Consider the following 122,764-nt stretch of genomic DNA (forward strand, 5'->3'; position numbering starts at 1 on the left):
TACATATACACAACATAGATAGGCTCTTCATAAAAAGCATTTAATCTATTTTACAGATTTCTCTCTTCAAAAAAAAAAATTAAGTCTTCACAGATTTAACATTTCAAATCACCTAAAAATCATTAGCAGTTTAAAGGTGATTTCCACCCCCCTCCCAACCTGCAAACGTGCTGGAAAGAGCTACTGTTCTGGGGCTTCTGCATAACTGATCTTTCAAATGCCATTGAAGACACCAAAACCTCTTCAGTTTAAGTGCCACACCACATAAACAACGTTCATAATAGAATCCCAACCCATGACACCTCCAGGTATCTCTGCTACATATAACCTTCTGTAACAGATATTCATTAAATACAGTATTTGTTTTACAACTTCAAGCCATGCTATCCACATGGAAGAGACTACTGGAACGTGGCAGGAGTTTTCATTCAGCCGACTGGTTGTTAAATCTATTTCATAATTTAAGTATTAATTGATAGCATCTAAGCATACAAAAAAAAAAAAGGTGCTTAGCTACAGAGCATTTACATAAAAAAATACTGCATCTCTGAGACATCACTAAGAACAAACAGAAAATTAACTATAATAATCTTTAAAGTTCAAGTTGCATATTACTGAAGGTCACTTAAAATGACTGATTAAACAAGGGTGAGTGTAAGCCACATACTTAGGGTAGGATGAAGCATAAGCATAGAAAAGGCAAAAACTGTTCAGGAGGCACAAGGACAGACCACGTGGGAAGAGAAAGCTTACAAGGTATTTTTCCTATGGTACTATTGATTCAACCTAAGCCCTTTCCTTTGCTTTGTGCACAAGTTGTGGAAACGACGACAAATTGTTAGTGCTAGCTTTTTGCCTTAAAATCAGCATCGTTTCAGTATCAAGCTCTCACCTTTCCATTAAAATATGTACACTCTATACATCATTCATCTCTCTCACTTTAAATATATACTGTACAGGCCTACAGAGCTTTTGGAACACTTCTGCATTATCTTTGTCCTTTGTCACTGGATTGGTTCTACGTAGTTTGCTGGGTATAAACCAACTTGGCCGTTGTCCAGACGCCCTTTGCACCAACCCTGCTCATCTTCATTCTCCATTTTAGTTAACTCATCTCCTGGGAAAAAAAAAAAGAAGGAAGACTGTTAACAAAACTAACATTTAAGTAACACCAGCAAGTCATGACAGTTATCTGCATGTCCACTTTTCTTCCCCTGCCCACCCTAGATCCCAGTACAAACCCTCCCTGCTTTGCTCTACAAGCTTTTACTACGAAGAATACCACTTAGAGATTTAGGTATGGGATGACAAGCTTCCAGGTTCAAGAAAATAGGAAGAAGCAAACTACTTTGAATCTAAAATATTACACTTAATGGCACTTCAAATAGGTCACAGCATTTTTAAGGCACAAAAGAATGCAAACCTTTGAATAGGTACAGAATTATTTCACTAGAAGATGACAATAGTTGTGGATAATACTACTGCTTCTGTATTTGAGGTTTGCATCTAAGCAAGTAGAATAATCCTACATTCATGACCCTCAGCAAAATGTCAGTGCAGGTGAAATAAATGTTTCTTTAGGCTTCCACTCTTCTCAGAGGAGAAAATGCTACAGAAAATAAACACATGGCAGTAAAATTCTCTTGAAGTACACTTGCAGCTTTCCAGAATAGCACCACTACACTGCAATGCAGAAAGACTTAAAGGAACCTTCTACCTAACACTTTGTTACATCTCTTGCTCCTTTCCTCATCTCTTTAAGAAATATAAGGATTGGGATGCAGCTTCCCCTTTTACTGCTCTGGCTTTATATTGTTGGAAGCTGACATAGGAGCTCCAGGAAAAGTAACTCAGAATTTGCTTCCTAACTTACACAGCAGAAGCCAACACTGATGATCCACTCAGACACTTAGGAACAGTAACATAACCTCATTTTGGCTATCTTGCACATCTAATCTTCTACATCATCAGGAAATGTTTTGGCATTAGAGTCTGCAGACTCCAGGATGGTGTATGAACAAGCAAATGTCCATTCCAGCCAGGCAGAAAAGGCCACACTGAGTAATAATTATTTCCTCACATATAACTAATTTGTATCATTTCCCTAGATAATACTGATTTGTTTCATCTTGGTCAGCAATGGGAAATCCATACTGAAGATATCAACCACTACATACAATCCCAAATGGATAGAAATACAGAGGCCAATGGCATCCTGGCCTGCATCAAGAATAGAGTGGCCAGCAGGAGCAGGGAAGTCATTGTGCCCCTGGACTCTGCACTGGTTAGGCCACACCTTCAGTCCTGTGTCCAGTTCTGGGCCCCTCAGTTTAAGAAGGACATTGAGACACTTGAACGTGTCCAGAGAAGGGCAACGAGGCTGGGGAGAGGCCTTGAGCACAGCCCTGTGAGGAGAGGCTGAGGGAGCTGGGGTTGTTTAGCCTGGAGAAGAGGAGGCTCAGGGGTGACCTCATTGCCCTCTACAACTACCTGAAAGGTGGTTGTAGCCAGGAAGGGGTCAGTCTCTTCTCCCAGGCAACCAGCACCAGAACAAGAGGACACAGTCTCAAGCTGTGCCAGGGGAAGTTTAGGCTGGAGGTGAGGAGAAAGTTCTTCACTGAGCGAGTCGTTCGTCATTGGGATGTGCTGCCCAGGGAGGTGGTGGAGTCACCGCCCCTGGAGGTGTTCAAGAGGGGATTGGATGTGGCACTTGGTGCCATGGTCTAGTCATGAGGTCTGTGGTGACAGGTTGGACTCTATGATCTTTGAGGTCTCTTCCAACCTTAGTGATACTGTGAAAATAAAACCTAAACAAGCAAAAAACCACAACCACCCCCAAACACACCACAATCCCAAGAAAAAACACCAGGTGAATAAAGTACTGGACTAATAAAAAGTTTCCTGCATTGAAGGACACTGAATGGGCACTATGCAGAGGATATATTCTACATCAGGTACCTAGAAGTGATCACAGCAGCTTTGTAGGCAAATTCTTTGAAAGCCCAAGGAAATGTCATCTGAAATTATCCACAGTTATTTAACTGTTCCCTAAAATGCACTAAACCTCTGCTTAGGAGTCCAGGCATAGTCCATCCAGGAGCACAAGAGATAGCACATTTTACCTTGGCTCCTCCATGATCTGGTGAATTTTCCTCCTTAATCTCTTACAGGAAAGTGCAAACCTAGGCACACTAATACTGCTGCTGAAAATTAAACAAGTTTGACTGTAGCATTTCTACAATTCAGTTTCTGTGAAGGGATTCATAGTCTGGCAAGCCATCCCTTTCCTACCATCCACACAATCAAGGGATTTGATGTTACAAAGTACTTCAATGTTCTTCCTTCAAAGGTATTAACCTGTTTTCAAGTTAAACAGACATACAGAATCATAGAAAACATCTGGTTGGAAGAGACCTCAAAGATCATCCAGTGCAACCCTCAACCCAGAACTGAAGGGTCAACACTAACCCATGTCCCTAATTGCCAGGTCCACATGCTCCTTAAACACCCCCAGGGATGGTGACTCCACCACTGCCCTGGGCAGACCATTCCAATGTTTTAAGAACCCTCTCTGTGAAAAAGCATTACCTAACATCCAGCCTGAACTTCCCCTGGAGCAGCTTGAAACCAAACTTGCCACCAAGGAGAAAAGGCTGCCTCCTCCTCGCTCCAATCTCCCCTTTCAGGTAGCTGTAGAGAGTGATGAGGTCTCCCCTCAGCCTCCTCTTCTTCAGACTGAACAACACCAACTCTCTCAGACAATCCTCATAGGCCATGTACTCCAGGCCCTTCATCAGCCTTGTTGCCCTTCTCTGAACACATTTCAGCATCTCAATGGCCTTCCTATGGTGCAAGACCCAGAACAACACAGTACTCAAGGTGTGGCCTCACCAGTACTGAGTCTGGGAGGGGTGATCACCTCCCTGTTCCTGCTGGCCAATCCAAGCCAGGATTCTACTGGCTTTCTTGGCCACCTGGGCACTGCTAACTCAGATTTCATTGACTGTCAACTGATACCCCCAGCTCCCTCTCCAAGTCACAGCTTTCCAACCACACATCCCCAAGTCTGTAGCTTACAGTGGGGTTGGTTGTGACCTAGGTGGAGAACCTGGCACTTGACCCTGTTGAACTGCACATCTCAGTTTATATTTCCTGTGCTTTATTTCTGCAGACCTCACAACTGATAACCACTTGGTTCAAATAGTTCAATGCAAGTTACACCATTGCTACCACAGCACAGAATGCCTGACTTTCTATTTAGCCATTACATTTATAGACATAAACACTGCACAGTTCTGTCCCTCACAGGCTTGTTACTGTGATCCTGTGGAATGCCACCCTGTTGCTTTGCAGGCACAATACACATACTTCAAGAGGATTAGCATGCTTACATATCCACTCCTGAAAAAAAAGGGGGCATTTAAAATCTCTAGAGAATGAAGAATAATTGTAGCTGCTGTGCATTCTAGAGAAAGCTCCAGATGTTTTGTTACTACTGTCCTGTCAGAGCACAGTTCAGCAAAGTTAATGGCCAAACTAACCCATTCCTGCTTTCTGGAAGCTTACAGTATCTGTCTACAAAGAAGAAAAGTCAGATACCTAGAGAGTTTCACTACTTAAAAAAGGAGGGAGGCAAGTGAAAGGTAGGAGCACCACCATCTGAGTTTCTGGGCTTTTTGGTTTACAAGACTCCAAGTGCATTTAGAATAGGACCTGGAAACACCCAGTGTTGAGTACAGCCTTTCTCTGTAAGCAGAAGTCTAGCAGGTCACTGATCAGATACATTGACTTGTTGACTAGGGTTTAGTGGGCATGGTGATCTTCATGATCTTCAAGGTAACTTTCAACCTTAATGATTCTGTGATTATATTAACTTTAGTCTGTAACATCTGAGACCCATAGCTGACATTATAGAAGCAGCATAATTCTTACAAGCCCTCAGTGAAAGGCAAGTAGGACCAAAAGAATCACAGAATGGCTTAGGCTAGAAGAGACCTTAGAGATCATCTAATCCAACCTCCCTCCCATAGGCAGGGACGCCTCTCAACCAGACTGGGTTACTCAAGGCCCCATCCAACCTGGCCTTCAACATCTCCATGGAGGGGCATCCACAACCTCTCTGGTCAAGCCAGTCCAGAGTCTTGCCACCCTCATAGTGAAGATTTTCTTCCTAAGATCCAATCTAAACCTGTTCTCCTGCAATCTAAATCCATTTCCTCTTGTGCTATTGGTGGACATTCTTGTCAGAAGTCCCTCTCCAGCCTTCCTGTAGGTTCTCTTCAGATACTGGAAGGCAGCTATAAGGTCCCCCCCCAGTATCTCCTCTTCTCCAGGCTAAACAATTCCAGTTCCCTTAGCCTATCCTCATAGCAGAGGTGTTGCAGCCCCTGCATCATCTTTGTGGCCCTCATCTGGACTTGTTCCAACACATCTATGTCTCTCTCATGGTAGGGATACTACAACTGGATTCAGTATTCAAGGTAGGGGTCTCACAAGAGCAGAGTAAAGGGGGAGAATCTCCTCTCTTGATCTGCTGGCCACACCGTTCTGGGCTGCATGAGATCACTGCCTGCACATGTTGAGATTCTCATCTATCAACACTCCCAAATCCTTCTCTTCAGGGCTACTCTCAACCTACTCTGTATCCAGTTAATATTTGTGCCTGGGACTGGCGTGACCCAGGTGTAAGACCTTCCACTTTGACTTGTTGAACCTCATGCAGTTTGCACTGGCACATTTCTCCAGCCTGTCAAGGTCTCTTTGGATGGCATCCCTTCCCTCGAGTTCTCAATTTGGTTTGTTAACACTTGAATCCTGTTTTTCTTTTACAACTAAGTCATTACAAGAGAAAGGAGTACGTGACAAGCAAACAGGAAGAGAGACATGGTTGATGAGATTGTTTAGCTCATTTTCTCAAGCTGAAGTTGTGTTTGCTTTTGCTGAACTGCTCATGCAAGCCTGTTCTGGAATTTCTGGTTAGGAATCTTTTCACGTGCAATTCTGGACAAGATCAGAGCACAGTTCTCCGAAATGAAGAGCTCCAAAAGCATGGCCAAGTTGTAGATTTCACTTTTATCACTAGAGGGTGTTGCCTCCAGGCTGGCCAGACATGAAAAACTTCAGTGTCTCCTATTTTAGGGACTGAGAAGGATGCCCAGGCACTTGGGTCAGTATGCAACAGCTGGTAGGAAGAGCCCAGACAAACGAGGTAGCAGCATCCATGGTATGCAGCTATCATAACCTTGTGCCAAATCTGTATGGAAATATACTGTGGTCTCTCCTGCCAGTTGTCTCTATTCTGTTTTCTCAACTCCTACAGCAGTGAGGAAAAAACCCAGGAAAAACAGCTGAAGGGAAATACAACATCCTAAAAGGAGAGATGTACAGGCAGTATGCCATAATATAAGATTAAAGAAACCAAAACAAAATAAAAAATTAAAAGACAGTTACTGTGCTTACAGTGAAGAAGCATAGAAAAAATTTCCTGTCCATGACTAAGTTTTCAACCTCCAAAAGTTAGCACTCAGAAATTGGAAGCCAAAGAAGGTATGCTTCCAGTTTAAAACAGAAACAATATCAGTTGGTTAGAATATGTTTTAAGATCAGCTGCTGTAATCTTTTCCTTCAAAAAAACCCCAGCTTTGTGGGGCTGCCATTACTAGACAGCTAAAGTAAAGTTGTTATACTGTCTCCAAGAAGAGGAGGAGATAGGATTATCAGTTCTGCAGGTCATTTTGTTTAACACAAGATGGCAGGAAAGGAATATCCCACACATATGCATCCCAACACATGCTGAACAGATTAGAAGCCAGTGCTTCCAAAGAGGGGATACTAAGAAGTACAATCTACATTTGGAGAAACAGGTGACTTCAGAAATGAAAAGCCTCTGTCCCCCTTAATAAATGTTTGGATAAATATTTGTAAGTGAATGCTGTAAACTTACCAGCTTTAAAGCTGAGCTCATCTTGCTCTTGGCCCTCATAGTCATAGAGTGCACGGACTCTCACTTCCATTGCAGGAGAGGCATCTTCATCAAATGGATTGGTGTCTCCATTTGCATCAGTGGAAGAGAATGGATTGTTGGACTCTTCATCAGACCAATCTGTAGGGTAGCTTTGGTTTTTTTCATAGCTGCTAACACTGAAAACAATTTGAAAATTACTCTAATCCCCTATTTTAAAGCAGAAAAGAACTACCACTAAGATATCAGTTTCCCTCACCAAGCTTAAACTCCACTCTAAGGCCTAGTTTTGAAGCTTTCTTTCTGGTACATTGTGCCCTATTTGTAGCTGACAAGGTTTCATTTAGGAAAACAAACAAACCAACCAACCCCACCAGCATTCATCCAATACATTTATAAAGTTACAAAAAGAAGAGATATCAAATACAACCTCACCACAAACTCCATAAACTTCTCTATCAAGAAATCTACATAGTTCATGGAATTATTTACTCTAGAAAGGTAAAAAGGTGTGCAGGTAGATGAGAAGCTAGGATTAAGACATTTTAACTGGTTTGCAGAACCTTCCTCTCAAATCTCTATGCACCTCTACAATAGATTTCAATGCATTTTGTATGCTGCAATGCAACAACAAAGAAACTTTGTTTGATAATTTGAAGGGAAGTTCACTGTTGAGCATGCACATGCCATTTAAGAGTGTGGCAGGACATCCCTAGGTGTGCATACTGAAGCAACAGGCAGCTGCTTGAGAAAGTCCTAAATAAAAAGAAAGCATTCATAAAAGCAGATTTATTCAGCAAGAACACACACACCAGTAAAGCTCCAGAAGCAGTTTCACTAGGAAAACCCAGTTTTAACACTTCATAGGACTGGTAAGAAGGGAAAAAGCAGCAGCAGCTGTGTTAGCAACTGCCAGTAACACCAGTACTTTCAAACCAAAGATCAAGGCAACAGATAGGGTGTCTGTTCAGAAAGATAAAGTTAGGTCGCAGTGTTGCTTACATAACCAAAGACTTCATGCACTGACTGGCAGTGTTACAGAAACCAAAAAGAGAAAACCCTGGACAGAGAGAGTGCAAGTGTGAAAACAATTAAAAAAACAACATTTCACCAACTTTTTGATCTTATTGTCCTCCTTTTCACTGACAGTACTCCCAGTATCATCTTCATCTTCAAAGGGATTGTAACTTGATTGTACTGACTGCACTGTGTTACTCTGGACACTAAGACTGCTAATTTGGAAAAGAAAGAGCATTATGGTGACCCTATCTGTTTAAGACACTGTCATTACTGTCACACTAAGTCGTTTCTTAGTAGACCCCTTCTTCAGCCAAAAAAACACAACCCAAACAAACCACCACACACAAACCCACCAAAACACCACCACTACCAAAAAGCAAACACACAACAACCCCAAACACAACCAGCCCAACATCTATCAAGTCCAGCATAAAACCCAAGGAAGCTGCAAAAGCCGGACATACATTCCTCCAGAATTAGAATATCCTTTGTGGACCTTAATTTCATTTTCTTAGTGCCTACAATAAAAGGCAGTATTTCTAGCCAGTGTAATTTCTTTCTAAAGCAGCTGATGTTAACAGTTTTGCATTAATCACATCCAGAATCCTAAAGCAACCAAACATTTTGCAAGCCAAGATTTCAAATACAGTTGTCATTTACAGAGATGGCAAAAGAGCAACAGACTAACTACTGGACTAGCTGCAGAAAGTTCAGTTCCTCATGAAGTTTGGTTTGTTTTAATTCTCAATGGAAAGGGAACTGTAAAATGGAGAAATAATTCTCAAAGCATTTCCTGAGTTGCAGAAACACTGCCACTAAAGACGGTCACAGATAATTCAATACGCAGTTCCACAGTGACTTTTTGAACCTGTAGAGTTTAATACACTTGAAGATAACAATCCTTTCAAATAAGTCTTTTTAGATATAAAAAAAAAAGTACCTGCTATGCTTGTTAGGCTGTGAACTTTGATCTCCTGTCTGATTGATACCAGTCAGAGTCACTCCATCAGAAGCCTTCTTCTTTTCTCTTCTACTGAGAGTGCGATTCAGATCTGCAGACCACTCCTATTAAGGAATGCAAAATAGGATTGACAAATTTCATTGAACAATTAGCACACTGAATTTTCAGACTTAATTATGGTGTCCAGTTCTGGGCCCCTCAGTTTAGGAAGGAGGTTGACTTGCTGGAGCATGTCCAGAGAAGGGCAACAAAGTTGGTGAGGGGTTTGGTACACAAGCCCTATCAGGAGAGACTGAGGGAGCTGGGGTGGCTTAGCCTGGAGAAGAGGAGGCTCAGGGTAGACCTTATTGCTCTCTACAACTACCTGAAGGGAAGTTGTAGACAGATGGATGTTGGTCTGTTCTCCCAGGCAGCCAGCACCAGAACAAGAGGACACAGTCTCTGGCTGCACCAGGGGAGGTTTAGGCTGGAGGTTAGGAAGAAGTTCTCCACAGAGAGAGTGATTGCCCATTGGAATGGGCTGCCCGGGGAGGTGGTGGAGTCACCATCATTGGAGGTGTTCAGGAGGAGACTTGATGGGGTGCTTGGTGCCATGGGTTAGTTGATTAGGTGGTGTTGGATGATAGGTTGGGCACGATGATCTTGAAGGTCTCTTCCAACCTGGTCTATTCTCTTCTATTCTATTCTAATGTACATTCATACATGCTAAACAAGCACAAGTAATAATTAAAGCACAATGTTACTCTGAATGCTTCGGTTCTCATTCCCATCTTGTTCCTACCTTCGCAACGCAAACAGATGAATGTGCTCCTCACAAAATCCCAGGGTTACCTCTACTTCCCTGGTATAGCATTCTGAACACTTTGAAAAGATTTAAAATACCAGATCTCTGGCACCCAACTGTAGAAATCAGAGTTGGCCAGTGCAGTAATTTGTACTGAGGGGGCTTCACTGTTTCAACTAACGTCAAGAAATCTGTCTTCAAAAGGCACACTTATGATGAGATTCATGATACTTTACAAATGCCATCCCTTCCTTGATGTTCCAATCCATTCAGATGCTTCAGAAGGCCAGGCATGATGAGACCTAAACATAAGCTCTACGTATCAAGTCAAACTAAGATGCATACTCATATAAAGTAGAAGCAAACTGGATGCCAGCAAGCATCCTATGCTGAGGTACAGGTTTTATTCAAAAGATGGCATTTGAAACAATCATCTTAAAAATGAAATGAAGAGTTGCTCTTCCCACTGCTTTATACAGGTAGCACAGTCAGGCAACCTGAAAATAATTAACTTGGCCCAAAATCACTGAACTTCATACCAATGTATACTGGACTTCTGAGTTACCATCATTTAAAGACCACTGATCTAAGCATATTTGTGGCTCACAATGCAATTTCATATTCATTTGACCCTGACTTCTTTTTTTTTTTCTACTTACATCATCCTTGTAGCATGTAAATGAGGGGGGGAAAAAAACAACAGAAAATTAGTAACAAGACTATTAAGGTTGTTAATTATTATGCTTATGAAAAAGGGTGGTACTTTCCCACCGATAAGTAACTTTAGGTCAGCATTTCAGGCAAGGAAATTCTGCAGTATCACTACAGAGCTTTCTTCCTCAAACCTAATCTAAAGTTCCTCAGTATTTTAAAAACAAGTGCTATTTTCTGTTGTGGTTAATTAGGGAGCAGTGCACACTCCAGAACTGATGTTTCGACTCCATTAACTTAATGCCTAAAAATTATTTCACTTAAACCCATGATTCTGATTGAACTCATCCCAGTTCCAGCTACTCGATACCCTGATACTATGAGCTGCATGGCTACATTTCAATACTTGTTTCTTGGAGGCTAAGTCAGCAAAACACTTCTTTAAAAACCCTCCTTTCTTTTGAAGATGGCCTGCAGCAATAAAATTACCAGCTGGGTATTAAAGGTGGAACTTCTGGGTTTTTTTAATACAACGGTAGTGAAAAAACTAGTTAAGGCTTATAAATACCAATAGTCATGACTGAAGTGTTTAGTTCAAAGTCTTTGCTGCCTTATTATACTTATCTGCTAACAGCAAGGAGATTGAAATTGAAGTCTGACATCAATGGGGAGAAGTAAAACACAGTAACATCGACAGGCATCAGAGATGTTTCAGCTAAACCATGGCTCACTAATAACTTCCCTAATGACTTCAGCTTAAAAGACACCAGTGAATCACTGTAGAGTTTTCTAGTTCACACCTTTTCTCTGTAAATAGCTGCCTGATATAATCACCTCTGAAAATTGGGGGAATGAGGGGACCCCAATGGAAATCAAGAAAAGAAAACTACTATGACCTGCAACCAACCAACCAACCCAACCCCAACCAGCCAACCGAGTAGACAAAATCGCTTCTAGAAACCCGAACTGAAGGATTATACCAGAAAGGAACGTGACAAAAAGCAAAGAGGGCAAAAAGAGATAAAACAAGTCTGGGGTTTAAGTACTCTGACCCTACCTCAAACTGAGGCCAATTCATTGACATCCCTGGACCCTGATTAGCTCTAAACCACCGCAAGTCTTCAACAGCATCTGCTGATTTGATGTTCTGCTCCAGTTCACGATAGATGTTTTTGTAACTGCAAAAGAAAATTGTTGTCAAATTTAGTATAACAAATTTAGTCATATATTCTTTTAAAAATGAGTATTTCAAAGTTCAAAAGAGCACTGAAAACAATACAGGAAGGTAGACTTTTTAAAATCTCTATGCCAGCCTTATTAACTGCCTGTGAAAAAGTGTTCACAAACACAAAATCCTTATTTGCCAGGTTTTAGAATTATGACTCCTGGGTAAAGTAACTTAATTGGCTGTCAGAAAATGTAGGAGTTACACAGGAATGCATTCCTATTATTGAATGCTAGTCTTGAAGTTTCTTGGCTTGAAAAGCTTGTCTGCAAGGCAACAGTAGCTATGGAAAGTCCTCTCTTCATCCAATGAGAATCAGAAGTCATAGAAATACAAATCTCATGTCCGATTTGGAGTTAAATGAATTCAGCACTTCCCTGGGTAGGTACAATCATCTGCTAACTGCTTTCATTGTTTTAAGCACTCCATGATTTTACTAACTCCACTATTTATACAAAATACCAAATGCTATCAAAAAGAACCATACTCTTTTTGACTTATCGCTTAGTTGAACTGGTTTTTGTTCGGGTATTTTACAGAATAGAAGTCATGTTGGAGATATACCGCTTCGACCCCCTGCTCCTGTAGGGGGTTATGGGTTTTTCTGCATCACTGTTTCTTTGAAAGTATTTAAGCCATAGAAAAGCATGTATTTTGAGAAAGGGAATCGTTTTGGGAATATTGGGAAATAATTTTGAGTGCTTCACTAGCCATCAGTTAAATTAGCAATAAGCTGGAAATCTACATCTGCAGAACAGAGGCGCCGCGCTCTTCAGCATTAGTAGTCTCAAAGAAGTTAAATCAGACTTCCTTTTGGAGGTTTGTTCACTTTCTGTCAAAGAGGCAGAGATGAGGAAGTAAATAAATGGTTACAGTTACATCATCCTTAGTTTTATCCTAATAGTTTTATGTTGGTTTTTTTCCCTTAACTTACCCAAGATGCTACTCTTGAACCCTAAATATCAAAAGGAGGACACTGCCTCTCCACTCTGTCATCTTCTGTAGTCTTCCCTTAACCTTCCCCACCTTCAAGTCAACTATTTCTCATTTATTTTTATTGGGTAGTTTCTTTCACCATGATAAACTGAATTCAAATAAACACAAATCCTATGTGTCTGCTCTGAAAATAAAAAGAAGCTCTCTTCCACATTCCTTTTATAAGAGATTTGAAGCAACCCAAAATTATAATGATGCTAAGTGATCTTGCCCTTACCAATTGTTTGCTCTGTGTTTTTTGGTTCTTGCCCCAACATTACCTTCTTCACTTGTGCCAGCACTAACATTCATGCAAATGCACAGCAAGTCAACTTGGAAGACTGGTCAGGGTTAAAACCAAACCAAATTCTTGCCACAATGCTACCTTGATCAACTCCTTAATTCCACTGGGTGGACTACTAGAAGAGTTTTATCACTAGCAGAAGTGGGGGGAGAGAAATGACCAACCAGCCAGGAGCACACTTTTCTCCTTTTAATTGAAGTGCTAATCAGAGTGCACACAAAGCTCTGCTGTTACAAGAGGGATGTAAAAACTACTGGCACTACAGCATTTCCTGAAGGATTCCATTGTCTCTCCTCTCAAATGCACGAGAAAACAAACTCCTTATAACCACCATTTCACTGACACACCCAAGTAGCTCAGTTTGACAATGGCCTGGATATGCCCCATGATCTGACACAATAAGCTGCAGGAACTCTGGTTTGAGATCTCTAGCAGAGGTTTATGTGGTTTAGAATGCAGTGAGGAGGGTCCAGGCAGAAAGAATAATCCACATGACATAGAGAAGACATAGTACAGTATAAAGAGCAGACTTTAGAATGAAGAGTTCAATGACAATCAACCAATGGATCTTTATCTCCTTGTCAAGGTAATTCCTTTAGTGAGCACTCCTATTTTAACAACAGGCATGTTTATGCTGCAAAGTTCATGCTGTCTTACATGAACATTCTAGCTTGTTCTCCAATAAATGTACACTGCACTGGTTAGGCCACACCTCGAGTCCTGTGTCCAGTTCTGGGCCCCTCAGTTTAGGAAGGAGGTTGACTTGTTTGAGCGTGTCCAGAGAAGGGCAACGAAGTTGGTGAGGGGCTTGGAACACAGCCCTGTGAGGAGAGGCTGAGGGAGCTGGGGTTGCTTAGCCTGGAGAAGAGGAGGCTAAGGGGTGACCTTATTGCTCTCTACAACTACCTGAAGGGAAGCTGTAGACAGGCAGAGGTTGGTCTGTTCTCCCAGGCAGCCAGCACCAGAACAAGAGGACACAGTCTCAGGCTGCACCAGGGGAGGTTTAAGCTGGAGGTTAGGAGGAAGTTCTACACAGAGAGAGTGATTGCCCATTGGAATGGGCTGCCTGGGGAGGTGGTGGAGTCACCATCACTGGAGGTGTTCAGGAGGAGACTTGAGAGGGTGCTTGGTGCCATGGTTTAGTTGATTAGGCGGTGTTGGATGATAGGTTGGATACGATGATCTTGAGGGTCTCTTCCAACCTGGTTTATTCTACTCTATTCTCTTCAATAAAACTAGCAAATTTTAGGGATACACACCAACCTGAGACAAAATAAAGAACTAAGCTCTTTCACTTATACTTTAAATAAACTGAAACAATACAATAAAATACAAATCAGATTCCATCCCCTTGATCAACATCAAGTATGGATTACTTTCCACTGGAAGGGATTAAGCAGGAGAAAGTTTGGCACAGCTTTACCTTGCTACATTAGACAAGTCAAGGTGCTTCTGAACTTCCAGTAACACTTCTCGGAAGAACCGTAGGCGTTTTTCCTCAAACTGCTGGCACTGCTCAAAGACCTGCTCCATGTTCTCCATGTACTGAGGAGTGGCATTATCTAATTCTTTCAGCGATTTCTCATACTTTTCTTTTGTCTGGAGTTAGAAAAACAATCAATTAGTAATACATTATATTACCCACCCTACACAATAAACTTATCAGCGTAGGAATAGCCAAGACTTAGACCACAAGTTCCCTGCCCCTGTACACTGCACTGGTTAGGCCGCACCTTGAATACTGTGTCCAGTTCTGGGCCCCTCAGTTTAGGAAGGTGGTTGACTTGCTGGAAGGTGTCCAGAGAAGGGCAACAAAGCTGGGAAGGGGATTGGAGCACAGCCCTGTGAGGAGAGGCTGAGGGAGCTGGGGTTGCTTAGCCTGGAGGAGGCTCAGGGGTGACCTTATTGCTGTCTACAACTACCAGAAGGGAGGTTGTAGCCAGGTGGGGGTTGGTCTCTTCTCCCAGGCAACCACCAACAGAACAAGAGGACACAGTCTTAGGCTGTGCCAGGGGAGGTTTAGGCTGGAGGTTAGGAAGAAGTTCTTCACAGAAAGAGTGATTTGCAATTGGAATGGGCTGCCCAGGGAGGTGCTGGAGTCACCATCAGTGGAGGTGTTTAAGAGGGGACTGGATGAGGGACTTTTTGCCATGGTTTAGTTGATTAGAGGATGTTGGGCGATAGGTTGGGCTCGATCTCAAAGGTCTTTTCCAGCCTGGTTAATTCTATTCTATTCAAAGTGCATTCTATTCTCATGCCCACAGTACTGATGTTAGGTCACAGTAACACTCATCTAACAGAGCTGCAGAAAGGTTACAATAAAGTTCTCTCTGGCTTTTTAACAGAAATCATAGCAACTATTAATGTAATACTAAACATAACCAAAAGGAGCCACAGTAAATCAGAGCATGCAGTCTTTCAAGGTACAGGTCTCTTATTTAAAGACTGCCAAATAATTTCAAAGTGTAATAGTTTCAAAGTGTAATTTAAATGGCCCCCTGTGAATTATGACCAAACCCCCCCAAACACTGTATACATCTCTTCAAGCACAAATTGTATACACTGGGAGATCAGTTAATACATTAGAACCTCAAACTCTATGCTAATTTACACCAATAGGCCACAGCCAGGACAAGCTTTAAGCACTTGTCTCATAGCCTCTCAAGTGAAATAACTCAACCATCACTACTAAATGTGTAGAAAAGTTGGAGCAGGCGCAGGGAATGGCCAAGAAAATAATCAGAGGTCTGGGGCACCTCCCCTGTGGGGACAAGCTGTGAGAGTTGGGGCTGTTCAACCCAGAGTAGACAAAGTTCTGGGTAAATTTTATAGCACCCTTCTAGTATCTATAGGAGCCTACAAGAAAGCTGCGGAGGGATTTTTACAAGGGCTTGCAGTGACAGGATGAGAGGGAATGGCTTCAGGCTGGAAAAGCATAGATTTAGACTGGATTGTTAGGAAGAGGTTCTGTACAGTGAGATTGGTGAGATTCTGTTGCCCAGAGAAGTTGTGATGACCCCTGCTTAAGGCCAGGTTAGACAGGGCCTTGAGCAACTTTTTTCTGGTGGAAGCTGTCCCTGCCTATGTCTGTAGCAGTTTGGGCTGGGTGCTGTGTTCATATGAGGTGTACTTCCTGTGTCCAAAAGTCCAGCCCAGAGGGGTGGACACAGGAACCCAGGTATTTTGTCCCATAATTCCCTGCATCACTCTAAGATCCCAGCACGGGGTCTGGCACTTTCTCTTTCTTCCCTCTCCACCATCTGGTAACTTGGGGGAGATGCCTTCCAGCCTGGCTAGGCCCAAGGCCGGGGGGATGGGCAGTCTCAGATCTGGCCAGCTGAGACTAGCCTAGCACTAGAGTGGGGTGGCGAGGGGGGGGATGAAGGAGCCCTGGGTGTACCCTCAGGTGGGGATGGGATATTTCTGGTTGTGCTTTTGGGATCTCTTTTGTCACTATGCTTCTGGCTCTCTGTACACATTCACCGCTTCTCATCGAAACTTTCCACCACTTTCGCAATCCGTTTGTCTGAGCCGTTACTTTTGCCCGTGGTGGGGAGGGGGTCTGCCTCAACCCGTCACAACGGCACAGTGGTTGCAACTAGGTATCTTTAAAGTCCTACCCACACCATTCTATGATTCTATGAACTCTGGCCTAGAAGTTTGCTATCTTAGTCTGCTTCCTTCTCTGCTGCAAGTACTGATGCGCAATACAGGCAACACGCTATCCCTTCTTCACAGAAGACCCTGACTGCAACATATGCTGTGGAGAAGGCTCTAAATTTGTGTATAGGAGAGTAACTGAATCAGAGTTGCACTGCAGCCCACTGCAGATTTAGGAAGACCCAGAAAAAAAAGAAGGCATTTTAACTCTGCACATATGGTGTAGGTTAAAAATACTGCACATTAGCAGTACATTAGAATACACTATACCTTTAGCACATCTTGTTTGCTTTTTTCCACTTTGTCTTGTAATTTCTTAAGCTGCTCAGGATTTAGTGCTGGGTCAGCTTTGCTGTTTGTTTCTCTGGATATAGCCAGTTTCTCCTCTTTGCAAGCTGCGTGGTATGCTTTCTTTGCAGCTTCCACCTGCAAGGTGAATTTGAATCTTTGCATCTCAGACGGTTTGTACAAGAGTCCTCAACTGCATTGTTTAAGCCTTATGATCATGTTGCAACAAAACAAACTGTCAGGAGTGGTTTTCAGCTGTTCTTTTTGAGGGGGACTTTGTTATTTCAGCCAAGGAATGAACAATACACAAGAATCAAAGTAAGGCAATTGTAGCACTTATGAACCAGCATTCTCTCATCATACAATAAATCTCATTCATACAGCTTAGAGAAGCATGGAACAGAGTCAAGAAAAGGTTTACAGAAAGTGCCTAACACAGCATTTTTTCCTCATGTCCATATTCTCCTGCTCCCCTTTCTCCTACAAGCCTGTTATTTAAGAACAATGTTGCATGACAAGGAAAAAGCCCAACAAAACAAAAACCAAAGCAAGCAAGCAAGCAAACACAACCCACAAAACAACACTTTCCCCTTCTCATTCATCTCTTAGAGCAATTCATAGTTTTGAAATGCATGAAATCAGATACTGTTAAAATGACAGCTTAGATTCCATTTTTTCCAGATTTCACTTAAGTCATCAAGATTAGGAAACACCAAGAGAAAGAACTGCACTTATTTTCAGAAGAGGACAGAAAGCAAGAGATCTCTTTGAGAAAGCAGGGTCCAGCAGAGAGAATAGGGAGTTTACTCCCTTATAGAGACCTGAGACACTAATGTATGTTAACACAGGATATCTAATATGCAATCTACTGCTGTACCTCTTTCAGCTTTTTTGCCCAAGGTTTCTGAGCTTTCCTAAATCCATCTTCTGCTTCTTTGGTTTCCTTAAATCCTCCCATCATTTGCTTATGAAAGGCTTCCTTCTGCCAGTTCTTGATTTTTTCAAAGTCTTCATTCATCAGTGAACCTTTTACTTCTAGATGCAGTTCACTCACTTTTTCAGCTTCTGACATAAAAGCACACCAAGCCCTTTCTACTGTTCCATACTGTGGGCCTAAACACAACAGAAAGTGTCATTCTCAGTAACCATCACCCACATGGAACTTAAATTCCCAAGAAGCAACTGAAGCTATTGACTTGTAAACAGCAATATCGAAGCAAACCTGGAAGGGGAACAGTTTATTTTCAGATAAGTTTAGAACATTACACTTTTACACCAGAAGAAAGAATATTCATTTAGCCTGGCCTCCTTCTCCCTGCACCATGATTCTCAGTATTCTACCTGTGAGCTCCAATTTGAGCTGCCTCCAATTTCATGATGTATTTTTTCAAGCATGGATAACCAGGAAGAGACAAACTATTGCAGACTCTATTAAAGTGGCATCAGATTAACCTTCCATTAGAGGACTGTCTGGCTCTTTTAGCGCTAGTCTTTCCACCACAGCCTCTGACCCCTTATTGTTCTGATACATCGTTCAAACTGTGCTCTATACAAACTGTATTTAGGAATACCAACATTGGAGGCAAAAAGGCAAAGGGGCAGGGCTTGCTTTGTTTGATTTTAATCAAGAGAAAGTTGGTCATCGTTAAGTTACGGAGCCTTTCGCGGAGACTCCCTTCTGGCTAAAACGCACACAGTTTCCCCTCTGGATTTACCAAACCAGAGACATACATAAATATTTTTTCTATGTGACAATTTTTTCAGAGTTCAAAGCCACAGTGCATTACCTTTTTCCACAAGCTGTTTCCACCTTTTTGCCCATTCTGTAAGCTGTTGAGCATAGACCTTCTCTATTCGTGCCCGCTCATGAATGCAGTTCATAAGATCATTGCAAAGTCTGTGACCATCATCGATTCGTTTTACTGTCCTCTTGTAATTTCCAACCTGTAAAGAGACAATACTTAATCATTCCTACTTGAAAGCTCGGAGACCAACATCAATCTCTTAATTAACATGAATATTGTTACCTAGGAGCAAGAATTAATCACAGCATGAGGTATTTTTTAACTCATCTTCAAAGCTAACTCAACAGCACCACAAAGGCTACAAGTGCTGTAAAAAGAATTACTACAAGTGGAAGCTTCATTATATTTTATTGGTCCTGCAATGTAATTATGGATAATCATCACAATTGTTCTGAGTTATTACTGCTTGGTAATGTTTTAGATAGTCAAGATATTTAACACAAATACAGCACTTCCCTCTTCCATGCTTATTATTAAGTACTTAATAACTTAATTCTATGCTGTGTTTAATCTTTCAGGTGTAATAAAGCTGCAAAGAGTATTGCAGTATCTCTATCAAGTGGAGGAATAGTTTTAAAGAGTGTAGTATAAAACAGCACAGCCAGTCCACAGAGCAGAGATGGGAAGTGCCCTTTGGTACAGCTGTGTTTCACTGCTGACAAACTAGACAACACCAAAAGTATACTGTAGAATTTAACATGGGACGATATGGAGAGCAAACAATGTGGAGTTCCTGTATCTAGAACTAACTATCTAAAGAAAAAAACCCCAGAACAATAGCTTCTCAATGCACAAGCTACAAAAGGTTGAGGATATGAAGAAAAATGCACATGATATGTAACAAACAAATTATGTAACTGACATCCTCCTTTCATTTTTGTGTACACACCAACACAGATAACTAAAGGAAGAGGGGGGCAGGGGGGAAAAGTCTCACACTACTCTCACAGTAATATTTCCACTGATTTCAAGGTCACTCTCACTCAGGTTGGCTTGAGTAAACATTAAACAAGACATAAGAACTCAGTTTACAGGATTTGCACGGCCTATTAAATGTCACAGCCAGTTTCTTATCTGCCCTAACCACCTGACTGAGCAATAAAGCAGCAGATTAAACATTGAAATACTTCAAGCATGTTTGTAATTTTTCCATTGGACTTGTATCCAATTTGTAGTTTAAATACAGGAATTCATCCAACTTTTACATCCATGTTTGTTAAGGGTTTTGTCAGATGTACATGTGCTGACCGAAACTCCTCAAAGTGTATAGGGAAATACTATAAAAAGGTGGTGGTGGGGAACATATTAAGTGCTGGAAAAATAAGTGACTATGCTGATAAAAATATGTTAGGCTTCTGCATTCATTTAGACAGTGGCCTCAAAGCCATGGGTGTTTTTCCAACAGATCAAAGAAATTTAGGTAGCATTTAAGAAAAGCAACTGGAAGCAGTCACTGATATTTCTGCATCACGTACAAAAGCCTGAAACGAAAGTCCTAATGTAACTGAAGAGATATGAAGCTCCCAGCCACTACAAACCTCACACCAAAACCACAGCAGTCAAAGCACATTTCATCAATTAACAAAAAAGTATGAAAATTAAACTCATTTTCAGGAGAAACAAAAATTGAGAGGTAGACAGTTAAAAGAAAGCTGGGGAGGGGACTATTTACAAAGGCAGGTAGCACTAGGAAAGGAAGCAATGGTTTTAAACTAGAGAAGGGTAGATTTAGATTGGACATCAGGAGGAAGTTCCTCACTCTAAGGGTGTGAAACACCGAAACAGATTGCTCAGGGACCTGGTGGGGGATCCGTCACTGGAGACATTCATGGTCTGGCTTGATGGGGCTCAGAGTAACCTGATCTAGCTGGGGATGTCCCCACTTACTGCAGGAGGCTGGAGTAGACAACCTCTAGAGGTCCCTTCTGACCCAGTGCATTCTATGATTCTATGAAACCAACGCTGTACGCTAACAAAGCATTAACAAAAGAGCATTTCAAAGAACACTTTCAAAGGCCTCTGTAATGAAAATCATGCATCTGCTCAAAAGTACTGCAGCTGTAGGTTCACAGTCAAGCAGACTGTTAAAACAGGTTATGCTAGCTTGGCACAACTGCTGGAGCCTTGTGTTAGCACCAATTTGTGTCTCCAGTTATGTGCACAGGGATTTATGGCTCCAGTAGGAGCATTTCCTTTCATACATTTTCACTATTAAATTAGCATTTTAAATGCTAACAATGAATGGGAGCTGGCTGCCTCACGCTATTTGTTTTGCCTTCATTTTTGTGTTGTCTGAGCAAGCTCTGACCTTGTGATAGTATCTAGCAGTTTCCACATCTCAGGCAGGTATTTAGAGAACGCCATTTATCTTACCTACTCTAGTCTATTTGCTATCATCACATAAAGCCACCTGGGAAAAGCTGAATACAGACCACAGGGAATTCACCCACACTCCCTCCTTTTCTACAGGAGGATTGAAGGAACCTGCACCATAGTTTAGAAGCAGTAAAAGAACCAGGCCTACACTACTAGAAAACAACCCTGAATTCCAAAGAAAGCCTTTCATATATAATCAAGAAAAGACAAAGTTTGCTTATGTGTTGGTGTGGAGAGGCAAAGAGACTCAGTCCTTTTGAATAGTCCCGTGTTGTGAAACGAGAGGCACAAACGAGGCCAGAATAGCAACAGCTAGGCTATTGATTACATAAATAAAGTGGATGGATCAGAAGGGGAGAGAGAGAAAACAGAGAGAGAGAGGAGAGAGAGAGAAGAGGGAACGAAGAGGAAAGGAATTTTATTACCACACCCCTCACCCCCCGCCAAGACAGTTTGAGTCTGTGGAGAAAAGATGCTGCAGGAGATATTGGGTCTGTAGAGAAGGGGTGCTGAGGCTTTGGCTGGAGAAGAGATGTGGTCCTCTGAGAAGCTTCCTCAGCTCCATGAGTTGCAGCAAGCGGAACTTAGGACACGGAGAGAGGGTTCAGTCTGCTTCTTCCAGGCTCCATGGCCTCTTTTCTCCGGAGCAGCCTTGTCCCGGGCTTTTCCTTCTCTCCTGCTTTCTTTCTCAGCAGCATTGTCCTTCTCCTCTGTTTTCCTTCATCTGTGTTTTTGGTTCTCCGTTTTTCTTCTCCCAAGCCAGTAGTGGCTCAAGTCTTTCATACAGTTTTTTAGTCCTTAGCTATGATTCCAAGTATTGTCCCTCAGGAAATCCTCCTTAGGTAAGTATCCAGGTATCGTTCCCCAGGAAATCTTTCTGTGTATTCCTGTGTGTTTGGGCAGGGGTCTGGATGGAGGGGAGGGGGCCTCCTTCTCCATCTACCTGCCCACACACTCATTACACACCAGGAAATAGGAGGTGAATCCATTGTCTCACCATCCTCCCTTTCCAGGGTACTTGATGGGTGGAGATTATCTTGTCTTATGAATATTCCCGAAGGTGGCCTTAGTCCATTGTTGTGAGGCCACCTGTGGTCCAGTGAGCACCTTCCGAGAGTGGCTCTGCCCAACACACATCAGCTGTTGTCTGGGCAAGCAGCAAGTGATTTTATCTTTGTTGAGTCACACCAGGAGAGACAAGCTTTTAGTCTCTCACAGCTTACAAAACGGTAGTCTAAAAGTATGTTAGAGATCCCATTCCAATTCCATGCTCTGAGGCACGGTAGAATTTTGGAAATAGACTATTTTCCTGCATTTCCTGATACAGAACCTAAGTTGGATACTTAGTATTTCACATTTTTAAAACCTAGCAGTTTAAAGTTGCATTTTAAGTTATGGACACCAAATGACCAATTTTTTTCTTGGAAGGTAGAATGTGCTGTAAGAGACAGACTCAGAGGTACAAGAGAGCATAGGATATTTAGACCACAGAGCCAAGTGAAGGGAAAATAGAACAGAATAGAATATAGACCAGACCAGACCAGTTTGGAAGAGACCTTCAAGATCATCGTGTCCAATCTATCATCAAACACCACCCAACCAACTAACCCATGGCACCAAGCACCCCATCAAGTCTCCTCCTGAACACCTCCAGTAATGGTGACTCCACCACCTCCCCAGGCAGCCCATTACAATGGGCAATCACTCTCTCTGTGGAGAACTTCTTCCTCACCTCCAGCCTAAACCTCCCCTGGCACAGCCTGAGACTGTGTTCTCTTGTTCCGGTACTGGTTGCCTGGGAGAAGAGACCAACCTCTGCCTGTCTACAAGCCCCCTTCAGGTAGTTGTAGAGAGCAATAAGGTCACCCCTGAGTCTCCTCTTCTCCAGGCTAAGCAACCCCAGCTCCCTCAGCCTCTCCTCACAGGGCTGTGTTCCAAGCCCCTCCCCAGCTTTGTTGCCCTTCTCTGGACTCGTTCCAGCAAGTCAACCTCCTTCCTAAACTGAGGGGCCCAGAACTGGACACAGGACTCGAGGTGTGGCCTAACCAGTGCAGTCTTTATGCAGCCAAGGAACTACTAGATTAACTATAGATGTTAAAATAACCACATTAAAAACCTATAAAAACACTACAGACACCCTGAATTCTGAAGAAAACTATTACTTAATGCACTCTTTTATTCAAAACTATTTGCTCCAATCCCTGAGTCTGAAAGAATTCCTCTTCCTCTTGCTCCCAAGAAGTGTTTGAGCTAAAACAAAAATTATGAATTCTTTTGTTTGTAGCAAGTGACCAGAAAAAAAACCCCCAGCCCTGTGTTTCTTTGTTTCAGGCAGAGTCACCTTCACATAATGCCTTGCAATTTTCAGATTCAGTACATGAACGTAGGACTTTGCTAGTTAGAAAGACTTTGTGATCACGATGAGCATTGGGGTACCACCCAGCAGACAACTGAGACACAAAGCCATTAGCTTCTTCATCCCTCAAATGACATAGTTGTTTCAGGATGGTGAAGTGTGAGAGTGTAACATTTCTTCCAGTTGCAAGAAGAATAGAATACATAGAATAAACCAGGTTGGAAGAGACCTTCAAGATCATCGCGTCCAACCCATCAACCAATCCAACACCGCCCAAACAACTAACCCACGGCACCAAGCACCCCGTCAAGTCTTCTCCTAAAAATGAGAGAGACTTAAATACTGTATCATGTTGTGGGTTTAGGATCCAGGCTTCACCCACCTGACAGAAACATTATTACATGGTAACAAATTCAGTTGCTGTTTACCCTCAGCTGCCAGAAACACCTCAAAAGGAAATCAAAGAATGGTAGGGGTTGCAAGGGACTTCTGAAGATCGAGTCTAATCCCCCTGCCAGAGCAGGATCACCTAAAGCAGATCACATAGGAACACATCTAGGTGGGCCTCAAAAGCCTCCAGAGATAGAGGCTCCACCACCTCTCTGGGCAGCCCAGAGAGTGCTCCATCGCCCTCAAATTAAAGTTCCTTCTCATGTTTAGATGGAACTTCCTACGTTCAAGTTTATGCCCATGACCTCTGGTCTTGTCTGGGGGACCACTTGTCTGGCCCCATCTTCCTGACACCCATCCCTTAGATATATGTAATCACTAATTAGATCACACAGTATCACAGTATCACTAAGGTTGGAAGAGACCTCAAAGATCATGGAGTCCAACCTGTCACCACAGACCTCATGACTAGACCACGGCACCAAGTGCCACATCCAGTCCCCTCTTGAACACCTCCAGGGACGGTGACTCCACCACCTCCCTGGGCAGCACATTCCAATGACGAACGACTCGCTCAGTGAAGAACTTTCTCCTCACCTCAAGTCTAAACTTCCCCTGGCACAGCTGGAGACTGTGTCCTCTTGTTCTGGTGCTGGTTGCTAGAGACAAGAGACCCCCTGAACCTCCTCTTCCCCAAGCTAAACATTCCAGTCCCCTAATCATCTTAGTGGCCCTGAGCTAGACTTTCTTTGTCCTTATCGAACTGCAGTGCCCAGAACTGGACACAGTCATCCAGGTGAGGCCTCACCAGGATAGGGTAGAAGAGGCAGAGAACCTCCCTCAAGCTGCAGGCCCCACACTCCTCTTAATGCATCCCAGGATGCCCAAAGGGCCATGAGGGCACACTGCTGGCTCACAGTCATCCTGCTGCCTACCAGCACGCCCAGGACCTTATCTCCACAGAGCTGGTCTCCAACGGGTCAGCATCCAACCTCTAGAGTTTAGTTCTTCAAACCACCACTATGTGGCCATGTCCTTGATGCAAGCAGTGAACTCTGTAAAAAATTTAATTCAGTTTGTCATCCTCCCTCCCCTTTATTGAGTTAGCCACCAATTTCCTCTTCCACACTGCAAAAAATACTGAGCTTTGCTATTATATAATTAGAATGAGAATTAACCAGGTTGGAAAAGACCTTTGAGATCATCAAGTCTAACCTATACGCCTCACTTGATCTTATTTTGCCCCATTTATCTCATACAGGCATTACAAACTCCCTCAGATCTCCATTTGCTTAATCATTTTGCACATTCCTCCTTTTGGTATTTCCTCTCCTGCATGAACACAGCAATGTCACCTCAAATCCTTTGTCAAGTATAAGACTTAGAGAATCTGTAACAAGCAGAGAAGAAGAATAGAATAGAATAGAATAGAATAGAATAGAATAGAATAGAATAGAATAGAATAGACCAGAATAGACCAGACCAGACCAGACCAGACCAGACCAGACCAGGCCGGAAGAGACCTTCAAGATCATCGCATCCAACCCATCAACCAATCCAACCCACCTAAACAACTAACCCATGGCACCAAGCACCCCGTCAAGTCTCCTCCTGAACACCTCCAGTGATGGTGACTCCACCACCTCCCCAGGCAGCCCATTCCAATGGGCAATCACTCTCTCTGTGTAGAACTTCCTCCTAACCTCCAGCCTAAACCTCCCCTGGCGCAGCCTGAGACTGTGTCCTCTTGTTCTCCTCACACAGAGCAGAAACTAAACTAAGTCTCATACTAAGACTGCTTTGCACAGCTCATCTTTTCTCCGTTTAAAAGGGCATGCAGGTCATGGCCTGAGTGGCCATGGGACTCTCCAGAGGAATACAGCCCTAAGTCACTTTTGTGTCTGTGTCTCCATTCATGCTGTCCATCCTGCTGAACTCTGTTTCTGGTGGCAATAACAATGTGTGGTCCAAGTTGAGCCCAAGTCGGACCTGGAATCAGGTCCATCATGGTTGGACGCAATGATCTTGAAGGTCTCCTCCAACCTGGTCTATTCTATTCCATTCTATTCTATTCTGCTCTATTCTATTCTACTCTGTTCTATTGTATTCTATTCTAACTGCACTTTGAATACACCACAGTTTCTTTGTGTACATGGGTGGTAGGTGAGGGACTCTCTTTAGGGTCAGGCTTGAATCAGCTGCAAAGTTCACAACCAGCAGGTTACCTCTGCTCTAGGAGTTTGTCTAGTCCCAGCTTCTGTCTGTTTACACTTGCTATGCTAAATGCAATAATTTGAAAGGTAGCAGAATGAGATCCAAGGAATTTTATTCCATATTTCATCTGCTGATTATGTTCCCTATGGTGTGCCCCTTTAAGTCATTCTGTCTTTCCCCCACTCCTTTCCCCTCCATTTTCGAACTAATTTCCCTTTTCTTGACTCTCTTGCTCTCCTCAGGCTCTGTGGCTCGTTCTTTCCATCTCACACAAGCACCCTGTGATGAGGCTGTTCACACTGTGTAGCTGGCAACCCAGTCATCCCTCCTGTGTGACCACCAGCGGACTAACGTAACCAAGCACTGCCAGCGATACTGATCTTTAGTGTGAACATTTAAAAGCTCACAAACTCATTATTTTACAATTTCACAAGACTAAACACAAAGGGAGAGCCTTAAATTATCTAGGCTCTTTTACCTCAACAAATAAACTTTTTTTCATAGCATATTCATAGAGTATCATAAAAGTCTGTAAAGAGCAAAACACACTTAGCAGGTTTTTCTGGTACGCTAAATGAAAAATAAGGATATTTATTAGTTAGCAGCCCAGAAGGTGGCAAACATTCAGCTATTACTAAATTCATAGTATCAGTCAGGGTTGGAAGGGACCACAAGGATCCTGGAGAAGAGAAGGATCAGGGGTGACCTCATTGCCCTCTACAACTACCTGAAAGGTGGTTGTAGCCAGGAAGGGGTTGGTCTCTTCTCCCAGGCAACCAGCACCAGAACAAGGGGACACAGTCTCAGGCTGCACCAGAGGAGGTTTAGACTCAAAGTGAGGAGAAAGTTCTTCACTGAGAGAGTCGTTCGTCATTGGAATGTGCTGCCCAGGGAGGTGGTGGAGTCACCGTCCCTGGAGGCGTTCAAGAGGGGATTGGATGTGGCACTTGGTGCCATGGTCTGGTTATGAGGTCTGTGGAGACAGGTTGGACTCGATGATCCTCGAGGTCTCTTCCAACCTTAGTGACACTGTGATAATCTAGTTCCAACCCCCCTGCCATGGGCAGGGACACCCCACACTAGATCAGCCTGGCCAGAGCCTCATCCAGCCTGGGCTTAAACACCTCCAGGGATGGGGCCCCAACCACCTCCCTGAACAACCCATTCCAGGGCTTCACCACTCTCATGGGGAAGAACTTCCTCCTCACCTCCAGCCTGAATCTCCCCACCTCCAGCTTCATTCCATTCCCCCTAGTCCTGTCACTGAGATCCTGAGAAGTCCCTCCCCAGCCTTCTTGTAGCCCCCTTCAGATACTGGAAGGCCACAATGAGGTCACCTCGGAGCCTTCTCTTCTCCAGGCTGAACAGCCCCAACTCCTTCAGTCTGTCCTCACAGGAGAGGTGCTCCAGTCAGTAAATTCTAATACATCCTGGTAATTGTTACAACCACAAATATTTCATGAGTTTTAAATGCCTGGAGTAAGATTTTATGTTAACTCTTTTCACAAGCTTGCCTAGCTTGCTCGAAACAGCCAGCTTTTATGAACTGCAACCACTGGCAAGAAAGTCACTCACCATTGCCTACAACAAGCAGCTTTAAATGTGTAAATATGCACAGGCAGGGAACACCACAATAACCACCTCTGAAGGCTCACAGTCAGACCCATGCAAATGGATGGCCGATGTGGGGACACACTATTTTCAGCATTCCATTTAGCCATGAGTGCAACTTCTTTCCAGCTGCATTAAACAGGAAGCTTCCAAACATTTCAACCACCCTTAACATAATACTGGGAGGGTTTTGTAGAGAAAAAGAATTGTTTTGCTGCATAATAATGATAATAAACCAGGTTGGAAGAGACCTGGGAGAAGAGATCAACCTCTGCCTGTCTACAACCTCCCTTCAGGTAGCTGTAGACAGCAATAAGGTCACCCCTGAGTCTCCTCTTCTCCAGGCTAAGCAACCCCAGCTCCCTCAGCCTCTCCTCACAGGGCTGTGTTCCAAGCCCCTCACCAACTTTGTTGCCCTTCTCTGGACTCGTTCCAGCAAGTCAACCTCCTTCCTAAACTGAGGGGCCCAGAACTGGACACAGGACTCAAGGTGTGGCCTAACCAGTGCAGTGTACAGGGGCAGGATGACCTCCCTGCTCCTGCTGGCCACACTGTTCCTGATGCAGGCCAGGATGCCATTGGCCCTCCTGGCTGCCTGGGCACACTGCAGGCTCATGTTCAGTCTACCATCAACCAGCACCCCCAGGTCCCTCTCTGCCTGGCTGGTCTCCAGCCACTCTGACCCCAGCCTGTAGCACTGCATGGGGTTGCTGTGGCCAATGTGCAGAACCTGGCACTTGGATGTGTTCAATCTCCTGCCCTTGGCCTCTGCCCATCTGCCCAGCCTGTCCAGGTCCCTCTGCAGAGCCTCTCCACCCTCCAGCAGATCAACTCCTGCCCCCAGCTTGGTGTCATCTCCAAATTTACTGATGATGGACTCAATGCCCTCATCCAGATCATCAATAAAGATGTTAAAGAGCATGGGGCCCAGCACTGATCCCTGGGGCACACCACTGGTGCCTGGCTGCCAGCTGGATGTGGCACCATTCACCACCACTCTCTGGGCTCAGCCTCCAGCCAGTTCCTAACCCATTGCAGTGTGCTCCCATCCAAGCCATGGGCTGACAGCTTGGCCAGGAGTTTGCTGTGGGGGACAGTGTCAAAGGCCTTGCTGAGGTCCAGGTAGACCACATCCACAGCCTGACCCACATCCACCAGGCAGTCACCTGATCATAGAAGGAGTTCAGGTTGGTCAGGCAGGACCTGCCCTTCCTAAATCCATGCTGACTGGGTACACACAGAGACCTATGATTGCTAGCTCCATGCAAGTTTAAGTTCACATATATAAATTCAAGAACATTTGTTGCAAGAAAAATCCCAAGGATGCTCTTAAACCCACAAAAATCAAAAGCCAAACAGAGCAGTAAGCAAACACCTGGCAATATAAATGGAGAACATGGTATTTCTTAATGTTAGCAGAAAACAAGAGCATATGACAGAAATCTGCTACCACAGAATTACAACATCTTTTAAATGGAAAAGCAAACCAGCCTGCTTCATCATCTAAAAGCATTCACTGATGAGTAACTGAAATCCCTCAACACGGGAACTCTTTCTTGGGGCAAGCTTTTCCACCTTAAAATCTGTGCATCTGTCACCCCCCTGCCAACACAGCAACAATCAGCCAGTGATAGGTTGGCTGACAGCAGTAGGCATGAAGCACAGGTATCAGGGGTACCAAACCGGCAGGGCCAAGACCACCTGAGCAGTTTATAATGCAGTTTATGGGAGGCATGTCCCAGGAACTGCTGCCACTGCTCACCAGTGTTGGGTTTGGGTCTGGATTTGGGGTTGGGTTTTTCTGTGTGTGTGTTTAGTGGGGGGGTGGTGCTGTTGTTGCTTGGTTTTGTTGTTGGGTTTTCTGTATTTGTGGTTCCTCTTGTTTTGTTTGTTTGGGTTTTTTGTTTTTCTGAGCAGAGAAGAATGGGAACACATATGGTGGCCAATTTTGATTCACTCATGAGGGACAAACTTTCCCTGAGTAAGTTAAAACATCTTCCTTTGCTGTTCAGAATTGCTGTTGCTCTTTGGATAAGTATGTATTTTCACAGGGCAGTGTAATGCTTTAAATGAGAACAAAACAGGCCAAGCTGAACCAGGGGGTTAGTCTGTCTATTTCCCAACACAGAAGCGAGGGAAAAGTAACACATGAAAACTCCAGCTCCAGAGACACACACAAAAAAAAGTGAGATAAGAATAGATTTACTGAGCAAAATCAGATAAACATACAACATGCAGAAGCAAGCAAGCCAAAAGCCCAAGCCAGAAAACTATTGCCCCATCCTTCCTTGTCATGCCACCATCCCAGCAGGAAACACAATACCCAAAAACCTGGGACCCAGCAGCAGCAACCAGAACAGGAAGCCTCCTGTATTACAATCTGAACTTCAAGCCCCATCATACTTTGCTCCAGCCAGCACTTTCATTTTGAAGCTGGCATGACTGTAGCTCGGTATGAATGGCAGCTGCACATTCAACTCAATCCCTGACAGGCAGTTAAATACCCCTGCAATAAATGGAGAGGGCTCCACATTGCTGCTGCTAGTGGAGTATAAGGGAGGTAAGGACTGACATCTGGTGTATACTAAAGTGGCACACAGCCGGTGAGAGACCAATGGCTCACTGAAAAATGTGCTTCCACAGGCAGGGCAGCTGTTCCTTCCTAGATATGCACACACATCTACTTTGATCTCTAGGAAAGCCTACTCATTGCCCTTATTACCTTTACAGGTACCCAAGTGATTGGTCTCAGCTTTCTCAAGGCATTTTTCTTTCAATATAACTGTAAGAGTGACTGTCAAGCATAAGGCTTAATTAAGAAAACCCCTCATAAAATGGTCAAATTCTTTCCTGTGCATTTCAAAACTACTCGAGTAGAACAGGGCCAATAGGCCTGTCCATTTCTTACATTTCACAAGTTTGAAACCAACCAGTTTTGCCACAGCCTATTTTTGGATGCAAGAAAGTGGCATGAATGATTATGACAAACTGTGATGTATTTACATGCAGTCATGCAAATGCTTGGAGGCCATATGACAGATAAGAAAGAAATACAAGAGGTTTTGAATTACATATCAGGTTCCAAATTTTCCCCTTGCCTCTGGAAAAGTTAGTGCTGTCCTGCTCCAGGCTATCAGCAATGACCTTTGATGACCCCAAACATGTCAGCCTTGTCAGGTAAATGACACAGATGTAGGAATTTCTTCTTGGAGCATACAAATAAGAATCCTTCTGCACCCAGAGAGCTTAACCAGTTTCATCAATGTACTCTAAGGCTTGTTAGAAAAAAATTAAGAAAGAAGAAGATCCTAAGGCATTACTACAACTGAAACTGATGAAATCCTCCACTGTTATTGTGGCAATCATCTTGCAGCATGTGTTTTCTTACTGTTTTGCAATGCACAGATTTATAGAAGGGTTTAGATTGAAAGGGACCTTAAAGACCATCTCATTCCAACCCCCCCTGCCATGGGCTGGGACACATTCTACTAGACCAGGGCGTTCAAGGCCTCATCCAACCTGGCCTTGAAGAGCTCCAGGGAGAGGGCATCTACAACCTCCCTCTCTCCACACGCTTACATGAAAACATACAAAACTTGATAGGGTGCTTGGTGCCACGGTTTAGTTGATTAGATGGTGTTGGGTGATAGGTTGGACTTGATGATCTTGACGGTCTCTTCCAACCTGGTCTGGTCTAACTCTGTCTCCTAAAGTACTTTCATTTGGTAAACACCAAAAGATTCGCTCTCCTGTAAAGGATTTCTCATCCTGCTAGCAAACTAAAAACTTAACCCAAGCTACTGCTAACTAAGTATGGGAAAAACTCCTAAATTCAGATGTGAAAGCTTCTGACATCTCCATGCTAAAGAAAATTGTTTATATTTGGAAGTCTGTGATTTTTTCAGTTGTCTCAGCTGGTCTGAGATACTACCTATGCATAAGCCTTGTCCTACTCACATTTTTGACTGATGTATCTACAGTAAATCAGCACCATGAACACAAGCCCAAACAGCAACTTTTCCAGCTCCCTGTCAACAGCTATTTCCCAACCACAAATCTGAACCTGATAACAGTACCTATGTAGTAATAATAATAAAAAAATTCCCTAGTTTTGAAAGGAAACAATTACTGCTCATAGTTGATTTCAACCACAGAGCTTGACTCTCGGTGCCAGAACTGGAAATTTCCATGAACGGTCCTGGAACAGCGACCCAATGAAAAAAAGCTTCACAGATGAATTAACCTGAATTGAAATGCTGCTCTATGGACAAGCTGAACTCCAACCAAGTAAGGTTAGAGCAGTAAGTTTGGTACCATAGAACCACACCCTACAGATTCACATTTTTAAGCATGATCAGACTGCTAGCAATTATCTTTGTAACAAGGAATACTAGCAACAGCAGTGACGACTCCAAAAGAAAGCAAACCAGAAGACTGTTTAAGAACAAAGTGCTGCAGTTCCTAAAGACAAAATTGTATGAGAGTTCTGACCAGAGCAATGGCAAAAACTTGGAAGTTTATCAACATTTGTATTAAGTACAGTTCTTACCAGCTCCATACAACAGCAACATTCAAGAAACAGAAGTGGTTCCAAAGACATGCAGCGAACTAAAAGCAGTTTTCACAGTCAGTTCTTCAGATAGGTCCCACACCCAGCCACCTCACTCTCTCCTCAATATTTTTCAAGAAAAAGGATGAGCTTTGCAGCACACTCCAAAGGTAAACAAATCTGAACTATTTTGGAGTGCAAGGGAACAAACTCGAGAGCTCGCCCTGCCAGATCGTCTGTTCTGTGCCGTGGCCAAGTTTAAACACATTCACTGCTTTGGGCTGTGGTGGTAAAACACAGCACGACTGATGTTCCACAAACTGCCAGGTTTCTTTAAAAGCAAAGGAAAAACAGCAGCAACACAACCCCAAAGCACTTCCATTGTGTCAAACATCTAAAAACCCTCTAAAGGAAAGGTGCAAATAAAGTCTGTGGTACAGTATCTTCAAAACTGAGTTCTTTACTTCTTGTTACTTCTGGAAACTGGCCAACATGGTCCCCATCCACAAGAAGGGTCGGATGGAGGAACCTGGAAACTCCAGGCCTGGCAGCCTGACCTCAGTGCCAGGAAAAGTGATGGAGCAGATTATCCTGGCGGCAATAACTGCACCTGAAGGATGGCCAAGGGCTCAGGCCCAGCCAACATGGATTTAGGAAGGGCAGGTCCTGCCTCTCCAACCTGATCTCCTTCTATGATCAGGTGACTGCCTGGTGGATGTGGGGCAGGCTGTGGATATGGTCTACCTGGACTTCAGCAAGGCCTTTGATACCGTCCCCCACAGCAAACTGCTGGCTAAGCTGTCAGCTCGTGGCTTGGACAGCAGCACTCTGTGCTGGGTTAGGAACTGGCTGGAGGCTGAGCCCAGAGAGTGGTGGTGAATGGTGCCACAGCCAGCTGGCAGCCAGGCACCAGTGGCATCCCCCAGGGATCAGTGCTGGGCCCCATGCTCTTTAATATCTTCACTGATCACCTGCATGAGGGGATTGAGACAGTCATCAGCAAATTTGCAGATGACACCAAGTTGGGAGCAGATATTGGTCAGTTAGAGGGCTGAAGGGCTCTGCAGAGGGACCTCGACCGACTGGACAGATGGGCAGAGTCCAACAGGATGGCATTCAACAAGTCCAAGTGCCAGGGGCTGCACTTTGGCCACAGCAACCCCATGCAGAGCTACAGGCTGGGGTCAGAGTGGCTGGAGAGCTGCCAAACAGAGAGGGACCTGGGGGTGCTGATTGACAGCCACCTAAACATGAGCCAGCAGTGTGCCCAGGTGGCCAAGAAGGCCAATGGCATCCTGGCCTGCATTAGGAATAGTGTGGCCAGCAGGAGCAGGGAAGTCATTGTGCCCCTGGACTCTCCATTGGTTAGGCCACACCTCAAGTCCTGTGTCCAGTTCTGGGCCCCTCAGTTTAAGAAGGACACCAAGACACTTGAATGTGTCCAGAGAAGGGCAACAAGGCTGGGGAGAGGCTTTGAGCACAGCTCTACGAGGAGAGGCTGAGGGAGCTGGGATTGTTTAGCCTGGAGAAGAGGAGGCTCAGGGGTGACCTCATTGCGCTCTACAACTACCTTAAGGGTGACTGTAGCCAGGTGGGGGTTGGTCTCTTCTCTCAGGCAACCAGCACCAGAACAAGGGGACACAGTCTCAAGCTGTGCCAGGGGTAGTTTAGGCTTGAGGTGCGGAGAAGGTTCTTTGCGGAGAGAGAGTCGTTCATCACTGGAATGTGCTGCCCAGGGAGGTGGTGGAGTCACAGTCCCTGGAGGTGTTCAAGAGGGGATTGGACGTGGCACTTGGTGCCATGGTCTAGTCATGAGGTCTGTGGTGACAGGTTGGACTCGATGATCCTCGAGGTCTCTTCCAACCTTAGTGATGCTGTGATACTGTTACCTGAGGCACGAAATAATGAGGCTAGCTAGCATTGCAGATAAACCACATCTTTACTGATCAAAGTATTTTGTCTGACTTAAGTGGTTTACGTATCTATTCTGAGAAAGATTAAGACTAGAATTCAAAGTTGTAGTCCTCAAGAGCAAAATAATTAACTCAGAACATACAGAAAAAGGACAAGTTTTAGAATAAAATTCAAATTCAGGTTCATATTCTACCACCAACAGAATCCTGGCAATCCTCCTCTCCTCTCAACTCTTGGTCTGAAGAATAATTCCTGTCTTACTCTGCAGAAAGGCAAAGTTTAAAGTCAAATGGTACACCCTGCCAATGCATTACTTGGCCTAAGCAAAGTGGATGCTCAAATTACTCAGACATAACCTGAAGTATATGGAAACCAAAGTACAGTATCAGAAGGTGTGTAAAAATGCAATCACCCTGACAGAAATGCAGAGAAGTAGAGCTCAGAGGTCACAAGGAGAACCATTCCTGGACAAAAGGAATTACCCTCAATATCCCAAATCCAAGGCTATGCTGCTCTCTTTAAGGCTTAATCAAATTCTTGTCACATCTGAAAGACATTATTAGAATGGAGCAGAACAAACTCCTGATATTACAATTTGCTTACTATTGTCTTTCTCTTTGTATGCTCTTACATTGAGGCAAGAGTAAATTAATCTCTCTCAAAAAATGGATACTTACAGAAACAGGAGACATGCAGTACATTCACACTGTCTTACAGCTGTCACCTGTGTAGACCTCAACAGTGACTTTAGATTTAACATTGATCACTCAACTGTCTTGATGATTTTTGAAAGCTACCCAACCCACATCCCTCTTGGGCACTAAAAAGCTCACAAAGGTTCAGTTCTGAATTGCATACCTAACCCAAATGGACCAACACCCAGTTTGTGCAAGTTAAAACCCCCTGACAAGATAGGATGAAATCTAAAAGGTAATTTCTACCCTGAAGGCTATTTCTGCAGTCCACAATCACCAAAGGCACGTTGCATCTCCCTCCAGTTTTCAACATACAAAAAAACCCCCCAGATTTCCTATAATAACAGTAAAAAAATACCCTAAGGTATATTGCTGAAACATTCTGGTTACCTCCCAGAAGCTATCGCTAGAAACTTCGACTCCAACAGAGTCATCATACGAGCCAGACATTTCCGGGTACGAAGAGCCTGGAAGTATTCAGAGCTTGGAGACTTTCAGAACCTGTAAAAATAGAAAATAAAATTTAAAAAAAAAACAACAGCACAACAGCTTGAATATTATTAATAAAGCAGAGAAATTAAATTAGGTGACATCCTTACATTTTTGGTATCTAGGGATGCCAACAAAAACCAAGAGGCAAATAAAGTGCATTTTGCAAGAGAACACTGTTCTACCATGCTAGGTTCTTGACTCTTATGACACTTGCCATCCAGAGAGTGGTCAGTCCACTTGTCTCTATCCAATTTCAAACTCTTGGATTTACAAAATTTCCTATTACAAATCAAAAGAGAGGTTTGAGCAGCATGATGCCTGCTTGGTAATTACTCCACTTCAAAACATTCTGAAAGAGAACTACCTGGCCTTTGCTACAATAATGTGTCATAGTATCAGTGAGGGTTGGAAGGGACCACAAGGATCATCTAGTTCCTACCCCCTGCCATGGGCAGGGACAACCCACACTAGATCAGGCTGGCCAGATTCTCATCCAGCCTGGGCTTAAACACCTCCATGGACGGCACCCCAACCACCTCCCTGGACAACCCATTCCAGGGCTTCACCACTCTCACGGTGAAGAACTTCCTCCTCACATCCAGCCTAAATCTGTGCACTGCTTCCTATTCCTAATGAAACCCACTGGAAATATTCAAGGTCAAAACCACTTGCTGATTAAGAAAAAAAACTTCCAAAAATATTCACGTTTCTATAAGAATTGACTTCAAAATATCTACTTGGAAGCTAAAAGCATCTACCAACACAAACACAGAGCTTCCCCAGCAACAAACGATGAATAACACAAAAACAATGCAAAGAGGATTACAGCTACACAAGTCAAATGCAGGAGACAAGGACAACAGCTTCCTTCCCAAAAGGCTTAAAACAGTCTATGACATTCAGACAGCCCCAATTATCTCACCCAGTCAGCTATGATTAGATCTACTGGACTAGTAAATACCCAAGCTACTTGTCACTTTCTTGCCACTGCTCTTGTGCATTTTGAAGCAGGTCATAGATTCTAAATGATGCTATAACACATATCTCCTGAACCAAGGTTACAGGCTCACTCAAAAGAGGAGTTTGATATTAAATACATTCTTCTAAGAGCAAGTTTAAAATTTTCACAAAACAGGGCAACAAAGGACAGAGAAGGGCCAGGAAGATGGTAAAAGGTCTGGAGAACAGGTCTTCTGAGCAACAGTTAAGGGAAATGGAGTTACTTAGTCTGGAGAAAAGAAGGCTGAGACCAGACTTCACTCTCTACAACTACCTGAAAGAAGGCTGCAACTAGTGTTGGTCTCTTCCCCCTAGTAACAAGTGACAGGATGAGAGGAAATAGCCTCAAGGCTGGCCTGTATCAGGAATAGTGTGGCTAGCAGGACCAGAGAGGTGATTGCCTGGTCAGCATTGGTGAGGCTGCACTTTGAGTTCGAACCCCTCACTACAAGACAGACGTTGAATTGATGGAGTGAGAGAAAAGCAATGAAGCTGGTGAAGGGTCTGGAGAACAGGTCTGGTGAAGGGTGGCTGAGGGAAATTGGATTGTTCAGTCCAGAGCAAAGGAGGCTGAATACTTTCTCTTTGCAACTACCTGAAAGGAGGTGGGGGCGGGGGCTGGTCTCTTCTGCCTACTAACAAGTGATAGAATGAGAGGAAATAGCCTCAAGTTGCACCAGGGGAGGCTTAGGTTGGGTATTAGAAGAAACTTCTTCATTGAAGGGTTCTCAAAGACTTGAATAGGCTCCCCAGAGAGGTGACTGCACCCCCTTCCCTAGACATGTTTAAAAGAGGCAGAGATGCAGTGCTGAAGGCCATGGTTTGGCACCAGACTTGGCAGAGTTATCTCATGGTTGGATTCCATGATCTTGAAGGGCTTTTCCAACTAAAACAATTCTATGATGCTATAAGGTGACACAGTGGTACCTTTAAAATAATATCAGAAATTATGGTTATGTGATCAAAGGGAGATCAGAAGTTTAAAGACAGACTATTGTTAGATCAATCAACACCGCTAGCTAGAGTCTATTCACTGCTCACATCACCTTTTTTCCCCTTTAAGGCAGCACTCACATAACTCTGAAACCAAGTAAGCAATTGAAGCAACTGCCCGACCCAGACATACCATACAAAATAAGGGAGGGAACAAGATTCCAAAGGGTTATAGCTGTTTTCCTATCATATCTCAAGATCTTTCAGCCATTACTATCAGTTGGAAGAGATCAGGGAGACAACTATAGAGCTGAGCATCTTGGGAGAAAGAAACCCTTCCACAGAAGTATAAACCTAAAAGGAAAGTGTTAATAAGTTACCCATCCTACCTTCCAGCACCACACAAATATTCTTTTTGAAACTGGAGGGAGGGAAGGAAAGGGAAGAAACAAAGGAGAAAAGGAATAGTGGAAGTGTTCTGAAAAGGAATATAGAAAGCACTTACCTTTAAGAAAACAGCCTAAACTATAGCAGTGCTGGAAATTTCATCCGAAAAACTACATGTAAAAATTGGACAAGCTGAAACAGAAGCTCAAACGAGGGAATAGGTTGTGAGGACAACCAAATGCTACAGAAAACACAGAGCTGTCCTTTTCTTTTTTTTCCATAAAAGCATGGAAATGATCACTACTCAGGAAAATCTGATGGGTTCACATTTTTTATACACCAAATACTAACTACACTGTGAGAAAGTATGAGCAAGCATATTTAGGGAAATATTGTGAAGTCATAGCAACAACTGGCACAGAAAAACACTATTTGCACAGCACTACTTAAAAATAAACTGAATATTGAGATAGGAACATTAAGCTGTATGAGTCATGCTACCCTCCTGAAATAGAATTATTACAGCAACCAGTCCTTTAGCACATTTTTTGTTAGGGTTTGGTTCTCCCATCCTTCAAATGAATTTGCAGAGGTTTCACAATGGAAGTTCATTGGCCCTTTGCAGGGTCTTTCTTGCATGTCACTATAAAAAGTAAACCTCTCAACAGCTAAGGCTGTCATTATACAATCTGGGAAATTTAGATCAGGGCAACAAGAGAAATGAGCCCCACGCACATTCTCCTCCAAAGATCACCTGCATCTCACAAGGAAAGCACAGCACACAGAGTTCCTATGTTCCCACAGCAGTTTGGCTTCATCCACTCTGACCTTTATCTTCTCATTCTGTAACCCCAGGCTCAACTTCTTAGGAGTACCTACACTGCCTTTTTCTTGTCCCTCAACTACTTGCTGAGCAAGCAGGCAGCACAGTGGTCGAGCCGCATCCACCCATCTTTACATGTACTAGCAAAGGGGCTCACCAAACAGGACAGATTATTAACAAGTGCCCTGGTTTCTGACAATCTGCTCTCACAAGCAGGGAGGGAGAGTAACACAGAAAGCCCTGGCTTGAGATAAGGAGTTTAATGGAAATACAAGGTACAATCACTTTAGCCTGTTTCACAGAAAAGCGTAGCAAAAGCAGAAGCAGCAGCAGACGACAGCAACAAAACAATCTCTAAGCCTGCAGCAAGCCCAGCACCCCCCAAAACTGCAAGGAGAAACAGGAAGCCTCTCATGATATGATCTGAGCTACCAGCCCCATGATACTTTGCTCTGGCTGCACTTTCATTTTCAAGCTGGCATACCATCAGCAAGGTATTGAATATTCATCACCAGATTCAATTGGCTAAACCCATGACACCAAGCTCACAAATATTTTGGAAGTGGGTACATCACCTTAGGTTTCTCCCATCTAATTTTCATGAAAGTGATAAAATGTCTATTTTTATCTCTGTTATTTAACATTTGTATGAAGCTGGCCAATTGGTTCAGAAGTTACAGGAGCAGGAATTTAAAGAAAAGCAAAGGTGGAAGCCTCATTTTCCTCAGTAGGCAGATCTTCAGTGAAGAGATGCCACCTCTGCATCATGCTGTGTCCTTTCCTCAGCACAGTCAGAGTTTTCAGGGGATTTTCTTTCCCTGTGTCAAAGAACTCTGAAATTCCCATTAAAACCCCAAATATCAGTATTTTATGAAGTATCAAGTCCAAAGGTCCTAAAACAAAGTTTCCACTGTCACAACTGCATGTCAACCACCACCAGCGAAGCAGAGAAAGCCTTAAAAGTTCAGAGTCCTTAGCTGTAAAGAGTCCCAGTGAATGCTAGCTACCTAAACTTACACAGGCTAAACAAAGCATGAAGTCCAACTGAAAAAAAATGTAGTAACTACACAGTAAATAGTGCATACTGAAATGGTACAAACAAGCAAGGCTCAGTCTTGAGTTGGTGAGGACACAGCAATTTTTGTAAATCAGGCTCCAGTGATCTTAGCCATAAGCAAGCTGACTAACAAATGAGGCTTTTTTAACAAGCTTCCTCCTGGGGAACATTCTGGAAATGCTACATGCTCAAGACCTTTAATTTCTTATCTTCTGCTAGTGCCCCACAATGTGAAAAAGATTGCTATAAATATCTTGAAGGCTTAACACATGAGGATTTTAGAAAATGTTAACAAATGATGAGCAAGCAGACCTTCACATACAGCACACAAAACCTGCTGCTACACACACACAGTATCACAGTATCCCCGAGGTCTGGGTATTCCCCTCAGCAGAAGTGATACCTGTTTCCCTCCTAGTCACAGTATCACAGTATCACCATGGTTGGAAGAGACCTCAAAGATCATCAAGTCCAACCCATCACCACAGACCTCATGCCTAGACCATGGCACCAAGTCCCACGTCCAATCCCCTCTTGAACACCTCCAGGGGCAGTGACTCCACCACCTCCCTGGGCAGCACATTCCAATGACAAACGACTCTCTCAGTGAAGAACTTTCTCCTCACCTCCAGCCTAAACTTCCCCTGGTGCAGCATGAGACTGTGTCCTCTTGTTCTGGTGCTGGTTGCTTAAGAGAAGAGACCAACTCCCTCCTGGCTACAACCTCCCTTCGGGTAGTTGTAGAGAGCAATGAGGTCTCCCCTGAGCCTCCTCTTCTGCAGGCTAAACAACCCCAGCTCCCTCAGCCTCTCCTCGTAGGGCTTGTGCTCAAGGCCTTCTCTGGACATGTTCAAGTGTCTCAATGTCCTTCTTAAACTGAGGGGCCCAGAACTGGACTCAGTTACTTTGAAAGCATTTTAAACAAGTCCTTGCTTCATTCATGTTGAAATATGAGAAATTATTTACTCCCTTTTCTTCATGTGTCAGGTGATAGAGATTAGAAATCTCATGACGTGCAGGAATCGGTGCAACCCAGAGACTTTTAAGGTGCTAGAATAACCCAGTGAATTCCAGAGCTTCTCTTAAGGTGTTTTCCAACAATAAGAGGAAAAAGATGCTTAAAGAAATTCTTCATTTACTCACCCAGCCATCAATAATAGATTGTGTTTAACGAACTCTTGCCGTGAAACAGGTAGGGCTTTTAGTCGTAATAAAGGATCAAGGGTGACCTCATTGCCCTCTACAACTACCTGAAAGGTAATTGTAGACAGGAGGGGTTGGTCTCTTCTCCCAGGCAACCAGCACCAGAACAAGGGGACACAGTCTCAAGCTGTGCCAGGGGAGGTTTAGACTCGAGGTGAGGAGAAAGTTCTTCACCGAGCGAGTCGTTCGTCATTGGAATGTGCTGCCCAGGGAGGTGGTGGAGTCACCGTCCCTGGAGGTGTTCAAGAGGGGATTGGATGTGGCACTTGGTGCCATGGTCTAGTCATGAGGTCTGTGGTGACAGGTTAGACTTGATCCTTGGGGTCTCTTCCAACCTTAGTTATATTGTGATACTGTAATAAAAGATTTTAACATCTTGAACCCTGCCTGGGAGATGTTTATTAGCTATATTAACATAAATGACAGTATTAAGAAAAATAAATCTGATGAAGGCCTCAGTGCTGCTCACTGAGTCTTGTGATGAGAAAGAATAGATTCTGAATCCAATACTCCAACACAAAGAATGCCTGTAGACAAAATACTACTAAAAAGAATTGAAACCTGAAGGCAATACAGCACAGCCTTGTCCTGGAGACCTGATCAACACTGCTCAAAACATACAGTGCAGGTGACAAGCAGAAGTGGCTCCTCATGCCCAACTTCAAGAACCTTCTAGAACAGAAAGGACTGACGGGCGTTCTTAGTGCCAACACAACATAATACTTGTTCCTTTCAATCATTCTCTCATGTATGACATACTGCTTTATGAGGAGACTCCCTATGAGGAGAGGCTGAGGGAGCTGGAGTTGCTTAGCCTGGAGAAGAGGAGGCTCAGAGGAGACCTTATTGCTGTCTACAGCTATCTGAAGGGAGGTTGTAGCCAGGTTGGGGTTGGCCTCTACTCCCAGGCAACCAGCACCAGAACAAGAGGACACAGTCTCAAGCTCCACCAGGGGAGGTTTAGGCTGGATGTTAGGAAGAAGTTCTTCACAGAAAGAGAGATTGGCCAGTGGAATGAGGTGCCCAGGGAGGTGGTGGAGTCACCATCACTGGAGGTGTTTAAGAGGGGACTGGATGAGGCACTTGGTGCCATGGTTTAGTTGATTAGATGGTGTTGGGTGACAGGTTGGACTTGATGATCTCGAAGGTCTTTTCCAACCTGGTTAATTCTGTTCTATTTTAAAGCAACACAATTGCTAGTACTATGGCTCTAGCTGACTATTACTACCAAAGAAAAAGTCCATAAAAGGAAATCAGATCACTACTCCCTGGAGAACTCAGCCTGGATGTTGAAGTTAAGAGCCACACAACTGATTACGTTCCTGAAAGACGCTGATAGCAATCCATCTGGGGAACCCTACATCCTGAGCACTAAAGAAACTAATCTAGGAAATGCTGTTACAAACTTGCTGAACCCACTTCCTATTACTCATGCTCCTCTGAGACTGGGAGCACCAAGTACTCTCATATTTTCTACGTGAATACCACAGTATTTTGCCACTAGACGTGTTTACGTGAGCACATAACATAAAATGACATTAAACAGCACAGGAGGTACCAGTTCATACTAGATTCATAACTTTAAGAATAACATGAAATTCTTGCAATTCTGGGGCCTGCAGGTGGTAGAAAAAGGAGGGAGAAGCAGCCAAGAGCTGGGAGGAACTAGGAAAGAGTGCTTACAAGGCACCAAGGGAAAAAGAGACACCATCAGAAACAGGGAGAGGGGGAGCTGCCTGGCTTCAGCTCAGCTGAAGGACAGCAGAGAGAAGGAGCTTCCACCATTGTGATTGCTTCTAGGTCACATCTCTTCCCCATGCTCCAGTCAGCAATCAGGAGCCTATGCTGAATGCCAATTAAGTAAATCCCTTGCTTGGTTCCAAACAACTTCCTTGCTACTGGATTATATTCACCCATACCCATGTTTGTATGTGTAACATGCAATAGAAACCCATTAAATGTAGCATTGTACGCTGCCTAAAAATGCAAGCACCAAACACATATTCAAACCACAGTTAAAAAAACACTTCAGAAGACACTAAAGCAGTTAAAGTTTCATTTTTAAAGCAAATAAAAACAACCCAAAACCCAATCCAAATCTCAACCAAAACCAACCAAAATAATCCCCCAAAAGTCCCCCCACCAAACCACCAAAAGTACCAAACCCCACCCCTCTCCAGAAACCTAAGTGCCCCATTCCCAAAACACAAATGCCCCTGGCCCCCAAAAAACCCACTCCCAAAACACAAAACCACACAACTTTATTGAGATGACATTGTAGAATCATAGGATTACCAGAGTTGGAAGGGACCTCAAGGAACATCTAGTTCCAACACTCCTACCACAGGTTGGGCAATCTCAAGCACAAATATAGGCTGGACAAGGAGTGGCTCAAGAGAGCAGCTTGAGGAGAAGGACTTGGCAGTGTCAGCTGGTGATAACCTCACCATGAGCCAGTAATGTGCATTTGCAGCCCAGGCGGCCAACTGTGTCCTGGGCAGCATCAAAAGAAGTGTGACCAGCAGGACAAGGGAGGCGATTCTGCCTCTCTACCCTCCTCTCCTGAGACCCCACCCAGAATACCGCATCCAGTTCTGGTGCTCCCAGTATAAGAGGAACATGAGGCTGCTGGAGCAATTCCAGAGGAGGGCCATGAAGATTATCAGAGGGCCAGAGAATCATGCCAAGAAAAATGCCAATGGCCATCTTCAGCTTTACTCGGGCAGATCTGTGAATATTAAGTTCAGAGCTCTTAAAGGCTTTTTGTTGTTGTTGTTGTAGTTGTTGTTGGTTTGTTTTTTTCCCCAATAAAGATCACATGCACTCTTTTCTCTTTTTCCTTACAAGATGTTTTAGCTGCTGGTAGTGTGTTGGAGCTGAGCAAAACCTCCAGCTTTGTGCACGACTGGCGAGGCTGCAGAACAGATGCCAAGCTACAGACTCGTTATTATTAAATACTCATACTACTATTAAAGACTTAAATTTCCCCAAACCAGAATTTTTCTTTGCTACAATCTCTGAAGCACTGCTTGGGTTGGCTTCTCCTCCCTTCATCCCCTCTTCTCTGTAACAACCAATGAATTTTAGATTACACAGTATTAAGCATCATACAAGTTAGATAACAATGCCTGTAGAGATTACATGGGCATGCTAAGCAGAGGTAAGGAGTCATCTTTTACCTTTCAAACCTGGTACCAAATTCATACCTGTTGCTGTAGAACAGCTCCATGAACTTGTGTCATTAAGTTACTACTCAGTGTTTCAATAGGGCCATGCTTTCAGACACATTCTTAGCTACAAATTGTGCATTTTCTTTTGCTTTTTTTGAAGTTAAAACTCATTTCAAATACAAGATACAGTCTGAATACTAAGTGATACATACTGTGTCCTCACCTAGGCAATACGTCTTTTAAATGACTTAATACACTGCAAGGAACTCCATAATCCAGGAGGAAGCAGTTAATCACCTGTTATGCCACCTGGACACTCAAGTCTATGGGGCTGGATGGCATTCACCCAAGGGTGCTGAGGGACCTGTTGGAGGAGCTTGCCAAGCCGCTCTCCATCATCCATCAGCAGTCCTGGTTAACAGAGGATATGCCAGGTGACTGAAGGCTTGCCAACACAACACCAATCTACCAAAAAAGGCCAAAAAGGAGGATCCAGAGACTTCAGACCTGTCAGCCTGACCTCAGTACTGGGGAAGATTATAGAGTGATTCTATTTGTGTGCACTCACACAGCAAGTGCATGGTAGTGGTGGTATTAGGCCAAGCCAGGCTGTTGAGAGGCCTTGAGCACAAGACCTATGAGGAGAGGCTGAGGGAGCTGGGATTGTTTAGCCTGGAGAAGAGGAGGCTCAGGGGAGACCTCATTGCTCTCTACAACTACCTGAAGGGTGGCTGTAGCCAAGAAGGGGTTGGTCTCTTCTCCCAGGCAACCAGCACCAGAACAAGAGGACAGTCTCAAGCTGCACCAGGGGAAGTTTAGGCTGGAGGTGAGGAGAAAGTTCTTCACTGAGAGAGTTGTTTGTCATTGGAATGTGCTGCCCAGGGAGGTGGTGGAGTCACCACCCCTGGAGGTGTTCAAGAGGGGATTGGATGTGGCACTTGGTGCCATGGTCTAGTCATGAGGTCTGTGGTGACAGGTTGGACACGATCTTTGAGGTCTCTTCCAACCTTAGTGATACTGTGATTTATAAATGGCAGGTCCTGCTTGATCAACCTTATCTCCTATGACCAGGTGACCCACCTAGTGGATAAGGGAAAGGCTGTGGACATTGTCTACCTGGTCTTCAGTAAAGCCTTTTGCCACCATCTGCCACAGCATTTTTCTTGAGAAACTTGTGGCCCATGGCATAGACAACTATGCTCTTTGCTGGATTAAAAATTGGCTGGATGACCAGGCCCAAAGAGGTGTAGTGGACAGAGATAAATCCAGTTTGGTTCCCCCGGGGTTCAGTCTTGGCATCAGTTCTGCTTATTATCTTTATCAAGGATTTGGATGAGGGGATCAAGTGCACCCTCAGTAAGTATGCAGGCAACACTAAATCGAGCAGGAATGTTGATCTGCTTGAGGGTAGGAAGGCACTGCAGAGAGATCTGGGCAAGTCAGATCAATGGGCTGAGGTTTAACAAGACCAAGTGATGGGATGAATACATAACCCTTTAATTTGTGGCATTATATGGCTAGTTATACACACTCACAATGAAAACTTATAGGAGCTAAACCTTAAGGGAAACACCTAAAGTATACATGCTTAATATTTTGCACCATTGCAAAATTCTTCTTTGAAAAGGACAGCACAGAGTAGTAGTACTGATGCATTAAACACCAAACAGCATTTACAGCTGCAGAGAAAAGTGACATGTACACAACTGCTCTAAACCAGCATATCATTAAGCAGCAAAACAGAAGATGACAATAAGCACTGCCTAGGACATCAAACCCTTTTGAAGATAAAAGGTGCCACGTTCCTTATCTGACCGTGCAAGTACCACAAAACATGAGCACCACTGTACTTGAAAACAGAAACCCTGGCAACAGTACAGAAATATAAAGTAATAAAATAACCATTCTAGAAAGAGATCTGTGGTTTTAGACAGCAGACTGTTTGAGCCCAGACCATCACTGCCAACAGGATCAAACACGCTCTCCTACATTCAAGCAAACACTGCACAGTATCACATTCACTTGGCAAAAGGACTTTCATATCAGCTATGACACAGTATAGTAAATTTTTGGTAGGAAAAAAGTTAACTATGGGAGCTGTTTGGCAGGTCATTTGATACACTGTTTGCCAAATATTTACCTTAAGCCATGCCTTAATTCACCTGCAGTGTTTACAAATACGGCGTTCAACACCACCACTGCACAGACAGCTGCAGTCCCTTCGCAACTTTGCCTGGCCTCCATTTCCACTAACAGAATTCTCTCATCAGACAGCACTTCATTTCATGTGGGCTGATAAAAACCTTGCAGCTCAAGCTAAGGTAAGTTTCTCCCGTCTTCTCTGCCACGCTGTGGCACTCAAACCAACACGGGGTTTTCAGTCACACCTGTTTCTCATGGTTCTGCATAGCCAGGAAGTTGAATATTCAGTTTTACTGTAATTTTTTCAGGAAATACCACAGGTAGCTCACGTTAAAGGAAGATGTTTTAAATCATACAAAGAGCTTTGGTGGAAAACACTACTTTTAAATACCTCAGTGAAACACGTAGGCACATTTCACGGATGCGTCACTTGGGAAGCAGCTGTGTTGTGTCAGTGCTCCAGTGTCAGAAGCTGTATTTTTCCATCTCAGGAAATATGGGGCTGTAATATTAATTAAATACTGACATGTATTGAATAAAAGCATACCTACACTCTTAAGTTGAAGCAATCTAGTCTTGCTGAATCTGAAGGCTGCTTTACAGAGCTGTTGTACTTTAGGAGAGAACTGGTTCCGAGACCTCGTTTGAACCAGATCTACCCCCAAGACTGTCTCTACAGTCTCAGGCTGAGCCAGGGGAGGTTTAAGCTGGAGGTTAGGAAGAAGTTTTACACAGAGAGAGTGATTGCCCATTGGAATGGACTGCCCAGGGAGGTGGTGGAGTCACCATCATTGGAGGTGTTCAGGAGGAGACTTGATGGGGTGCTTGGTGCCATGGTTTAGTTGATTAGGTGGTGTTGGATGATAGGTTGGACACTATGATCTTGAAGGTCTCTCCCAACCTGGTTTATTCTATTCTATTCTACAAATATTTGTTTCCAAAGACTGTTAGGAATTGTAGATAGGTGCATTAATAACACAACAGCATACTCTACCTCCTGTTATTCTGAAAGAGATGCAGATGACTGTGCTTGGCAGAAACTAGTAAGGCTGATTAGGGCAGGGGATGCTACTTGCATGAGAGGACCCAGATGAACTCTTCAAGTACTAGTAAATTCATCTGCCATTTTGGAGTGGTAAATAAAATCAATAATTAAAAATAAAAGAAAAAAGAGGGGGGGGAAGTGATGGTTTTCTTACTATGAAGAAAGTAAGAGAAAGCACAAACAAAAATGAGCCTTCATATATCTTGATAGAGAAGGACTTTACTTGAAACTGATAGAGACTGTAAAACGTAGCAAAATAACACAGTTTCTCAGACCACAATGCACTCATTCTACTTAAAACAGTACAGAGGCATTATATTGCCACATAAAACTCTTTATGGCTTAATGGATCTTCTCTACTAGGCAAAACCTCTAGCTTTTTAGGTTAGCTACTCAACACACACAGACTAACAGAAATACCCTATAACATCAGAAATGTTTTGCTAGCATACCTGTTATTTGAGGGATCAGCTAAAACAGAAATTAAACAATCACCCCATGAATTCTGGAACAGTTCAGAGCTGTGAAAACAGCTCTCAAAAGTAGTTTCAATTGTTGTCTGTCCTTTCTGCACCCATTATCTTCTTCCTATCTTAGTCCCACTGATAAAATTGGGTGAATTCACCACACAACCTTCCTCAAATCTCAAAATACATTCAAGGATAGCTTACTATTTGGAGAAAACAACATTGATGTAAAAATTGCTAATGATGATAGTCTTACAACTAAAAAGCCACATTTGCAGCCATGATCACTGCCAGATAAACTCTATACATCACCAGCAGCATCACTTCTGGCACTGCCATTGATAAAATGCAGAAAGAAATCAACATCAGGCACACCTTGCTGTGGCTATCTTTCCTTTTACCAAGTTAAATAACCAATTATTTGTTTAGAAACAATAAAAGACCTGTTCAAGTGTTTCATACTCAGCACTGTACTGTAGTAGCACTAAAGAGCATGTTTCAGTATTTAGAATAGAATAAACCAGGTTGGAAGAGACCTTCAAGATCATCGTGTCCAACCCATCAACCAATCCAACCCACCTAAACTAACCCACGTCACCAAGCACCCCATCAAGTCTCCTCCTGAACACCTCCAGTGATGGCGACTCCACCACCTCCCCGGGCAGCCCATTCCAATGCTCCTCTGGCCACACTGTTCCTGTTACAGGCCAGGATGCCACTGGCCTTCCTGGACACCCAGGCACACTGCAGACTCATGTTCAGCCACTACCCCCAGGTCCCTTTCTGCCCGACCGCTCTCCAGCCACTCTGACCCCAGCCTGCAGCACCCCATGGGGCTGTTGTGGCCAATGTGCAGAACCCGGCACTTGGATGTGTTCAATCTCCTGCCCTTGGACTCTGCCCATCTGTCCAGCCTGTCCAGGTCCCTCTGCAGAGCCCCCCTACCCTCCAACAGATCAACATCCACCCCCAACTTGGTGTCATCTGCAAATTTACTGCTGATGGACTCAATGCCCTCATCCAGATCATCAATAAAGATATTAAAGAGCATGGGGCCCAGCACTGATCCTTGGGGCACACCACTACTGACTGGTTGCCAGGGGACAGATAAGAATATGTAAGTGGTTATCCTTACAAATATATATGCTGAACTTCCATTCAACCTTTCATATTTAGTAAGATTAATTCATATTTTAAAGAAGAGTCAGGAATATTTAAACTATTTGCTTGTGTTAAGGTGAGGGAGGAGGCTGCTTAATACTTAGCTTCATTAACATATCCACTGCAAAAAGAAACTCTTGCATTCTGTTTAAACAGATTTTCAGTTCAGTGAACCTAAGGTAAACTTTAGCCAGGACTCCTCAGGTTTCCAGATTAGTTTTCTGATCCTGAAATGGTAATTACTGCAACAAGAGCATAAGACCTTTCCTTACCACTTAGTAATCTGCACAACATGGGTGCTGACCTAGTAGAATTAAATATTCCCTAAAAATATATATATATTTTAAATTTTTAAAACATATTTAACAAACTGGGTCCTTATGGGCATTAAACTCATTGGTCTAAGCTACATGGAAATATTGCTCTTCAGTATTACCATCACAGATCTCATTTTATGGCCGCCTTTGTGCCCAGAATTTGACAGGGTAAGACAGAATTTAGTGTGTGTGTGTGTGTTAGTTGTTGAGTTATTTGTTTTGTGGAGGTTTGATTTGGTTTGGGATTTATTTTGGGTTTGTTTTTTTTTGTTTGGGGGTTTTGTTTGGGCTTTTTTTTGTTTTGTTTGGGCTTTGTTTTGTTTTTTTTTTTTTATTTGTGGGTTTTCTTGGTTTGCTTTTAAATCACACAAGACACTTAACATGAAACAAATGCTTGATTTGGTCAACTAATCCCAGAAAGAATAGTCTTTTATACCCTTCTCCTGCTTTTCAGGAAAAGCAAAGCTTTTTTATGCCCTTTTTAATTAATGCTTGACTGAAGTACAAGTAGGTCAGTCTTCTACTCTACAACTTAAATTGGACTGAAGTTCACAGGGCAAGAGGCCCTATTAGCTTCCAGTTCTTGCACTTGAAATTCCTATTGTGTTTTGTCATGTAATAAGTCTGTGCCATCACTGACTACAGAGCAGTTAAACAGTAACCTTGAACCTGCATCTCAGCAACAACTAGAGGACAGAAAGAAGAGCAGTAACAAAAAGCTCAACTAAGAGCGCTTTCAAGATTCAGGTATGAAAACTCCTAGTGTTTAAAAGCACGTATGGTCCAGAACTAAAGCGGACAGAAGTGCTGAAGCAAAGTCTTCGTAAAGCACACAACACACAGCTTTTCTTTTTCCCCACCACACAGGCTGCTGAGTAACTTCAGCATATAAAATGGTTAAAGAAACCCAAACCCACAAAAATCCAAACAACAAAACAGAATCAAGTGCTACAAAAGGTCAAATTTGACACCTTTTCTGCTTTATGATCTCATTTGATACAAATTTCCTCTGTCATTAACCTAGTAGTTGTAACAGCTGAGAAAAGCAGACCCAAATAAATAGAACAGAATAAACCAGTCAGTGATCTCATGCTTGTGGCTGGACTTGATGATCTGCAGTGTGGGCCAATGGCATCCTGGCCTGCATCAGGAACAGTGTGGCCAGCAGGAGCAGGGAGGTCATTCTGCCCCTGTACACTGCACTGGTTAGGCCACACCTCGAGTCCTGTGTCCAGTTCTGGGCCCCTCAGTTTAGGAAGGAGGTTGACTTGCTGGAACGAGTCCAGAGAAGGGCAATGAAGTTGGTGAGGGGTTTGGAGCACAGCCCTGTGAGGAGAGGCTGAGGGAGCTGGGATTGCTTAGCCTGCAGAAGAGGAGACTCAGGGCTGACCTTATTGCTCTCTACAACTACAGATTGTAGACAGGCAGAGGTTGGTCTCTTCTCCCAGGCAGCCAGGACCAGAACAAGAGGACACAGTCTCAGGCTGTGCCAGGGGAGGTTTAGGCTGGAGGTTAAGAAGAAGTTCTATACAGAGTGATTGCCCATTGGAATGGGCTGCCTGGGGAGGTGGTGGAGTCACCATCATTGGAGGTGTTCATTGGGGTGCTTGGTGCCATGGGTTAGTTGTTTAGGTGGGTCGGTCGCGATGATCTTGAGGGTCTCTTCCAACCTGGCTTATTCTATATTCCATCTTAAAGGTCTTTTCCAGCTGACACAAGTCTGTTATTGCATGCATCCAGTTCGAATGTATGAGAAGATTACACAAAGTATTTCCTTTGAAGTGCTGAATTTGTCCCCCAAGGTCTGCATGGGGAATTCACGCTGACAGTATCACCATGCTTGCTTCACAGAATCATAGAAAACAGCAGGGTGGAGCAGACAATGACACATATAGACAGAATTCTACCATGACACTGTAAGGGCAGTGCTCCGTGTCACTGGTCACACTAATATCTCAGACAGCGTTCTGGAATAGTTTGTGGTTACTGAAATCAGTCATTTGTCTACGTAAGACTGCAGTTACAAAGCCCTGTCACCATAAGGCTGTCCTGGCTTAACACTGCCTGCTCTCACAAGCAAGCCTTTTGCCCCAGACAGGGGGGAAACTAACACCAAAAAACCCCTCTGGTTTGAGGTAAATGATTTTATTAGATCATATGCTATACAATTACCCTAGCAGAAGCAAAATCAGTAGCAGATGCCAGCAACAAAAACAGTTCCTTCCACCCAAGCATGCAGCAGCCAGTCCAGTCAAAAAGGACAACATTTCAAATCCAAAGCAGCGACCAGAACAAGAGGCCTCTCCTGTTACAATCTGAGCTTCAAGCCTCATGATACTTTGCTCCAGGCAGCGCTTTCATTTTGAAGCCAGCAAGTTGGCAGCATGGTATTGAGTGTCATCAACCCATGGCAACGGCTCATCACTTAAGAGGTTGAGCAGCAATGGATTAAAGTAAAGAAAAAAAAAAAGCATTGAAGAGTTCAACAGCTGAAACAGCTGCAAGTTGAAAGCTTCAATTACACAGAAATGCCATAAAGGTGTCACTGAAAGTAAGATTTCTATCTGACCAAATATTCCTCAAGAATAAGAAAACCAGGGCACATACTTACACAAATGAATAATAAACTTCCCATTTGACTCTTTACTATATTGTAATGGGAAGAATGAAAGAGGGATATAGTATTTTTAAATGCTGCAGAGCTTGAACAATGAAGAAAGCCTGACCAAATCAGATATACAAAACACACTATTTAAAAATACAAGTAGCACATCATAATTGTTTTCATAATCATACTCTAACTCCAGAGGTCAAGTCAGGAAGAATATTTCAGCTGAGAACATCTGTGCAACTTATGCATAGACATTTTCAACTCCTGGTTCTGAAGGCTGAAATCCTTAATGTAATCATCTGATATAAACAGCAATAGAGAAATTAAGCCTGCATCTACAAAACTCCTAAACCTTCATTTCTTGTTTCTGCACACCACTTTCCAATTTTCCTCACTTCAAAATACAATAGCTTTACTGGAGGAGTAGGCATTCTCCCTTCAGTTCCCAAAATATATCAAAGGCAAACTGATCTGCCCAAATAGCAAAGCATACTAAATCCAGGAGGGTTTAGAATGACAAAAGCCCTATTAGGCTCACACAGCTAAATGTCAGCACTAGTAATAAACAGTACACCATAACCTCTCATTCATTGTAAGCTTTCTTGCGAAGGCCAGAAATTTCTCTAACCCAGCAGGAATACCTCCAGTAACTATAGCTATGATCTCAGTAACATTTGTTTTTAATAGAGGCAGCTCAGCAGATGAAGAGTCATCATTACAAGCAACCTTCACACAATCAAGCTAAGTCTCAGATCACTGTTGTTTTAAAGAAGAGATCAACTGTTCTTACTGCTAAAGCTTAAGGGTACAAAGTCATTTCAAATATATTTTTTTAATTTACTTGGAGGTATGCCTATTTTTATTTACCAAGGTTCCAGAACACACAGAGGTGTTTCAGATATATGCATAACTCTGAAAAGAACACTAAAAGCATGAGAGAGATGGCGAGTCTAGCTGTAAGGTTTTTATTGCAAGTGAGTATTAGTAGGCTCTGGTACAACTAATGAAAGATCCCCACGTGCATATTCCTGTAACAGAGCTTCTTGCCTTTTGTCCTCACAGAAGTAGTAAGAATATGAATATTTCTGTTAAGCTTGAGATTCAGTTTATACCGAAAGAACTTGTAGCTTATGCACAAATAGCTTGCTCACTGCAGCAAAACATCTGTTTATTTGATGCATCAGAGCTACTAAACAAAACCAGGTATGGCACTTAATTTCACCAGATCTAAAGAAACCAGCATTAGTAAAAAAGAGAGGTTATACAATGTATTATTCAATAACCTTGAGTTGAGTTCTCAGATAATGCACATTTAATCTGTACCTTGTCATTCATGAAACTGAAATTACCTATTCTCCTCATAACTGCTACAAAGAATTTGAACATTCAGTATATTCCAGAGAAAGAGAAACAGTTTTATTACCTAGTTGACATTTGCCACATTATCTTAAAGACTGTAGCCATAATACCAACCCAAAATGCCAGTTTCAAACAAAGCTTAATGTTTATCATCTTTCTCCTTGAGACTGCTCTCTAGCCACTCCTTGCCCTGTTCATGTTTGTGCTTGGAATTGCCCTGACCCAGCTGTAAGATCTTGCACTTGGCCTTGTTGAGCCTCATGAGGTTGGCTTGGGCCCACGGCTCACACCTGTCCAAGCCCCTCTGGATGGCCTCCCTTCCGTCCAGCATGTCAACCAGACCACACAGCTTGATATCTTTCACAAACTTGATGAGGCTGCCTCCACCCCACTGTTCATATCACAGACAAAGATTTTAAACAGCAGTGGTCCCAGCACCAGCCCCTGAGGGGCACCACTCAGTGGTCCCCATGCAGACATTGACCTGTTGACTGTTACTCTCAGTGCGGCCATCCAACCAATTCCTTATAAAAGATTCATCTGGTCTTCTCCTGTGGCCCAAGTCACTCCTCCTGGCACATCTGTGTGTAGAACCTAATCAGGAAGCCAGGTGCTAAACTTTACCCAGCCGAAAATTACTCTGTCAAAATTAAAACATTTCTTACTGGACCAGAAAAACAATTCCAGTCACAGCACAGCCACATAAATAGAGCCAGTGCTGAGTGCAAAGCATGAATAAATAGCTGGGAACTAGGGAAAGAACCTGATTTCCCATTTTAGTAGCAACAAAGACAGTCACTAGTTCAGAATTTACTTGCCTTGTTGCTGTGAGCTGAAGTGGCAACAAGCATAACATCTAGTAATTCACTAAATTAGATGAGATGCTAACAAAAGGAATAAACAAGTGCCCATACAATGTAAAAGATACTCTTCAGCAAGTCTTTTTCCCTATCTTTTAGGCTCTCAAGATAGTTTCATTGCTTTTGTGTAGGAGGTTGGCACATGAGTAAGATTAAATTACGGCATTTGGGAACACGGGTGGATTTAACCTAGACATTTCTGAACAGTTTGTAAGTGGTTATAAAGTAGGCAGAGAAGATTAAGTTGTAAAGAAAGAAGCGGTGAAAGTCCTGCAGTAATATTACTCTTCTGAATTACTAATGACTTTAATACACACTACCGCTCCACAGACACTCTGGAATATACTCCCAGAGCTCATGCCTCACATAGTCACTAACAGCTATCTACCAGAGACCAATAAAGCACAGTAACACCAAGCAGTCAGCTCATCTGACAGCAAGCTGCTGTGTGAAGAACACCACATTACCAGGGGGCCCTATGGTCCCACAGACATATGTTCTGGTTTTCACTTTCTCAATGTTAAGATTGGCATGAAATTTAACATATTATCAATGACTCAAAAGGCACATTGCATTCAACACGAGAAACTCCATGGATACTGCACCTCAAAAAGGCAAAGGATGACACGACTAAAAGAAGCGACTACCCACATACCTGAGTTGACTCAGACTAGCATCAGACCAGTTGAATCTGACCTGAAGAGTCGGATTTGGCTATGTGATAAATTAATATTACTTTGACACATAGTAGCTACAGAACTAGCTACACATGAAGCCAAAAAGATAGGAAGTTCATGGTATCAAATGTAACAAAACCTACCATGATGAAAGTCATCAGAAACACCACCATAGGTGCAGCAGTAGGAGACCAACATACTTAAAGTGCCGGGTTCTGCACATTGGCCACAGCAACCCCAGGCAGAGTTACAAGCTGGGGTCAGAGTGGCTGGAGAGCAGTCAGGCTGAGAGGGATCTGGGGGTGCTGGTTGACGGTAGACTGAACATGAGCCTGCAGTGTGCCCAGGCAGCCAAGAGGGCCAATGGCATCCTGGGCTGCATCAGGAACAGTGTGGCCAGCAGGAGCAGGGAGGTCATTCTGCCCCTGTACACTGCACTGGTTAGGCCACACCTTGAGTCCTGTGTCCAGTTCTGGGCCCCTCAGTTTAGGAAGGAGGCTGACTTGCTGGAACGAGTCCAGAGAAGTGCAACAAAGTTGGTGAGGGGTTTGGAGCACAGCCCTGTGAGGAGAGGCTGAGGGAGCTGGGGTTGCTTAGCCTGGAGGAGACTCAGGGGTGACCTTATTGCTCTCTACAACTACCTGAAGGGAGGTTGTAGACAGACGGATGTTGGTCTCTTCTCCCAGGCAGCCAGGACCAGAACAAGAGGACACAGTCTCAGGCTGCGCCAGGGGAGGTTCAGGCTAGATGTTAGGAAAAAGTTCTGTACAGAGAGAGTGATTGCCCATTGGAATGGGCTGCCTGGGGAGGTGGTGGAGTCACCATCACTGGAGGTTTTCAGGAGGAGACTTGATGGGGTGCTTGGTGCCATGGGTTAGTTGTTTGGGTGGTGTTTGATTGGTTGATGGGTTGGACGCGGTGATCTTGAAGGTCTCTTCCAACCTGGTTTATTCTATGTATTCTAAAGCTCCTTTAGTGTGTGACAGTCACCGCGTGGTGGATGTGGGGCAGGCTGTGGATGTGGTCTACCTGGACTTCAGCAAGGCCTTTGACACCATCCCCCACAGCAAACTGCTGGCTAAGCTGTCAGCTCGTGGCTTGGACAGCAGCACTCTGTGCTGGGTTAGGAACTGGCTGGAGGCTGAGCCCAGAGAGTGGTGGTGAATGGTGCCACAGCCAGCTGGCAGCCAGGCACCAGTGGCATCCCCCAGGGATAAGTGCTGGGCCACATCCTCTTTAATACCTTCACTGATGGTCTGGATGAGGGGATTGAGACAATCATCAGCAAATTTGCAGATGACACCAAGTTGGGAGCAGATGTTGCTCTGTTAAAGGGCAGAAGGGCTCTGCAGAGGGACCTCGACCCACTGGACAGATGGGCAGAGTCCAACAGGATGGCATTCAACAAATCCAAGTGCCAGGTGCTGCACTTTGGCCACTGCAACCCCATGCAGAGCTACAGGCTGGGGTCAGAGTGGCTGGAGAGCAGCCAGGCAGAAAGGGACCGGGGGTGGGGGGGTGCTGATTGACAGCTGCTTAAACATGAGCTAGCAGTGTGCCCAGGTGGCCAAGAAGGCCAATGGCATCCTGGCCTGCATGAAGAATAGTGTGGCCAGCCGGAGCAGGGAAGTCATTGTGCCCCTGGACTCTGCATTGGTTAGAACATACCTTGAGTCCTGTGTCCAGTTCTGGGCCCCTCAGTTTAAGAAGGACATTGAGACTCTTAAATGCATCCAGGGAAGGGCAACAAAGCTGGGGAGAGGCCTTGAGCACAGCCCTGTGAGGAGAGGCTGAGGGAGCTGGGGTTGTTTAGCCTGGAGAAGAGGAGGCTCAGGAGAGACCTCATTGCTCTCTACAACTACCTGAAAGGTGGTTGTAGCCAGGAAGGGGTTGGTCTCTTCTCCCAGGCAACCAGCACCAGAACAAGAAGACACAGTCTCAGGCTGTGCCAGGGGAGGTTTAGGCTGGAGGTGAGGAGAAAGTTCTTCACTGAGCGAGTCTTTCGTCATTGGGATGTGCTGCCCAGGGAGGTGGTGGAGTCACCATCCCTGGAGGTGTTCAAGAGGGGATTGGATGTGGCACTTGGTGCCATGGTCTAGTCAGGAGGTCTGTGGAGACAGGTTGGACTCGAAGATCTTTGAGGTCTCTTCCAATCTTGGTGACACTGTGATACAACCTTAGCAAGAATGCTATCATTCATAAGGTATCAACATCTTAATGTAGTAACAAAGGCAGACGATCTATGAATCCTGGCAAACAATTTATCTGGGTGATATGATTAATAGCCCTCAAATTAGAAATCAAAAGGGCTTAGGAGTCGAAACCAGCAAGTCCGCATTAGGTTTTATTCAAGGATTTTATCATTCAGGAGGCTGCAAATCATAAACTTTTTAAAAGTTCTGAATGATGAGGATGATCCAGGAGAGTAAATAAAAACTGATATCACATAGGCAATTCCACATGAGCATAACAATTTGATAATGATTACAAGGCAGAAGGAACAATCAGTACAACCAACATCTTAACAGCAGCCTCTTTTCATGAGGTCAACATCCCAAGGGATAATGACTACGCTGAGGGCATTAAGTTTTAACACAGCATTTGACTTGTCAGAAAGTACTTGGATTAAGACACAGAATGATACAAGTTCAATCTGATATTACATTTATTTTAAGATTTCAAAACAGGGAGTCAAGAAATATTAAAGCTGGATGCGTCCACCAAGCTACTGCTTAGCTATTTACCACTATTATTGCTGACCTCAACAGATATCAGGAATCATGACTGCACTACTGCACAGCCAGGTTGTTGGGTTGGATTGGGTTTTTTTTAAGGGCCTGAGGAAACAGTAACAGATCATCCAGTGCTCTTTGGATGGTTGTCAAAACGAGCACAAGCTGAAGATACTAAGCTAGAATTCACATTGCCTATACCAAGACAGAAAGTTTAATTTTCTTATCTCATAAAGATGTTCAGATACTTTAAGCTTTTATTTTGAAGATTCCGAAACAGAAGGGAATACTAAGCTGAATGTGTTCAGTGAACTGTAGAATATAAACATAGTGTTCTGAGACAGGCAGCCAGAAGGATATTTTATCTGACTACACATCAGACAGAGCACCCTGTTTCAGACAGCAGGACTCATGAACCACATGGGACACTAACGTGGTTGTAGTGGACTCCACATCCAGTCTTTCTAAAAAGGAAACTTTTCTTTCTTGCTGTGCATGCCGAGTTTGACTTCAGAGTTTGTAATGGTTTAGCACAAGGGCCAAACTCCCTGCTTTCCCAACACAAAAGTGAGGGGGGGAAAGTAACACAAAACTCAGGGTTGAGATAAAGAGATTAGAGATTCATATAACATGAGGTACCATAATCACAATGAATAATTACCTTAGCTAGTAATCTAATATTAAAATGTATGATTACCTTAGCTTAGCCTATTTGCAGAAGCAGCACAGTGAAATACAGAAAAAAAAACAAACCAAAACAAACAAAACCCCACAAACAAACAGCATAAAACAGAAAGCCAAACCCAGCAGCTACCCAACTCCCAACTGTTCTGCTGCCATGCCTGCAGGAAAACAGCCCTCACCCCAGAACCAGCAACTGGAACAGGAAGCCTCCCATGTTGCTATCTGAACTTCAAGCCCCATAATCACAGTATCACCAAGGTTGGAAGAGACCTCAAAGATCATCAAGTCCAACCTGTCACCACAGACCTCATGACTAGACCATGGCAAGTGCCATGTCTAATCCCCTCTTGAACCCTTCCAGAGACGGTGACTCCCTGGGCAGCACATTCCAATGGTGAACAACTCTCTCAGTGAAGAACTTTCTCCTCACCTCCAGCTTAAACTTCCCCTGGTGCAGCTTGAGACTGTGTCCTCTTGTTCTGGTGCTGTGTGCCTGAGAGAAAAGACCCTCCTGGCTACAATGCCCCTTCAGGTAGTTGTAGACAGCAATGAGGTCTCTCCTGAGCCTCCTCTTCTCCAGGCTAAACAATCCCAGCTCCCTCAGCCTCTCCTCAGAGGGCTGTGCTCAAGGCCTCTCACCTTGCTTCAGTTAGCCCTTTCACTTTTTGAAGCTGGCATGACTGCTGCATGGTATGAATAACAGCAGCAGGTTCAACTCAATCCATGACAGAGTTAAATTTCTTCACAATAGCAGTATGACGTTGTATTTTTGCTTTGTACTGGAAAAGTCTGGATAACACTTTTAGTTACTGCTGAGCAGTGCTTGCACAGAGGCAAAGCCTCTTCTGCTTCTCACCCCACCCCACCAATAAGCAGGCTGGGAGAGCTGAAGTTGTTCAGAGGGGGCACAGCTGGGACAGCTGATCCCAAGTGAGCAAAGAGTATTTCATACCATACAAAGTGAAGTCCAGCATATAAAGCTGGGGAGGAGAAAGCAAGAGGACACTTGGAGTGATGGTGTTTTGTCTTTCCAAGTAACCATTAAGAACCCTGCTTTCTTAGGGACAGCTGAACACCTTCCTGTTGATGGGTAGCAGCAAATTAATTCCATTTTGCTTTAATATAACAGCAAAAGCTGCACACACAAGTAAACAGCCTTTATCTCAACCAAGAGTTTTCTCACGTTCATCCTTTCTATTCTCTCCCTCATCCCACCAGGGCAGGGGGACACAAACAAGCAGCTGCCTGGGGCTTAGTTGCCAGCTAAAGTTAAACCATGACACTTTATCATTCCAGCAGATTCATTCACAGAAATCCTATGAGTTGCATTTTTCAGATTATTGCAAATGGTTCCTTCCTGGATTAAAATCATTCTTTTGTATTTGTACTGTGAACTATCAGCAATTGGACAATCAAAATGCTTTAACATTTTAAGAGCAGCAGGAACTAAAATGTGTTTATACTACAGATCATCTCTTTAGAGGTTTACAGAAAGTCAAATGCATCACCCACAGATTTAGAAGTGCCCACTCATTAAATCCATTGCAAAAACGTGCCCCTGAGGACATATCCAAAATGGCAAGAAAATGAGCCAAGGAAGAAACAGAAGATTAGGCAGTTAACTCCAAATTTGTAAATAAGTGTACTGGTCCCTCATGACTCCCATGGGAGATCCACCCTGGAGCAGTCTGTTTATGGAGTGCACCCTGTGCAAAGGCTCTATGCTGGAGCAGTTCAAGAAGAACTGCAGTCCAGGAAAGGATTATGTTGAAGTTTGTGGAGGGCAGTCTCCCTTGGGAGGGACCCTATGCTAGAGCAGGAGGAAGGAATAGAGACAACTGACTAACTCCCATTGCACAACTCCCATTGCACATCCCTCTGTGCTGCTCAGGGGGAGAAGAGAGAAAAATCATTCTCTGTGAACAGAGGAGGGCTCAGCAGGACATGTTTTAAGATTTGGATTTATTGCTCATTACCCTACTCTGATTTGATTGGTAATAAATTAATTTTCCTGAGCTAAGTCTGTTTTGCTGGTGACAATAATTAGTGAGTGATCTTCCTGCCTCTGTCTTGACACACAACCCTTTTGCTCTAATTTCTCTCCCCTGTCCAGTCAAGGAAGGGAGCAACAGAGCAGCTTTGGTGAGCACCTGGCATTCAGACAGGGTATACCCACTACAGGCCATCAATGATACAGTAATATTATAAAACTTGTTTCACTTCTCTTTCCATTTAGGATTCTGTTCAATTACGACAGAAGGAAATTCAGCTGTGTAAAGTGTCACTGTGAATCACAGGTTACTGGTTGATCATATTTTATATGGTTGCTCCTACTTTCAAATGAACCAGCTTTCGAAAAAGACAAAGAAGTTCAGCTTAAAGCCACAATGACTCTCAGGCCTAAGTTCCTTGTGGCAAAGTAACTGCAAGTAGAAAGGAGACCAGCAGTGAAAGACACTCAAATTGGTGTAACCCAAAGAAAACACTAGTAGCCCACCATAACAGTGGACCATTACAAATAATCAGTGAGAAGGAAATATTCTGGGTTGTGGGCAGAAGAGTTTAAGAAATGTAACTGCTCAAAAACAGAATAGCTAAACACTCTATTTACATCTCACTCTGTTTGAATGACAACACTGCCAGTGCTCTTTACTTGAAGCTCTCTCCTAACACACAAAAATGAAAGCAAAGTTGTTTAAAGGAAATAGGTTACCCAGTTTCAGTCCTCACATGTAAAACAGAATGCTCACATTTTGGAACAGAACTATCACCTTAACCCAGCAAGAACTAGGGAACTATTTCCTTCAGTTACATTCACCCTAGAGCTTAAACCAAACTGTAAAATGGTTCCTTCAAGTTAGACACAATTTGATTGGTTAGATTATTTTAGGTAAATGGTGAAGAAAAAGGTTTTGGAGCTTTTATCTCTATTACAGGACAGCAAGAACCTGAAGGCTTTGGAAAAAATGCTTCTAAAAATGTTATTCAAGAACTGTGGAAGTAAGCCTGCCCACAGGTTTACATTGTATAATGTGGTTCCATTAAATATAAGGAGTTGCTTTAACATATCTAGACTTACCATTTCTCCTGACAAGAAGGCAGTATTGCTCCACTCAGAAATGATCCAGTTACCTGTTATCGTGCTGAGAAAATCTCTATTAAGGGAGAGGATCATGGGCATAGGGCAAACTAAAAAGATGTCCTATTTGTCCTATGACTCATGGCAGATAATTTATTAATATCTGTACTTCACATTACCCATTTCAAGAAAGGCACATCAAGCATATTCACCCTGCACCTTTCATTTGGCCTATTACCTCAGAATTTAGAAAGCACACAAGCTCAAAAGAGCAGTGAAGTATGGTTGGTTGTACCTCTGCTGTTGACAACATTAAAATTCTGGTTTCAACATTCACCTACCATTGGTATGTTAAGTAAGAAGTTCTGTGCAAGTTGGGTTTGGAACCCATAACCCTCGGCTCTACTCAGAAAGCAGGGTTCCAGATGCCAGGCAGAACTCTGCTAGTCCTTTCAGAGCTTAGTCAATACACACCTTTTGCTGTTACAGCTGGAAACGTGTCAACCTGATATGCGGGGGAGATTAACTTCTTATCATACATAAAAATCAGATTCCTGAGTCCTGTTTGTGCTACTCACACACAGAGACAGCAGTAACGAGACAAAGAACATCGCACCTCTGCAAAAAGCACTTCGCGATGAGGATCACAAGAACAAAACAGTCACCCGGTGTAGGATCCGTCAACAACCCACTCTGTAATCAAAAGCAAGTACCTCATGATTCTGTGACACATTAGCCTCAACAAGCAGGAAAGGACTTCTAGAACACATAGAATAGAATAGACCAGACCAGGTTGGAAGAGACCTTCAAGATCATCGTGTCCAACCCATCAACCAATCCAACACCACCTAAACAACTAACCCATGGCACCAAGCACCCTATCAAGACGCCAATGACGGTGACTCCACCATCTCCCCGGGCAGCCCATTCCAATGGGCAATCACTCTCTCTGTGTAGAACTTCTTCCTAACCTCCAGCCTAAACATCCCCTGGCACAGCCTGAGACTGTGTCCTCTTGTTCTGGTGCTGGCTGCCTGGGAGAAGAGACCAACCTCTGCCTGTCTACAACCTCCCTTCAGGTAGTTGTAAAGAGCAATAAGGTCACCCCTGAGTCTCCTCCTCTCTAGGCTAAGCAACCCCAGCTCCCTCAGCCTCTCCTCACAGGGCTGTGTTCCAAACCCCTCACCAACTTTGTTGCCCTTCTCTGGACACCTTCCAGCAAGTCAACCTCCTTCCTAAACTGAGGGGCCCAGAACTGGACACAGGACTCGAGGTGCAGCCTAACCAGTGCAGTGTACAGGGGCAGAATGACCTCCCTGCTCCTGCTGGCCACACTGTTCCTGATGCAGCCCAGGCTGCCATTGGCCCTCTTGGCTCCCTGGGCACACTGCAGGCTCATGTTCAGCCTACCATCAACCAGCACCCCCAGGTCCCTCTCTGCCTGGCTGCTCTCCAGCCACTCTGACCCCAGCCTGTAGCACTGCATGGGGTTGCTGTGGCCAATGTGCAGAACCTGGCACTTAGATGTGTTCAATCTCCTGCCCTTGGACTCTGCCCATCTGTCCAGCCTGTCAAGGTCCCTCTGCAAAGCCTCTCTACCGTCCAGCAGATCAACTCCTGCCCCCAGCTTGGTGTCTTCAGAAAATTTACTGATGATGGACTCAATGTCCTCATCCAGATCATCAATAGAGATGTTAAAGAGCATGGGGCCCAGCACTGATCCTTGGGGCACACCACTGGTGCCTGGCTGCCAGCTGGCTGTGGCACCATTCACCACCACTCTCTGGGCTCGGCCCTCCTTCTGAGTTCACGGCACCCCTTAAAGCCTGCGTGGCACCTGTTCTCAGAGCATCTACTATGTCACTTCTATAAATTTATGTCAAAAGATTGCCTAAACCCAGCCCTCCTGGTTTCAGCAAAACTGTTGGAAACAAGCATTTAACAATAGGATTTAACAGGCTGTTCTTATCTTCCCCGTTTTTGCTGTCACACTGCAGTTTGGTTTGTTATTCACTGGTCCAAAGTACGTTATAAAAGGTAAAGAAGTTTGATTCAAATTTTTGGTCTGTAGATGCCTTGGAACGAATTCTTAGAGCAGAGTCCTACATGAACAAAAAGGGTTAGTAACTTGTACTGGCCCCAGACCAAACAGATTTCCAACACTGAAAATATTTACAACATGTTGTGTAAACCAGAACAGTTTTTAAATACTGGCATACTCTAAACAGTTGAACCAAACCAGATCACTTAAAGCCTCAGAGACATTTTATTTTTGCTTCAGAGCTCATTACTGTGCAGTGTTACAATACTCATGCTAGCTCTAGCCCTATTTACTAATTAGGGCTGGATACCTTCTCAAATATTGACACATCCTGTCCACCAAGATTCACAGGACTCAATCAATCACAGCAGTTCACAGTGGCTCAAAAAGGATCACTTGCTCCAAGGAGTACACATCACAGTAGAAAGACATTTTTTTTTTCAAAACTACTGTTCCCATCCTCCAAGCAAGTTACACTGCAGGACAGCACACAAAGGAATGACCTTCCAGTCTCATGACACATTCAGCTATGACTGCAGACTAGGAACCAACCCCAGGATAACTATCTTTTTACTACTGACTTCAGGTTATTCTTCCCAACCCCAGCAGGCCAACTAGCCAGGTAACATTCATATTAAGTACACTGTTCTATTCAAACACAGACTCTGAATGCTTAGCTTGGTTTCTCTCAGTACAGTTACATCACTGTTATTTCCTGCTTTCTTCCTTTTCACATCCTGAGAACAACTAATTGCTACATTAAGTCAAGCCAAAGATCAGTAGCTAGCTTTAGTTGAAAGGAACATTGCTACTTCTTGGTTTTATGGATTAAGATAGAATTTCAACAAAATCCTATGTTACAAGAAAGCTGTTCATCTCTCAGATTAGTCTTAAATTCAAGCATTAGAGACTCAATTCCAGTTCTTCAGAAGTAAGTCCTTAAATCTTAGAATGTCTTTTAGCAACCAGGGATCCCAAGAACCAACAAAGCACTACTCCAGTGTACTAGTTGACATGAATGTTTAAACAAATCTCACAAAAAACCCCAACCTCTTCAATCTGCATCTACTCTTCTCCTGAGATGATTCAACTTTTTCCAGGACCTGATCTTCCCACCTTGAGGAACCTGTGCACCGTCTCAGAAGCAGAAAGATACAATTTGGGTAACTTGTGTTCCTCACACAGATTCATGTAAGCACAGGGAATTCTTTACAAGCAGCGCCACTAAGCATTTTATCCTGTGGCGAGCACCAAGTCTCTTACCCTGCACTTACAGGCTACCAATTCAAATCACAGTAACTTTTAGACTCATTTTAACCACAAGCAGGGAAACACAGAAGTGACAGCAAACTTCACAAAATGGGGGATGGGGTGGGGAGAACAAACAACAAAACAACCCACATTCAGTTAAAAATAATTTCTACAATGATCATTCCAAACCAGTTTTGCCTATCAACCACTAATAAACTATTCAAGGCTCACTACAACTGTGCTATGCATCTTCCTTTTAACACTGATATTGTTGCCCTATGTGTTGCATGAGATTTAAAGCCCCAGGGGGCAGTTTTTAATGTTTATTCTAGCATGGCACAGCACACCACTAACTGAGCCAAAGAAACCAACTTTAGAATGGTAAACTATGCACCAAGGGGCAGCTGGGAGCACTTAAAGACCAAACAGCCATGCCATCAAGGTTAACATTACAGAGGATTAGGTGGCACCTGCATTCTTCTCCTGCTATGATCAGAGATCTCTAAAATGATGCTGCTTGTAGAATTAGGTTATGACCAGTGTGCTAATACACAGGTCACACTGTTTAAGATGATTCAGTCGTATCTGGCAGAATGTAACTCTACTACCTTCAAAGGCAAATTTCAAGGTTGACAAAACATCATCTCAGATAGGTACAAGTATGAAAGACCAAGCATATCAGCCCTTACCTTAATAGGTAAAAAGACAGTTAAGAAGTTTTGCCCATCCAAAAAGCAGTATGCAAGATGCCTCACTCAGCTCTCACCCCTAAAGAGGTTCCTTGGGCAAGCTTGCCCAAGAGATAAATGAAGCAATGTTTTTCTGTTGGTTTCATCACAGCTATACGAGAATGAGCTTTTTAGATCATTAGAATTTCATTAGAATGAAAGCTCAGTTGCTCAAAATTGCTATAATAAAATCAACTCACTGTTAATGTTTTTACCTTTTCAAAGCAGTGGGAAGGTTTTGTTTTAATTTGGGAGGTTCTCAAAAGACTGCGTTAGCGGGACAAGAAAAACCCCCAAAACAACAAACCAACCTTATAGCAAGAGAGAAGAGTCTTATGGTGACCTTTCATGCAGTCTGATATCAGGTTGTAAAGTGCTACAGAAGAAAACAAAATTGCCCAGCACTTCTGAAAGCTCATTTTCTACCCCAATGTGGGTCACAAAGTTACCGAAAGAAGTACCAGAAATGTGAGCAGTGGTGTACTTGTTTAAAATTATCCTAACTAATCTACAGTTTTAAATAAGACTGGCTATCAGGGAAACTGAACATTCAAAATGTCAAGATTACATCTGGGATTAAATAGTCCATTTTCAAATATTCTGTTTAGAAAGGAGAGTATGTGTCACTCACACCTTCCTTTCTGAATCCCTCACTGCCAGGGCAAAAGGATGAAGGCTCAGATGACTGAGTCTGTCAGCTGCAAAGTCATTCCAGTAAGAACCAGCCAAACAGCTGGTAAAGATGGACATAGCAAGCTGCAGACACTGTCGATACCCGCTCTTCCTCTAACCAGATAGCTTCGATGCATATAAAGCGATTTCTGTCTGACACAAACGTTTCAGTTTGGGAGGAGATTCTTTCCGCAAGCCAAAAAAGGGAAAGAGAGAAGGCGGCAATGGCAAGACTCAGAAACCAGACTCATATGGGCAATTACCAGAACTCATGAGGCTGTAATGCTTTTAAAATCTCACTCTCCCCCCACCAAATCACAGCACCAGGATTTCAAAGCACGGAGGCGAAAACCAAATCGCTCAATGTTTAGATTTCCCTCCTCTTTTCCACCTCTCCCCTCCCAAACACAAAAGCCGTCACTACCATCACCACCACCGAGTGGGTCACTAAACTTTCCTGAGCAGGGAGCTATTCCCTCCTACAGGAACCACAGTCAGTGTCGTCATCCCTCGCCAGCCCCAGCCCAGCCCTTCTCCGCCGGGCGCCGCGCAAGGAGACCTTCACCTTCCCCGCGCCCTCCGGGAGGAAGCCCTACCACCACCCACGGGGTTCATCGCCCACCCCTCGCTTCCTCAGGTTCCCCGCGCCCGCTGCCCCTCCGCGCCGCCTCAGCACTATCACTCCGGCCCCTGCCTCACTACAGGGGCACCGAGCCCCCACCGGCACCCAGCGGGGCCTTCACGACGCGCTACTCGGTCTGCCCCTCCCCGAGCGGCCTGACCCCACCAGGAGAAACGGTTAGCGCCGTCCGCCGGCAGCCCCGGCGCAACGGCTCAACGAAACGCCGCTGCTGCGCCCGCCGGTGGGACCGCGCCGCTCACCGTGCCGCGCTCCCCCTTCCAAAAGACTCCGACGGGGATCTGAACCCTGGCCTCCGCCTCAAGCCTCCCCGTGAGGGTAGGGCCCAAGACGACGGCGCAGCCCTCACCTGAAGTGCCGGGAACTGCCGGTCTCCTGCACCTGCCAGCGGCGAAGGAGGGAGGAAGAGGGCTGACAAGTCAGTGAGGGAACGAAGAAACACAAGAAAACCCCCGGCGCTCCACGCTCTACCGCACCGACTGGCACCCCCCCACCGCCCGCCTGCCTCCTGCTGCCTCCGCCCGCCTCCCCCGCCCCTACGATTGGCGGACGTCTCAACCGCCTTCTCATTGGGCGAGAGCGAAGCTCAGGCTCCCGCCCCGCCGCCTATTGGCTTTCCGCGACTGCCAATTAACGCTGCTTCCTAGTCGAGGGGTGGCGGGGTCAAAGGTACCTGCCGGGCGGCGGGGGTGTGGGCAGGTGGTTTGTGCGTCCTGGTGGCTGCGCGAGTTCCCTCAGCGGCTGTCGGAAGCCGCTAGTACCGAGAGCGCCTCTGCGCTGGTCCTGCGGGCCCAGCCCCCTGCTCGGGGGACACCTCTTAGGGGGCTCTGGCCGCTGCGCTCGGTGGCGCCAGAGTCTGCTACGTCGTCCCTACCGGTATGGCGAGAGGGCAGCCGCCGTGTCCGGTTCGATAGGTAATTTCCATGGTCGGAAACCGCTGACAGCAACGTTGCGGAACGTGGCAGGATTCCCTTTACGCCAATAAAAACACCGCGCTCACGTCCCGTTTCCGCTGTATGGGACCGTGAACGAGGAGGTTTTGTTTTCCGAAACGGAACTGGACCGAGCTCCCGAAATGTGACAAGAACTTTCTAACGCCTGACAGTGGTGAAGACTTTTAACTTCCCTCGGGTCCCGCCGCGTTAAGGCAGTGCCCTCTAACATCACAATGCGGCAGCGCTGGTGCTGCAGCTCTGACACCTTGTCCTCTGGCTCCTGGCTGTCAGCTGAGGCCGCGTCTTGCGGCGGGGAGCAGCGCAGGGCTTGGCTGTCAGCCGCCTGGAGACGGAGGTGGCTCAGCGACAGAGCCGCCTTTCACAGAACGTTGCTGATCAGGTTAAACCCCTGTGCGCGGTGGGACGCGATACCTGAATAGTATTACAGGCAGAAATGTCGTCTGAGCCTTTGCCTACCTATCCTTCAGACTTAGTTGTTTTAGAAGGTTATTTCAAGTTCTAAGCAGCAGCCATCACAGTAACCCTACTTTGTCCCGTCAGCCTTTGCCATCTCTGCCGTTAGATTCAGCATTTACTCCCCATCTGCCCTTCTCATCACTGATCTGCCTGCAGCATTGTTCCGGAGAGCAGCCTGGTGTGAGGAGAGCAAGAGCTCTGGATGACTGGGTAGGTCTGCAAAACAGTCCCAAGATGATTTTCCCCCATGTTTCTTAAGCAAGTGTGCATATAATCAGCAGAGATGCCAAGTCTCCCTGTACTCTTCCAATAACTGTGTGCTTTAAGTTCACTGGGAATTTAATTTGCTCAGTAGGATTGCAAGAGCACAGCACTGGAGTAAATTTTACCCTCTGAAGAAATGTCCTTTAGAAACTGAGTTAAGTGCAATTAACATTATGCAAAATTTGGTCAGGTTGGTAAGGTTTCTAAGCTTTAGCATCATTTCTCCCCTAATCTCCTTTTCTTCTCTCTCCTGGGCTAAAGAGGAAGAATTTTGACATTTGTTTCTTCTCAGACTTCTGACCACAGATGGGTCCAGTTATCCCCACAGTCTCATTGAATATGAGATGAAATTTTCCATAAACCATCTTCTCTTTACAGGAGATTACAAGGGATACATATAATTGTAAATAGAGCTTTTTCTGTATGGACACGAATCAAGCTTCTGTTTTGCCGAGAGCATTGTCAAAGCTGGAAGTCTTCCCTGCCAGAACACATTGACTTTCTTCAAACTCAGCATCAAAAACATCATTCATCTCTTTGTATGGTCAAATAATGCTCAAACTTGTTCAAAGATTGGAGAAACAGAGCAGGAATTCACTGCAAATCCTAGCACTCCCTGGTAGAACTAAGTTCATATTGTGATGAAAGGGAATTCCATTTCAGCAGAGGACAGAAGTTCAACCTGCAGCTGGTGAACTGGTGGTAGACTGGCACAACTCCCCCCAGTTATTCCATGCAGGGTTGATTATCACCTTGTGCTCCAAAAAATCACTGTGCACAAAACCAGAGCACTACTGCCTGTGAAAATCAGGGCTCACATTGTTACATTAGGCCAGTGGGGGTGCAGGGACTGTAAATGTAGCAAGAGATGTGTATTATCATAGACTCAAAGAATCATTTTGGTTGGAAGAGACCTTCAAAATCATCAAGTCCAACCATTATCTAATTCCACCATGTCTGGTGCTGAGCCATGATCCTCAGCACAACATCTCTACCTCTTATGCACACTTCCAAGGATGGGGATTCAACCATCCCCCCAGGGAGACTATTCCAGTGTTTGAGAACCCTTTCAGTGAAACCGTTTTCTTCTAATATCCAACCTGGTCTATTCTCTTCCAACCTGGTCTATTCTATTCTATTCTATTCTATTCTATTCTATTCTATTCTATTCTATTCTCTAATACCTTGTCTATATTTTACTACTATATTTACATACAGATTTAGCAACACCTATATTTTCCCTATACTATATGTAATATACATACATATAAACATACATAGAATACATATAGAATACACAGAATAAACCAGGTTGGAAGAGACCTTCAAGATCATCGTGTCCAACCCATCAACCAATCCAACACCACCTAAACAACTAACCCATGGCACCAAGCACCCCATCAAGTCTCCTCCTGAACACCTCCACTGATGGTGACTCCACCACCTCCCCAGGCAGCCCATTCCAATGGGCAATCACTCTCTCTGTGGAGAACTTCTTCCTAACATCCAACCTGAACCTCCCCTGGCGCAGCCTGAGACTGTGTCCTCTACACACACATGTATATACATACACATACATATGCAGTAAATCTAGCCCTCATTTCATAGTGGTCTTGCTTTGGCAGCCCTCTTCATATGGAAATTAAACTTTTTCTGCCTTCCAAGATTACAGAGGGTGATCATAAATGAGTCAGCTACACATTTTGTACTAATAACTGGCCTCAGATTCTAATACAACTTTAGAAATAACGATTGCTATTTTCTAACTTTTCACTTTATACCTCTATTACCATCTTCATAGATGCCACAAATTTGTCGTTTTAAAGAGCTAAAGGCAGGACTGTTAACTGGGAAAAAAGACAGTTCAGCAAAAAACTATTTATAGGAATATTGAAACTTGCTATTTGGAGGTTTCTCAAGACACCACTTTAGTATTTCCAAGCTGCTGAATATTCTCTTCCAGTTGCAAGATTTTTTTCTATGCTTTTTATATTCAGAGAAAAAAGTCCTTAGACACATTACAACTACCTGAAGGGAGGTTGTAGCCAGGAGGGAGTTGGTCTCTTCTCCCAGGCAACCAGCACCACAAGAGGAGAAAGTTCTTCACTGAGCGAGTTGTTTGTCATTGGAATGTGCTGCCCAGGGAGGTGGTGGAGTCACCGTCCCTGGAGGTGTTCAAGAGGGGATTGGATGTGGCACTTGGTGCCATGGTCTAGTCATGAAGTCTGTGGTGACAGGTTGGACTCAATGATCTTTGAGGTCCCTTCCAACCTTGGTGACACTGTGATTTGGAAGCCAGTAAGACAACAGCTCTCAGAATTATAAAAATACATTTTCAGTTCTAAAGTTTTTGACCCTTTTCCAAGTGATTCCCATTTGCAACCATTTGGAAGCAACATTAGCAGAGTTGTCTTAGCCTACTTTTGGGCTCAACACTATTACCCTTGCTGTGAGTTACCTCTATAGGCAAAAGTAGAATACATCTACACTGGGGTTAATACACAGGCTGGTGCAGTAATCTGACTTCATTACTTACAGTAACACAGTTTAATGTATGCATAAATATATACAGGCTTGAGGCGACATGCACTGAATAAATACAGACCTGCCCTTGAAAAAATGCTTGGGGAAATAGAGCTAAGTAGTTAATAAAGTCCTGGCTTTTTCAAGTTATAAAATGTAAATCATAGTTATGCATATTCAAACATTCCAGTTTTCCTGTAGTGAATTGAAAGAGATTAGTGGTCTAATTATCATCAGCCATGCAGCATCCCGGCGTGATGACACCACCACGGTGCCATAAATAATTTACTGATTTAGTGAATCATGCTTCAATGTATTCATAGGATCACAGTACCATAGTATCAGTCAGGGTTGGAAGGGACCACAAGGATCATCTAGTTCCAACCCTCCTGCCATGGGCAGGGACACCCCGCACTAGATCAGGCTGCCCACAGCCTCATCCAGCCTGGGCTTAAACACCTCCAGGGACGGCACCCCAACCACCCCTCTGGACAACCCATTCAACACTCTCATGGGGAAGAACTTCCTCCTCACCTCCAGCCTGAATCTCCCCACCTCCAGCTTCATTCCATTCCCCCTAGTCCTATCACTACCTGAGATCCTGAGCAGTCCCTCCCCAGCCTTCTTGTAGCCCCCTTCAGATCCTGGAAGGCCACAATGAGGTCACCTGGGAGCCTTCTCTTCTCCAGACTGAACAGCCCCAACTCCTTCAGTCTGTCCTCACAGGAGAGGTGCTCCAGCCCTCTGCTCATCCTTGTGGCCCTTCTCTGGACACCTTCCAGCACCTCCAGATCCCTCTTGTAATAGGGGCTCCAGAACTGGAGGCAGTACTGCAGGTGGGGTCTCAGCAGAGCTGAGCAGAGGGGGAGAATCCCCTCCCTTGCCCTGCTGGCCACACTTCTCTTGCTGCAGCCCAGGCTCTGCTTGGCTTTCCGGGCTGCAAGTGCACACTGAGAGCTCCTGTTGAGCTTCTCCTCCACCAGCACCCCCAAGTCTCTCTCCTCAGGGCTGCTTTCCAGCCAGTCCCTGCCCATTGATTTGATTGTCAGAGTTTGATATTTTTTCCCTACCTACTAATACTGAGTTGTTCTTTGAGCATTTCCAGGCATATTCAGGACACGAGATCCTGAGAGAGATCTCAATCTTTCTTGCTTCGAAGAAGGAACAGTGTGGCCAGCAGGAGCAGGGAGGTCATTCTGCCCCTGTACACTGCACTGGTTAGGCCGCACCTCGAGTCCTGTGTCCAGTTCTGGGCCCCTCAGTTTAGGAAGGAGGTTGACTTGCTGGAACGAGTCCAGAGAAGGGCAACAAAGTTGGTGAGGGGTTTGGAACACAGCCCTGTGAGGAGAGACTGAGGGAGCTGGGGTTGCTTAGCCTGGAGAAGAGGAGACTCAGGGGTGACCTTATTGCTGTCTACAGCTACCTGAAGCGGGGTTGTAGACAGCCTGGTCTATTCTATGCTATGCTATGCTATGCTATGCTATGCTATGCTATGCTATGCTATGCTATGCTATGCTATGCTATGCTATGCTATCCTATTCTGTTCTATTCTCTTCCAAAGGCTAACAGCCTACCCAGCCCCACTGGAGAGTGTTTGAGTCAGACTGTTAGGAACAGGACAGGAAGTTTCTGAAAAATAATAAAAATGCACAAAACCCACCCCAATTCCTCTCATTTTTGATCAGTATCCCACGGCTATTTTTACTTTATCACAATCTATTTTTAGATACAGTTCTTGTGTCCTCTGCTGTGCTCAGAAGTTCTGTTTGTCTCAGAAGTTCTATTTGTCCTTTTAAGCACGAAGCCTTTCCTTTTGGCTTCCCTTAGTGCAAATTTTACACACGTTGGTTCTGCTCTTGCCGTAGCATTTCATGCCTCTTCTCAGAACGTTTCTCTCCAGCTTTCTGAAGCCTAGTTATTTACACTTTAAATCTGCAGCCTGAGCAGTATTTTGGTGGCAGATCTGATGCTGTATATTCCAACCAGCGGCAGAGAATTTCACAATAGTAGATGTAACTCTAATCACTTTCACCACTTCACCGCTCAGCTTTCACTGGGAACGAACTTTTGACATGTAAGACATGTTCTCCTCTGAAGTATTCTTTACTACCTCCTCCTTTTCCACATTAGGGGTTTTGTGCAGGTTTTTCTCTTTCACAGCAATTGTCTATGAGTATCTGGGATTTGACTGGAGTGCTTTTAATAGGCACACAATCCAAGAATAATTCGGGCATAGAGGATTCTGTCAAGGGTAAAGAAATCTCTATGTCATTATAGTATCATAGTATAGTATCAGTCAGGGTTGGAAGGGACCACAAGGATCATCTAGCTCCAACCCCCCTGCCATGGGCAGGGACACCCCACACTAGATCAGGCTGCCCAGAGCCTCATCCAGCCTGGGCTTAAACACCTCCAGGGATGGCGCCCCAAACACCTCCCTGGACAACCCATTCCAGGGCTTCACCACTCTCATGGGGAAGAACTTCCTCCTCACCTCCAGCCTGAATCTCCCCACCTCCAGCTTCATTCCATTCCCCCTAGTCCTATCACTCCCTGAGATCCTGAGCAGTCCCTCCCCAGCCTTCTTGTAGCCCCCTTCAGATACTGGAAGGCCACAATGAGGTCACCTCGGAGCCTTCTCTTCTCCAGACTGAACAGCCCCAACTCCTTCAGTCTGTCCTCACAGGAGAGGTGCTCCAGCCCTCTGATCATCCTCCTGGCCCTTCTCTGGACACCTTCCAGCACCTCCAGATCCCTCTTGTAACAGGGGCTCCAGAACTGGAGGCAGTACTCCAGGTGGGGTCTCAGCAGAGCTGAGCAGAGGGGGAGAATCATCTCCCTTGCCCTGCTGGCCACACTTCTCTTGCTGCAGCCCAGGATCTGATTGGCTTTCTGGGCTGCCAGTGCACACTGAGAGCTCCTGCTGAGCTTCTCCTCCCCCAGCACCCCCAAGTCTCTCTCCTCAGGGCTGCTTTCCAGCCAGTCCCTGCCCAGCCTTGATTTGTGCCTGGGATTGCCTCGACCCAGATGCAGGACCCTGCCCTTGGTCTTGTTGAACCTCCTGAGGCTGGCTTGTGCCCACCTCTCCAGCCTGTCCAGGTCCCTCTGGATGGCATCCCTTCCCTCCAGCCTGTCTGCTGCACCACACAGCTTGGTGTCATCAGCAAACTTGCTGAGGGTGCACTCAATGCTGCTGGGAAAATTCTGACTTCAAGCATGCAGAGTTACTTTAAACTTGCATAAGCTTTGAGAGTAACTTTTAAAAAGAGGTGGAAAAACACAGTCCAGTGCAAAGAACTTCCTGCTATTCAGTAACAACAACCATTTCTTTCCAAGACACTAATTTATATTCCTATTTCCTCTTGGTTGTATTTTTTTTAGCAAAATTCTGGCTAAAGTTAGCCTTTCCCATCTATATACACAGCTATACCCCTTCAGGTTAGCACAACTAGCTATAGACACCAGTGGTATATTTCAACACCTATGCAGCAGATGGAGCAGAGTCGTTCCTACTGACCCAAAGGCTTGAGTGAGCTGTTTTCATGAAGTAGGTTTTTCCACCTAAGTAAACTGAACAGCACAGAATCACAGAAACATTCAGGTTAGAAAAGACCTTCAGGATCAAGTCCAACCAACAACCCTACTCTACAAAGTTCACCCCTAAACCATATCCCCAAGAAGCACCACAACTCAATAACCTTTAAACATATCCAGGGCTGGTGACTCAGCCACTTCCCTGGGCATCCCATTCCAATGCCTGACCACCCTTTCTGTGGAAAAAAAAATCTTCCCAATGTCCAGTCTAAACCTCCCTTGTAGCAGCTATGAGCCTGTTCCCTCTTGTCCTATTGCTAATTACCTGTCAGAAAAGACCAGCACCGACTTCTCCACAAGGTCCTTCCAGGTAGTTCTAGAGAGACACAAGGTCTCCCCTCAGCCTCCTCTTTCTCAAACTAAACAGCCCCAGCTCCTTCAGTCCCTCTTCATAAAATTTATTCTCCAGCTGCTTCAGAACCAGCACTAGTTTATAACAACAGAGTAAAGCCCTTCCTTTACTAGAGATAAATGAGCTCTGCCTGACATGTTCTGCTGTTAAAAACCAGGGCTATATATCTTTTTTGAAATGTCTATTGTTTTGCTAAGTTTATAGCAGGAAGTGAATCAGGAGATGAGGACATTTTAGGCAGAAGTTTCATTGTAAAGCCAACAGCAACAAAGCAGGTTTAGGGATAATACTATTTATTTTATTCTAATTAGGTTCTTAAAGCTATATAAAGAAGCTGTTCTGTGGGAATCTCATTCATTCTTTCCATGTCAAAGAATTAATAGGAAGAAAAGTTAGTACCCAGGGAGCAAGCCCCACTATTCAACTCCAGCAATAAGCTCCTTCTACACTGATGTCATTATAACAATGCTCATAGCTGTTGAGAGGCTGTCTCTCTAATTGCTCATTCGATACTGTTGTTATGCCAGAGACCACTGGAGTGTATGAAGAACAGTATTTGGGGACTGAGATGTGCATTGGTCTTAGCTCTGCCTGGCAAGTGATTACACTGGCTGAAGTCAAAACTTTTGAAAACTGCTCTTCCTGATTTATTTTGATGCACTGAAAGACAAAACAGTTTCTTTATCCTACAGTTAGATACATTTGGATGATGACTGTTAGTTACACAGAATTAAGATCTTGTCTGCTTGTAGTCATTCAGATTTAAGCTCACTTAAGTCCTTTTGGTCAGAGGTAAAAGCAGACTTTAAACTTTTGGAAAATTGTATTCCAGAAAAAGAGCTACCTTAGCTTTGCATGACAGCATCCACACGAGGCTCAACATCTTTTATTACACCTTTAAGCAATTCTCCTTAACTCCTATAGTAGATACTCACCCCAAGTAGTATGCACATCTCTCTAATCACCACGGTTCCAGCTGACAGCAGAGCATGCCCCAAGCAGTTACCAGTTTGTACACTGCTTTGTACCAGTAATCATCATCATCATCATCATCATCATCATCATCATAAAAACAACAGGTTGGAAGAGACCTCCAAGGTCATTGTGTCCAACCCCTCAACCAATCCAACCCACCTAAACAACTAAACCATGGCACCAAGCACCCCATCAAGTCTTCTCCTGAACACCTCCAATGATGGTGACTCCACCACCTCCCCAGGCAGCCCATTCCAATGGGCAATCACTCTCTGGAGAATTTCTTCCTAACCTCCAGCCTAAACCTCCCCTGGCGCAGCCTGAGACTGTGTCCTCTTGTTCTGGTGCTGGTTACCTGGGAGAAGAGACCAACCTCTGCCTGTCTACAACCTCCCTTCAGGTAGTTGTAGAGAGCAATAAGGTCCCCCCTGAGTCTCCTCTTCTCCAGGCTAAGCCACCCCATCTCCCTCAGCCTCTCCTCACAGGGCTGTGCTCCAAACCCCTCACCAACTTCGTTGCCCTTCTCTGGACTCGTTCCAGCAAGTCAACCTCCTTCCTAAACTGAGGGGCCCAGAACTGGACACAGGACTCGAGGTGTGGCCTAACCAGTGCAGTGTACAGGGGCAGAATGACCTCCCTGCTCCTGCTGGCCACACTGTTCCTGATGCAGGCCAGGATGGCATTGGCCCTCTTGGCCTCCTGGGCACACTGCAGGCTCATGTTCAGCCTACCATCAACCAGCACCCCCAGGTCCCTCTCTGCCTGGCTGCTCTCCAGCCACTCTGACCCCAGCCTGTAGCACTGCATGGGGTTGCTGTGGCCGCTGTGCAGAACCCGGCAGCTCTGTCCTGCTACAACAATAGATGTGTTAAGGACACAGGAAGTGCAAAGTTAAAGATTTTATTCCTGAGCAGGCAATTACAAGTTTTCATTTCCAGTTTCTCTTCCTCCTTACCAGATTTTCACTCTTACCTTTCAAGGCCATGTACAAACAATCATCTCACAGGGTGATATCCACATACTGCCCTTCTCCTCCCCCAGAACTGTTAGCTATGACTGCTTTTGTTTCCTTGTCATCCCCCCATTTCTGAGTCTGCAGGCAAGCTGCTTCATGCACGGAGCAAACTCTCATTCCAGCTAACACAGAACATGATCCTTTCCTTAATTAAATTCCTTCAGAGAATCATTGTGTTTTTCAAGAGGTCTTACAGGGGGAAATTTTATATTGCATACCAATAGAAATTCCTAATTCTGGGTTTCTCAAGAGCATTTCACTTATGTACATGAGACCTCATGAGAAGGAAGACTGCTTGTTTGCTTATGGATTTTTGTTTGTTTGTGACTAATAACTGGAAAGCCAGTTTTGGTTATCTAGCATTTAATGCTGTTTCAGTTCTCTTCCTTAAAGTTCCCTTTGCATAGATAGTGAAAACAGTTAGGTCTTTGAGCCCTGCAGAAAGCAGTCTGATGTACCTAATCACTAATCTACTGTTTTCAAAAGAAAGTGGAATGAGATCAGGAAGAGAGGGTCACTGTACCTGCAGTCTCTTTGACTTCTTACTCTGCAGAGTACTGCATTACTGAATTCATGTTTGGGACAGCAGGATAAATACATTTGTTAAAGATCCAACTGTGTAAAATGCAACAGCAACATTTGAAATCTAAATTCCAGTTCTAAGATTAAGTACTGCATAGTCAAAGATCCCTGCCAGAGGGTTTTTTTGCTGGTTTGGAACAGGCTGCCCAGAGAGGTGGTGGGATTGCCATCCCTGGGCTACATTTGGACTCGATCTTAAAGGTCTTTTCCAGCCTTAATGATTCGATGATCATTCACCATCAAAGAAAACAAAGGGAGATTAAAGGCAATCAGAGCTGCACATTAGCATTGATAAATAACCAGCCAGTAACTGGTGGAAATGCAAGTGGAAGCAGTAGCAAATCCCAGACTCAACTAGTTTATTTGTATGCTATGCTGTTAGAAGACCGAAATACCTATTTTTGCACTTTTGTTCTACACATTTTGGCAGCTAATGGTCACAACTTTTGTCATCAAAGCTACCAAAAAGAACTCCCCACGTGCAACAAGATTTTTGTCAAGGTGCACACAAAATATACAAGACTATACTGCTATTGTACAGCAAAGTGCAAATAAGGATTTCTTCTTGGCTTCAAGGCTTCAGGCTTCTCTTACAGTATGTAGCTGTTCTGTCTTTTATCTTGAAAAACTCCCTCAGCCCATGAATTTTTCTACTTTATAGAGTTAGCAGCTCAAATGACTTCAAACAAACCTCCATCCCTCAGCATGTATGAAGTTACCTTTCAGTTCCATAATACTGGTTATAAATCATGAGCTAAATTAACTCTCAATAGCCTTGAGCCCATGTATTGCTGTTTCTTCTCATTGCTCTTCTTTAATGGCAAGCATCTGAACCAGCATTGTGACAATATGAACCAGCACCACTTCCACCTTTTTACAGAATCCATTTACTCATTTACTGAAGGGATCTAGGGATAGGCTAACCTAGGAAATAATTTATATATATATATACAGAACAGCAAGGGGGTTCTTCAAAATGCTTTCTTTAAATTGCCATTTTATAAAGAAAGGTCTTTAATATTAGTTTGTACAAAGTATATATATATAAACACAAGTATTCCAAAAGATATATACATATTATACATATTATTGTAACAATCAAGTGTCAGTGTATAGCTAGTAAAGGTCTTGGGTGTAGAGTGTTTATTTCCCTTCTGTTCAACGGCTGTACTACCCTCTTTTAGTATTTCCCACATGCAATGTAGCAACGTAGAGGAATCTGTTAAAAGAGGGCATTTTTGTTCATGATGTCTTCCTACCAAGACTGCAGCTGGTTTTTCTCCTATCACTTCCAGGTGGTCAGTACAGGCTTTCCTGAGTCTCTTGCACGATTTCCTTTTACTCCAGCGGACTGCCCAGCACGACTTCGCAATTCACGCTCATGCCCATCGCTTTGTGCCATCTCTTCATCGTATCTGAAAACAAGACAACCCTTTCAGCGCCTTGTATCACAGTATAACCAAGGCTGGAAGAGACCCCAAGGATCATCAAGTCCAACCTGTCCCAACACACCTCACAACTAGACCATGGCACCAAGTGCCACGTCCAATCTCCCCTTGAACACCTCCAGGGACGCTGACTCCACCACCTCCCTGGGCAGCACATTCCAATGATGAATGACTCACTCAGTGAAGAACTTTTTCCTCACCTCAAGTCTAAACCTCCCCTGGCACAGCTTGAGACTGTGTCCCCTTGTTCTGGTGCTGGTTGCCTGGGAGAAGAGACCAACCCCTTCCTGTCTACAACCACCTTTCAGGTAGTTGTAGAGCGCAATGAGGTCACCCCTGATCCTTCTCTTCTCCAGGCTAAACAACCCCAGCTCCCTCAGCCTCTCCTCACAGGGCTGTGCTCAAGGCCTCTCCCCAGCCTTGTTGCCCTTCTCTGGACACCTTCAAGTGTCTCAATGTCCTTCTTAAACTGAGGGGCCCAGAACTGGACACAGGATTTGAGGTGTGGCCTAACCAGTGCAGTGTACAGGGGCAGAATGACCTCCCTGCTCCTGCTGGCCACACTGTTCTTGATGCAGGCCAGGATGCCATTGGCCCTCTTGGCCACCTGGGCACACTGCAGGCTCATGTTTAGGCAGCTGTCAATCAGCACCCCCAGGTCCCTCTCTGTTTGGGAGCTCTCAGCCACTCCTCTGACCCCAGCCTGTAGCTCTGCATGGGGTTGCCATGGCCAAAGTGCAGCACCCGGCACTTGGACTTGTTAAATGCCATGCCCATCTGTCCAGTCGGTCAAGGTCCCTCTGCAGAGCCTTTCTACCCTCCTGACATTCACTGCACAAACAAGAGTGGGGCCTGAACATTCTGTTCTGCTTGGTATCTAGCACTGCCATTTAATGCTGTTTTACATTTGAAGCTGTTCTACAGACAGGTTTCAACATGCATCGTTTGATATGCAAGGAAATACACCGCCACGTGTTGTTACAACACAGATCTACTGAAGTATCTTCAGCAGCTTTGTGAAAGAAACAAAGCAACTGGCAGCTTTGGTTGAACAGCTGATTTTGTGCAATTGGATGCTTGTAACATTTCCCATGTACTTCTGTATTTTTCCTCACAGTGTAGGTCTGTGGTTAAGCAGGCACATCAGACCTGTGGCAGTTTAATAAAGTCTTATGCTATTGCTTCCACATAGGACAGTTAGCTGCAGTGTCAAAACACTCTACTGCTGCATCAGAGAGTGAGTGAGGAAAGAATGAGGTGAACAAACAGCAATGTGCTTAAATTAAATGCATTTGATGACATCTGTTTTGTAACACTTAACCACAGTGACAAGTAGTTCTTTAAATTAGTCTCAGACCATTATGGCCTCAGATAACCTCAGTATATATCAACCTCTCAGCTGCTAGGCAAATCCCAAGCAGAAATTTGCTATAGATGCAAAATCACAATTCTTTAAAGGTAATACTACAACATTTTGTAGAACAGCTGCAATATCTACAAAATTACACTACTGTATAGCTGGCAGCATGGCTGCCATGTATACAGCATTCATTACAGTTTGAATCCTAATTCAGCCAACACTTATCTTTAACTGTCCTTACTAGTCCACAGAAAGAGTATTTGAGTACGAACCAGTGGATCAACTACATACAAAATCACATTCCTGACATACTGAACAATGGTACCACTACTGCTAGAGAACCCATCTGAACATTTGCTCAGAAAATGTGAGAAAATGTGTTATCAACATGGGATATAAATCAGTGTGCCTCTGCACAAGACCAATCAATCCTAGACACACCCTCCAGATGCTCCAATAAAGGATCTGTTTTCTTCCTTTTTTCCCTGTAATACAGATTGGAGAATTAAAAAAGTATCTAACAACTCATTATTGTGAGGAGTCAAGAGGCATAATTTCTATGATCTGAGAGACAATTTGCATCAATAGCTATTATATCTATTTAGCTACCACCTATATATGCACTCAGTTTAAGTTTTACACTTGTAGAAGACACACCTTGTCTTTGCCTCTATCCCTCCAGTCTAGCTGTTGGATTATCAGCCAGTGCAGGCAGGGATTTATCAGACAAGAATAGAATAGAATAGAATAAACCAGGTTGGAAGAGACCTTCAAGATCATCGTGTCCAACCTATCATCCAACACCACCCAACCAACTAATCCATGCAACCAAGCACCTTATCAAGTCTCCTCCTGAACACCTCCAGTGATGGTGACTCCACCACCTCCCCAGGCAGCCCATTCCAATGGGCAATCACTCTCTCTGTGGAGAACTTCCTCCTAACCTCCAGCCTAAACCTCCCCTGGCACAGCCTGAGACTGTGTCCTCTTGTTCTGGTGCTGGCTGCCTGGGAGAAGAGACCAACCTCTGCCTGTCTACAACTTCCCTTCAGGTAGTTGTAGAGAGCAATAAGGTCAGCCCTGAGTCTCCTCTTCTCCAGGCTAAGCAACCCCAGCTCCCTCAGCCTCTCTTCACAGGGCTGTGTTCCAAGCCCCTCACCATCTTTGTTGCTCTTCTCTGGACATGCTCCAGCAAGTCAACCTCCTTCCTAAACTGAGGGGCCCAGAACTGGACACAGCACTTGAGGTGTGGCCTAACCAGTGCAGTGTACAGGGGCAGAATGACCTCCCTGCTCCTGCTGGCCACACTGTTCCTGATGCAGGCCAGGATGCCATTGGCCCTCCTGACTGCCTGGGCACACTGCAGGTTCATGTTCAGCCTACCATCAACCAGCACCCCAGGTCCCTCTCTGTTGGTTGATCTAGACAGCAGGACGGTGGCCATGGAAGTCGGAATCCACTAAGGAGTGTGTAACAACTCACCTGCCGAATCAACTAGCCCTGAAAATGGGTGGTGCTGGAGTGTCGGGCCCATACCTGGCCATCGCTGCGACGCCGTGATGAGACAAGTAACATTCCATCTGGAGATGAGGCACAGCACCCCTATTTTAATACGCTCCCACCTCTGACATTGCTATTGCAGCTCTAGAAAGCCAAAGCACTACTTTGTTGCCCATTTTTCATATTAGAGTGAAGCTCGCTTTATCTCTGTGGTCTACAGCACACACCAAAGTGATGTGACTCAGAACCATCTATATGTACAAAGAACACTGATAAAACTTACAAGACTTCATAATTGCCAAGAACCTCTTTTGGTGGAGATTTATTCCATTTACAGTCAGGAATTTCCCCATTAGGCACAGCAATGTTAAGTGTGTCATTAATAAGATTATACTTCAGGATGCGATCATTAGCAGTACTGGAAGTAAGAGAAGGGGAAGCATTAACCTACAAAAGAGGAAAAGAAAGTCAGCATCAATGTGTTATTTTTGTAGTGGTATAATAGTTCTCCAAACAGCATGTGTGATGCTTATGTTGTACAGTTTGGGACACCAAGACCCAGCTTCTCACAGCACATCTTTCTGTTTCTCAGACACTGGAAGGAATCCCCCACTGGGCATTTTTCTTCTCCCTTATAAAAGCACACCACTAAACATCTGCAGTGTCAGCCCAAAGCTTTTTGCTGAGATTCAGTCTCAGCAGAATGAATCAGATAGAGATTTTTGTTTCATTTTTCACTAACTTACAAAACAGGAAACTGTCAGTTTCTTCTAGTTAAATAGCTTTAATGTATGTTCTTATTCTGAGTTCTCCCCTGTTAAATTGTGAGCTGGAGAAACACATGCCTGCTCTCCATTCAAAGCACTACATAGCATCTTGTTTTAATTACAACTGGGGTAAATAAAACATCTCATCTTCCACCTTTATAATGGAGAAGTGGTATCAGAACAACAAACAGATACTGGTTTTCTTTTATGAAGTCCATTTACCTTGGATCTTTCACTTTCAATTAGACTGAGAAGGAAGAGGGCTGGATAAAATTTACGTTGGACGTAACAGATTCAAAGTTAATACACTGAATAGAAATCTGTGTGGGGGAAAAAAACAAACACCTTCCAAACATCTCAATTATGGTTTGTGTCCCTCTTTTCTTTCCTCTCAATCTGTAACATTAAGGCCACAACAGCATTTAAAGCTTAAGTTTGACGTTGTGCTCCATAGAGCCGATGCAAATTTCCCAGCTCCTGATACAGTATCTAATAGGGCTGCTAACATTCAGACTGCCTCTGAAGTCCAGTTGGCTTTAAACATGAAACAGAAATCGACAAGCAGACAGAACCATCAAAGAGGAAACAAAAGCACATGCTTTGTCCTAATCTGCTTACCTGAGGAATGTGATATATTGTTTCAAAAGAAGAAGGACTACACTGGAATCTACTTAGTTTTATTCTGTGAAATAAGAGGGAAGCTTTTTTGTCCTGTGTTTTATGTAACTTTACCTCAATTAACCATGGCTTAAGCCTGTCATCAATGATAATGTCATATCCGTAACACTCAAAGCAGTGTTTATCGTTATTCATTACAGGCTGGAAAAACAAAGACAACAAAATCAACAGTGAAACTTCATTAAAATGAAGAATTAACATTAATATTTCAATCATCAAGTTAGTAACTTTGCTTGCTAGAAATCATAAATGCAATTAAATTATTCATCTTCTAGAACAGTTTTATGTGTTGCAACTCTAATGCACCCTTGCTAACTAGTAAGTTCAGGATTACCTCTTTTTTCCAAGCTGTAAGTAAATATTCTAATAACAATTATGGCATTAATGCTAAGTGCTGGATTGCATTAATTTTCCATTATGTTTCCAGCATAAAAAACCAAAGAATTTTCATATTTGGGAAAATTAATAACAACAGTTAAAAGCCTGCATGAAGAGAAGCCAGGAAGTTTTAAAACTTACATTAAAACAGCTTCACATCACTGTGAATCCTTTAAACTTCAGAAAAAGGAGACCTCATCAAATACATTTCTTTCTTCATTATTATTATTATTATTATTATTATTATTATTATTATATTTATTATTATTATAACTACACAGAAACTTGAGGTCAAACAATTACCAGATACATTTACAAACTCTAATTAGCTCACCGCAGCTATGATACCGAAAGCCAAGAGAGACCAAGGACCAAGCTGTGCTTCCATGCACATTCTCTAGAGAATCAATAGTTTTCCAGCATCTGCTAAACATTTGCAGTATGCATGATAAGACTTTTCTTCTACACATATCTCATCAGATCTTTTAAGTGAACCTTAAAAGCGGGTTAGTGAGATATTTTTCCCCAGACTACTTCTAAAAGCTTTTCAGTTCTTCGGGGGGTGGAAGGGGGAGGGAGAAACAAGCATCTCTCATTATATTTGCCATTGTCAGAAGGATAAAGAACCAAAACATTTCACACTGAATAATTCTCAACAGTTTGTCTCTTCTAAGGTTCTGCTAACAATTGGATTAAATCCCTTTTCTTCTGACATCTGGTTTCAAATATGATGGCACAGTAGAGGCTGAATTGAGCCATGCTTCCCTAGTTTGTACTGATTCTAGCTTCAAGACCTTGCCCCTCCTTCTTGTACTGGTTCTGATGTTCACCTGGTCCTTCAGTGAGGCGATTCAGCAGAACGCTCATGACAGTGCCAGGACCAACCCAAAAGAGGTGACAGGCCCATGCACTTGGGAACAGGGCAGTCCTTGGCACCAGTAAGCTATTCAGTTACCCCATGTGTGATAACAGAGAGTGATATCTGCTCTCTAGTGTAATCATGGGATAAAACTCAAACACTAGTAAATCACTTAAGTAAAGCACTGGTTGGTAGTTTAGTTTGTTTGGGGTTTTTTAGTAACAGTTCATAGTAACAATGTGACTTAGGTACAGAGGAGGTGAAAGTAAGTTATGCAACTCTGCTGAACTAATAGTCATACATTTTCTATGATAAGTTGTCCCCCAGAGCTGTATTTCCTTTGGCATGTTTGTTATTGCTGAAATGACGTCATGCACCTTGGCAGCAGTTCATGCTATTCACAAGGGCAGGATCAAGTTATATCAAATAGTTCACAGAGCCCTCAAGGAAAGATTTTCTTCCACTTCAATACGCACAGATAGTGCTCCTACCCCCAAAGGATTCAAGTTCAGTCAGTTCAGAGAAAGCTAGCAACAGCAGAATTGCAGCAATCAGCACCAACACCATCACTCAAATAGGAGAAACCAGATTTCAGGAGTTCTGATGGCAAGCTTACTTCCACGGTTATGAGAAGCCTGCAGCTGTAAGGCTATCGCTGGCAGCATTCCTGGAGCAGTACTCACCGCAACAGCCTTCAGGGACTGCACAATTATCCAGTGAATTTCATCAAACAATTTGTTTGTGACTTCCTTTCCACGGGTGCTCTCCAGATACAGGCGTAAGTTACTCACTGTCCACTTGCCTCCATGGATATGGTTGTAATCATCCTGAAGAGTCAGAGAGTTCCTTCAGTCTAAGCTTTTGATAAGCAGTTTTGGTTTGTTCACACAAAACCCCCCCTTACACATAAATGCAAGTATTGCCCTAAAAACACACTCAGCAAACTGGTTTTACTCTGGCTTACAGCTTTGGGAAGACTTCAGCTTTACTTTGCACTGCCCTCTATATAAACAACTTTTTATTACAGCTGTATATGTTTATATGAGACCCCACCTGGAGTACTGCCTCCAGTTCTGGAGCCCCTATTACAAGAGGGATCTGGAGGTGCTGGAAGGTGTCCAGAGAAGGGCCTTGAGGATGATCAGAGGGCTGGAGCACCTCTCCTGTGAGGACAGACTGAAGGAGTTGGGGCTGTTCAGTCTGGAGAAGAGAAGACTCTGAGGTGACCTAATTGTGGCCTTCCAGTATCTGAAGGGGGCCTACAAGAAGGCTGGGGAGGAACTTCTCAGGATCTCAGGGAGTGATAAGGACTAGGGGGAATGGAATGAAGCTGGAGGTGGGGAGATTCAGGCTGGAGGTGAGGAGGAAGTTCTTCCCCATGAGAGTGGTGAAGCCCTGGAATGGGTTGTCCAGGGAGGTGGTTGGGGCGCCGTCCCTGGAGGTGTTTAAGCCCAGGCTGGCTGAGGCTCTGGGCAGCCTGATCTAATGTGGGGTGTCCCTGCCCATGGCAGGGGGCTTGGAACTAGATGATCCTTGTGGTCCCTTCCAACCCTGACTGATACTATGATATGACACATTGCAAATCAAATAGTAAATCTTTCTTAGAAGAAAAAACCCAACTAGTACTTTGACAGCTTTATAGTAAAATATAGTTTATGATTTGGATAGATCATTTTCAAATGTGAAAGAATTGACCTTTTTTCCTCCTCTAGGGATAAGGGAGAAATTAGATAGCAGTAGCTACATTTCTCTGACACTAGCAGGTTTAAAATGCAGCCCTTGAAAGTGCTTGCCTGTGTTTATTAATTTAAAAAGAGACTTTCTTGTTTTCTACAAGGCAAAGGCTGTGTTCTCCTCGTGGTGTCGCTGACAAAACTGAGATTCAAGCAGACAGTGAAATGTTCCCTGAATTCTGATCCAGGAAATCCACTAAGTGCTACTGAAACAGAATAGGGGAAGAAAGGAATTCACCTTACATTTATATGTCTTTTCAGAGGCTATCAAAGCTCTGCACTACATTCTCTTTGCATGGAAAGATAAGATCAAGCCAGTTGTATTCTTACGGATGGAAAGACGCATGCTGAGCCCGCAAGTAACTCTCAAGATAAATGCTTTGTCCCTTTATAAAGGTTCTCCTCAGAGCATTTCTCAGGATTAGATAACTGCTACAAACACAATGCTTATTCAGTATCACTAAGGCTGGAAGAGACCTCAAAGATCATCGAGTCCAACCTGTCACCACAGACCTCATGACTAGAGTAGGGAGGACACTAGTGCCCACTGCAGGCTTGAACTCACGACCTTCCCATTAAGGGTAAGAAAGTTCTCAGAGGAACAAAATATGCCCTCCTTCAAGACAAGGTCGGAGAAGCCTCTGTTTGTTTTTAGGCTTTTTTTCTACAGCTCTCCCCTTCAGTAAATTTGGAAAAGTGGACTGTACAAATAAAGATCTTAAATGTGGTTCTCAGGACTTGCTACATGGAAAAAGATGTCTTGAAAATAGATTCCAGCAAGGGAACAGAGATCAAAGTTCCAACCCTCTGAGTTTCCAAACAAGTAATCAAACCAAAATAGCCTACAACTGTGTAGAGCTTTACACAATTGCAGCAGTTTAATTAAAAATACTGAAGTAGAATATTGCAGGCTACAAAGAAGATCTCTAGCTGCAAAAAAGTGGAAGAATCACTGATGTTTTGTTTGCAGCACAAGCATTACAATGGGTATACTGACTTACCCTCCTTCCTTCATTTTATTCTTGCCCTCCTTTCTTCACTTTACTCTTTCCCCTATCTTGACACTTTTCAAGTTCTGCAAGATGTGGCATATCTTGTAGAACAGTAACAGGCAAGCACATTCAGCAAGGCTGCAATGTACACTACATGTATTTGGTGTGTGATTGTGTCTGTACACACATATAGATATAGAATAGAATAAACCAGGTTGGAAGAGACCCTCAAGATCATCACATCCAACCTATCATCCAACACCACCTAATCAACTAACCCGTGCCACCAAGCACCCTATCAATCTCCTCCTGAACACCTCCAATGATGCTGACCATGCATAAGTGTACATGTACACACATGTACACACACATTTATTTCCCACACACTTAAAATAAACCCTATGCAATTAGGAAGTGAGACAATGGAGTTTCAATTGCTGTCGCAGAGGCAAGGTTTATAAATCACAGACATCCGCTGGAAAAGCAAAAAGGACAGTCATCATCATCAAGTGGATTCCCTGAAGAAACAAGGCTTTGTCAGTGATTAGTGTATGCCCATCTGTCCATGTCACCCCTGACCCACTAGCCTTTCGTCCCACTGGAGAATTTCAGCCTGTTATGACCCAGGGAAGTGCTGTCAAAACTATCAGATGTCCATGTTTCATGAGTGTCAATGGCAAATTCCAGGACAAAAGTGTTCTGCAGAAAGAACTCTGTCCAGTCAGGAGGAAGCCACCAGCTGGCAAGGCACCAACCATTTATCTCCAAGCTTGGAACATTCCCTTACCCAGAGAATAAGAATGGGGGTGGTGGAAACATAGGAAGAAGCTGGTAAGTACTGTGATGGTAGGTAAATGCTGGAAATAGGAATGCTGATCTAACTGCACGTAAGAGGGAGAGGGAAGGGGAGGTCAGGAAAGCAATACTGAAGTTCTGTTATAAAATACAAACCCACAGGAACCAGGCTTCAAGAATTTCACTGGTCACAGAATCAACTGCTAAGTGAGCATATTAGCATGAAATGACAGGAGACTTGAAACACCCTGCTTTCAACTACTGAAAGTCAATACTGAAGATTATCACAGCCTATTACAGAGGTGCAGCTCATTAACTTGTATAGTTTCCATCTGCAGCCTTCTACAATGTATTTAAGTTTAAGCTGAAGTATTTTAACCACCAGATGGTGAAGAATATACACATTGATGAATACATAGAATAAACCAGGTTGGAAGAGACCTTCAAGATCATCGTGTCCAACCCCTCAACCAATCCAACACCACCTAAACAACTGTAACAAATAAAACCTTTTTATTCCATGTTTTTTGAACGATTTAAGAAAATCATTCTTGCTACAAAAGAGCACCCAAGAACCAGTGGCGTCCCCCAGGGATGAGTGCTGGGCACCAGCCTCTTTAATATCTTCATTGATGATCTGGATGAGGGGGTTGAGTCAGTCATCAGCAAATTTGCAGATGACACCAAGTTAGGAGCAGATGTTGGTCAGTTAGAGGGCAGAAGGGCTCTGCAGAGGGACCTCGACCGACTGGACAGATGGGCAGAGTCCAATGGGATGGCGTTCAACAAATCCAAGTACCAGGTGCTGCACTTTGGCCACAGCAACCCCATGCAGAGCTACAGGCTGGGGTCAGAGTGGCTGGAGAGCTCCCAAACAGAGAGGGACCTGGGAGTGCTGATTGACAGCTGCCTAAACATGAGCCAGCAGTGTGCCCAGGTGGCCAAGAAGGCCAATGGCATCCTGGCCTGCATTAGGAATAGTGTGGCCAGCAGGAGCAGGGAAGTCATTGTGCCCTGGACTCTGCATTGGTTAGGCCACACCTTGAGTCCTGTGTCCAGTTCTGGGCCACTCAGTTTAGGAAGGACATTGAGACACTTGAAGGTGTCCAGAGAAGGGCAACAAGGCTGGGGAGAGGCCTTGAGCACAGCCCTGTGAGGAGAGGCTGAGGGAGCTGGGATTGTTTAGCCTGGAGAAGAGAAGGATCAGAGGTGACCTCATTGCTCTCTACAACTACCTGAAAGGTGGTTGTAGCCAGGAAGGGGTTGGTCTCTTCTCCCAGGCAACCAGCACCAGAACAAGGGGACACAGTCTCAAGCTGCACCAGGGGAGGTTTAGGCTCAAGGTGAGGAGAAAGTTCTTCACTGAGAGAGTCATTTGTCATTGGAATGTGCTGCCCAGGGAGGTGGTGGAGTCACCGTCCCTGGAGGTGTTCAAGAGGGGATTGGACGTGGCACTTGGTGCCATGGTCTAGTCGTGAGGTCTGTGGTGACAGGTTGGACTCGATGATCTTTGAGGTCTCTTCCAACCTTGGTGATACTGTGATGCTGTAACTGGGTACACTTACCCCATGTTTCTGAATGGCAACATTTGTAAGGTGTACAAACATGTTATCCAGTTCACTTGTGCTGGGTGTGTATTTTACTGTGCAAAATCGGCAAAACCCAAGCTTGTACCTTAAATGCAAGAAAAAGACATGAAAATGTGTTAAACCCCAAAAAGAAGTGAGGCAAAGAGCATCCAAAGATACCACATATATGTTAAATGTCTGTGTGCAACCAGCACAGCATTATTTGGACAGCATTAAATGTTCTCTCCAAGTGAAATACCAAGATATGCAACCTTACATGTAGCATCTCAGGGGACGATAGGTAGATACTAGAACATACAGACGCAGATCAAATTTCTTGCCACCAATAAGCAATGGATTGTTGATATAAAGAGAAATTACATAGGCTTCTTTGGAGGACTGAGACACAAACCTGAAAAACACGAATCACAGAATTGTCAGGGTTGGAAGGGACCTCCAAGATCATCCAGTTCCAATGTCCCTGCCATGGGCAGGGACACCTCACACTAGAACAGGTTGCTCAGAGTCACATCCAGCCTGGCCTTAAAACTTCCAGGGATGAGGCTTCTACCACCTCCCAAGGCAATGTGTTCTGGTGCCTCACCACCCTCATGGGGAAGAACTTCCTAACATCTAATCCAAATCTACCCACTTCTAGTTTTGCTCCATTAGCCCTAGTTCTATCACTGCCTGACACCCTAAAAAGTCCCTCCCCAGCTTTCTCGTAGGCCTCCTTCAGATACTGGAAGGCCACAATAAGGTCTCCTCAGAGCCTTCTCTTCTCCAGACTGAATAACTCAAATTCTTTCAGTCTGTCTTCATAGGAGAGGTCCTCCAGCCCCCTGATCATCCTTGTGGCCCTTCTCTGGACATGCTTCAGCATGTCTGTATCTTTCCTGTAGTAGGGGCTCCAGAACTGGACGTAGTACTCCAGGTGGGGTCTCACTAGAGCGGAGTAGAGGGGGAGAATCACCTCCCTCGACCTGCTGGCTACGCTTCTCTTGATGCAGAATGTGTCAATTCCAACAATATAATCTGCTAAGTCTTTTTCTTTCAGTCTGCAAATTTTGGACTGACTGAAAACATGCATCTTTGGCCAAGACAATGTAGCAGTTTGTACTGGTTAACAAAGCACACTTGGCAGCAGGCATTAGATACCAAAAGAAAACACTAAACAGATGACTAAGATTAATCAACTGTTTCATCTCAGTTTGGGTAGGTGACCACACCATTCAGAATGCAGCTCTACAAGGCCCTCTTTTCCTTGAAGAGCATTTAGAGCTTGGTTCAGACAAGCAAAAACTACCTGCTGCGTTAGCTTCATTAGTCAATTACTTGTACTCCTGGAATATTTGCATTCATGCTTGGTGTGCAATTGCAAACCACTGTGAAAAGCTAAGATAGCATTCAGATTGTGAGAAACAGAACAAGTCAAACAGAAAATAAAAAGGCTCAAATAATATTCAGCAAGACACTTTGTAACATTCAAATATGGGGAAAAGAATTAGTTGTGTGATCAAAACTTTTACTAGGCAAAGGAAAGCAAAGCCTGCTAACCTGTTTCATTATTTGGAGGTAGATCACCAACGTGAGGTGTCTCATTTTGCACTTCAAATGGATAATGTATTTCATATACATGCACTGTTTCTTGATAGTAATTATACAAGATATTTCATAGATATTAAACACTGAAATTGCTTAGGAAGATATTTTTCTCTTGCTTCCTGTTATTCAATACCACCGAACAGCACAATTTATTTGGGGGCAATTTTTCCCTTAACAACGTTTCTGAAAGAATAGTTCATTAAACACGTCTGCGTACCTTCTCACACCAAAACCAAATCATATGAAAACCTACTTGAAGGAGGAAGTCAGATAACAACTGAGATTAAATTCAAAACTAACTATATAATGGCAAAGCAATAATAATGGAATACTTTTCCCATGCATCAGACAAGTAGCACGTTGATGTGGTTCACCTCATTGCTACAACAAGGGCTTTGCGCTTTCGGAACTTACGAAGATGTCTTGCTATCTCGAGACCATTTTTTAATTTGGGAGAGTTTATTGATGAGAAATATTCCTTTTCCTTGAGCTTTGCCACAAGGCTTCATGATCCAGGTGCTGGAGGGATTTTTTCTGAATTCCTCCACAAAGAGATTATAATCGGCAGGAAGCATGAAAGTAACAGGAACAAAATCTGAGTTAAGGGGAGAGCAAAAAGGTGCACAATTAAGGACAGCATATCCAGGAAGATTATTGATACATAGAGACTAAAAACCATGCCCACCTTTTCAGTTCTCCAGTCTGTCACAATTCACCTTCATTAAGTCTCACGTTGCTTTTAATCTCGTTTAAATTCTCCTTTCTACTTAGACAAACAATTGCAAAGTGTTGCAGGCTGCTAACTTCAGACTAATAGTATTTAATTCACATGAATACATTTTCTTTTGGATATCACATGAATACAATACACATGAATACCATTCACATGAATACATTTTCTTTTGCTCTCTACATCTACCTGAAGGGAGGTTGTAGACAGGCAGATCTTGGTCTCTTCTCCCAGGCAGCCAGCACCAGAACAAGAGGACACAGTCTCAGGCTGCACCAGGGGAGGTTTAGGCTGGATGTTAGGAAGAAGTTCTACACAGAGAGAGTGATTGCCCATTGGAATGGGCTGCCTGGGGAGGTGGTGGAGTCACCATCATTGGAGGTGTTCAGGAGGAGACTTGATGGGGTGCTTGGTGCCATGGGTTAGTTGTTTAGGTGGGTTGGATTGGTTGATGGGTTGGATGCGATGATCTTGAAGGTCTCTTCCAACCTGGTCTATTCTATTCTATTCTATGCTATGCTATGCTATTCTATATACTGCGAAATTAGAGCATTATATACCCTTCCAACTTAACTTGAAACTTTCTTAATTTTGTATGTCAGTTTTCACTGCTCCTCTAACCACTCTGTGCATGCAAAAATGTCAGTGCTGATGTTCCTTCCTCTCTGGATGCGGTAATTTCCCTATGAGGAGAGATTGAGGGAGCTGTGGTTGCTTAGCCTGGAGAAGAGGAGACTCAGGGGTGACCTTATTGCTCTCTACAACTACCTGAAGGGGGGTTGTAGTGACGCGGAGGTTGGTCTCTTCTCCCAGGCAACCAGTACCAGAACAAGAGGACACAGTCTCAGGCTGTGCCAGGCGAGGTTTAGGCTGGAGGTTAGGAGGAAGTTTTACACAGAGAGAGTGATTGCCCATTGGAATGGGCTGCCCGAGGAGGTGGTGGGGTCGCCGTTGCTGGGGGTGTTCAGGGCGAGGCTTGACAGGATGCTTGGTTGCATGGTTTAGCTGATTGGGTGGTGTTGGATGATAGGTTGGACACGATGATCTCGAAGGTCTCTTCCAACCTGGTTAATTCTATTCTATTCTATTCTATTTTTATTTCCCTGTGACTCCCATTGCTCACTCTTATTTGCTCCCACAATTAATATTAACATACTTAATGAAATCTAAAGAAAATAACTTCCTGCTTTCTTCTATCAGATTACCTTCACTTCCATCCATACAGAACTGCTTCATTCTTACGCAGATGGACAGCGCTTTCATTTCACATTCCCAAGATGCAAATCAGCTTCAGTGTAACCCCATATCTGTTTCACTTCAATGCTTTCTGACCTCCAAAACAATTTCACCCTCCTTAGTCCTGATTTATTGCTGGTTTGGGTTTAGAGTTGTTTTGACAGGGGATTTGGGGTGAGGGGAGGGCAGGTGTTGGGCTTTTTTGGTTGGTTTGTGTTGGGTTTTGGTTTTGGTTTGGTTTGGTTCGGTGGGGGGCGGGGGGTTGTGTTTAGTTTATTTTATTTTCTAGCAGTCATTTACTTGCTCTACAACTTCCTCCAGATTTCTCCTCTAAAGAATTTGTTCATTCAGCTGTGTCCTGCAAAGGTTTATTTTAGCTTTGGCTCCACTGTAAGATTTTCAGATGATGGTTTTTTTCACTTCTGAATTAAAGACACTCATATGGAGTTCCAGGGCCCTTTGGTTTCACCATTAATATTATAATTGCAAAGTATCTTAATCCCACAGTTTTCCATCTTCAAAATAATTTAAAAACACAAACCAAAGCCAACAAAAACCCCAAAACAACCAATCTTCCCTGCAGACCTCCCCCTCACAACCACAAAAAAAGCCCACTTGCAAATCTATTTCTACACCCTTAGTTATTTCATTATCACTTCATCCAATGTTGCTTCATCCCGCACTGTCAAATTCAGTCTTCATTAAGGACTTCACAAAACAAAGACTAAACTGAACTTCTGTGCTCCCAAATTGGATTTTTGCTCTCTCTTGTATAGTGCTGAATAGTAGCAAGTCTGCAGTGGAGCATGGAATAGAATAGAATAGAATAGAATAGAATAGAATAGAATAGAATAGAATAGAATAGAATAGAATAGAATAGAATAGGAATAGAATAGGAATAGAATACAGTAGAATTAGAATAGAATTAGAATAGAATAGAATAGAATAGACCAGACCAGACCAGACCAGGTCAGGTCAGGTTGGAAGAGACCTTCAAGATCATCGTGTCCAACCTATCATCCAACACCACCTAATCAACTAAACCATGCAACCAAGCACCCTATCAAGTCTCCTCCTGAACACCTCCACTGATGGTGACCCCACCACCTCCTCAGGCAGCCCATTCCAGTGGGCAATCACTCTCTCTGTGTAAAACTTCCTCCTAACCACCAGCCTAAACCTCCCCTGGTGCAGCCTGAGACTGTGTCCTCTTGTTCTGGTGCTGGTTGCCTGGGAGAAGAGACCAACCTCTGCCTGTCTACAACCTCCCTTCAGGTAGTTGTAGAGAGCAATAAGGTCACCCCTGAGTCTCCTCTTCTCCAGGAGAAATTGGGCCTTAGTGCTGCAGTAGTATGACAGAGAAACAAAAATGTTCAATCTTTTATTCTTGCATTGTCTCCAATTTCAACAAAGATCCTGAACAAGTGGCATCTCCTCTAATTCCTCTGAATTTGTAAATAGCCATTATCCTTCAAAGTGTGGTTTGTGAAAAGCTTTGAAAATATAGTATTTTAGTATAGTATTTTATACTAAGCATTCACTACTCCCATTTTTATCATTTCCCCCATTCCTGTGTTTTCTTACGCTCTATTGGCAGATTTGAGGGGAGGGAAAAGGAGGAAAAGCGACAGGGAAGGCTGCTAGGTTTGCAGGATGCAGCAAGCAAATCTAGGATAAAGTGCACTTTATTTATTGACAGGGACAGAGTATTTCAGGATAGTCACTTTGATGTTCTAAGACTTCAGGGGCTCGGTGCTTCATGCACAGAAAAGCTAAGACATAGGGGGAAAAAAAAGATTGTAAAAGCCTGACACTCATAATAAGAATCACATACCCAAATAAATATATTTCCCATTTTCATCCTTTTCTGCAAGAGGGCTTCCTTCTTTCTCAAGCTCTTTCCTGTATCGCTTGATATTCTTTACCATCAAATCTTTTCTGGTCAGCTCGTAGTGGTTTGGGAAATGATTGACGATTTGGTCATCTGAGAGGCGGTAACCGGCTTCCACGCTGAAAACATTTCTGATTGTCTGTACACTCATCCTGAGAACAAAGACAGACACCACATGATTTCTCCCAAGAAAGACAATTCTGGAAGACAAAGTTGGATTGTTTTGTTACCTTCACTTCACCTTTTCTCTCATTTCTCTTCATAGTGTAATATCTTGCTGCAGCGACAATCCAACACTACTTCTATTAGCAAAGCCTCCTGACAGAGGTTTTGCTGATCCCTCTACTGCTACTGAAATAGGTGCAGAAAGTGAAGGAGGACATGGTCCTAACTGAACTCTGTGCTTGTTGACAGTCAGGTCAGCCCACCAGCAAGGGCCTTGAAAATGACTGATGCACACCTGAATGATTAAAAAGCATCTTTCTAAACCTGTTACTTCACTTTCTGGAAACTCAGCTTTCCTATTTAAAACAAAACAAAACACACTACCAAAAAAAACCCCCAAACAAACAAAAACCAAACCCAACCTCCTCCTGACTGCCTTGCTGTGCAGATTGTGAAGGACTTCAAGCATATGAATTGAAAAGCATGATTCAGAGATCTTGCTAAAAACACCTGTAAATGGCAGATTAGAGGCAGGTTATCAAATCAGCTATCTACATTTGGTAGTCTGGAGACAAGACACATCCAAAGCCCCCAAAAGTGCTGCTGTTCATGCAGCCTTCAGTGAAAATGCAATGTCCAGTGGGTAAGGGAGGCAAAGGTTCTGCTTTCATCTTTGTGGGAATCCTAGAATTGTTTAGGTTGGAAAAGACCTACAAGATCACCAAATCCAACCATTAACCCAGCACTGCCAACTTCACACTAAACCACGCTCCTCAGCATCACATCTATGCTTCTTTTAAATCTACTTTCAAATCTACTTCATTTTTCACTGAAGGTTAGAGCTATATATACCAGGAATTTTCTGTATTAAGTGTCTCACATTGGAAATTTATTAGTCTTTCCTGAATGCCACCTATCTTCTACATTATCATTTCAGGAACTGAAAAAAACCAAACCAAAAGCAGTCACAAAACATTTTCACGAGTGTCCTGTTCCCCCACTCACTCCAAACTGCATGACAAAACATGGGCAGATTACTGGATTCCTACCCATTAAAATAAGTGGTTCATAAAGGGTACATTTGGCAACACAAACTGCCATTTTGTCTTACTTGAAAAGGACAATATCAATTGTTTGGTTTACTTAAAGACTATTGTTTCTGCCAATTAATAGATTGCTGCATTCCAGGACAGCATTCATAGTCTTAGACAAATGCCAAACAAGACAGACTACTCTCCTCCTTTCACCATTATCTTCATTTAATTCCACATTCACTCTCAGTACTGAAATGCTGAGTAATTTGGTCTGCATATAAATCATTGTCATGAAGGAGAAGAAAAATACAGTTCTCTTTATTACAGGAGCCTGGACTCTGGTAACAGGGTAAGCTTCCAGTACATCAATAAAAGAGTATTTACACTGGAACTCTGTACTCTTGCATTATTTTGCTTATGCTGTCAGAAAAACTTGAGAAAAAGACACATTCAGAAGGACCCCTCAGGCCACAAATCCCATCCAACAGTACAGGAAACAAATCTCCTTAGTGTGTACAAAACCCTCAAATAATCAGGTGTAGTGTTTCAAAACAAAACCCCACTGAGCACAGCATTTCCCCTGGGATTTTTACAGCCAGTGTTCCAAGAAATGATCAGTGTCTCCACAGGTCACTGACTTTCCACCTCTTTTCAAAACCTCTGACAGACTGCAAAGGTACAGGAGACCAGCAGCACTGGAATGGATCCATGCAGGTGGGACCTTCTACCCTGAGGACCATAATGACTTTAGCAGGCCTGCACAGATACAAGAATCTACCAATGGAAATCTCAACAGAAGACCAGCAACAGCCTAAGGAATTGCAGAAGCCATGAAATCGTGTTTGTGGCCGTTTGACACTGTGCCTTTAAGAAAGGGGCACACTGGCTAAATGTTTGTAAAATATTTTGGTATTCCAAACGAATTTCATTGGCCAAGTAATTGTGGGAGGTGAGGATAGTCCCAGTGCAGCTGGAACTTTCTCTCAGTCTTCCTTTCTTCGCTGTCCCTTTCGGCTGGATCTGCTTCTGGGCTTCTTGCCAAAAGATAAGAACTAACTCCCTGTGCATAGGCCTTCGTTTGCTGTACTAACTCCCCTTTCTTCTAGTCTTCTACCTCTTTGGGGGAGAAGGGAGGTAGGGGGTGAAGAGGGCACAGGGGGAAGCCCCCTCTGTGGGGGGTCTGGTTTCTGGTTGAGTTCATTTGCTGTATATTCCTGTATATATTGTAAAATACCTGTGTTTGTTGTGTTACATAGAATCTGTTTCCTTGTAAAATATAATCTCATTTCTCCGACTGGGTTTAGCTGTGGTCTCTTTCTCAGTGGGGGAGGGAAAGCAGAGCCTTTCCTTTCAAACCACCACAATGTTACACTCTTAGGAGCACTGAAGTTGATTGGTAACTGCAGCAACTTTCATTTTTCAACATGCATTTTGATACACTAAAATGCTTCACAAATACAGAAATTGGCATTTTTTCATGTGCTTACCAATAAAAATTCCAGTCTTCATTTTCTGCCACCTGGATCCAGCCTCTTTTCTCAAAGTTGTTTATCAGAACAGATTTTTCGATGTCAGTTACCCACTTGACTTTTCCTGCCATGATCCTACAGCACAATCAACATGACAGGAAAGAAAAGTTTCAAGATGTGAATTTGAAAACAGTCAAAGCAGACAAAAAAAAAAGTGGCCCCTGGAAAGCATTTTACATAAATAAGGCGGAAGTAAATTAAATTTCAACTCAAGGAATATCATATCTTAAGATTTGGACTGAAACCCTGCATTTGTCAACTGGACAAATGCAAACAAAGACACTAGTTAGAAGGACCTTTCACACTACCCAGCTAATCATCTTTCATGAATGGGCACACATCTCATGTCTCCCCTTAAATACACTCCATGACAGAAATACCTACAGTTACTGGGTAATGTTTACAAAACCCAATGTAAAGCACAGGGAATTTATTATTTCTAAGCAAGACTTAAATACATGTAGTTTTTTTCTTTGTTTTGAATTAAGGGAGTTCATGCAGACCACTCAGTGACTGTAGAAGATAACAACCCCAAGAGAAATCCCTTACAGAGTCTACCAAGGATCACAATTTGCCATACTTAGAAAATCAACAACAGGAGACAGCAGAACTTCCACCTTGGGCTTCTGAATGGCAGACTTTGTTTAGTGAGTTGCTTGACAGAGTCCCTTGGGAGGCAGTCCTGAAGGGCACAGGAATCCAGGAATGCTGGGCATTCTTCAAGAGGGAAGTCTTAAAGGCCATCTGTATGTGCTGTAAGATGAGCTAGTAACAAAGACCTGTCTGGCTGAACAGGGAGCTCTGTCTGCTTCTCAGAGGAAAAAGCAGAGTGTATGGCCTTTGGAAGAAGGGGCAGGCTACACATGCTGATGACAAACATGATGTCAGGCTATGCAAGGAGAAAATTAGAAAGTCCAAAGCCTAGCTAGAAATTAACCTGGCTACTGTTGTAAAAGACAGTAAGAAGTCTTTCTATAAGTACAGCAACAGCAAAAGAAGGGCCAAGGAGAGCCTCCATCCTCTATTATATGCAGGCGGAAATATGGTGACTAAGGATGAGGGAAAGACTGAAGTGCTTAATGCTGCCTTTGCTTTAGTCTTTAGTAATAGAGCCAGCTGTATTCTGGGAATTCAGCCTCCTGAGCTAATAGACAGACACCAGGAGCAGAATGATCCTCTTGCAATCCCGGAAGAGATGGTCAGTGACCTGCTGCACCACATAGATTCACCCAAGTCTATGGGACCAGATGGAATCTACCCAAGGATTCTAAGCAAGCTGGCAGAGGTGCTCACCAACCCACGTTCCACCACTTTCCAGCAGTTGTGGCTGACTGGGGAGGTCCCAGCAGACAGGAATTTAGTCAATGTGACAACCCATTTACAAGAAAGGCCAGAAGGGTCCAGGAAAGTACAGGCCTGTCAGTTCAACTTTCGTGCCAGAGAAGCTGATGGAGCAGATCACACTGAGTACCTTCAAGCAGCACATATAGGAAAACCAGATAATAAGGCCCAGTCAGCATGGGCGTACAAAAGGCAAGCCCTGCTTGACAAACCTGATTCCTTTCACAAGACAGTCACCTACTTAGTAGATGCGGGAAAGGATGTGGATGTTGTCTATCTGGACTTCAGGAAAGCATTTGACACCATTTCCCACAGCATTCTCCTGTAGAAACTGGATACTCAAGGCTTGGATCCACATACTCTTTGTGGAGTATAATACTGGCTGGACAGCTGGGCCCAAAGAGTGGTTGCAAATGGAGTTAAGGCCAGTTGGCAGCCAGGGACGGGTGGTGCTCTCCAGGGCTCAGTACTGGGGCCAGTCACGTTTAACATCTTTATTAATGACCTGGATGAGAGGATTGAGTGCACCCTCAGTTTAGGAAGGATGTTGACTTGCTGGAACGAGTCCAGAGAAGGGCAGCAAAGTTGGTGAGGGGCTTGAAACACAGCCCTGTGAGGAGAGGCTGAGGGAACTGGGGTTGCTTAATCTGGAGGAGACTCAGGGGTGACCTAATTGCTCTCTACAACTACCTGAAGGGGGGTTGTGGTCAGGCAGAGGTTGGTCTCTTCTCCCAGGCAGCCAGCACCAGAACAAGAGGACACAGTCTCAGGCTGCACCAGGGGAGGTTTAGGCTGGAGGTTAGGTTACACACAGAGAGTGATTGCCCATTGGAATGGGCTGCCCAGGGAGGTGGTGGAGTCACCATCACTGGAGGTGTTCAGGAGGAGACTTGATGGGGTGCTTGGTGCCATGGGTTAGTTGATTAGGTGGTGTTGGATGATCGGTTGGACGCGATGATCTTGAAGGTCTCTTCCAACCTGGTTTATTCTATTCTATTCTATTCTATTCTATCCTATCCTATCCTATCCTATCCTAAGCAAGTTTGCAGATGACACCAAGCTGGGTGGAAGCACTGAGCTGCTTGATGGTAGGGAGGCTCTGCAGAGGGATCTAGACAGGCTGGATCGATGGGCTAAGAGCAACTGTATGAGTTTCAATATGGCCAAGTGCTGAGTTCTGCGCTTTGGCCACAACAGTTCCTGTCAGCAGGAACTTGAGGAAGAATGGCTGGAAAGCTGCTCAGTAGAGAAGGACCTGGGATTGTTGGTTGATAGCCAGCTGAACATAAGCCAGCAGTGTGCCCAGGTCGCCGTGAGGGACAGAGGCATCCCAGGCTGTATCAGGAACGGTGTGACAGCAGAACCAGGGCTATGATCTTACCCCTGCTCTCAGCACTAGTGAGGCCCCATCTCAAACACTGCGTTCAGTTTTGGGCTCCTGTCATGGGTTCAGCTGAAGTTGCTGATGAGTATTCAACACCACACCAACATCCAGTCCCACCACAGTGAGCTGAAATACAAACTGACAGGTCAGCTTGCAAAGGTCACCACTGCTGCAAGAGGGCCAAATGGCCTCGAACTGCAGAACCAGCAGCTATTTATTGAGAGCTTTGTACATGCTTTACTTCACTTGCCCACAGCCTACCAATCCTCAAACCCATTGTTTTGTCTAACAGACTTTTTTTCCCCCCAACTCCTTTATTAATGACCTGGATGAGAGGATTCAGTGCACACTCCCATTCTTTCTCACATGGTTCTGAGGTACAAGAAGATGTCCCATCACCTATCACCCTTTGGGCTCCCACGTGGACATGAAAGCCAGCTAAACATTCCATTAACTACTCCCTTGGGTTCCCACAGAAACCTCCAAAGATGGAGATATCACAGCTCCTCTGGGCATTCTGTCTCACTGTTTGACTGGCCTCCCAGGGAAAGGGAAGGGGGCTCCATATATTTTGCCATACATTACAAACCTCTCTTCTTTCAGCTTATGGCTGTTGTCTCTCATCTTCCCACCCTTCAATACACTAAAGAGCCTCAGTCTGTCTTTTTGATAACCTTCTCACAGGTACAGGCAGCCTGCTATTAGATGGCCCCAGAGCCACCTATTCTCAGCTCTAGAATGAAACTGTTAGCAGGAGAAAAGCATTGGGGGCTTGGACTTCCACCTGGAACAAGAGAGGCTTCCTATTTCCAAGGCATTCTTCCAGTTTCTGGTTTAGGATGTTGGCTTCTTTGTAATTGCTGCCTGCTGGCTTGAATGCTGTCCTTTTCCACTTATTGGCTGGTTTGCTGATTGGTTTTACTGGCTTGGCTTGTTTGCTAATTTGCATGGTATTGTACATTGCATTATTTTCATTAGACTCCTCTTATCTCAACCAAGGGAAGTTTAAGTTGGCTATTAAGAAGAACTTCTTCACTTTCTCAGGCATTGGAACGGCTTGCCCAGGAGGGTGGTGCAGTCCCCATCCCTGCAGGTACTTAAGAACTGCATAGATGCTTAAGGATATGATTTAGTCAAGAATTTGTCAGTGTTGGGCTAATGATTAGACTTGATGATCTTCAAGGTCTTTTTCAATCTAGGCAATTCCGTGGTTCAGTGATTCCATGAAAGGAAGTAAAGTAACATTACCAACCTTGCATTGTCTTCTCTGTATTTCTCACAGCCAGAATTTTGCCTTCTGCTCCAGCCAGGGGAGGAGATGAATAAGCTGGCATCATCACACCCTTAACAGCAGGATCTTCCCAAAGCTAAGGTTGTCAGAAGAGTGCTTATAAACTGCACTTCAATTTATGACATCTAGGTGTCACTTTCTACATTAGATTTTGCTTATCCAGATCAGCCTTTTTCTGATAGGATGACAGATCATTGCAGCTAGAAGGGTCCTAAGGAGGTCTCTTACCTAGCCCCCTGCTCAGTGCAGGGTTAGCTATTAGGTGAAACCAGGTTGCTCAGAGCTTTATCCAGCCATCATTTGAAAACCTGTGGCTTTGTTCATGAGTATCAAGAAAATAGAGTGGGCCCAATCCAGCCAGTCCCACCACAGTGAGCTGAAACACAAACTGACAGGTCAGCTTGCAAAGGTCACCACTGCTGCAAGTGGCCAAATGGCCTCGAACTGCGGAACCAGCAGCTATTTATTGAGAGCTTTGTACATGCTTTACTTCACTTGCCCACAGCCTACCAATCCTCAAACCCATTGTTTTGTCTAACAGACTTTTTTTTTCCCCAACTGCTTTGTTAATGACCTGGATGAGAGGACTGAGTGCACACTCCCATTCTTTCTCACATGGTTCTGAGGTACAAGAAGATGTCCCATCACTTATCACCCTTTGGGCTCCCACGTGGACGTGAAAGCCAGCTAAACATTCCATTAACTACTCCCTTGGGTTCCCACAGAAACCTCCAAAGATGGAGATATCACAGCTCCTCTGGGCATTCTGTCTCACTGTTTGACTGGCCTCCCAGGGAAAGGGCAGGGGGCTCCATATATTTTGCCATACATTACGAACCTCTCTTCTTTCAGCTTATGGCTGTTGTCTCTCATCTTCCCACCCTTCAATACACTAAAGAGCCTCAGTCTGTCTTTTTTATAACCTTCTCACAGGTACAGGCAGCCTGCTATTAGATGGCCCCAGAGCCACCTATTGTCCAGGCTGAAGACAGCTGCCCCAATTTCTTACCAGACCAGTGCTTCAGCCCCCTGACCATCGTGGTAATCCTCTGCTCAACTCCATTTTTTGGATGTCTGTCTTGTTCTGGGGGGCTCAAGTTACTTTTGTCAACCTTCTGATGTATTTTGTTATACCCTCATCCTTTTTGTTTGAGAGAGCTCAGTTCATCAAGGTGGGAATGCACAACACATGCACTGAAGGAGTGAGGACAAGCCCAGCATCCACAATTGCTACTCCTCTGAAATGCAGCCTGAAACTTTCTGACAGCAGCAGGCACTCATCTGCTTGCAGTCCACCTTACAAGGCCTATTTGGTGAGATCCCCTTTACCACAGTGTCTCATATCATGCATTAATGTAATACTAAAGAAGGTAGAGGCAAAGAAACATGAATTAAAGCATGTTGTCCTTCATGCATACCTAGCACAAAAGCCTACAATTCAGTTAATGTAGACAGAACACTATACAATGAACAACACACTCAAACCATCTCTAAGAAAGTGATGAATCACAGCCTCCCAGGCTCTAGGCCTGATTCATACACAACTATTAATAAAGCTAAAACATATTCATGAGTAAATTACAATCACTGATAAGGTTCAGGGTAGATAATCCTCATAAGCAGCTTCAACATTGCTGTTTAGTCTTTTTGCAGTTCATCCCACAATTGAGTTTTACAATTTCAATCTAGTAAATGTTCATAGCTATGTTTCACAGAAAGCAACAGCAGAGAGATGCTAATTCAGAAGAAAATATCTTTGAGCCAAAAGCACTTTCTTTGGAGATGCCTCTCCCAAGAATAAAAACTGCCGTGCAAGGGAGTGAGAGAGAGTGGACTTCCACACGTACACCTAACACTATCTGCCGTTCCTGCTACATCTAATTGTCCACTGAAAAGTCAAATCACCTTTACTAATGTAGCACTGTAATTAATGCAAGTAAACAATGTAGTTAAATACATTCCTACAACCAAGATATTGGACTGGAATACAAGAAGCCTTCAGTTTCCAGGACTAGCTAGGGAGATGTAAGGTAACACTGCTACAGTTTCTCTCTTCTGGAGGGCACAGTCCATTATGTAGCGTTCCTATCTTTTCCTTCCTAAAGTGTTTTAAAAACACTTTCCTTCCTAAAGTGTTTTAAACTGCCAGATTCCACAATGCAGAAATGTTTACTATGAGACACCAAAGTTTCACACACACTCATTTTTATTCATGTTGGTAAAGCAAGTTGAAATCAAGCTTACAGAGTATATGAAGACTCAGGGGTCTGTCTTTTTGTCTGTAATCATACAGTCTGTGGACTCTCCCTGTATTTGAATAAAGCTTTAAAGGACTCCCTAACCTCTAGGGATTAAAGTCTTCCGTACAACTGAAAGCAAGCTAATCCAAGGTGAAGGCCTCTTGCCCTGGCACAAATTCCGGGGAGATGGCGAGATCCAAACGATTCCCTGTTGTCATTATCGCCACTACAGAAGGCAGTCATGCTGAGCACAGACGACCTTTTCACACTGCAAAACAGGCGTGAGCGGTACCAGTGCCTGTGGTGCCTGATCTAGCCAATTCTAGTCGCTTGTAACAGTTGAAAATCCTCATTATTAAATTAATTATTGGTAAATTTAGCTCGGCTGGTGCAGTTGTGCCGGCAGAGGCGGTCGGGAGGGCCCTCCACAGCAATTCCCCGAACGTAAGAGACAAAAAAGGAGCCGAAGATGGAGATGGACATGCCGCTGAACTGTCGGCAGCGAGGAGCCCGGGGGAGCAACCACCAGGAGCCCCCTGCGCTCTGGCAAGGAACGGCAGAGAAGGCGCTCGGGCCTCCACCAACGCCACGCGCTATGTCGCGACAACCACGCCAGGAGCCTGACCCCGGATGACTTCGAGAGTGGGCCCACGAGGAACCTAGGCAAAACGATTACCTAGTCCCTTCCGCCTCCCAGGAAGAGGCCATGATGCTACAGGGATGTTCAGGGGTGGGGCGGGGGGGACAGGGAAGCCCTGACAGCAGGCTGGGCGACCGAGCCCGCGCCCCAGCGCTCACCTACCGGCGGGAGGGGTGACCGCGACTCCCCCCGCCCCAGCCCACCCGTCCCTACGCGCCGCTCTCACGGCCCCCGCCTCCGGCTCCGCTGCGTGGCGAGGGCCAACCTCCCTTACCCCGCCCGCTCTGGCGCCGCTCCCCGGCAACTACAACGCGTCAGGGAACAGAGATCCGGAGCAGGAGGACGGCGAGGGAGACGTCCGGTTGCCAGAGAGACGCACGGCGCTCCCGCCCCGCCAGCGTCAAGGGGGCGTAGCCCCGCGCGGCGGAGGCCGTGTTAAAGTGGTAGGACCGATTCGTTTGGGAAAGACATGCACCTGGTACCCCCATGGCATTAACCACCTCCAGAAGTGCTATGTTTACACAGCTTTTGAACACCTTGTCATGGGTTCAGCCTGCTGAACCAGTCGATGAATAGCCAACCCCATACAGATGTCATGCCAGCTGTAAAACGAAAGCGCTGGCTGGAGCAGAGGGGCTCGGGGCGCAGGCTGTAACCTGAGATGCTTCCTGGTGCGGGAGGGGTTTTCCGGCTTGCGGGGTGGGGCTCTTCTGCTTTGTTGACTGCGGGTTTGAGGTGGTGAGGGTCGTTTTACGGCTGACTTGCTTCTGCTTTTTGCTGTGTTGTGGGTTTTTTTTTTGTTGGGGTTCCCCCCCCCCCCCCCCTTTTTTCCCCCTGAGAAATGTGCTGTCTAAAATACCGCATGTTATGTTACGTTATTCCATTAAACTCTCCTAATCTCAACCCCCAGGACTTTTTGTGTTTCTTAGACTCCCAGTGATGGGAGGCTTGGTCTGGTGTTAGTTGACTATGTTTGGAACTCAGCCACCGGTGGAGTCAAAACCAGAACAGCCTTCAGGGATGGTGACTCCACCACCTAGCTGGGCAGCCTGTTCCAATGCCTGAACACCCATTCAGTAAAGAAATTTTTCTTGATATCCAACCAAAACCTCCCCAGGTGCAACCTCAGGCCATTACCTCTCCTCCTATCACTTGTTACTAGGTCGGTAGAGACTGACCACCCTCTCACTACAACCTCCTTTCAGGTAGTTGTAGAGAGCAAGGAGGTTTCCCTTCAGCCGCCTCCGTTAGAGTTGTTCTCTGGACCCTTTACCAGCTTCATTGCCCTTCTCTGGACACACTCCAGCAGCTCAACAACCTTCTTGTAGTGAGGGGCCTAAAACTGAACACAGTACTTGATACGTGGCCTCACCACTGTGGAGTACAAGGGCACGATCACTTCCCTGGTCCTGCTGGCCACTCTGTTCCTGAGCCAGGATGCTGTTGGCCTTCTGTGCCATGTGAGCACATTGCTGGCTCACATTCAGCCTCAGCCAGCATGCCCAGGCCTTTTTTGCCAGGCAGCTTTCCAGCCACTCTGCCCCAAGCCGGTAGCACTGCATGGGATCGTTATGACCCAGCACTTGGCCTTCTTAAACCTCATTCAGCTGACACGGTGTGGTGGTTTGAAAGGAAAGGCTCTGCTTTCCCTCCCCCACTGAGAAAGAGACCACGGCTAAACCCAGTCGGAGAAATGAGATTATATTTTACAAGGAAACAGATTCTATGTAACACAACAAATACAGGTATTTTACAATATATACAGGAATATACAGCAAATGAACTCAACCAGAAACCAGACCTCACACAGAGGGGGCTTCCCCCTGTGCCCCCTTCACCCCCTACCTCCCTTCTCCCCCAAAGAGGTAGAAGACGAGAAGAAAGGAGAGTTAGTACAGCAAACGGAGGCCTATGCACAGGGAGTTAGTTCTTATCTTTTGGCAAGAAGCCCAGAAGCAGATCCAGCCGAAAGGGACAGCGAAGAAAGGAAGACTGAGAGAAAGTTCCCAGCTCCCCTGGGTCCAATCTCACCTCCCACAATCCTACCAATGAAATTCGTTTAGAATACCAAAATATTTTACAAACATTTAGCCAGTGTGCCCCTTCCTTAAAGGCACAGCCTCAAACGGCCACACATGGGCTCATCAATCCAGCTCATCCAGATCCCTTTGTGGAGCTGTCCTACACTCAAGCAGATTAAAACTCTCACCCATTTTAGTGTCATCTGCAAACTTACTGAGTGTGCACTCAATTCCCTTCTCCAGATCACTGATAAAGGTACTAAAGAGAACTGGCACCAGTACTGAGCCCTGGGGAACACTACTAGTGACTGGCTGCCAACTGGATTTAACTCCATTCACCATCACACTTTGGGCCTGGCCATCCAGCCAGTTTTTAACCCAGCAAAGCACCCACCAATCCAAGCCACGTGCAGCCAGTTTCTCCCGGAGGATGCTGTGGGAGACAGTGTTAAATGCTTTACTAAAGTCTAGATAAATAACATCCACACCCTTTCCCTCATCCACTAAGCCAGTCACCTTGTTGTAGAAGGAGACCAGATTCTTCAAACAGGACTTCTTTTTCAGGAACCCAGGCTGGTTGGGCTAGAAGGCCAAGAAGGCCAATGGCATCCTGGCCTGCATCAGAATTAGTGCGGCCAGAAGGAGCAGGGAGGCCATCCCGCCCCTGTACTCAGCACTGGTTAGGCCACCTTGAGTCCTGTGTCCAGTTCTGGGCCCCCCAGTTTAAGAAGGGCATTGAGACACTTGAACATGTCCAGAGAAGGGCAACAAGGCTGGGGAGAGGCCTTGAGCACAGCCCTGTGAGGAGAGGCTGAGGGAGATGGGGTTGTTGAGCCTGGAGAAGAGGAGGCTCAGGGGAGAGCTTATTGCTCTCTTCAACTACCTGAGGGGAGGCTGTAGACAGGACGAGGTTGGTCTCTTCTCCCAGGCAACCAGCACCAGAACAAGAGGACACAGTCTCAAGCTGCACCAGGGGAGGTTTTGGCTTGAGGTGAGGAGAAAGTTCTTCACAGAAAGAGCTGTTGGCCATTAGGATGTGCTGCCCAGGGAGGTGGTGGAGTCACCATCCCTGGAGGTGTTCAAGAGGAGACTGGATGTGGCACTTGAAGCCATGGTTTAGTTAGTCACAAGGTGTTGGGTGACAGGTTAGACTTGATGATCTCTGAGGTCTTTTCCAACTTTACTGATGCTATGATTCTGTGATCATCTGATTGCCCTGCACATTCTGCATAGTGGCACTCAAGATAATCTGCCCCGTGACCTTGCCCAGCACTGAGGTCAGACTGACAGCTCTGTAGTTCCCTGGGTCCTCCTTTTGGCCTTTCTTGTAGATGGGCATCACATTTGGCAATCTCCAGTCAGCTGGGACCTCCCCACCTATCCAGGACTGCTGCTAAGTGATGGAAAGTAAGTGACTGAGTGAGCACTTCCACTGTCTCTCTTAGAGCCCTTGGGTGTCTGCCATCTGGCCCCATAGACTCATTTATGTCTTAGTGGTGCTAACTATGCTTAGTGGTCACTAACCATCTCCTCTTGGGCTGCAGGAGTTTCATTCTGCTCCCCATTCCCATCTTCCAGCTCAGAGACTGGATATCTATCAAACAACTGGTCTTACTACTAATGACCGTGGCAAAGGAGGTATTGAGTACCTCAGTGTGGTGGGATGAAAATTCCCCCCCAACATTAAATTTGCCAGACCAGCTCAGTTGGAAGCAAGTTGAGCTGTATTTACAAGCAAAACTGCAATCTACAATGAAATGCAATGAATATGTACAAAATATACAGTATTTACAATAGTTACAGGTATTTACAATTGATAACCAGCACAACCCCACACCCCCCTGGCCAAAAACCAGGGGAGCTGCAACAGATTCTCCCTTCCCTGCCTCCTTTCCTACCCCCCTGTACACAAAAGGGACAAGAGAAAAGAGCAGAGGAGTTGTTAATACCAGTCACAACAAAGCAGTGCAGCTAAGGTCAAGCAGAAGAGAGTTAGTCTCTCCCAGAGCAAAAAAGTGAAAAGAGAGAGGAATTGTTTTGCTCCACTACTTTAAGTCTGTTATCTCTTCCAGTGGGATTGTTTAGAACTAGAATTCTTTTCCTTTTTACACCCAGTAGTGATTTATTTACATTTTACCACTTTCTATTCAAGATCTGTGGAAAATTTTAAAAGTACAGCCTAAAACTATCACACAGCCTTTTCCTCATCCTTTACTACTAACTTCTCACCGGAATCCAACAAAGGACAGAGATTCTCCTTAGTCCTCCTGGTGTGGCTAGTATATTTGTAGAAGGATTTCCTGTTTAACAGCTGAAGCCCAATTAATTTCCAGCTGGGCTTTGTCCCTTCTAATTTTCTTCCTGCATAGTCCATGACAGTCTTGTAGTCCTCCTGAGTGTCCTGCTTCTTCTTCCAACAACCATATAGACTCTCCTTTTCTCCCTAAGCAGCAACCAAACTCCTCTGTTCAGCCAGGCCAGCCTTCTTCCCTGCCATCTTGTCTTTCAGAACATGGGGATATCCTGTTCCTGCACCTCAAAGACTTCCCTCTGGAACAGCGTCCAGCCTTCCTGGACTCTATGGCCCTTCAGGACTGCCTCCCAGGGGACTCTGTCCACCAGTCTCTGAAACAGGCCAAAGTCTGCCTGCCAAAAGTCCAAGGTGGCAGTTCTGCTGACTCCCTTCTTTACTTCTCCAGCAACTGAGAATTCTGTCATTTCACAATCCTTATGCCTGAAACAGCCCCCAACTGTTACATTGCCCACCAGTCCTTCCCTGTTCACAAACAGCAGGTCCAGCAGGGGCACCTTCCCTAGTTGGCTCATTCACCACCTGCGTCAGGAAGTTGTCCTCCACACACTCTAGGAATCCTCGGGACTACTCCCTCTCTGCGGTATTATGTTTCCAGCAGACATCAGGAAAGTTGAAGCCCCCCACAGGAATATGGGACAGAGATTGTGAGGCTTCTGCCAGATGTCTAAAGAATATTTGCTCTGTCTCTTCATCCTGGTTAGGTGGTCTATACCAGACTCCTACCAGGGTATCTGCTTGTTGGCCTTCCCCCTGATTCTTACCCTTAAACACTCAACTCCAGCATCACTATCATTCACCTCAACGCAATCAAAATACCCCCTGACCTACAGGGCCATGCCACCACCACTCCTTCCTTGTGTATCCCCTCTGAAGAGTTTGTAGCTGTCGACTGTGGCACTCCAGTCCTGTGAGACATCCCACCACGTTTGTGTGATGGTTACTGTATCACAATTTTCCTGGTAGACAATGGCTTCTAGCTCCTCCTGTTTGTTTCCCATGCTGTGTGCACCAGTATAGATGCACTTCAGTTGCTCTAAAGTTCTTGCCACTTTTTTGAAGAGAGAAGTCCCAATTCCTACCTAGCTGATCTCAGGTGCTCTTGTGGTTGCTAATTCATCAGTGACCCTTGCATCTTTGCTGCCACATGGATCTCCATTTCCTGCCTCCACCAATACAGCAGACTGACAAACCTTGCTAGCACACCATGCTACAAATACTGGTGTGCTGCCCTCAGGGTTATTTCTAGCAAGCCTGGCTTTGTGCCCTTTTCCCTTCCAATCTAGTTCAAAGCTCTTTTGATAACCCCTGCTAGCTCCTGGGCTAGGATTCTTCCCCACTTTGAGACAGGTGTGTCCAATCTGTTGCCAGCAGACCTGGTGTCCTAAATCAACTCATGATTAAAGAACCCAAAGTCACACATTGATCTCTTGGCTCTTCCTGTTTATTCCTTCATCACATCCCTGCATCTGGGGGGTTAGAGAAGAATACTACTTATACTCCTGATCCCTTAACAAATCATTCCCCTGCTTTCAGTTCTCTCTTAATTGCCCTTGGACTTCTTGTCATTACTTTGTCACTGCCTGGCTGAAAGATCAGCAGTGGGAAGTAGAATCATAGAATTGTTATGGTTGGAAGGGACCTTGTGACCTCAAGGATCATCTAGTTCCAACCCCCCCTACCGTGGGCAGGGACACCTCACACTAGATCTGGTTGCTCAGAGCCACATCTAGCCTGGCCTTAGAAACCTTCAGTAGTCTGAGGGCTGCACTAAGGAAGGAAGCTTTCTCCTCACATCACCAACCTGGGCCACAGGCAAACAGCAGACTTCCTGAAGACTTGGGTTTGGTCTGCATATTGTGCCTTGCACTCCCTTCAGAAGAGGTTTTGATGTGGGGTCTAGATTGACTAAACCTCAGCACCTCCTCCAATCTGCGTGATCCGTCATTCTTGTCACTGTCTGCATGACAGGAGGAGCTCTGAAACCTGCTCAGTCCCTCTTGCCGTCACGCACTCCGCATGGGGATGGTTAGATCTTAAGCCACTGTGGCTTGGGTCTGTGTCATTGTCAGAAAAAAAGGTCCATGACAAACTTCTGGTCATGAGGAAATGGAGGTTTGTGCAAGGTCATAGCATGACAAAAACATGCCTAGATGTTCCCAGAATACCTAAAAAACCCCCAGGTCACTCAGATACCACATCTCAAGTCCCTCTCTGAGCATGTTAAGAGCTATGAGGTTCATCACCAGTGACGACTCTAGGATTATCTTTTTTTGTCCTGATAGTGTTCTGAGGAAATGTGTGAATTTGCCCCAAAATGACCAACAGCTTTGCGGTGAAAACGGAGTGGGGAAAACAGTTCCTAAGAAGTAAAAGCATTAAGGCTGATTTACACATATGGAATTCCTTCCAAGATGAAGAGAATATGTAAAGACACCTGACCTGTACTAAGCTTACTAACACTTTGTGATAGGCTCAATGCAAAATGATAAGGTATAATATAATGAACTCCAGAGAGCTGAAGAGTCTCAGAGGAAAAATTAAAGGATAAATAAGTTATTAATTATGTAAGAAGCACTACTTATTAAAAAATGGATCCATTTGGGTAGTAGCTGAAATGAGCAGCTTGTAGGGTGTTGGCATACAGCAAATAACTGATACAAGTCTGTATTCCCTAAGAACCTGCATTCCCTAAGAACCCCAAATAAGCAGAATATAACAAACCTACTCCATGATTTACCATACTCATTTACCATATGCTAATAGGCTGAGTTTCAAAGATGCAGCTACAAAGAAAGAGTTAAATTCAATAATTACTGTAACTGGGGCTATTACATATTCCCTAGTTTAAGGGAGCAGGCATGAAATGCAATGTATCTTCCCTTGGTCACATGCAATGGAAATTTCCTGGCACCGTAACAGCTCTGGCAGTAGAAGAGAGCATGGAACAGCCTTCACAGCATGTTGGGTTTTTTTTCTAACCAAGAATAGAATAGAATAGAATAGAATAGAATAGAATAGAATAGAATAGAATAGAATAGAATAGAATAGAATAGGATAGGATAGGATAGGATAGAATAGAATAGAATAGAATAGAATAGAATAGAATAGAATAGAATAGAATAGACCAGGTTGGAAGAGACCTTCAAGATCATCATGTCCAACCTATCATCCAACACTACCCAATCAACTAAACCATGGAACCAAACATTCTGTCAAGCCTCGCCCTGAACACCCCCAGCGATGGTGACCCCACCACCTCCTCGGGCAGCCCATTCCAATGGGCAATCACTCTCTCTGTGTAACCTAACCTCCAGCCTAAACCTCTCCCGGTGCAGCCTGAGGCTGTGTCCTCTTGTTCTGGTACTGGTTGGGAGAAGAGACCAACCTCTGCCCGACCACAACCCCCCTTTAGGTAGTTGTAGACAGCAATAAGGTCACCCCTGAGTCTCCTCTTCTCCAGGCTAAGCAACCCCAGTTCCCTCAGTCTCTCCTCATAGGGCTTGTGTTCCAAGCCCCTCACCAACTTTGTGGTTGAAGGTACGTCTGCTATGACAGCTGGCAGCAAGAAAAGTAAACCTGAATCTTCTTCTTGCTATCAATCCATTTTTGTCCCTGCACCCATCATCCCTCAGGGGAAAGCTAAGAAAAGTCCCACTTTTTAAAACATAAGTAAATAATTAATTAAGGACAGGAATAGTTGTTGGTTGCTTGCTTAGTTGCTTGCTTTATTTGATTGTTTGTTTACTTGCTTGCTTTGTTCAAGAGTCTTGTAGCTTAGTTCAGCAGTCCTTACTCTAAGTTACAGTTCCACGGTATAAAAAGCTGTTGTTTTGCTGTCTTGCTGAAAATTACTTTAGCAGTGTTACATTACAGCTTGTAACAGATGCTCTAATTTTTAATATTAAAGCAGCTCCACTTTGTGACATTATTGTTCCAACAAAGGGAAGTCAGGGAGAATTAGAGAGCAGCTCAATCATACTTAGCTATTATTGTACCAGGAAACGGTGTAGCAGCATCGGTGTGCTATCATTGTGACAGAAATCAGTCCTCATGATGGATTTCCATGTGTTGTTTCAAGCGTGAATCAGCTCACTGTATTAAGCAGGATCACCTACATGTGCAAAATTAACCCTGGTTTCAGAGGGGAACTGTTAATTATTCAGAGCAAAGTAAATCATTTTATCATGGTTCTTGTTTCTTGTGGCTCTGTGCATGTCTCTTTCAGCCTCCAGTAGTGTCAAGAAGAAGACAAACATAGTTTATCATCTCAGTGCTGCGGAAGATGAGTAGCTAGCTTGTAGCTCTGGAACTGCTTCTCACAACCCAGCTGCACCTCAAACACACCTAAAGCCATGCTGTGTGACAAATGGTTGCGCTGCTATGGCGTTTTCTGGGCCCTTTGCTGTGGGAAGGAGGCCAGTGAGGGTGACAGTGGTGGCTGAACCAAGTTGTGCTTGGATTTGTAGACTCCATTTCTGCTTGTGTCTTTCTGCCAAACCATTACTGAGCTGTCACTGTGAAACTAGAGGTGTCCAAGAAGCATGTAGATGTGGCACCTCAGCATATATTTTTTTAGTGGCCATGGTAGCTGGGTTATGGTTGGACTTGATGATCTTAAAGGTCTTTTCCAACCTTAATGATTCTGTGATTCTATGAAATATGAAAACTGAAATATCAGGACTAGTAAATAGGACAAAGTCGTGAAAATAAGTGGTATTACTGAGGTTAATTCCCCTTTTATTGTGTTGTATGCTTTGGAGGCGATTTTCATCTAGCCTACTGTGCGTGTAAATATAAACACCACCCTCACAACACAGTGCTTGGCATGAGCGGACAGATAAGCATGGTCAGGTTCATTTTACAGATGAGTAAGCCTCGTGTATGGCGCTCAGAGGGTGAGAGGAAAATATCCATGTTACAAGGAGGATTAGTACAGTAGGCACAAAAAGCGGTGGCTCAGTGGTTTGCAAGTGTGTATGTATGTGCACACACACACACTTCTCCACAGTTAAAAATGTTGCAGCAAAAGTCTACAGCGCTCGCAGGGTCAGGTGGAGCGCTGTAACTCTGCCACTGTTCTGCTTCTCCTGATGTTTACCTTCATTCACACGGAGATGAAGTCATACTATAAACAGAGGGCAAAGTCCACTCCCAAGCATTACCCAGGAAAGGTGCCTGTTTGACATGACAATAAAGGTTGGAGCAGGAGGGGATTTTGATTCCTTAAAGCTATCCTGCTGCCAGGGCTTCCCTTGCCTTTCTTCTGAAGGGTGCCCTTGGGACAGTTGGTGTATCTCAGCATGTATATCTCAGTCATGAGTGATAAGCTGAGCAAACTAAGAAGAAAACCTTCTCCCTCCTGTTCAAAGGCAAACAATACCATGACATTTAACAATCCCAACGTTTTGAAGACTACCTTTAAATTATGGAGTCCATATTGAAACCCAAAGGGATTCTTGAGCAGCACAGATCTCTCTCCACCGCCAAACCTTTGCTGAAGTGCACAACCCATGTGGTCTCTAGCCCATGCAGAGTGATGAAAAAAAGCCACTTGGAGACAAGACAAGCTGATTGGAACAGTGATCCCCTGGCAAAAGGGGACTGCAGGGCCTGGTGGTGCTACTCACCATCTCCACCGGTGCAAGCGCAGAGCTTGTGGTATAGTGGTTGGAGTCGTCGCATCACCAGAAGAAAGGGATGAGAAGAAGTGGCCTCAAGTTACACCAGGGTAGGTTTAGATTGGATATTAGAAGACACTGTGTCTCTGAAAAGGGTTCTCAAACAGTGGAATAGGTTCCACAGAGAAGTGGCTGAATCCCCCACCCCTGGAGGTATTTAGAAGAGGCCAAGATGTGGTGCTGAGGGACATGGTTAAGCACCAAACTTGGTAGTGTTAGGTAATGATCCGACTCCGTGCTCTTAAAGGTCTTTTCCAACCAAAACGATTCTATGAGCCCACCATGGTGGCTTATGTCCCACAGCGGGACGCCCACGGGGCCACCCCGGCCTTGCCGCCTCCACCTCCGCACGTCCCAGCCCGACACTTTCCCTTCTGCCGGCAGCTAATGCCGGGGCCGCCGGGGCCACCGGGCCCGACCCACGGGGGGCGGTGGGAGTCCTCTTCGGGGCGGTGCGCGGAGCGGAGCGGGGCGGGGCGGCAGACGGACAATAGGGGCAGTCGGTGAGTGAGGCCGCGGTGAGTGGCCGGCGGGGTGGCGCGGTGGGGCCGGGGCGGGGCGAGGGGGCGCGGGGAACCCCCTCGCCTGACACCTGCATGTGTGCCCGCAGGCTGGCCGTGGCTTCCAGCGCGGGTCGCCGAGCCGAACCAAGGTGAGCGGCGGGGTCCCGGCGGCGCCTTTCCTGGAGGCGGGCGGGGAGGAGTGGGGTGGGGAAGGAGGAAAAACCGGCCGTGCTCTCCGGGATGGCCCCAAACCCCGGCACCGGACCGCGGGACCTGTGGGCAGCCGGCGGCCCGCTGCTGCACGTCCGGCCTCGGGTGGGGATATCCCTGCCCCTGGGGAGGGGGGCGGGTTGTCCCGGCATGGTTCCACGGGCAGCCCGCCCCCACACACCTCCGTCCGGTTTGGCGCTACTGCATCTTTGGGTTCGGATAGGGGTAGATCGATGTCGTTTAAAAACCGGGCCACGAGGGGGTGAATACCGGGAGCGGAGCAAGCGGACGGAGTCGCTGCCAGTTGTAGGCAGCGCCTTGCCCGCGGGTGGTGGGTACGGCCGGGGCCCGGGGCGGGAGGAGCTGCGGCGCGTCGGCAAGGAGCGACCTGGCCCAGCTCTCACTCTTGGGAGGGGCTTGTGCCCCCTTCCAAAAGATGCTGAGGGGACTTCTGTCTTGGGAGGGACTTGCGCGCCCTTCCAAAACATGCGGAGTGGACCTGTGTGCTTTGTACTCAACTGCGCTCTTCTAAGCAAATGAGGAGCGGAGTACGTATACTTTCATTCTTAGCAAAGCAGGAAATAAGCTCTCAAAATAAGTCCAAAGATGTATAGAAAAATGTGCCACTGATGCACACTTTTAAGTGTTCCTGAAGAGCTCGTCTTCTGTGTCTGTAAACGTTTATATAACACCGCTACTATCAGGAATGATGTACGACAGCAGAGATGGGTAAAGCAATCCATATGGCATTAATTTCAAAAGGAGTGAGGTAAATTCTGTGAATAAGCAGGTTTCTAGGAATTGCAAAGTGAATATTAGCCTGAATCTGCTGCTCTAGGATGTAGCAGAAAGACACATGTAAGAAGATGCAGTGGTCTCCATTATCACTTTCTCTCAGAGCTACAGGGGCAAAGTTACTTTGAGTATTATTGTGGGTATGTGAATTTTTTGTTTTTAATGTATTTTTTGTTGGTATTTGATGCATGTCAGTTGAATGGGAGTTAGGATGGAGAATAGTGAAGAAAGAAAACCAGCATTTGTTCAAGGTATCTGATCTTGTCTGATGTCAAAGCGTCCTTGCTGTAGATAACCTGTCTCTCAGAAAGAAGACATTCAAGAAAATTGCTGGCTTCTTCTGGTCAGTAGATGTCTATGGTAGCTTTAGTAAAGGATTTCTGTATCAATAGGTTAATAACATAATTTAGAAAGGACTAAAAAAAAAATTGAATGCACTCAGCTTCTTCAGGGTAACTGATAGCCAAAGCAAGGTCTGGTGGGAGCAAAGTATTAACTGTGAGCTTGATCCTGTGTTACCAAAGGGAGTAGAAACATGCCTCCTAATGCAGTGTGGATTAGAAATCAAAGTAGGAAGCCCAATGCTGAAATCAAAATTTCTCTTGAGTAAGGGCTGCAAATCTACACAAATAACATGGGTGAAGAACACACTGCGTTTGAAGCACAGTGCTGTATCAGACTCCTGTGCATAAAACCTTCTCTGTTTGCTCTTCACAGTTGGTTTTATATATTTTATCTGTGTAATGAGACATTTTTCATGTTGGTTACACTGTCTGCAAAATGTGTGGAATGTCTCTTACCAATGGTAATTTTATTATGCAAAAAGACCACTAAAATATTGTCGCTGAACTAGATCTTAAGTCATAGTCCTTTTATTGCACTGCTTCTAATACTGCTGCTGTCAGCATTTCACCAGTACAGGAAGCCTAAGTAAAACAGAACACCATGGCATTTTAATTCTTTATACTGATGTGCAGAAGAAGAAAGACAGCCTAAATAATGAGTTACATTTGAGTCCTTAGCTTTGCAGTGATGCTGCAGCTCGTATCAACAGTTTCTCTAATCTTCCCCATCTGCCAGCACTGAATCGGAACTGTGAGGCAGCTGTAGGAGAAGACCATCACAGAAGATGCCGAGTTTTCTGCCCACAAGTCCAATAAAGTTTCCCTGTTACATGAGACAGGATGTAGGTGCAAGGTGGCAATACATGACAGCGCTTGTGCTGTGCTGTGCAGTGATAGGTGGGACCAGGTGAGGGAAAATGGCAGTCCACATGTGCCAGGATTTTAAGGATAGGAATGATCATGTTTATTATTTGCTCTCTTGAGGCTAAACATCTGCCTAAGCATTTTTATAGATTATGGCCTTGGTGATCAGCATCCTTTAATCCTGAATTCCATCATCTGCTGACCGAGGATGGCAGCAGGCAAGCTGCAGGTACTTCACCCGTCAAGTGGGTGGGATGGTAGAGCAATGTCTCTTAAGTACATCAGAATTGTTATGATTTCTTTCACTTGGATTGGATGGATGTTAATGGTAGATCAAAGCATGTGGCAGAAAGTATGTTTAGGTTTTTCAAACTAGTTAGTTTTGGTTTGGTATCAATATATTTTCCTCTTCATTATTCTTAGTTCTTTGCATAACACTTCTTGGGAATTTTATGTTCTCCTTGTATTAAAAGCAGACACCCCCACCCCCCCACCCCCTTTCCTCTGCATATTTAGAAGCCATTGAAATAGGCTTGTATGCACTGAAGGAATCAGCAGACTCTTCAAGAAAAAATCCTCTTTGTAGGATTATCAAATCACAGCTTTTTCATGTGGCTGTAACTGTACTATCTACTTTTTTTTAAGGTGTTCTCTGCTGTCATATATTAAATATCACAGTAAGGACTTGTGTTCTCCTAGTGCTCTGACAGGCAACACACAAATGGATTAAAAACCTTGAAAGAGTTTCTAAGTCATGACTCAGAATTTCAGTCAGGACTCCTTCAACATTTTCAGTAGTTACTGAAATAGAAAATACCTGTTAGGACCCTTGGTGCCATGGTCCAGTCATGAGGTCTGTGGTGACAGGTTGGACCCGATGATCCTCGAGGTCTCTTCCACCCTTAGTGATACTGTGATACTTCAAAAGGTTTCCTCCACTGAAGAGCTGCTTGTATGCATTCCTTTCATTACCAAGGTCAAGAAACCTGCTTAAGGAATACTTTATTTTTTACAAACTTTAAAATGTAATAAATGCTTCATTTGTATCCTGTTTGAGGTCAGACAGCCCAGGTTAAGTTCCCGGTGGACGCATATTTTCATACTGACTTACTGAGCATAAAGCCATAAATGAAATAACATGTAAGAAGAGGAGTATGTATTTTTCAGATGTACAGAAGCGTGCCTTTAACAGCTGTTTGAGGCAATAGTAAGGAGTGTTTATGTGTAAACAGTCTCCAAGGTCATTGATGTTAGGCTGATAGGAATACAGTATGACAAACAGAATTCATTTTTTTGCTCCTTGATACTGATTTAAGGGTTAATCCAGCAACCTGTCTTAACTGAGCTGCACTATTCAAAAAATGAGGACTTGCAATTTAACCTCTCATCTTTCTAAGAGAAATTGACATTTGTGGTGGCTACCTTACCATGCTTTGCCAAAAGCTGTGGTGGCTCAGGAGGCAGGCTTGTGGAAGCCCTCATGTCTCTGTGAAGGAAGCGACAGAGATATCTGCGGCCACCGTTGCAGTTCCCACCGTCTGTGTGCTGCCTGTGGCTTAGGGCTTCTGACTTGCAAAGGAGAAGGGTCAACAGCTGAGGGGAACCACCACTAATCTGATGGGGGCCATAGGAGAGCCCAGGACACAAAACAAAACCACTGCCTGGGATTTTAAAGAATGTATTCTTCCTCACTGCACCCTGGGTGCCCAGTACTCTCGTGTCTCTGAAACCTTAACTAACTCTTAATCTTTGGTCATCTTATCAAAGAGTTGTCCTTGTAAAATGACATTTTACCAAAATGTTGGACTTGCAAGCAACACTGAGGATGATGTAATGTTTTGAAAAAGTTGGCTATGGATTGGAGGTATATATGCAAACAACCACGCCTCTATTTGGTTTTCATTTAAATTTAGTTTGCATGGGCAGCTGGTTGACTCTGAAATAGTTTGAGATATGCTTTGACAGCTTGGGGATAAAGGACAAGGGCTTTATCTGGTAATCCATACTTAGGTAGGTAGGTCCTGGGAATTTTGAGCCCAGATGTTAGAGTATCAGTAGCAGTTTTCTGGTTTTGTGTCTGGCTTGAAAACATATTAAATTACATATTGTAATTATTGATGTCGAGAGGCTGAGGGAGCTGGGATTGTTTAGCCTGGAGAAGAGGAGGCTCAGGGGAGACCTCATTGCTCTCTACAACTACCTGAAAGGTGGTTGTAGCCAGGAAGGGGTTGGTCTCTTCTCTCTAGCAACCAGCACTAGATCAAGGGGACACAGTCTCAAGCTGCACCAGGGGAAGTTTAGGCTGGAGGTGAGGAGAAAGTTCTTCACTGAGAGAGTCATTCACCATTGGAATGTGCTGCCCAGGGAGGTGGTGGAGTCACCGTCCCTGGAGGTGTTCAAGAGGGGATTGGACGTGGCACTTGGTGCCATGGTCTAGTCATGAGGTCTGTGGTGACAGGTTGGACTCGATGATCTTTGAGGTCTCTTCCAACCTTGGTGATACTGTGTTATCTCTGCACAAAATACATGTAAGACATGAAGTTATAGTATAGTTAGTCATAAAATACATAAAGATCGTACACAAAGTCTAATGAATGCATTCAGTGTATTGTACTGCAGTGTCATTGTGCCTGTCTTCTTAAAAAAATATTATCACAGCAAACCTAATTGAACTTTTTGTCAAAAAGTAAATTTCAGGGCCTGTCATCTTCCCCAACTCACCAACATGCTTGGTTTAGCAACATGTTCATTCCTCAAGAAGACTTTTGTTAGGTAAAAAAGGACACAAACCGAGTGCAAAGTAAAGACATCAACACGTGCTTTTTGCCAAAGATGCTTCACTATTCAGTTGTAACCATCTTCATAAACAGCTGCAATTTGCATCATAAAATTAGACATTTAGAGGGGTTTTAAATTCTGGATCCAGCATTGCATTCAGGAAAACATTTAAGTCTGTATTTGTAACTTGAAATACATGATTATTCTGCTGAAGGTATTTCACTGTTGAATGTGAAACAGTTCTCTTGGTCAATACCTCGCAGAGAAGCAATGAACTTTTTGATCCGTTTGTTCCTTTGGAAACGATCTCTGTTGCTGGCATGGCATCCTGCTGCTGCTTCCTCAGATGTCCTGTGAGGGTTTGTTTATGGTTCAGAGACCAGTGACCATAGTATCATAGTATCAGTCAGGGTTGGAAGGGACCACAAGGATCATCTAGTTCCTGCCCATGGCAGGGGTACTGGAACTAGATGATCCTTGTGGTCCCTTCCAACCCTGACTGACACTATGATACTATGGTCACTGGTCTCTGAATGACAAGCCATGACTCATGCACACATACAGTATCTTGGTTTCTGTAAACCAGAGTCAGTTTGCCTTTCCTTTCTGTATCAATGAGAAGAAGGAGGAAAGCGTGAGGTGGATGGTGGAAGATCCGTACATCCTGCTTTGGAGAACCAGCAGGGCCTGTGGACTGCAAGACCTGCTCCTCTCGCCTACTCTGTACGGCTGCAGACTTGAGGAACAAAGCAGATCCATGTTAGCAAGGTTTTCATGTCTATATGTGCTGCTATACTTAGAGGGTATTTTAAAAGACAACAGAAATCAATAAACAGCCTTGATTGATTCCTTCCTTGCCAAGAAGGCAATTGCTATGTTTTGCTTTGAAATTAAATTAGACCCATCTTGTCCATCTTCAAGACAGAAACCCTGCCAGACTGCCTTTGCCCCAACACTGTCTGTCCCATAAAATACATTATAAAGCCCCTTATTGTTGGATTTGAGACAAACTGGTGGGCAGAGCCAGCATACCAGGCTGCAGCTGAGTTGTGGAGAGTATGACAGTTTCTTTTTTAGCCTGTGGGAGGAAGGTATTATCCTAACAGGTGTGAGGTAGCATATGTTGCGCTTTGGGCTTTTGTAGTGGTATTGTATGGTTTGTTTACATGTCTGAATTTTGTGGTGCATTGACTTAAAGGTCTTTTGCAGAGCACATTTTTCATCTCACACAGATATAGACATTCCCATTGTGTGGCGCCATGAATGTGAAACTAGGATCTAGCCTAGATTTTTTTTTCCCCTCACAATGCACAGTTGTAAAGGCTAAGAATAATATTAGTTAGGATACATCTGCCATAGACAGATGACTTTTTATGCTGGACTTTAATACATTTTATCTACTACAGCACTTGTTTTACTAAAAGCCTTTAATGACTTCACTAGCTGTGAAGAAACACGACTAACCCATTTCCACTTGTTTGACCCACCCTGTAGTACCCACAGGCTGCAGGAGTGCATCACTCCATACTGATGGGAGCACACAACAGTGTGTGCTTGACTGTTTCTCTGCAGTCCACTGCATCCAGAGAACTGACACTTTGGATGTTCAAGTGACTACTTCAGCATCTCTGGGCTCCACCAAACCTCACTCAGGCGCTCCCAGTTTCTCATTCATGGATCTTTATGACCCCTTGGAGCTCCTGCCTGAGCTCTGGTGGAGTTCTCAAAGTAGGAGCTGCTTTGGGTCATCCTGCAATGGTGTACATGTTGCATTGAACCTTACACAAAAAGTGTGCAGGGGTGCACTTGTGCAAATGTGATCAGCTGTTGCCCAGTACACACAGTACACAGTAACCCACTGCTCTGGATATTCCCTTGGGAAATGGAAGGGTCACTTCAAGTACCTGCTCCAGTCAGTATATATTTATTTAAAGAGATACAGCTTCACTGTGGAGTACTTATGGAGCCTTGACAGCTGATGCAGCACTACAAAGTCCTTGGGAAATCAGGGCTGGTACTGGAGTGCTAAGAGTCCTCTATGAACATTACCCTTTTTAAAAATCTTTTTGTTTGGACTGGGGAGACATAATAGCAACACAGGAAGGAAGTGTCTAAAACAAGGCAGGACATCTCTTGAAGCAATTTCAACACCTGAAACGATGCTCTCTCTTAATTAAAGAAGACCATCTTTTGAAAAAGCCTTTCAACTCACCTATAAAGTATGTGCAAGTTCTGCTGCTTTATGTACAAATCCATAGGTGGGATCCCCCTTAGCCGAAAGGCCTGTGGCATTTCCCATCGGTCACACCACTTCATAGTGCTTGCAATAAAATTCAGAAGGCCTGAGCCCACCTTCTCTTGGTTGTTGCTGAACTGCAACAGCTCTTCAGAAATCTGGATATGTTTACATCATAGTTTATAAACATCTGTGAGTGAAGCAGAAGTGCTACAAACAGAAGGAAAAAACCCCTACAAACAGTATGACACATGATAATACCCACCCAGCAGACACTAGTCCACAGCATCCCCTGCCCTAGCCACGCTAAACATTGGTAAGGGAAGCCTTTACTCTTGCAGAACTGAGTCTACTTTCATTTATCCTCATGTTTCTGTACAGATGCCTATGCAATAATGTACACATTAAGAATTAATAATTTTTATTTGTGAAAATGTAATTTCATCTAAATATTAGAAGACCAAAGCTCCCTCAGGGCACAAAGGCCCTGACTTCATCCTAAGCGGAAAACTTTAGAGTTTAAAAGATGGCAGAGTTCAAAACATGGCAAACCAAGTCCCTGCCAAGCAGCATTATGACAGATAACTTTTTGCTTGGTGTCTTTGCTCATATTTTATACAAGTTTTAGCCATTTCAGTCACAGAGAGCATGCTTAAGAGGAGAAAGGAATCCAGCTAAAGGAAATCCCCTTTGTGGCTGTCCAAGATCACTCAACTGACAAAGCGGGTCAGTGCTGTAATGTTGGGGCTGGGAAGCAAAGAGATTGTCAAGGAGCTGGCCAAAAACGTGCCTGACAAACCAAAGCATCTCCAGAAGGCTGTCATTGAGTTCATCATCAGGCACCCTCAAGACAACGTGCAGAGCCTCCTGC

The 122,764-nt window shown here is 44.5% G+C and overlaps 2 protein-coding genes across 2 annotated transcripts; both read right to left on the bottom strand.

Annotated features, from left to right (window-relative positions):
• Positions 1 to 211: 211 nt before the first annotated feature.
• Positions 212 to 66,672, bottom strand: PACSIN2 (protein kinase C and casein kinase substrate in neurons 2). Its single transcript, XM_054173950.1, has 11 exons — positions 66,619 to 66,672; positions 35,130 to 35,240; positions 18,617 to 18,773; positions 17,707 to 17,942; positions 16,812 to 16,967; positions 14,305 to 14,480; positions 11,435 to 11,555; positions 8,922 to 9,046; positions 8,077 to 8,193; positions 6,944 to 7,140; positions 212 to 1,117 (listed from the first exon to the last, which is right to left on the bottom strand). Exons 2-11 carry the CDS (start codon positions 35,187 to 35,189, stop codon positions 1,005 to 1,007), a joined length of 1,458 nt encoding a protein of 485 aa, XP_054029925.1. The 5' UTR covers positions 35,190 to 35,240; positions 66,619 to 66,672; the 3' UTR covers positions 212 to 1,004.
• Positions 66,673 to 77,944: 11,272 nt separating this feature from the next.
• TTLL1 (TTL family tubulin polyglutamylase complex subunit L1) lies at positions 77,945 to 104,513 on the bottom strand. Its single transcript, XM_054173894.1, has 10 exons — positions 104,425 to 104,513; positions 97,213 to 97,329; positions 94,470 to 94,678; positions 91,084 to 91,264; positions 89,342 to 89,476; positions 89,062 to 89,170; positions 84,660 to 84,803; positions 82,794 to 82,880; positions 81,578 to 81,741; positions 77,945 to 78,401 (listed from the first exon to the last, which is right to left on the bottom strand). Exons 2-10 carry the CDS (start codon positions 97,323 to 97,325, stop codon positions 78,272 to 78,274), a joined length of 1,272 nt encoding a protein of 423 aa, XP_054029869.1. The 5' UTR covers positions 97,326 to 97,329; positions 104,425 to 104,513; the 3' UTR covers positions 77,945 to 78,271.
• Positions 104,514 to 122,764: the final 18,251 nt, after the last annotated feature.

Source organism: Dryobates pubescens, chromosome 27 (assembly GCF_014839835.1).
Source record: "Dryobates pubescens isolate bDryPub1 chromosome 27, bDryPub1.pri, whole genome shotgun sequence".
NCBI lineage: Eukaryota > Metazoa > Chordata > Aves > Piciformes > Picidae > Dryobates > Dryobates pubescens.

Coding starts and splice junctions, on each gene's coding strand:
- TTLL1 (XM_054173894.1), bottom strand. CDS start 97,325: ATGGCAGGAAAAGTCAAGTGGGTAACTGACATCGAAAAATCTGTTCTG. Junction 94,679..97,212: donor GAAGACTGGAATTTTTATTG/GTAAGCACATGA, acceptor CTTTGTTCTCAG/GATGAGTGTACAGACAATCA. Junction 89,477..91,083: donor CGAGATAGCAAGACATCTTC/GTAAGTTCCGAA, acceptor CGTGTTTTTCAG/GTTTGTGTCTCAGTCCTCCA.
- PACSIN2 (XM_054173950.1), bottom strand. CDS start 35,189: ATGTCTGGCTCGTATGATGACTCTGTTGGAGTCGAAGTTTCTAGCGAT. Junction 11,556..14,304: donor GACTTGTCTAATGTAGCAAG/GTAAAGCTGTGC, acceptor TTTCTTTTGCAG/TTACAAAAACATCTATCGTG. Junction 8,194..8,921: donor CAGCCTAACAAGCATAGCAG/GTACTTTTTTTT, acceptor TTTCCAAATTAG/CAGTCTTAGTGTCCAGAGTA.